Source organism: Aotus nancymaae, unplaced genomic scaffold (assembly GCF_030222135.1).
Source record: "Aotus nancymaae isolate 86718 unplaced genomic scaffold, 86718_ANA_hifiasm-v0.15.2.pri h1tg000028l, whole genome shotgun sequence".
In the NCBI taxonomy this organism is placed as follows: Eukaryota; Metazoa; Chordata; class Mammalia; order Primates; family Aotidae; genus Aotus; species Aotus nancymaae.
In genome coordinates, this window is record NW_026988441.1 from 26370429 (window position 1) to 26480508 (window position 110080).

Here is a 110080-nt window from a genome sequence, read left to right on the forward strand (position 1 = left end):
CCCCTGATTTTGGGAGACCAGCCCCTCTCGTCTCTGGAGGAGGTGGACACCTGGCAGCTTTGCAGCACCCCTGCTCTCCATCCCCTGCCCGCTGTTCTGGCTTCACCTTCCTCATCTCCCGGGCCAGTGAATGTTCTGTGCTCTTCCTCTGCACATTTGCAAGTGCTGTTCCCTCTTGAAAAAGCCCTTCTCGGATCTGACGCAGTGGCTCACATCTGTAATCTCAGCACCTTGGGAGGCCGAGGCGGAAGGATCTCTTAAGCCCAGGAGTTTGGGACCAGCCTGGGCAACATAGCGAGACCTCTCTAAAAAAAAAATCAAAAAACAGAATTAGCTCGGGGTGTCCCTGTAGTCTCAGCTGCTGGGGAGGCTGAGTTGGGAGGATTGCTTGAGCCCAGGAGGTCGAGGCTGCAGTAAGCTATGATCATGCCACTGCACTCCAGTCTGGGCAACAAAGTGAGATCCTGTCTTGAAGGAAAAAACAAGAAAAGCCTTTCTCCTAGTGGCAAACTCCTACACATATTTGAAAGCCCAGCACAAGCTGGGCACGGTGGCTCATGCCTGTAAGCCCAGCACTTTGGGATGCCAAGGCAGGCAGATCACAAGGTCAGGAGTTCGAGAACAGCCTGGTCAATATGGTGAAACCCTCTCTCTACTAAAAATACAAAAATTAGCCAGGTATGGTGGCATGCATCTGTAGTCTCAACTACTCAGGAGGCTGAGGCAGAAGAATCGCTTGAACCCAGGAGGCGGAGGTTGCAGTGAGCCTAGATTTCGCCACTGCGCTCCAGCCTGGGTGACAGAGCGAGACTCCATCTCAAAAAAAAAAAAAAAAAAAGCCCAACACAAATACCCCCTCTTCTGAGAAACCCTGACTCCTCTGGCACAGTCCTTGTCCCCCATTCTGGCCTGTCCCAGCCTCCCTCTGGCCCAGGCCTGACCCCCCAGGGCTAGAGGAGTGCATGGAGCCCCTGCCTGCCTGCCCCAGACTGGGGGGCTTCTCCAGAAGTGCCCATCCCAGAGCCATCTTTGTCCTGCAATTCTTTTCACACGGATGCATTCATCAACCCCCCTCTGATCTTCCTCTGGGTCTGGCCTGTGCTGGGATCCCAGGGGAAGGGGTGGATTTAGAGGTCTGGGCTGGGGTCCAATCCTGGATGGCCCCTCACAGCTGACCTTCAAAGTTTAGAAAACAACCTCTAGCAAGGAGAGGGAAGGATGGGGGCGTGGTTGGTGAAAGCAGTGTGGTGGTCTTGGGATGGTGGAGAGGTGGACGGAGCGGGGTCGAGGGACCAGAAGCAGCGGAGGGTCTGTCACTCCCTGTGGGGACACATGGGGACATATGTCTGGCCCCGGGAGGCACAGCTGAGGCCACACAGGCGACCCCAGAGCCCCGTCTTGCAGTCCCTCCATTCCCCTGAATGCGGGGGTCAGCGTTGCCTGCGAGAAGGGCTTGGTTCCTCCGGCCGACAGGGGCCGGGATCGGAGTCTTATTTCACGCAGGATGGAATTAATCCAGGCAAGTTGCGGCGAGTTAGGAACAGGTTTCTAGTTAGAGTTAGGATCACAGTAGGGTCAGGGGTCGGCAGTAAGGTCAAGGGCGCCCAGTGAGGCCGGGGAAAGCCTAGCCAGTCTGATCCAGCCCCCCCTCTCCGTCCTGCTTCTTCCTTATCCGCGCCCCCACCTCTGGCGCCCCAGCGTCCTTTCGCGTCTGAGTCCCGGACCTCTGAACTCCCGGGGCGGGGCCGCGCCCACGTGCCCGCCCATCGCCGCCTCCAGGGTGACGCCCTCTATGCAAATAATCCCGCCCCACCCAATCAGCTCCCGGGGGCGGGGCCGCCCCGCTCCCAAGGCACCTGCGGCCGCGGGCCCCTGATCTTCGCGCAGCCGCCGCGGATCCGTGCGCCCAGCGCCCCAGGGCCCAGGCCGAGCAGGTGCGTGTCGTGTCGGGTTGAGACTCCTGCGGTGTCCTCTGAGCGGCTTTTGCGGGCTGGGTAGGTTCTGGAGGTCCGGGTGTGCCGCTGGGCGTCCCAGGATGGGGTGTGTGTCTAAAGGGGTGTGTGTCGTGGGGTTGTGAGTCCCGGAGGTTGTAGTAGGAGGAGGTTGTGTCTCCAAGGAGTGTGTGTCTGAAGGGTGTGGGTCTGGAAGTTGTGTGTCCAAGGGCTCTGCGTCTAAGGTTTGGCGTGAGTTGGGAAGTTGGAGAGTTAGTTGTGTGTCCAAAATCGTGACGCTGTGAGCCCTGTTATGTATCTGTGAGCTCTATGCTGTGACATGCGATGTCCCTCTCTCCTGGTGCGCATCCCCTTGGCATTAGCGAGTCTCCTGGTGCACAACCAGACGCAGGAAGCTGCTGTGGGTGTACGCTCGTTTGTCACAGCAGGACGGTAGGCACAAAGCCTTGGAATGGGGGAGCAACAGCTGCCTGGGCTAACCCTCCTCCCTCTGCCCCAATGACTGTATCTGGGACTTGGGTACAGGAACAAGAATTGCAGCCCTCTGTGGTTGTTAGCACGACAAGGTGGTGGCAGCATTACTTTCATGGTGGCACCCTCCCTCCCTATCTCTTTTGGGGTCCAGGGCTGCAGATATGGGTGACCTGGGTCCCTGGCCACCCTAACCCCAAGTTGCGAACCCAATTAGTCAGAAATAGCTGGCCGGGTGTGGTGGCTCATGCCTGTAATCCCAGCACTTTGGGAGGCTGAGGCAGGGGGATCACTTGAGCCCAGGAGTTTGAGACTAGCCTGGGCAACATAGCAAGAACCCCCTCTCTAAAAATAAAAAAATTAAAAAAAAAAAAAAAAAAATTGAGACAGGGTCTCACTCTGTCGCCCAGGCTGGAGTACAGTGGCGATCTTGGCTCACTGCAACCTCCACCTCCCAGGCTCAAGTGATTCTCCTGCCTCAGCCTCCCGAGTAGCTGAGATTACAGGCACACGCTACTACTGCCCGGCTAATTTTTCTACTTTTAGTAGTGATGGTGTTTCACCATGTTCACCAGGCTGGTCTTGAACTCCTGACCTCAAATGATCCACCCGCCTCAACCTCCCAAAGTGCTGGGATTACAGGCATGAGCCTCTGTACCCAGCCTTAAAAAAAAATTTTTTTTTTTTGAGATGGAGTTTTTGTTCTTTTTGCCCAGGCTGGAATGCAGTGGTGTAATCTTGGCTCACCGCAACCTCCACCTCCCAAGTTCAAGCGATTCTCCTGCCTCAGCCTCCTGAGTAGCTGGGACTATAGGCATGCCACCATGCCTGGCTAATTTTTTGTATTTTTAATAGAGACAGGGTTTCTCCATGTTGGTCAGGCTGGTCTCGAACTCCCAACCTCAGGTGATCTGCCCTCCTTGACCTCCCCCAAAAAAAATTTTTTTTGAGACGGAGTCTCACTCTGTCACCCAGGCTGGAGTGTGGTGGCACTGCAACCTCTGCCTCCCAAACTCAAGTAATTGATTCTCTACCTCACCCTCCAGAGTAGCTGGGACTTCAGCGTGTGCCACCATGACCAGTCCATTTTTGCATTTTTTTGTAGAGACAGAGTTTCGCCATGTTGGCTGGGCCAGACTCATGCGATGTGCCCGCCTCGGCCTCCCAAAGTGATGGGATTACAGGAGTGAGGCACCTCACCTGGCCAAAAAGATTTTCTTTTAATTCGGCGGGTGTGGTGGCTCATGGGTATAGTCCCAGCTACTCAGGAGGCTGAGGCAGGAGGATCGCTTGATCCCAGGAGTTTGAGTCTGCAGTGAGCTATGACTGGGCTACTGCCCTCCAGCCTAGGTGACAGAGTGAGATCCTGTCTCTAAAAAAAGAAAAGAAAAGAAACAAAAAATAATCAAGGCCTCAGGCTAGTCTGGCCGAGAATCAACCCTGGGGAAGGGCAGGGCCCCTGGACCTCGGGCATTCAGGACAAGAACTCCCAGACTCTTGGAGGGAAGGATACTGGATACAAAAAGGTATTTTGACTTCGCAGGACCAGTGTGTGAGGACTGATTTCCAGAGGTGAAAGGGGCTTTCTAAAAAGGCAGCCTTGTTCCCTCACGTCCCCTGATGGGGGAAAGCTTGGCCTCCAGCAAACAGAATTTCAGGACATGTAGGATCTTGGGGTGTCGCCTTAGAGAGCAGGAAGCTGGTTTGCAGGAGGGAAGGCTGAGGGCAGGTAATGAGACTAGACCTCTCAGAAAAAGGATGGAACTCAAGGCCATGCCTCAGCGCACACCTCCAAAAGAACATAGGCCGGGGATGAGGCACCCAGCTTCCTCTCCCTCCTCTCTGTGTGACCCCCAACAGGGGGCTGCCCTTCTCTGAGCTTTGTGGCCACTCCTGTGACCTGAGCAAGTTGAACCCAGTCTTGCTTGCTCATCCCGACGAATAATTTATTTGGTTAAACTGTGACCCAACCAGCTAGACATCTGGAAAATGCAAATTAAGAAGAGAAGGGGAATTAAAAACATTTGTTCACCCCAAACTTGGATGCAGTGAGTGTAGACATGTTGGGTGTCTGGCCTTAGGGAAGAGGTCTGGGTTTTTTTTCTTTCTTTTTTTTCGAGATGGCATCTTGCTCTGTTGCCTAGGCTAGAGTGAAGTGGGGTGATCTCAGTTCACTGCAACGTCCACCTCCTGGGCTCAAGCGATCCTCCTGCCTCAGCCTCCTGGGGAGCTAGGAATACATGTTCACACCAGCACTCCCAGCTATTTTTTTTTTTTTTTTTTTTTTTGAAACAGAGTCTTACTCTGTTACCCAGGCTGAAGTGCAGTGACACAATCTCGGCTCACTGCAACTTCCGCCTTCTGGGTTCAAGCGATTCTCCTGCCTTAGCCTCTTGAGTAGCTGGGATTACAGGTACCCACCACCACTCCTGGCTGATTTTTGTATTTTTAATAGAGATAGGTTTTTACCATGTTGGCCAGGCTGGTCTCGAACTTCTGACCTCAGGTGATCCACTCACCTCGGCCTCACAAAGTGCTGGGATTACCTGCATGAGCACCACTCCTGGCCTTTGCCCAGCTAATTTTAAAAACAGTTTTCATAAAGATGGGGTCTTCTACAGCCTGACCAACATGGTGAAATTCCGACTCTAAAAAAAATAAAAATAATAAAGATGGGGTCTTCCCATGTTGCCCAGGCTGATCTTGAATTCCTAGACTCAAGCAATCCACCCACCTCAGCTTCCCAAAGTTCTAGGAGTATAGGCGTGAGCCACAGCACCTGGTCTGCTTTAATTTATTTATTTATAGAGATGAGGTCTCCCTATGTTACCAGGCTGGTCTCGAACTCCTGGACTAAAGCAATCCACCCATCTCAGCCTCTCAAAGTGCTGGGATTAGAGGTGTGAGCCACCAGGCCTTGCCCTTCTAGCCCTTCTAGAAGATTCGAGGCACAGAGTCATTTGGAGACAGATGTCTTTCTTTCTTTTCTTGAGTGTTGCAATCACGGCTCACTTCGACCTTGAACTCCTGGGCTCAAGTGATCCTCTCACCTCAGTCTCCAGAGTAGCTGGGATTGTAGGAAGGTGCCACCATGCCTGGCTTTTTTTTTTTTTTTTAATCTTTTTAGTAGAGATGAGATCTCCCTATGTTGCCCAGGTTGGTCTTGAACTCCTAGGCTCAAACGGCCCTCCCAACTCGGCCTCCCAAAGTGCTGGGATTACAGGCATGAGGCATCACGCCCAGCCAGATATCATTTTTCTGAGACGATTTAGAATGTGTGTGGGATCCCTTTTGGGGTCAGGGAACTCGCCCCAGCCCGGCCTGTGAATCCCCATGGGGTGTGCGAGGAAATTAAATCCCATTTCTCGGCCCCCAAAGGGCCTCTCTGGGGCTGCATCTCGGGGACCAGTGTGGTTACCCTGACACCCTGGGACCCAGGATCGAGTTTTTTGGACCCTGTGACAGTGATTCTGGGCCGGACAAGCCCAGGTCCACTTCCCAGCCTGGATGGGGGTGGTGAGATTGAGGTGCCATGGGATGGCCCTGGGGTACAAGCCCAGGCTTAAGTGGGGATCTGGAAGAAGCCAGGCCACTCCTGTGTAAAACAGGGCAACTGCCTCTGCTTCCCTGGGCTGTCTGGGGCTCAGGCAGGCCTTTTTTGTTTGTTTGTTTGTTTGTTTGAGACAGTTTTGCTCTTGTTGCCCAGGTTGGAGGGCAGTGGCGGGATCTCGGCTCACTGCAACCCCCGCCTTCCGGTTTCAAGTGATTCTCCTGCCTCAGCCTTCCTAGTAGCTGGGACTTCAGGCGCCTGCCACCACCCCCGGCTAATTTTGTATTTTTAGTAGAGACGGGGTTTCACGATGTTGGCCAGGCTGGTCTCGAACTCCTGACCTCCTGATCTGCCTGCCTTGGCTTCCCAATGTGCTGGGATTACAGGCGTGAGCCACCGAGCCCAGCCCAGGCAGGTCTTATGTGTAAATGAGGTGGGGTGTGGGCCTGGGCAGACAGTAGGCGCTCAATAACAGAAGGTCCCATCTGGATTGTGATCATGCGGAGGTGTCTGTGAGCCCCATCCAGGCCCCTTCCTCTCCGCCCCCTGCCAGGTGCTGTTTCTCTCCAGGCCCAGGTTCACCCAAGGTCAAGGTGGGGCCTGGGAAGGGGAGAAATGGAGGTGGATTGTAATAAAGAGTCATGGCTGCCGTGGACGTAGGCCTGCCTTGCCCACTGTCCCGGTCTACAGCCTGCCTGGTCCAAGCCCTACCATCCCTAGCTGGATTCTGGCCTGGCCTCCCGCCCCAACAGGCCTTCTCCCCACGGCAGCCACAGGATCTTCTGAAAATCCTGAATCAGACCACAGTCCTCCCCTCCTCACACACCTTCCATGGCTCCCTATTGCTCTACGGTCCATATTCTCTCTGTCTCCCAGTGCCTCTCTGACCTTCTCTGTCTCTGGCCACCCCTTGCTCACTCCACCCCGTCACATGGAGCTTGCCTGCTCCTGGAGCCCACCTGTCCATCAGTCCCGCCTCAGGACCTTTGCACCTGCCATTGTGTCCACCAGGCAAGCTGGCTCCCACCTGTCTGAGGCACCTCAGAGACAGGGTCTCACTCTATCACCCAGGCTGGAGTGCAATGGCGCAATCTCGGCTCACTGCAACCTCCACCTCCCGGGTTCAAGCAATTCTCATACCTCAGCCTCCTGAGTAGCTGGGACTACAGGCGTGGCGCCCCTTCATGTCACCACCCTATGCCTGATGTCCTGTCCTCGAGACCACCCCTCTTCAGAGAGGCCTTCCTGGACCCTCTGTCCAAAGCAACTCTCTCCCTGCAACCCTCCACTCCCTCCCCCTGTTGAATTTCTTCTTCAAAGGCCTTTTTCCCAGATACGGTTATGTGGCCACTGTTGCCTCCTCCATCAGACTGGATGATGGGGGAAGCCTGGCTCTGTCTACCCCCTGCTCCTTCATCCCCGGCACCTGATGGGCTCCCAGACATTTCTGTGGGAAGATATTGGGGGCTGGCAATGTCCTAAAGCCCCATCTTGGGGTCCCTGCTGGCTGCATCTTGGGGCTGCCAGGCTGTACGCAGAGTCCCTTCCGCCCAGCGCTGACAGATGTGCTAATTTCCCAAGCAGGGAGGCTGGGGCGTCTGGGGACAAATTTCTGAGGCCCCACAGAGAGATCTTTCTCTGGAACAAAGAGAGGAAAACCTTGGGCTGTCCCTGCAGCCACTACTGTGGCTTAGGGGACATCACCGGGGGCCTTAGAGGGCCTTGGACTCCAGCCCCCATGGGGACAGCGGAGTCAAATTCAGAGTGTGGGGTCTCTCTTGGTTCCAGGTGCTGGGCGACCTCCGCCTCCCGGGTTCAAGCGATTCTCCTGCCTCAGCCTCCCGAGTAGCTGGGATTATAGACATGCACCATCATGCCAGGCTAATTTTTGTCTTTTTAGTAGAGACGGGGTTTCACCATGTTGGCCAGGCTGGTCTCGAACTCCTGACCTCGTGATCTACCCACCTCGGCCTCCCAAAGTGCCACCGCACCCAGGCTGGAACAGGCCTTCTCGGCAGGTGAGGGTGCCTGTGCCAGGCCAGGTTTGCTGTGAATGGTCGACTGGACGTGGTTTTCTCCCATGCTGGGCAGTGGGACCTTCGGAGGGTCAGTTTCTTGGCCTGAGAGGAGCGTCAGTGCCGTCCAGTTGGCCGTTTTGCTGTGAAGGTTGTTTAGAGCAGGGGCCACAAACTGGCAGCCTGTGGGCCGGACGGAGCCTTAAATTTGTTGTGTGAGCCATGAGGTGTTTCAGTGGGAAGTGAACAAGTAGGCCTGGCGCGGTGGCTCACGCCTGTAATCCCAGCACTTTGGGAGGCCGAGGTGGGTAGATTGCTTGAGCTCAGGAGTTCGAGACCAGCCTGGGCCACCTAGTGAGACCCTGTCTTTACAAAAAGTAAAATGTCGAAAACTCAAAAAATTAGCCACGTGGAGGGGCGGGCGCCTGCAGTCCCAGCTACTCCAGAGGCTGAGGCACGAGATTGGCTTGAACCCGGGAGGCGGAGGTTGCAGTGAGCCAAGATTGTGCCACTGCACTCCAGTCTGGTGGCAGAGCAAGACCCTGTCTAAAAAAAAAAAAGAAAGAAAAACAGAAGACAGAGCAAGTTACCAGTGTTTCTTCTGTTTGTGAAGCACTTGTTTGCTCATTGATTCAAGGACGGGTGACTGAGGGCCTTCTACGTACTAGACGCTAGGGAGCCAGCAGGGCGAGAGGCTCATCAGAGAAAGCAATAAAGAAACACACAGCAGGCGGGGCGCCGTGGCTCACGCACGCCTGTAATCCCAGCACTTTGGGAGGCCAAGGTAGGTGGATCACAAGGTCAGGAGTTCGAGACCAGCCTGGCCAAGATGGTGAAACCCTGTCTCTACTAAAAACAGAAAAATTAGCTGAGCACAGTGGCGGCCGCCTGCAATCCCAGCTACTCAGGAGGCTGAGTTAGGAGAATCACTTGAACCTAGGAGACGGAGGTTGCAGTGAGCTGAGATTACACCATTGCGCTCCAGCCTGGGCAACAAGAGTGAAACTCCGTCTCAAAAAAAAAAAGAAAAGAAAAAGAAACACACACTAAAAAATCTGTTAGGGATGGGTGCTGCAGAAATAGTTGAATTTGGCCCGGCGTGGTAGCTTACACCTATATCCCAGCACTATGGAAGACCAAGGCAGGAGGATCACTTGAGGCCAAGAGTTCAAGACCAGCCTGGGCAACGTTGGGAGACCCTGGCTCTACAAAAACATACAAAAGTTAGCCAGGTGTGGCATCTTGTGCCTGTAGTCCCAGGTACTCCAGAGACTGAGGTGGGAGGATCGCCTGAGTCCAGGAGGTCCAGGCTGCAGTGAGTCGAAACCACGCCACGGCACTCCATCCTGGGTGACAGAATGAGACCCTGCCTCAAAAAATTAAAAAAGGCCGGGCATGGGCTCATGCCTGTAATCTCAGCACTTTGGGAGGCCGAGGTGGGTGGATAACAAGGTCAAGATATCGAGACCAGCCTGGCCAACATGGTGAAACCCCTTGTCTACTAAAAATACAAAAATTAGCTAGGCATGGTGGCGCGTGCCTGTAGTCCCAGCTACTCGGAAGGCTGAGGCAGGAGAATTGCTTGAACCCGGGAGGTAGAGGATGCAGTGAGCCGAGCTCATGCCACTGCACTCCAGCTTGGCGATGGAGCGAGATGCCATCTCAAAAAATAAAGCAATAAACAAAAAATTAAAATAAATATTAGAGAAGATTGGTGCCTCCAGAAAGAGGGTTTTCTGCAGGTCTTTAGAGGACACGGAGACACTCCTGGACTTAGGCAGACCTAGAATGGTGTCCCGGAGTCTGGCACAGCCCGGGGAAAGGGAGAGCCATGGGCAAATGGGGGGTCAGTTTGGGGCTGCTGTTGCAGATGGCCCCAAAGGGGCATAAGGTAGACTGGGAGTCTGCTGGTAGATGACACCTTTTCTTTCTTTTTTTCTTTTGAGACAGAGTCTCACTCTGTTACCCAGGCTGGAGTGCAGTGGTGTGAGCCGGGTTCAAGGGATTCTCCTGCCTCAGCTTCCTGAGTAGCTGGGATTACAGGCACCTGCCACCACGCCCAGCTAATTTCTTTTATATTTTTAGTAGAGACGGGGTTTCACCATGCTGGTCAGACTGGTATTGAACTCCTGACCTCATGATCCGCCTGCCTCGGCCTCCCAAAGTGTTGGGATTACAGGCGTGAGCCACCCCACCGGTCAGATGACACCTTTTCAAGTGAGGGGAAAGGTGGGTAGGTGGGCAGGTGGGGAGTTTGCAGGGACCCCTTGTACAAACAGGAAACCGAGGCTCAAAAAGTATCTTGAAGTGGGAAAGTGGTGGGGTTAGGATTTGAATCCTGGACTGACGGGGCCACAGCCCCCACCCTGGCCTCTCTGTGCATGGCCAAAGTGAGATCCTGGAGCAGAGGGGGATGTGGGGGTCCCGTGGGGGTCCCCTGGACTCCTCATCCTGCCCTCAAACAGGAGCTGTCCCTCCCTGGAGCAGGCCCAGGGAGCGGTTGGAAGGCGGTCCGAGGGCTCCCCACTGGACCTCAGTTTCCCCATGGACGCCAAAGGGACCTCCATGGGGCCTTCTCCAGCTGGAACAGTCTAAGATTCCTGGATTCACACACTACCCATTCAAATCTATGCCCACAGCCTGCATTTCACCCCTAGTGGTTGGAGACCCCCCTGCCTCGGGAAGGAAGCCAGGCCTGTGAGGTGGCTCACACCTGTAATCCTGGAACTTTGGGAGGCTGAGGCAGGAGAATAGCTTGAGGCCAGAAGTTCAAGACCAGCCAGTGTGACAAAGTGAAACCCTGTCTCTACAAAAAAAAAAAGCTGGGCATAGTTCAGGTAAAAATTGGGTGTGCATCTGCAGCCCCAGCTACTGGGGAGGCTGAGGAGGGAGGATTGCTTAAGCCCAGGAGCTGGAGGCTGCAGTGAGCTATGATGGCACCACTGTGCTCCAGCCTGGGCAACAGAGCGAGACCCCGTCTCAAAAAATAATAATAATTAAAAAGAAGAAACCCAGCCAGGTATGATGGCCTGTAATCCCAGCACTTTGGGAGGCTGAGGTAGGCAGATCACATGAGGCCAGGAGTTCAAGACCAGCCTGGCCAACATGGTGAAACCCCGCCTCTACTAAAAGTGCAAAATTAGCCCAGCATGGTGGTGCATGCCTGTAATCCCAGCTACTGGGGAGGCTGAGGCACGAGAATCGCTTGAACCCGGGAGGCAGAAGTTGCAGTGAGCTGAGACTGCGGCACTGCACTCCAGCCTGGGTGACAGAGCGAGACTCTGTCCTCACAAAAAAAAAAAAAAGAAGAAAGCCAGGGTGTGGGTGATATCACTGCAGTGATGGGGGGGCCCTACCTGTGTGATGGGGGACCAGCATAGATTGGGGGGAGTCTATATATGTTTGGAAGAGTCTGCATGTGTCTGGCGGAGGGAGGGCTCCACCTTGTTCAGGGGGAAGGGATCTGTGTGTATTCGGGGGACCGCCACGTGTTTAGGAAGATCTATATGTGTCTGGGGGGTGTCTGTGCGTTTGGCAGATAGGCATGTGTTGGGGCATCTGGGTGTGTCTGAGTGTTTTGGGGAGTCTGTCTCTGCAGAGGGACCAGGGTGTGTTTTGGGGATATGTGTGTTGTGTTTGGAGAGGTGTGTGGGTTGGAGAGTTTGGTGTATTGTGAATTGCACGTATTCTGGGGACTTTGTCAGGAGAAATCCTTGTGTATTTGGGGGATCTGTTATGTTTCGGGCACCTGTGGGTTTTGTGTGGCTCTGCTTATGTTTGGGGGTCTCCGTGTGTGGGGAATATTTCTACCTTCCATTATGCCCATACAAGGATGGAGTGACCCCAACCCCATCCACCCCTGCCCCCCGGCACCCTGCCAGGGACTTCTTGGGGCCGTCACTCTGAGCTGGGTTTCCCCGGGATGGAGAGGTGACCCCAAGGCCTTCTGAGGGGCATCGAGGCCCAGCGACCACAAATGCTCCCCGCATCTATAAAGTACTTTACTGTGAAGCCCCTCCCCTCCGTTCAGCCAGGTGGCCCCTGCTGCCCCCCACTTTCTGAGGGAGGAAACTGAGTTCCAGAGAAGCTAGGCAACATGCGATCACTGCCGGAGCCCACCCTCTCCTCTAAGTCCCCGAGGGCAGATGCGGGGATCCAGGGACCGCTGTGAACTGAGCCAGGCCGCCAGGTCACCTACGTGCCCCCAACCTGGGCACCACCTCCCCAGGCCCCCAGGCCCCCAGGCCCCCAGCGGGCCCAGGGCTCTGGCTGGGGAGGGAGGGTCGCCTGCAGCTGGGGTCGGAGCCGCTGGATCCCCCAGGAGAGGGGAGGGGGGGTCCTGGCTTTCCAAGGGGCTCTTCCTGTGGCCCATAATGAGGTACTCGGGGAGCAGGTGATGAAACCACAGCCTGGGTTGCGTGAGGCGGGGCCGCAGGCCTGATTGGCTGCAGGGCCCGGCAGCAGCGCCCCTCCCCGCTTCACCGCCTCCCGCGGGCCCTCCCCTCCCCCCAGCCCACCCCACCTGCCTCTCACTTCTCCTTTCCCGGCCTGGGTTCCTCCGCCAAACGTGGCCTGCCTGCGGGCTCAGGGGTCTGGAGGAGTGATCGGTTCATCCCCCCAGTAAAGTCCCGCTGGGGTGCCAAGAAAGGGAACTTGGCTTGTTCCTGATCTTTTCTCTTAACCCCTGCTGCAAAGCCTGTGAGGTTCGGATCCTGTGACCCATTTTACGGGGGAGGAAGCGGGGAGCTGATGACAGTGTTTCAAGGTGGTCATGCAGGATGCTCAGCGCCCCCAGTTCCGAGGACCGGCCCTTCTTCCTTGTGGCTTCCCAGGAAAAAGCGTTCAATGGGGGCCCCGCGCGCGGTGGCTCAAGCCTGTAATCCCGGCACTTCGGGAGGCGGAGGCGGGCGGATCGCTTGAGGTCAGGGGTTCGAGACTAGCCTGGCCAACTTGCCGAAACCCCGTCTCTACCAAAAATATAAACAATTAGCCGGGTGTGGTGGTGCGCGCCTGAAATCCCAGCTACTCGGGAGTGTGAGGCAGGAGAATTGCTTAAACCCGGGAAGCAGCGGTTGCAGCAAGCCGAGATCTCCCCGCTGCACTCCAGCGTGGGTGACAGAGCAAGACTCCTCTCAAAAAAAAAAAAAAAAAAGTCAATAGATCCCCTCTTCTCACCTGCTCCCCAAGTGGTGGAAGAAGGATTCTCACCCCCAATTAACAGGGGAGAAAACTGAGTTCTACCACGTAGAGAGGCCAGAGGGGAAGGATCAGTGGGAGGGATTCCTTTCGGCACCCCATCTCCATTACTGGGGGCCAAGAGACCTCGCCAGGCTGGGGAGATGATAGTCTATGGCTGGAAGGACTTCGGGGTAGTGTTTGTTGATTGACTTAGTGACCACAAATACTGCCAGAAAGTTTCTGATGCCTCTGCACTCTGAGCCCTTTTGTCCTCCCAATTCCCCCGGCCCCCGACATCGCTCAGGCCTGGGACCAGCAGGCTCCTCTTGTATCCCAGGCCACCAGCCATCCTGCCCCTTTGGTCACCAAATGAACAGTCCACTTCTGCCCCGGTGTCACCCCCGTCTCCAATCAAACTCCGTATTTCCCACCGGTGCAGCCTCTTCCTGTCACCTCACGCCAACCTGAACAGACACTGCGCCCCACAGCAGCCATAAGCAGCAGGGAGCTTTATTTTTAGAGACAGGGTCTCACTCTGTCACCCAGGCTGGAGTGCAGTGGCCCACTCACAGCTCACTGCAGCCTCCACCTCCTGGGCTCAAGTGATCCTCCCGCCTCAGCCTCCCAAGTAGCTGGGACTACAGGCAGGTACCACTATGACTAGCTAGATTTAAAAAAAAATTTTTTTTGTCAGTGTACTTTATTAAAAAATAAATAAAATAAATAAAATATATATATATATATATTTTTTTAGGCTGGGCACAGTGGCTTATGCCTGTAATCCCAGCACTTCGGGAGGCCAAGGCGGGCGGATTACCTGAGGCCAGGAGTTCAGGCTGGCCAACATGGTGAAACCCTGTCTCTATTAAAAATGCAAAAATTAGCCAGGCACAGTGGCGGGTGCCTGTAATCCCAGCTACTTGGGAGGCTGAGGCAGGAGAATAACTTGAACCCATGAGGTGGGGGATTCAGTGAGTTGAGATTGTCCACTGCACTCCAGTCTGGGTGACAGAGCGAGACTCCGTCTCAAAAAAAAAAAAAAAAGAAAGAAATTTCCTTTTGAAATAAATCATACAAAGAAAAATGCACAGATCACTAGAGTTGAGCTCAACACATTTGCACATACTGAACACATCTGTGCACCCAAGCCTTGGACCCAAGAACAGGACATCCCCAGCCCCTGGGACTTCCCCCTTGGGGCACTGCCTAATCACAGCCTCTGCCCAGGTGACCACTGTGCTGTCTGATGTCCATCAGCATCAGTGAGGGTTTTTTTTTGTTGTTTGGTTTGGTTTTTTTTAATTTGTTTTATTTTGTTTTTTTTAACATAGAGTCTCGCTCTGTCACCCAGGCTGGAGTGCAGTGGTGCGATCTCGGCTCACTGCAAGCTCCACCTCCTGGATTCAAGCAGTTCTCCTGCCTCAGCCTCCCAAGTAGCTGGGATTACAGGTGCCTGCCACCACGCTTGGCTTATTTTTGTATTTTTAGTAGAGATGGGGTTTCGCCATGTTGGCCAGGCTGATCTCAAACTCCTGACCTCAAGTGATCCTCCTACCTCGGCCTCCCAAAGCGCTGGGATTACAGGCCTGAGTCACCGCACCCAGCTCATCAGTGAGTTTTGATTGTTCTGAAACTTCATGTAAATCAGATCACACAGTGCGTCCGCTCGGTGGAGTCCAGACCATCGAATTCGCCAGTGGTCTCTGAGATTCATCCACGTGGTTTTGTGGAGTCAGAGTGCAGCCCTTTTCTGTACTGTCTGTAATTGATCATGGAGTCGATGAGAATGTGTTGACTAACTCTCCCATTAAGGGCTTCCGGATTGCTTCCAGTTTGAGGCGATGATGTACGAAGCTGCAGAAAACATTCTTGTCTGTGTCCTCGGGTGCAGTTGGACACATTTCTCTTGGGCGAATATTGAACATTGAGGAGCGGGATTGCTGGGTCACAGGGTAGCCATCTGTTCAGATTTAGTAGATGTCCAAGTGATTATCCCTTTTTCCTCTACCAGCAGCCATGCGTGAAAGCTGGAAGTGGAAAAGCTTGCAAGATCATCGCTCCCTGTAACCTTCAACTCCTGGGCTCAAAGAACCCTCCCGCCTCAGGCTCCCGCATAGACAGGACTACAGGTGTGTGCCACCGCATGCAGCTAACTTTTACTTTTTTTGTAGACAGGTTCTCGCTATGTTGCCCAGGCTGGTCTCCAATTTCCAGCCTCAAGCAATCCTCCTCCCTCGGCCTCTCAAGTATCTGGAAGTAGCTGGGAGTAGCCAGGAGTTTGAGACCAGCCTGGGCAACGTAGCAAATCCCTGTCTCTACAAAAAAATTTTTAAACTTTGCTGGGTGTGGTGGCACGTAGCGGTAATCCCGGCTACTCGGAATGCTGAGGCTGGAGGATCGCTTGAGCCCAGGAGTTCAAGGTTACAGTGAGCTATAATTGCACCACTGAACTCCAGCCTGGGCAACAGAGGAAGACCCCATCACAAAAACAAAAATGACTTGGGCAGATCCTGTCTATTTCAAAGATCTAAGTTCGTTGATATAATGTTGCACTTTCCTGTTCTGTGAGATTTGAGAAAATATCTATAAAACCACCTGGGCCTGTTGCCTTAAAACATGTTTTTAAATTATTATTTTAATTTTGAAATTATTATTATTATTATTTTTGAGATGGAGTCTTGCTCTGTTGTCCAGGCTGGAGTGCAGTGGCACAATCTTGGCTCACTGCAAATTCCACCTCCCGGGTTCGAGTGATTCTCCTGCCTCAGATTTCCAAGTAGCTGGGATTACAGGCGCCAGCCACCACGCCAAGCTAATTTTTGTATTTTTAGTAGAGATGAGGTATCATGGTGTTGACCAGGCTGGTCTTGAACTCCTGACCTCATGATCCGCCCACCTCAGCCTCCCAAAGTGCTGGGATGACAAGTGTGAGCCACCGCGCCTGGCCGAAATTATTATTTTTTAGAGACAGAGTCTCCCTCTGTTGCCCAGGCTGGAGTGCAGTGGCTCAAAGCTCACTGCAACCTTGAACTTCATTGACTTAAAACATTTTTTCTTTTTAGAGATGGGGTCTTGCTATGTTGCCCAGGCTGGTCTTGAACTGCTGGGTTCAAGCAATCCTCCCTCCTCAGCCTTCCAAAGTGCTGGGATTACAAGTGCGAGCCACCGTGCCTGGCCCACTTTATTGCCTTTTTAATGGTAGGTCCTGAGTCACTTTTCTAATCTTCTGTGGTTGTGGGTCTACTTAAGCTTTCTACATCTTCTGAGGTCAGCTTGGCTCAGTGACTGGCACACATTGATGCTTAATAAATGCTAAGTATGAGGGTGCGACGAAAGGGGTAGGAATGTGCTGGACTCTTAGCTTCAAATGCCCACCTCCCTCTCCTTTTGCTCAGGCTCCCATTCAGCGTCTGCATCTACATCCAACTACATGCCTCCTCCCCCAAGAAGCTCTCCTGGGTTTCTTCTCCTGTTTTTTCTTCCTTGCCCCATTCCTTGGTCAGTAGGTCTGCCTCTCTACCTCTGCGCTGGGCAGATACCAAAGCTCTCCGCCTTCTGGCTGGACAAAGCAGGGAGAGTATGTGTGTGCGGAAGAGGCCTTCCCCAGACCTCAGCATCCCCCCTCGTGCCTGGCACATTCAGCCTGTTCCGCCACCTCCCCCAGCAGTTCCGATCACACCAACATCTGGAGAATGGGCCACCAGGGTCTGTCTGCGGCTCCGGGCAGGGATTTGCATGTGACTACAAATATACACGCACACTCTGGGACTGCCGCCTCCACATTCTTTGCCTGGCCCTTCACACCTGGGGCCGAGACAGGTCAACGCTGGGTGGCTGGATTTGCATGCGCATGTATTTCTGGGCAGGGTATCAGCTGGGGCAGTCTGAGAGGAAGTTGTTGAGGGAAGCTGTGGGGTTGTGGAGGAGGTCAGTGACATCTCTCTCACCAAACCTTACTGTCCATTCCTGGCCCTGATCCAGAGGGGCTTTTAGCCTGGAGGAGACAAATCTGGATACATATATAGATACATATATACCTCCAACACCGTGGAGTCCGAACTGGAGGAGGAGGATGGTGACTGTGAGAGTCCAGAGGAATGGCAGGGAGGACTCCTAGAGGAATGGACTTTTTGAACTGGGTTTTGATGTTTGAATCGGAGTTGGCTTGATGAAGAAGGGGAAAAGGTCCTTCTAGTCAGAGATATTTACTGAAGAGAGAGAAGTCGGCAAGAGCTCATTTGGGAAGGGGACTTGAATGACAGGCTGGGTGCTGGAACTTTCTCATAAGGGCAGTGGGGAGCCATGGAGGGTGTGTGAGCGGGAGAGGGCCATGCTCAGAGCCGTGTGTTGGGTAGATCCCTCAGGGGCTAGAGTGGAGGATGGCTTTGGTTCCAATGTCACTGGGGTTCAGGAGAGTGAAACTCCTGCATCAGTTCATCTGTAGCTGTCAGGCCTGGCTTGAGAGTTGGTGGAAGGCCTGCTGGTTTCTGGAGGACTAAAGTGCCCTGGAGAACAGTGACTTAAAGTGCAAGGTACAGGCCTAGCGCAGTGGGGACCCCACCCCAAGTCTGTGTCCAGACGGACGCAGCCCTTGCCTCCTCTCCAGCCGCCCATCACCTCCACCCCGGCCTCCAACAGACCTGCTCCCCATGGAAGACATGAGCTGAGTCTTTTTTTTTTTTTTTTCCATTCTATTGCCAGGCTGGAGTACAGTGGTGTGATCTTGGCTCACTGCAACCTCTTCCTCCCAGGTTCAAGCGATTCTCCTGCCTCAGCCTCCCGAGTAGCTGGGACTACAGGCGCGTGCCACCACACCCAGCTAATTTTTGTATTTTCAGTAGAGACGGGGTTTCATCATGTTGGCCAGGATGATCTCGATCTTTTGACCTTGTGATCCACCTGCCTCAGCCTCCCAAAGTCCTGAGACTACAGACGTGAGCCACCACGCCCAGCCGAGCTGAGTCTTAAAATAATAAACCAAACCCTATCTCTTCTTTGCTTAAAAGCTTCTCATAGTGGCTCACGCCTGTAATCCCAGCACTTTGGGAGGCTGAGGCTAGCAGATCCCTTGAGGTCAGGAGTTCAAGACCAGCCTGGGCAACATGACAAAACCCTGTCTCTACTAAAAATACAAAAATTAGCCAGGTGTGGCAGTACACACCTATAATCTCGGCTACTTGGGAGGCTGAGGCAGGAGAATTGCTTGAATCCAGAAGGTGAAGATCATGCCACTGTACTCCAGCCTGGGTGACGGAGCAAGACTGTCTCAAAAAATAAAATATGCTCTCATAGCTCCACATCACTCTTAGGCCAACATCCACAGCTCAGAAGGCCCACAGTGGACCAGGTGCAGTAGCTCACACCTGTAATCCCAGCACTCTGGGAGGTTGAGGCAGGAGGATCACTTGAAGCCAAGAGTTTGAGACCAACCTAGACAGCACAGTGAGACTCCATCTCTACAAAAAGAAAAGAAAAATTGGCAGGGCGTGGCGGCATGCACCTGTAGTCCCAGCTATTCAGGAGGCTGAGGTGGGAGGATTACTTGAGCGTGGGAGGTCAAGGCCGCAGTGAGCTGAGATTGCACCACCACACTCCAGCCTGGGCAACAGATCGAGACCCTGTCTCAAAAATATAAATAAATGTGGCCAGGCGCAGTGGCTCATGCCTGTAATCTCAGCACTTTGGGAGGCTGAGGTGGGCAAATCACTTGAGGCCAGGAGTTTGAGACCAGCCTGGCCAACGTCGTGAAACCCTGTCTCTACTAAAAATACAAAAATTAGCCATGTGTGGTGGTGTATGCCGGTAATGGCAGCTATTTGGGAGGCTGAGGTGGGAGAATCACTTGAACCCGGGAGGGGGAGGTTGCAGTGAACCAAGATCATGCCACTGCACTCCAGCCTGGGTGACAGAGTGAGACTGCATCTCAAATAATAATAATAATAATAATAATAATATGTTAATTAAATTAAATTAAAAGTAGGAAACCCAAATAAAAGAGGCCTAGAGTGGCCCAAGCTCTGTGGCCTCACCCCCTCCCTCCCTCCCACCTCATAGCTGTTTCTTGTCCCTCCTCAGGGCCCTTGCACCTGCTGTTCCTTCTGCCTGGAACTCACTTCCTGTCTCAGCTCTCAGGGTCTCAGTGCAGAGAGAGACTTCCCAGCTCTCCCCCGTCACCTCACCTCTGCCCTAGCCGTGGTGTCTGTGTCTAAAATAGGGCCAGACGGAGTGAGAAGGGGCTCCAGTCAGGTCTTCCATGCTTAAGAGACTCAGGCCCAAGCCCCAGCCCTGCCGCTGCTCTCATGGGACCCTGGGCGTCAGGGGCATTTCCGGAGTCATCTTGGCACTGGGACCTCCGGACCAAGGCCCCCCTCTAACCCCTAGGGACCCGTCAGGGTGGGGGCAACACATCCCAGCCGTGGGAACAGGCCCGATTCCGGCTGGGGATTAAAATTAGCCCTGAAGGTTAAATTTAGCAAATCAGGCCAGAGCTGACGGGCTGGGACCCACAGCCTGGGCTCTGCATGGTGGTGGGGGCTCAGATACCCAGCCCAGAGACGGAAGAGAGTGTGGCCGGGGTCACACAGCACACCACATATGCCAGCCGAGGTGTCTGACACTTCTGGGCCCGGATAACGGAGGGTCTTGCCCAGACCGCTTGGGCAGGAGCCTGGGAAGCCCCTGTGGCCACTCCCAGAGAACGATCTGGATTTCTTTTTTCTTTTTTTTTTTTTTTTTGAGGTGGAGTCTCGCTTTGTCACCAGGCTGGAGTGCAGTGGCGCGATCTCTTTTATTACTGCAACCTCTGCCTCCTGGGTCCAAGCGATTCTCCTGCCTCAGCCTCCCAAGTAGCTGGGACTACAGGCACCCACCATCATACCTGGCTAATTTTTGTAGTTTTAGTAGAGATGGGGTTTCACCATGTTGGCCAGGCTGGTCTTGAACGCCTGACCTCATGATCCACCCACCTTGGCCTCCCAAAGTGTTGGGATTACAGCTGTGAACCACTGTGCCCAGCTTATTTCTTTTTTTTTCTCTTTTTTTTTTTGAGACGGAGTTCCACTTCTGTCGTCCAGGCTGGATTACAATGGCGTGATCTCGGCTCACTGCAACCTCCACTCACCGCAACCTCCACCTCCTGGGTTCAAGTGATTCTCCACAGCCCCCCGAGTAGCTGGGACTATAGGCCTGCACCACCACACCTGGCTAATTTTGTATTTTTGGCAGAGAGGAGGTTTCTCCATGTTGGTCAGGCTGGTCTCAAACTCCAGATATCAGGTGATCCGCCTACCTCAGCCTCCCAAAGTGAGCCACCGCACCTGGCTTTTTTTTTTTTTTTGAGATCGAGTCTTGTCTTTCCCCCAGGCTGGAGTGCAGCAGCACCTCTGCCTCAGCTTCCCTAGGGGCTGGGATTACAGGCATACCCCATGACACCTGGTTAACTTTTGCATTTTTAATAGAGATGGGGTGGGCTGGCGCAGTGGCTCACGCCTGTAATCCCAGCACTTTGGGAGGCCGAGGCGGATGGATCACCTGAGGTCAGAAGTTCAAGACCAGCTTGACCTACATGGTGAAACCCCGTCTCTACTAAAAATACAAAATTAGCTGGCATAGTGGTGGGTGCCCATAATCCCAGCTACTCGGGAGGCTGAGGCAGGAGAATCGCTTGAATCTGAGAGGCAGAAGTTGCAGTGAGCTGAGATCGCACCACTGCACTCTAACCTGGGCAACAAGAGCAAAACTCTGTCTCAAAAAAAAAAGAGAGAGAGAGAGATGGGGTTTCAGCATGTTGACCAGGCTGGTCTCAAACTCCTGACCTCAAGTGATCTGCCCGCCTGGACCTCCCAAAGTTCTGGGATTACAGGCATGAGCCACCATGCCCAGCCTGATCTGGATTTCTTGAGAACTGATTGCCACGCCTGGTGGTGGGCACTCAGCATTTCATACCAGCCTATTCACAGAACAGTAAACTGAGGCTAGGGGAGAGGGCTTCTGTGCTGAGGGCCACCCTGAGAGTCAGAGGAAAGGCCTGGCCGGAGCGCAGGTCCACGTGACCCTGGAGAGGCCCCTTGCCTGAAGCCTCAGTTACCTGTGACGTGGCAAAGCCTGGGAGAGAGAGGGTGTGGTCACACAGTTGGCGGAGCGGGGATGTCCCGTGGGGTCTCAGGGGACATCTGTATAGCGGGCCAGCTGCTGCAGGACAGGCCACGTGATTCTCTTGTTCCCAGGAACCTGGCGTGGGGGTCGCTGGGGAAGGCCTAGACCCCAACATAGTCTAGCAGTCTCCTCCTTCTGGGACCCCCAGCAGGGTGATCTCACATTTCCTTGAGGGGGTACAGGGTTTCTTCCAGGTCACCAAGTGGATGCCAGGTTCATACCCTGGCCCGAGGGCTCCGAGCTGGAGGCCTTTCCAGAGTGCCTGAGTCCTCCTGTAAAGTGGGATGGCATTGCTATTATTCTTTTTTTTTTTTTTTAAGACAGTGTCGGCCAGGCGCAGTGGCTCACGCCTGTAATCCCAGCACTTTGGGGGACCGAGGCGGGTGGATCACCGGAGGTCAGGCGTTCACAACCAACCAGCCTGACCAACATGGAGAAACCCCACGTTTACTAAAAATTCAAAATTAGGTAGGTGTGGTGGCGCATGTCTGTAATCCCAGCTCCTCGGGAGGCTGAGGCAGGAGAATCACTTGAACCCTGGAGGCGGAGGTTGTGGTGAGCCAAGATCGTGCCACTGCACTCCAGCCTGGGCAACAAGAGTGAGACTCCACCTCAAAAAAAAAAAAAAAAAAAGATAAGGTCTCACTCTGTTGCCCAGGCTGGAGTGCAGTGGCAAGATCATAGCTCACTGCAGCCTCAACCTCCCTGGCTCAAGCGATCCTCCCACTTCAGCCTCTGGAATAGCTGGGACTACAGATGTGTGCCACCATGCCTGGCTAATTTTTGTATTTTTTGTAGAGCCGGGGTTTCAACATGTTGCCCAGGCTGGCCTCAAACTCCCAGGCTTAAGCGATCCTCCTACCTCAGCCTCCCAAAATGCTAGGGATCACAGGCGTGAGCCACCGTGTCCAGTTTGCTTTAAACACGTTTATTGGCCGGGCGCGGTGTCTCAAGCCTGTAATCCCAGCACTTTGGGAGGCCGAGGCGGGTGGATCACGAGGTCAAGAGATCGAGACCATCCTGGTCAACATGGTGAAAACCCGTCTCTACTAAAAATACAAAAATTAGCTGGGCATGGTGGCGCGTGCCTGTAGTCCCAGCTACTCAGGAGGCTGAGGCAGGAGAATTGCCTGAACCCAGGAGGCGGAGGTTGCGGTGAGCCGAGATCGCGCCATTGCACTCCAGCCTGGGTAACAAGAGCGAAACTCTGTCTATAAAAAACAACAACAACAACAACAAAAAAACACGTTTATTGAGCCTCTACTGCGTCCTCAGGCTGGCCGGGGGCGGGGTCTGCGACACTGACCCAGCCCGGCTTGATTTTCCCCATCGCCTTCCCCTCAGTGGCTGGCAGCGGCAGGCAGAGGACACACGTGAGGCTGGGCGCCCCTCCCCACTCTCCGACCACTCACTCCGTCCTCTCCCGCTTCTTCTCTAGACCAAGATCACTCCACTCAGCCTGGGACCATGGGGAGGAAAAAAATCCAGATCTCCCGCATCCTGGACCAAAGGAATCGGCAGGTGAGTTCCCCAGTGCAACAGTGGCTGGGAAGGACATTCCTAGCAGGGGCACCGTTGACAGGGCGCTGGCCTCACCAGCTCAACTGCAGGAGAATGAGGAGGCATGGCGGGCCCCATGGATGTCAGGTGTTTCAGATGGAGCATTTCTTGTTTATCCTTCTTCCCTCCCTGCCTCCCTTCCTCTTTCCCTCCTTTCTTCCTTTCTCTCTCTCTCTCTCTCTTTTTTTTTTTTTTCTTTGAGACGGAGTCTCGCTCTGTTGCCCAGGCTGGAGAGCAGTGGCGCGATCTCTGCTCACTGCAACCTCCGCCTCCCGGGTTCAAGTGATTCTTCTGCCTCAGCCTCCTGATTAGCTAGGACTACAGGCGTGTGCCACCACGCCCAGCTAGGCTAATTTTTGTAATTTTAGAAGAGTCGCGGTCTCACCATGTTGCCCAGGCTAGCCTCTGACTCCTGACCTCAATCAATCCTCCTGCCTCAGCCTCCTAAAGTACAGGGACTACGGGCTGAGCCACCGCACCCGGCCTGCTCATTTTCATGATCATAGATTTGTTTATTCTCCCTGATGACTGGAACCCCAGCCATAAGGGGGATGGAGCTCGACAGACATACACCCAACTCAGAGGGCTGGAACGGAGGGAGGCCCAGGACGGGGAAAGCCCGGAGACAGCATGTGGGCTCCGCTTGGGAAGCCAAGGCACACTTCTCAAAGGGGAGGAGACATTTGGGCTGGGTTTTGAAGCACTAATAGGAGTTTGCCAGGTTGTAGCATGAGAATTAGCAGCGCAGCCAGAAAGAATCCGAAGGCATGTTCAAGGAACAGTTGGGCTCTGCCACATCCCCCACCCCACCCCACATTCGTCTTTTGTTCTTCTCTCCCCTGCCCCTGCGGGCCCTGGGTCCAGGTTACATTCACCAAGCGCAAGTTCGGGCTGATGAAGAAGGCCTATGAGCTGAGCGTGCTGTGCGACTGTGAGATCGCCCTCATCATCTTCAACAGCGCCAACCGCCTCTTCCAGTACGCCAGCACCGACATGGACCGCGTGCTGCTCAAGTACACTGAGTACAGCGAGCCCCACGAAAGCCGCACCAACACCGACATCCTCGAGGTACGCCAGGTCCTCCCCGCCAGCCCCGCGAGGCCCCGCGCACGCTGCTTGCTCAGAGCCCAGGGACTCTCGGTTTGCACAAAAGATGAACACCGCCATCTGGCTTTGCGGCTGCTAAACGTGGGTTTGGGGAAGTGGAGGGGCCCTTCTAGGGACAGCAGAAATACAGCACATCCTGCTGTGCGCGGTGGCTCACGCCTGCACTCCCAGCACTTCGTGAGGCCGAGGCGGGCGGATCACGAGGTCAAGAGTTCAAGACCAGCATGGCCAACATGGTGAAACCCTGTCTCTACTAAAAATACAAAAATTAGCGGGGCATGGTGGCGCACGCCTGTAATTTCAGCTACTCGAGAGGCTGAGGCAGGAGAATCGCTGGAACCCGGGAGGTGGAGGTTGCAGTAAGCTGAGATTGTACCACTGCACTCCAGCCCGGGCAACAGAGCAAGACTCTGTCTCAAAAAACAAAAAACAAAAAAGAGGTTGGGGTCCAGGAGCATGCGGTTCTGTGGTCCTAGGAAAAGGCAGCTCAGGAAATCTGCTGGTGTTTCTTAAGCATCTTTTTTCGTTTTTTGAGACAGAGTCTCACTTTGTCGTCCAGTGTACAGTGCAGTGGCGCAATCTCAGCTCACTGCAACCTCCACCTCCTGGATTCAAGTGATTCTCCTGCCTCAGCCTCCTGAATAGCTCTGACTACAGGCACGTGCCACCACGCCTGGCTAGTTTTTAGGTTTTTAGTAGAGATGGGGGTCTCACCATATTGGCCAGGCTGGTCTCAAACTCCCAACCTCAAGTGATCCACCTGCCTCGGCCTCCCAAAATGCTGGGATTACAGGCGTGAGCCACCGCGCCTGGCCTCTTAAGCAGATTTTGATGCCAGGCTATAAGGCTGCACGTGGGGGCAGAATGGGGGTCCCCAAGTCATGCCCGGGAGCAGCATTAGGACAGCGCCAACAGGCCTGCGTGGGTCTCAGCTCCTGCTGTGTTGATCTGGGCAGGTCCTTGGGCTCTCTGGTCCCAGGGCAGGAAATTGCTAAATGGTAACTCACTGGGGTTTGGTCAGTGGGGTTTGGCTGGAGCAGACCATGCCTGCATTCCTCCCCACCCACAGAGCTGGGTGGGGACGGTCTCTCCCCTCTCCCATAGAACTGGGTTCCCTCACTGGGGTAGGGGTAAGGGTCTACCTCGTTGTCTCCCGTCTGCATAGACACTGAAGCGGAGGGGCATTGGCCTCGATGGGCCAGAGCTGGAGCCAGATGAAGGGCCTGAGGAGCCAGGAGAGAAGTTTCGGAGGATGGCAGGCGAAGGGGGTGACCCAGCCTTGCCCCGACCCCGGCTGTATGTAAGTGACTCCCCCTGCCCCCTGTGAATAGGGTGTTCTTCCCACTTCCTAGGCCCAAGTGGTTGAGGCAGGTACTGAGAGAGAGGCTTAGAGCCAGGGAGCCTGGAGTTTGGAGGCAGGTCTCCGCCTGGTTGGGCAGGGAAGGTTTCTTTGAGAAGTGGGCACTGTAGCTGGGGCTCTGAAGGATGAATAAGAGTTCAACGGGCAGCCGGGCGCAGTGGCTCACGCCCATAATCCCAGCACTTTGGGAGGCCGAGGCGGGTGGATCACGAGGTCAAGAGATCGAGACCATCTGGTCAAAAAGGTGAAACCCCGTCTCTACTAAAAATATAAAAAAACTAGCTGGGCATGGTGGTGCGTGCCTGTAGTCCCAGCTACTCAGGAGGCTGAGGCAGGAGAATTGCTTGAACCCAGGAGGCGGAGGTTGCAGTGAGCCGAGATCGCACCATTGCACTCCAGCCTGGGTAACAAGAGCGAAACTCTGTCTCAAAAAAAAAAGAGTTCAACAGGCAAACAGTTCCTTCCTTCATTTGATCTTTGATTCATCCAACATTCTGTGCAGCCCTCTCAGTGCCAACTCTACACTAAGTGAGAGGCCTCGGCTCTGGACCTACCTGTTGGTGACAGAACCAGATAGAGGCTCCCGCAGCCTGTGGGGTTAGGGCAGAGGGAGGAGCAGGTAGAGAGCCCGGTGAGAGGTGCAGCAAAGGCTTCCTGAAAGTGGAGCCGGGCCCCTGAACTCATCAGGATTTTCTCCCTTGGACTTGGCACCCCCATCTACCCCGGGGTCCTCTGACCCATCCCCTCTCTACCCAAGCCTGCAGCTCCTGCTATGCCCAGCCCAGACGTGGTGTACGGAGCCTTGCCACCACCAGGCTGTGACCCCAGTGGGCTTGGGGAGGCGCTGCCTGCCCAGAGCCGCCCATCTCCCTTCCGACCAGCAGCCCCCAAAGCAGGGCCCCCAGGTGAGCATGGGACAGGGGGTCCCAGGGGGCTGTTTGGGTGTATCTTAGCTCTGGTGCTGCCGGGCTGCGTGCATCACCTCTAAACCTCAGACTTCACAGTTCACATGACCCACCTGTCCTCTCTCTCCCGGGGTCTCCTCTTCCCCAGGCCTGGCGCACCCTCTCTTCTCACCAAGCCACCTCACCAGCAAGACACCACCCCCACTGTACCTGTCAGCGGATGGGCGGAGGCCAGACCTGCCTGGTGGCCTGGCTGGGCCCCGAGGGGGAATAAACACCTCTGTGAGTGAGGGGAGGGTGTGGTGGGGCTGATGAGGGCAGGCAGGGCGGCCGGGGTGTGGGCCTCAGTTTCCCCTTCACCCTCTCTCCGCACAGAGAAGCCTCTACAGTGGCCTGCAGAGCCCCTGCTCCTCTGCAGCCCCGGGACCCCCGCTGGGGAGCTTCCCCTTCCTCCCCGCAGGCCCCCCAGGTACGCCCCCTAACCTGCCCTGTCCTGCCTGGGAAGCGTCCACACTCCTGCCCTCTGGGGGTTCCACACTCTCCCACCTAACAGAACTCAAAACTGTCGCTGGGGGTGGTCAGGTTTGCAAGAGGCTTGCAAAGGTCCAGGCCTCAGCCCCCAATTCCCGCCCACCAGAATATGGCCTGGGAGACCCTCCACCGCCCTCTGGCTTGTTGCAGCCCCCCACCCTGGCCTCCTGGCAGCCCTCGAGGGGTGATGGGCCCCCCGCCATGCCCTCCCAGCCCAGGTAAGTGCCCTGACGACGGTCCCAGCTCGTCCCCATCCTTCAAAGCCCCGGCCGCTGCTGACCCCCGGTGGCCATCCCTGGTACTGCTCACACTTCCCCCAACCTCCGTCCGGTTCCCAGTGAGGATGGGCAGCTATTTTGAGGCCCCAAGAGGAATCGCCGCCCCCTCCTTTCCCAGGGTCCTCCTGCGGAGCCTTTGCCCACGCTGTGCCACCACCCTCCCGGCTTCCTTCCCTTCCTCACTGAGCTCACGATCTCCCCCTCTCTCTTTCTCCCTGCAGTGGGGGCCGAAGCCTGGGCGAGGAGGGCCCCCCACCCCACGGTGCCTCCCCGCCGACCCCCCCAGTCAGCATCAAGTCCGAGCGCCTCTCTCCGGCCCCCGGGGGCCCCGGTGACTTTCCCAAGACCTTCCCCTACCCCTTGCTCCTCGCCCGGTCCCTGGCAGAGCCCCTGCGGCCCGCGCCCGCCCTGCGCCGCCTGCCCTTGGCGGACGGCTGGCCCCGGTAGGAGAACCCCTGGTGGCACCTGCCCAGCGCTCTAGCCGCGCGCGGAGAGGCCACGTGGGGACCCCACCTCCCACCAGGCCTCTTCAGGGAAGACCTGACAGTGATGGCCCCTCCGCGGCGGGGCCTTGGAGGTGCGCGGCTGGACTCGATCCTCCGTGGGGGGGCTCCTTTTCTCCTTCTATTTGTGTGTACATCCACAAATAAAACGCGCGTGGCGCCCGTGGACCAGACCGACTGTTGCTGCTCAGAGCTCTCTCGCGACCTCATTCTTGCCTAGTCTTGGCTTGGGATCCCACCTCTAGAAGCCGACCTGAGACAAGGACTCAAGAGCCCGTGGGGTGTCCGGGAGGGCTGCAAGGTGGAGGGGTGGGGAGGCGAGGCGGGAGGAGCCCTGCAGGGGGCGCGCACGAGCAGCAGGTTGGTCATGGCTGCTTTTGAACTCCTGACCTTGTGATCCATCCGCCTCAGCCTCCCAAAGTGCTGGGATTACAGGTGTGAGCCACCGCGCCAGGCTATTTTATTTTTTGAGACAGAGGCCTCCTGTATCACTGAGGCTGGGTTTTGGTGGTGCAATCTCCACTCACTGCAACCTCCACCTCTTGGGTTCAAGGGATTCTCCTGCCTCAGCCTCTGGAGTACCTGGGACTACAAGCACCTGCCACCATACTCATTTTTGTATTTTTAGCAGAGACGAGTTTCTCCATGTTGGTCAGGCTGGTCTCGAACTCCTGACCTCAGGTGATCCACTCACCTCAGCCTCCCAAAGTGCTGGGATTACAGATGTGAGCCACGGTGCCCGGCCAACTGCTCATCTTTTGAATGGGTGCATCTCCTGAGCCCTTGACCCAGCAATTTGTTCTACCCAAGGGACAAGAGAGCAGGGTGCTTATCCACCCACTCCAGGGGTCGCAAACTGGCCCCACTCAGGCCCGTCCTGTGTGCGAGGGCAGATGGGTGTCCTGGAGTCAGGGCAGCTCCTAGCAAATAGTTGAGGTGTGTCAGGGTCCATCTCACCCCACGCACCCCAGGTGATCTAAGTGGGATTGTTTTTTTGAGTTGGGGTCTCACTCTGTTGCCCCTGCTGGTCTCAAACTCCTGGGCTCAAGCGGTCCTCTCACCTCAGCCTCCCCAGTAGCTGGGATTACAGGTGCAAGCCACCATACTCCACATTCAGTGCAATCTTCATTACATTTAAAATCTGACTTCTTGCCAGGTGAGGTGGTCAACGCCTGTAATCCCAGCACTTTTTTTTTTTTTTTTTTTTGAGACGGAGTCACCCTCTGTCACCAGGCTGGAGTGCAGTGGCACTATCTCAGCTCACTGCAACCTCCGCCTCCCCAGTTCAAGCAATTCTCGTGCCTCGGCCTCCCGAGTAGCTGGGACTACAGGCATGCGCCACCACGCCCAGCTAATTTTTGTATTTTTAGTAGAAACAGGGTTTCACCATGTCAGTCAGGATGGTCTTGATCACTTGACCTCGTGATCCGCCCACTTCGGTCTCCCGAAGTGCTGGGATTACAGGCATGGGCCACCGCGCCCGGCCTATCCCAGCACTTTGGGAGGCTGAAGTGGATGGATTGCTTGCGCCCAGGAGTTTGAGACCAGCCTGGGTAGCATAGTGAGATCCCCATCTCTACAAAAAATAAGAATCAGCCGGACATGGCTGACACACTCCTTTAGTCCCAGCTATTCAGGAGGCTGAGGTGGGAGCATCTCCTGAGCCTGGGAAGTCAAGCCTGCAGCGAGCTGTGATTGAGCCACTGCACTCCAGCCTGGGCGACGGAGCAAGACCCTGTTTCAAAGACATCATCAACAACAACAAAAAGCTGACTTCTAGCCGGGCATGGTGGCTCACGCCTGTAATCCAAACACTTTGGGAGGCCAAGATGGGAAGATGGCCTGAGCTCAGGAATTTGAGACTAGCCTGGGCAACATGGTGAAACCCCATCTCTAAAAAAAAAAAAAAAAAAATTAGCCAGACGTGGTGGTGCATGCCTGTAGTCCCAGCTACTCAGGAGGCTGAGGTGCAAGAATCACCTGAGCGCCCTCAACTGCTCACCTTATTTTTTATTATTGTATTTTATTTATGAGAAATAAGAGGGAAGTCAAGGCTGCAGTGAGCTATGATGGAGCCACTGCACTCCAGCCTGGGCGACAGAGCAAAAGACCCTGTCTCAAAGAGGGAAAGAATGCAAACAAAAACAGGCTGGGTGCGGTGGCTCACACCTGTAATCCCAGCACTTTGGGAGGCTGAGGCAGGTGGATCACTTGAGGTCAGGAGTTCGAGACCAGCCTGACCAACATGGTGAACCTCGTCTCTACTAAAATACAAAAATTAGCCAGGCATGGTAGCGTGCACCTGTAGTCCCAGCTACTCGGGAGGCTGAGGCAGGAAAATTGCTTGAATCCAGAAGGCTGAGGTTGCAGCGAGCGGAGATAGCGCTATTGCACTCCAGCCTGAGGGCGAGACTCCATCTAAGAAAAGAAAAAGAAAGAGAGAGAGAGTGAAGAAAGGAAGGAAGGAAGGAGAGAGAGAAAGAAAGAAAGAAAGGAAAGAAAGAAAGAAAAAGAAAGAAAGAAAGAAAGAAGAAAGAAAGAAAGAAGAGAAAAAAAATCTCCTGCCTTCCACTCTGCCAAGATCCAAAGCTGAGCAGAATGGTTAGGGCACCTTGACTGACAATTTCAAAATCCCCTCCTGTCACTCAGTGCCCCAGGAGAGATTTCCTCAGTAAAACCGAGCGCCTTGCTTTCCAACTTTTGCGCGCACAGTCCCAGACAAGATGATGGGCGGGACTCTTTTTAAGGGGTAGGGGGACAGGACAAGGTACGGAAGTGACAGGACCCGTTTTGGGAGGCGGGGGTACTCACTTATGCGGCAGAGTATAAGGTGCCATCTGCACCCCAGACCTCAGCTAAGGTTTGTCCTACGTCATCCTCCCAGTCTTCGCCACCCTCATTCCCAGTGAGGTGGGGGCTTTGGGGCCCCAGTTTCCAGAATAGGGACATGATATGATCATAGTGTGTAAAAGTCCCTCCCCAGACTCCCGTGGCAGGGGGCATTGGGGCTGAGGGGAGACAGCGTCCGCTGGAATGGTGTGTGTGTGTGTGTGTGTGTGTGTGTGTGTGTGTGTGTGTGTGTGTAGGTGGACCCACCAGGACTCCAGGAGGGCTCAGAGGTGGAGGTGAAGGGAAGAGGGTGCCGTGGGCGCCTGAAATTTCCCACTTGACCCTCCGTGCTGTGGAAGCTTGCGGGGAATGAGACTTGGATGGGGTGAACTCAAAGGCTCTGTAGAGCGTCTGAATGCGGCTGGAGATTTCACTCACCTAAGTCAGACTCAGGTTTTTCTTCCTTCTTTTTCTTTTCTTTCTTTTATTTATTTTTATTATTTCGTTTTGTTTTGTTTTGAGACAGAGTCTCACTCTGTCACACGGGCTGGAGTGCAGTGGCGCGATCTTGGCTCATTGCAGCCTTCCCCTCCCAGGTTCAAGCGATTCTCCTGCCTTGGCCTCCGAAGTAGCTGGGACTACGCGCCACCACGCCCAGCTAATTTTTTGTATTTTTAGTAGAGACAGGGTTTCACTATGTTGGCAAGGCTGGTCTCGAACTCCTGGTCTCAGGTGATCCACCCACCTTGGCCTTCCAAAGTGCTGGGATTACAGGTCTGAGCAACTGTGCCTGGTCTATTTTTTTATTTTTGTTTTGTTTTGTTTTTTGTTTCGAGACAAAGTCTACTCTGTCACCCAGGTTGGAGCGCAGTGGCGCGATCTCTGCTCACTGCAGCCTCCGCCTCCCGGGTTCAAACGATTCTTGTGCCCGCCAAGTAGGTCAGATAACAGGCAACTGCCACCACACCCAGTTAATTTTTGTATTTTTGGTAGAGACAGGGTTTCACCGTGTTGGCCAGGCTGGTCTTCCACTCCTGGCCTCAAGTGATCTGCCTGCCTCAACCTCCCAAAATGCTGGGATTACACGAGCCCAGCCTATTTCTTTTATTTTTGAGGCAGGGTCTCACTCTGTTGCCCAGATTGCAGTGCAGTGGTGCAATCATAGCTCACTGCGGCCTTGACCTCCTGGGTGCAAGCGATCCTCTCGCCTTAGCCTCCCAAGTAGCTGGGAGTACAGGTGTGCGTCACCTTACCCAGCTAATCTTTTTTTTCTTTTTGAGACAGAGTCTCACTCTGTCACCAGGCTGGAGTGCAGTGGCTTGATCCTCTCACTGCAATCTCCGCCTCCCGAGTTCAAGTGATTTTCCTGCCTCAGCCTCCCGAGTAGCTGGTACTACAGGCACACGCCACCACATCCAGCTAATGTTTGTGTTTTCAGTAGAGACGGGGTTTCACCATGTTGGCCAGGATGGTCTCGATCTCTTGACCTCATGATTCGCCCGCCTTGGCCTCCCAGAGCGTTGGGATTAAAGGCGTGAGCCACTGCACCCAGCCTCTTTTTTTTTTTTTTTCCTCGTCGTGTTGCCAGAGCTGGAAAAAAACAATTAGCTGGGCAAGGTGGTGCACACCTGTGCCATGCACACCTGGCATGGTACGATCATGACTCACTGCAGCCTGGAACTCCTGGACTCAAGCAATCTTCCTACCTCAGGCTCCTGAGTAATTTATTTATTTATTTATTTATTTTATTTTTTGGTGTTTTTTGAGAAGGGGGTCTTACTATGCCTACAGGCTGGTTTCAAAATCCTGGGCTCAAGCAATCCTCCAGCCTTAGCCTCCCAAGTAGCTGGGAGGCTGCAGTGAGCTGAGATCACGCCACTGTGCTCCAGCCTGGGTGACAGAGTGAGACTTCCTCTCAAAACAAAACAAAAATCATGAAAATTAAAAACTAGGCTGGGCACGGTGGCTCACACCTGTAATCCCAGCACTTTGGGAGGCCAAGACGTGTGGATCACGAGGTCAGGTGTTTGAGACCAGCCTGACCAACATGGTGAAATCCCACCTCCACTAAAACAATACAAAATTAGGGCCGGGCACGGTAGCTCAAGCCTGTAATCCCAGCACTTTGGGAGGCCGAGGCGGGTGGATCACGAGGTCAAGAGATCGAGACCATCCTGGTCAACATGGTGAAACCCCGTCTCTACTAAAAATACAAAAAATTAGCTGGGCATGGTGGCGCGTGCCTGTAATCCCAGCTACTCAGGAGGCTGAGGCAGGAGAATTGCCTGAACCCAGGAGGTGGAGGTTGCAGTGAGCCAAGATCGTGCCATTGCACTTCAGCCTGGGCAACAAGAGGGACCCTCCATCTCAAAAAAAAAAAAAAAAAAAAAGCCTAGCTGGGCATGGTGGCGTGGGCCTATAGTCCCAGGCACTCAGGAGGCTGAGGTGGGAGGATCACTTAAGCCTGGAAGTTCAAGGCTGCAGTATGCTATGATTGTGACCCCACACCCAGTCTGGACGGCAGAGTGAGAGACCCTGTCTAAAAAAAAAAAAATCTTACACTCTCTAACCCACAATGAGGTTCACGCGCTCATTCAGCATTGACCCTTCCTCCATCTCTATGTTTGTTTGTTTGTTTGTTTTGAGCTGGAGTCTTGCTCTGTCTCCCAGGCTGGAGTGCAGTGGCACAATCTCAGCTCACTGCAACTTCTGCCTCCCAGTTTCAAGCGATGCTCCTGCCTCAGCCTCCTACACTGCTTAGCTTCCGAGATCAGACGAGATCGGGCGCGTTCAGGGTGGTAACGCCCTAGAGGCCGGCAGTGGTGCCTGGCTGCCCCAAGAGCTGGCGGTGCTGCAGTGGCGGATCCCCCCACCCCCACGAGGAGGTCCCGGGCTGCAGAGGGGGCACAGACGGGAGAAAATCGAGGAGAAGAGACAGGAGGCTGTTGCGAAGCCCGGCGACAAAAGGGTCTGGAAGAAGGAGGGAGCCAAAAGCCTACAGCACCCGGTATTCCCAGGCGGTCTCCCATCCAAGTACTAACCAGGCCCGACCCTGCTTAGCTTCCGAGATCAGACGAGATCGGGCGTGTTCAGGGTGGTATGGCCGTAGATACTAGCAGACTCGCCTGGCTGTCTCAAGAGCCTACGGCGTGGCAGCGGCAGAGGCGAAACCCCACGCGGAGATCCTGGGCTGCGGCAGGGGGCAGGCGGGCGGAAAACCGGAAGAGTCACGGGACGGTTGGAAAGTCGGGCGACAAAACTGGGAAAGGAGGAGGGAGCGGGAAGCCAAAAGCCTGTACACACCTGTAATCCCAGCACTTTGGGAGACCAAGGAGGGAGGATCGCTTCAGGGCACGACTTCAAGACCAGCCAGGGCAATATAGGGAGACCTCCCCCCTCCCCACCAAGCTCTTAAAAAAAAAAAAAAAAAAAAAAAAAACTTTAAAACTTAGTCAGGTATGGTGCCTGTGGCAGTGGGAGGATCGCTTGAGCCCAGGAGGTGGGGGTTGCAGTGAGTCAAGATCACGCCACTGCTTTCCAGATTGGACAACAGAGCAAGACCCCGTCTCAAAAAGAGAGAAAGAGAAAGAGAAAAGAAATTGTCCTACCACAGAACCATACTTTTTTTCGAGACAGGGTCTCTCTCTGTCGCTCAGACTACAGTGTAGTGGCGCCATCTCGTGCACCCCAAGTAGCTCGGATTACAGGCGACCGCCACCACACCCGACTGATATTTGTATTATTCGTAGAGACCCGGGTGTCACCATGTTGACCAGGTTGGTCTCGATCTGCCGACCTCAAGTGACCTGCCCATCTCAGCCTCCCAAAATGCTGGGATTACAAGCATAAACCACAGCACCCAGGCTATTTTTTTTATTTTTATTTTTGAGGCAAGGTCTCTCTCTGTTGCCCAGGCTGCAGTGCATTGGTGCAATCATAACTCACTGAAGCCTTGACCTCCTGAGTGCAAGCGATCCTCCCGCCTCAGCCTCCCAAGTAGCTGGAACTACAGGTGTGCCCCACCTTGCCCAGGTCTTTTTTTTTTTTTTTTGAGATGGAGTCTCACTCTGTTGCCAGGCTGGAGTGCAGTGACACGATCTCGGCTCACTGCAACTTCTGCCTCCCAGGTTCAAGTGATTCTCCTGCCTCAGCCTCCCGAATAGCTGGGACTATTGGCATGTGCCACCACACCCAGCTAATTTTTGTATTTTTAGTAGAGACAGCGTTTCACCAAGTTGGCCAGGATGGTCTCGATCTCTTGACCTCGTGACTTGCCCACCTCAGCATTTCAAAGTGTTGGGATTACAAGAGTAAGCCACTGTGCCTGGCCTGCCCAGCTAATTTTTGTATTTTTTGTATAGTCTGGGTTTCTCCATGTTGTCCAGGTTGGTCTGGAACTCCTGGGCTTAAGCGATCCTCCTGTCTTGGCCTCCCAAAATTCTGGGATTACAGGCATGAGCCACTGTGCCCAGCCTCTTTTTTTTTTTCTTGCCATGTGGCACGATCATGACTCACTGCAGCCTCAAACTCCTAGGCTCAAGCAATCTTCCCACCTCAGGCTCCTGAGTAGCTGAGACTTACAGGCTTGAGCTACCACGTTGGGCTAGTTTAATATTTTTTTAATTAATCTTTTTTTCTTTTTTAGAGATAGGGGTTTTGCAATGCTGCCCCGGCTGGCCTCAAAATCCTGGGCTGAAGCGATCCTCCAGCCTTAGACTCCCAAGTAGCTGGGACTACATGCATATGCCAAGCCACCATGCCTGGCTGGACACAGGTCTTCAATACTTCCTACCCGGTCCCTTCTGTCCCTTCCCCAGTCAGGATGGGTGAGCCTTGGTCCCCTGCCAGTGATCAGTGGCTCTGGAGGTCCAGCTGAGCATGCAGCCGCCGCCACTCCAACAGCGCTGCCGCCACATGCACGGTGTTAACAGACGATGCAAACTCCTCACCCGGTTACCTACCCTTCTGTTCTCAGGACCCTGGCCGTCTTCCACACGGGCTGAAGAACTGCCTACCCACTGGCACACCAACCCCACACAACCGGACCAGGACCAGGGACTGAGCAGGAGGAAAGGGGCCAAGGGAGCAGGAAACTTAGGCATGGCGAGAGAGAAAGGGTCTTCCCAGCCTTTGGATCTCACCCTCACAGTGGACAAGAAGTCAGGCCGGTCCCTGATGTCAGTGCCCACAGGCTCAGCACCCAGTGTGAGGTTCATTAAACTTCGGGTTGCTTTCTAAAGCTGGGAGCCCCCAGGGCCACAGGTGAGACTGGTTCGGCTTCCCCATCCCAGGGAGGCTGCGCGTTTGCTCTCCATCACGAGGTGGGGTGGGATGGTGCACTTTGGATTCAACACTTGCCAGTCGAAAGTTTAAAAAGTAAAATATAAGCCCGATGGGGAGGCTCGCGCCTGTAATCCCAGCACTTTGGGAAGCTGAGGCGGTCAGATCAGCTGAGATCGGCCATTGCACTCCCGCCTCAGCAACAAGAGGAAAACTCCGTCTCAAAAGATAAATAAAATAAAATAAAATAAAAATAAATAAAATATCGGGCGCAGTGGCTCACGCCTGTAATCCCAGCACTTTGGGAGGCCGAGGCGGGCAGAACACCTGAGGTCGTCAGTTCGAGCCCAGCTTGACCAACATGGAGAAACCCTCACTGTACTAAAAATACAAAATCAGCCTGGCATGGTGGCGCATGCCTGTAACCCCAGCTACTCCGGAAGCTAAGGCAAGATTATCACTTTAACCTGGGAGGCGGTGAGCAGGGAACGGAGATCGCGCCATTGCACTTCAGCCTGGGCAACAAGAGCGAAACTCTGTCTGAAAAAATAAAATATAAATAATAATAAATCAATCAAATCCTTCAGTAGGCCCCACCCCATGTTTTCAGGCTCTGCGCCAGAGGACCCAGGGTTTCCTCTTGTGAAGGAGAGGAAGAGGGAAGGGATGTGTGCCGTTGTCCTCCAGGCCGGACAAGGTGCTGGGATTACACACCTGCTTAGCTTCCGAGATCAGAGATCGGGCACGTTCAGGGTGGTAAGGCCCTAGACGCCAGAGGTGGCGCCTGGCTGCCCCAAGAGCCCGAGGTGCTGCAGCGGCGGATACCCACCGACCTCACGAGGTCCTGGGCTGCAGCGGGCGGAAAAGGAGGAAGAAAATTCAGGGGACGGTTGGGAAGCCGGGCGACAAAAGGAAGAAGGAGGGAACGAGAAGCCAAAATGCCTACGGTACCCGGTATTCCCAGGCGGTCTCCCACCCGAGTACTAACCAGGCCCAACCCTGCTTAGCTTCCGAGATCAGACGGGATCGGGCGCGTTCAGGGTGGTATGACTGTAGACACCAACGAAGCCGCGTGGCGGCCTTAAGAGCCCGCAGTGCGGCAGCAGCGAACCCCCTCCTCCTCCCCACGAGGAGGTCCCGGGCTGCGGCTGCAGCTCTGGCGGCCCGAAAACGAGGAGAAGAGTCGGGGGCGTAGGGAATGCCGGCGACAAAGGGGGGATAGAGGGAGGGAGCGGGAAGCCAAAAGCCTGTACACACCTGTGATCCCAGCACTTTGGGAGACCCAGGAGGGAGGATCGCTTGAGACCACAAGTTTAAGAGCAGCCTGGGCGATATAGGGAGACCTCATCTCTCCAAAAAAAAAAAAAATCTTTAAAAATTAGCCAGGCATGCTGCGTGTGGCAGTGGGAGGATCGCTTGAGCCCAGGAGGTGGTGGTGGTGAGTCAAGATCACGCCGCTGCTCTCCAGCTTGGACAACACAGCACGACCCCGTCTGAAAGAGAGGGAGGGAGGGAGGGAGGGGGAGACAGAGAGAGAGAGAGAGAGAGAGAGAGGGAGGGAGGGGGGGGAAGAGAGAGAGAGAGAGAGAGAGAGAGAGAGAGAGAGAGAGAGAGAGAGAGAGAGAAACAAATTGTTCTACCCCCGAGCCATACTTTATTTTTATTTTTTGACAGGGTCTCTCTCTATCAGCCAGGCTGGAGTGCAGTGGCCCAATCTTGGCTCACTGCAGCCTTAGCAGCCCAGGCTCAAGCGATCCTCCCACCTCAGCTAGGATTATAAGCACGTGCCACCGCACCCGGTTTTTTTTTTTTTTTTTTTTTTTTTTTGAGATGGGGTCTCACTGTGTTGTTCAGGCTGGTCCTGAACTCCTGGGCACAAACGATCCACCTGTCTCGGCCTCCCAAAATGCTGGGATTACAGGCACGAGCCACCACACCACCCTATTTTTTATTTTTATTTCATTTATTTTTATTTGAGACTGAGTCTCGTTCTGTTGCCTAGGCTGGAGAGCAGTAGCAGGATCTCGGTTCGCTGCAACCTCACCTCCTGGTTTCAAGTGATTCTTCTGCCTCAGCCTCCCGAGTAGCTGGTATTACAGGTGTGCGCTACCACGCCCGGCTGATTTTTGTATTTTAGCGGAGACAGGGTTTCCCTGTGGGGCTGATCTCAAACTCCTGACCTCAAGTGATCTGCCCGCCTCAGCACCACAAAGTGCTGGGATGCAGGTGTGAGCCACTACGCCCAGCCTATTTTTTGGTTTTTGAAGAGACTGGGTCTTGCTTTGTTCCCGGGCTGTTCTTGAACTCAAGCCATCGTCCCACCTGGGCCTCCCAAAGTTCTGCATTTACAGATGTGAGCCACTGTGCCCAGCCACTAAACTATTCTAAACACACCCACAGACAAGGACACCACGGTTGTGAACCAGGGTCAGTGTCACTGTTGGAGGGGCCCCAGGTCTCCTAGGAGCTGTCACCGCTTGGGAGAACTTGTAGGGAAAGTGGCCCAGGCACAAATTTGGTGGTGGGAGGCAAAGCACTAAGGCAACTGTGGGAGATCTGAGAGATGCATTTTCAAGACCTCCACAGGTGCCTCACTCCTGTAATCCCAGCACCTTGGGAGGCTGAGGCAGGCAGATCACTTGAGGTCAGGAGTTTGAGACCAGCCTGGCCAACATGGTGAAACCCCATCTCTACTACAAATACAAAAATTAGCTGGGCATGGTGGCACATGCCTGTAATCCCAGCTACTCAGGAGGCCGAGGCAGGAGAATCACTTGAACCTGGGAGACAGAGGTTACAGTGAGCTGAGATTGCACCACTGCACCCCAGCCTGGGCAACAGAGCAAAAACTGTCTCTAAAATAAAATAAAATATCACCCCTGTGATCCCAGCACTTTGGGACGCCAAGGCGGGAGGACCACTCGAACCCAGGCGTAAGAGACCACCCTGGGCAACAAAGCGAGACCCCCATCTCTTATTTTAAAAATAAGTAATACAGGCCAGGTGCGGTGGCTCACGCCTATAATCACACTTTGGGAGGCTGGGGAGGGCAGATCACCTGAGGTCGGGATTTTGAGACTAGCCTGATCAACATGGAGAAACCTGGTCTCAACTAAAAATACAAAATTAGCTGGGCGTGGTGGTGCATGCCTGTAATCCCAGCTACTCCGGAGGCTGAGGCAGGAGAATTGCTTGAACCTGGGAGGCAGAGGTTGTGGTGAGCTGAGATAGTGCCATTGCACTCCAGCCTGGGCAACAAAAGTGAAACTCCATCTCAAAAAAAAAAAAAAAAAAAATTAAAACATAAATGCATAATAAAATGTAAAAATGCAAAGGCAATCAATTACACAGGCCCCATGCACGGGAACCCACCCCCGTAAAGATGCTCATTTGATCATACCCAGTACACATCCACACTCAGGCAGACATACTCTTTTACAGAAAGACAAATGGCGAAACCCAGGCATGTACACCAGAAGCCCTTTCTTCCTAGCCGTGAAACAAAGACCATCAGATCCCTGAAACTAACATTTGGTCCCTTGATCCAGCTATGCCTGAAACTGACCCTCCAGCTACTGTTTTCTGACACATGAGACAAAAACTTCCCTTTTTTGCTTGAACCCATTTTAGTTGATATTTTGTGGAGCACAGCCAGAGACCTGGCTGATAGAGATGAATAAGGCACTTGCCAGGTGACAATGATTGAGGCATTCTTTTTTGGTTTTGTTTTGTTTTTATTTTAAGATTGAGGCATTCTTGAAAGCATTGCAAGATGTAGGATATTTACAAAGGCCTGGAGGTAATAGAGCATGGAGGTGCAAGCTGTACTATAGGGTGCACAATAGTGCTCGCAGTAGATTCAGGGGTCTGAATTCAATCTGAATACTTAGTCTACTTAGTACTTAGGAGTACTAAGGAGTATTAAGTACTTAGGAGTACTTTGTCTACTAAGTGGGAGCCATCGAATGTTCTCGATGTTGGGGGAAGTTCTACTCTCAGAGATGTCCCTTAGGAGACAATGCGTGAGAATAAATGCTCTCGCTGCAAACCTTTGCGATAAGCGTAGATCAGAGAAGACTGAGCCTTAAGAGAGGTCGGCCACACAGGCTTCCCAGGCACAATCTTGACTTTGAGCTCAGAACCAGTGGGTCTGAACTACAATTTCCGGCATGCAACGCGAGTGACTGCCTCGTCCCTGGTGATTTGCCGGCTCAAAAGACGTTGATTGGTTACACCGGATGCTCGTCAGACAAGAGTCGGGCTCTAATTGGTCGAGTTCCCGCAGAGTGCCCGGAGCCCCAGGCCGGTGGGTCCGTGCACCGCGCTCCCGCACGCGTCATGGTGAGCTAGCGTCTCTCGAAGTTGGGGGGCTCTGCAGGGCCGGGGTCCAGCCGAGGCGGTCCAGGGAGATACTGAAAGAATGGGGTCTCTTTTTGGGGATTGGAGGGTCTGAGGGGTTCGGCTGCACGCTGAAGGCCATGCGTCCCTCTCTGGGGGCCCTGCTCTCGGGGCAGGACCCCCGAGGGAGTCGGCGGGGGTCGTACCGAGGGGACTGGAAGCCCCTAAGCGTTCTGTGGAAACCTTGTAGGGACCTGGCGTCCTGCTGAGGGGTCGTGGTCCCACAGAGGGGACTGGGAACCCCAGCACATTTGGAGCTTGGTTAAGGTGGCGTGGAGTCCTGGTGGGGTACACTCTGGGGACGGGGGTCCTGCAGGAGCGTGGTGGCCGCGCCGACCATCGGGGGGTCCCTGCTGTATCGGGGTGTGTATAATGGGCAGAGGAAGCCGTGGGAGGTGAACCCAGGAGGTCTGGGTGGCCTCAGGGCGAGCAAGGGTCTCAGAGTGGGAGACAGGACAGTTGGAACCTTCAGGACTCACGTGGCTCTGGGTCCAACCCATTGAGTGTGTTCTTAAAACTTAGCCCATCCCGGGGGGCGGGCCAGGCTGGTGCCGGGAGATGGGGGACTCCTGCAACCCTGACAGGACCGGCCTGGGCAGAGAGAGGGGACGTGAAACTAGAAGGTCCCTGCCTGGGACCACCCTAAGGAGCGGCGCTGGAGACGGCCTTGAAGAAAGGGAACCGAAGGCCGGGATTGTTGAAAGCGGGGCGTCGTCCCAGGCGGAGGTGCGGGGTGCTCTAGGTAGATGAGGGCACGGGCTCTCGGGAAGGAGGTGGAGGGAGGCTGCACTGATCTTAGCAGGGTTCTTGGAATCGAGGATCATAAGTCCAGTGAAGGGGAAAGAAGGAGCTGATGGAAGACTCTAGAAAACCCTTGGAGATGTCTGCAGAGCTCTGACTCTGAGATAGGAGGCTGGCTGGAGGGCAGGGTTGTCAGAACATCTCTGGACAGACCCCTGGGAGGCTTAGATGGAGAGATGCACCCCTCCACGTTTTCCCTAGGGGGGATTTGGGGGGTATTGAGGTCATTGATGAAGAGCCAGCAGGTCTAGGAAGACCTCTGAGACTCCATTGGTTGGGCGCAGAGAGGGCTGAGGAGAGAGCTGGGCCGTGGGGAGGTAGAGGGGTGGTTTCCAGCTGGGCCTGCAGGGTGCAGATGGAGTTAGGTGCTGACTGTGAGACTGGGAAGGGCCTGAATCACCTGGAGGGGTATGGGATGGTGGGCAGGTGTTGGGGCCTCCCAGGAGAGCCTGGAGGAGGCTGCTGGTTGAGCTCAGCAGAGAGGTCTGGGCTGCAGGTGTTGCTATGCTGAGGTTGTGATGGGCTGGCTGATTGGGTGGTTAAAACCCTGGCAGGTCACAGGTGAGAGGTTGGAGAGGGAGGAGAAAAAGAGGCTGGGAGGCCCTGGGGAGGAGTGGGGCGGGGGGAAGGGTGGGGCTTCGACAGCCCTGGCCCACTAGCTTACAGGGGCCCAGGGACTGGCACTCGTGGTCCTTAAGTGCCAGCCAGCCAGTCTCCACCGAGGTCCTGAGGAGGGCGAGCAATGAGGATTTAGAGATGAGAAAGGTGGCGCCATCACCTCATTACTGAAAAAAGATTTCTGGTCTCAGTTTACAAGTCACAGGCATGGAGAAAATGTCCTATTAGTCTGTTCTTTATTTATTATTTTGTTTTGAGATGGAGTCCCACCCTGTTGCCCAGGCTGGAGTACAGTGGCACAATCTCGGCTCACTGCAACCTCTGCCTCTGGGTTCAAGCAATTCTGCTGCCTCAGCCTCCCGAGTAGCTGGGACTACAGGCATGCGCCACCATGCCTGGCTAATTTTTGTATTTTTAGTAGAGACAAGGTTTCACCATGTTAGTCAGGCTGGTCTCAAACTCCTGACCTCAAGTGATCATCAGCCCGCCTCAGTGTCCCAACATGCTGGGATTACAGGTGTGAGCCATCGCCCCCAGCCTCAGCAGTCATTTTGAATTACCGTGTTAGGTGTGGTATCCATCACATTAGGCTTTTTCCACCTAAATTTAGCTTATTTATGCCTGATTACAGGATTATTATAATTTTACTATTAGATAATCTTTATTTCATTTTGATTATACCAGAATACTAGTAGACAGTTCTCCTGAGCATATAATTTTACATAATTATGTGATTACTGGCAGCAAATGGGTATTTACTGCATTCAAGCAGGAAAACCCAGCTTCACCACAGACCGATTCTTCTAAAACGTTTAAAAATAAGTATATGAAAATGTGTTCTGAATTAAGAATGGGGTGAGAAAATTCCTAATTAAAAAAAAAGTCATAGCTGGGTGTGTTGGTGCATGGCTGTAGTCCTAGCTACTCGGTAGGCTGAGAGGGAGGATCACTTGAGCCCAGGAGTTTGAGACCAGCCTGGGCAACATAGCAAAGACCCCATCTCTAAACATAAAAATAAAAAAAGCCCGGACACAGTGTCTCACGCTTGTAATCACAACACTTTGGGAGGCCAAGGCAGGAGGATTGCTTGAGCCTAGGAATTCAAGGCCAGCCTGAGCAATATGGAGAAATCCTATCTCTACAAAATAGACAAAAATTAGCTGGGTGTGGTGGTAGGTTCCTGTAATCCCAGCTACTAGGGAGGCTGATGTGGGAGACTCACTTGAGCCCGGGAGGTTGAGGCTGCAGTGAGGACCCCAGCATGCCACCGTACTCCAGCCTGGGTGACAGAGCAAGACCCTGTTCTTCCCACCACCACCACCACCCCGCCCCCCCCAAAAAAAAACAGAAACAAACAACCCAGAAATAAATAAATAGGCCTGGAGCAGTGGTTCATGCCTGTAATCCCAGCACTTTGGGAGGCAGGGAGGCGGATCACCTGAGGTCGGGAGTTGGAGACCAGCCTGACCAACATGGAGAAACCCCATCTCAACTAAAAATACGAAACTAGCTGGGCGTGGTGGCGCATACCTGTAATCCCAGCTGCTTGTGAGGCTGAGGCAGGAGAATCGCTTGAACTTGGGAGGTGGGGATTGCGCTGAGCTGAGATCGTGCCATTGCACTCCAGCCTGGGCAACAAAAGTGAAACTCTATCTCAAAAATAAATAAATAAATAAGGTCACCCCACTCAGACATGTAAGTCTTTACACCAAAACAGGTGGTGCCCAGGAGTGTAGACGCCCTTTCAAGGAGGTTAATTACAAAGGGAGGGAGAGGGTGATGGAACCATCAGGGATCATTTAACATAGGAGACACTCAGGGGAAAGAGCTACCAGGGCGAAGGAGAAAGCAAGAAGCGCAGCCGAGACGCAGTGGCTTTCCTGGGCGGGAGTGCGGAGTGCAGAAGGCGCTGGGAGCCGCTTTCACTGAATGTGGCGGGCTCGTGGTTAGGGCTGGCAAGTGGTGGCGAGGAATACAGGAGGCTACATAGGAAGCACCCATTTCCAGATGAGCAAACTGAGACTCCGGGAAATCAGTATTATACCTGAATCCACAGTGGAGGCGGGAGGCGAACCCCGTGATCTCCACCTCCCTACACTCCAGCTAGGTGGTGGTGGTGAGGGGTGCTGATCTCTGACGAGGGAGGGCAGGGCCAGGCTAGGCGAGGGGAGCTCCCAGGGTTGAGTCGAGGCTCACCCCAGGACCCTCCCCTAAGAAGCCGAGAGAGCCAAAGAGGCTCGCCCTTCCCCCATCGGGCCTGGCTTCTCTATAAATAGCCTGGGTTCCTAGGGAGGGACGGAGCTTGTGACCCTCTGGCAGGTGCCGCTAGTCGTGTCTCCTCCCCCCAGGCGGTCCTCGGAGTGCAGCTGGTGGTGACCCTGCTCACCGCCACCCTCATGCACAGGCTGGCGCCGCACTGCTCCTTCGCGCGCTGGCTGCTCTGCAACGGCAGGTGAGCCCCGCCCCTGCGGTGGGAGGGGCCCGCGGAGCCACGCCCCTCTGGGTCCCCACGCCCACCTCACACGTTGCACAGCCTTGATTTTGGTTGGTGGTTGGTGGGGGGTAAAACGTTTTTGAGGTGTAACTGAAGTACAACAAACTGCATATATTTGTTTTTTCTTTTTCTTTTTCAAGGCAGGGTCTCTGTTGCCCTGTCTGGAGTGCAGTGACCTGATCATAGCTCATTGCAACCTCTACCTTCTGGGCTCAAGTGACCCTCCTGCCTCAACCTCCTGAGTAGCTGAGATTACAGGTGTGAGCCACCATGCCCAGACAACTTTTAAATTTTTTTTTTTTTTTTTTTTTGAGACGGAGTTTCGCTCTTGATACCCAGGCTGGAGTGCAATGGCGTTATCTCGGCTCACCGCAACCTCCGCCTCCTGGGTTCAGGAAATTCTCCTGCCTCAGCCTCCTGAGTAGCTGGGATTACAGGCATGCGCCACCATGCCCAGCTAATTTTTTGTATTAGTAGAGACGGGGTTTCACCATGTTGACCAGGATGGTCTCGATCTCCTGACCTCGTGATCCACCCGCCTCGGCCTCCCAAAGTGCTGGGATTACAGGCTTGAGCCACCGCGCCCGGCCAACTTTTAAATTTTTAATAGCGATGCGGGTCTGGTTAAATTGCGCAGTTGCTCGAACTCCTGGGGTCAAGCGATTCTCCCACTTCAGCCTCCCAAAGTGCTGGGATTACAGGCGTGAGCCCCCGTGCCTGTCGCAAACTATATATTTGAAGTGCACAGTTGGACCTGTTTTGACAGATGTACACATGGTGGAACCATCACCACACTGCCCACATCCCCACTCCTCCTGCCTCCCTGTAACCCAGCCTTCCTTCCACCCCTGCACCTGCTAGAGATCACCTGCTCTGGTTTTTGTCCCAGTGTGGGTCTCTGATGCTTTCTGAGAATCTGGTGGAAACTGAATTCTCTCCTGAGAAAAACGTTCATGACAAAAGCAAAGGCAGAAAACCACGTCAGGCCTGATGCATGATGGCCCAGGCCCATAATCACAGCACTGCGGGAAGCCGAGGTGGGAGGGTCACTTGACCCAGGAGTTTAAGACCAGCCTGAGCAACATGGCAAGTCCCCATCTCTACAAAAATATTTAAAAATTAGCCAGGTATGGTGGCTCACACCTGTAATCCCAGCACTTTGGGAAGCCAAGGTGGGTGGATCACTTGAGGTCAGGAGTTTGAGACCAACCTGACCAACATAGTGAAATCCTGTCTTTACTAAAAATACAAAAATTATCTGGGCATGGTGGCGCTGTGCCTGTAGTCCCAGCTCCTCAGGAGGCTCAGGCGGGAGAATCACTTGAACCCGGGAAGTGAAGGTTGCAGTGAGCCATGATCATGCCGCTGCACTCCAGGCTGGGTGACAGAGTGAGACTCTGTCTCAAAAAGAAAAAGAAAATAACAGTTGCACACACTTGCTTCCCCAGGAGAGTTAGCTAGCAGACTCAGGGGTATCCAAGGCCCCTGAGCCCACTCAGCCTAGATCTGTTGGTCTCACGATTTCCCCAGAATCTCCCTGTGCTGTAGCTGCCTTCACCCACCTCCCGGTGTCCCCCTGGCCCGGTCACCCTCTAACTCGAACACCTGGATTTGAGGTTCTCTGCCTCAACCTCCCAACCCCAAGCCTGAGCTTCCCTGACTGCCTGTCGTTGCTCTCAGTCTGTTCCGATATAAGCACCCGTCTGAGGAGGAGCTTCGGGCCCTGGTGGGGAAGCCGAGGCCCAGAGGCAGGAAGGAGCGGTGAGTGAGCCGGGCCCCAGCTCCAGCCTTGGGTGGGTGGCTCCTTCCCAGAGACAGCCTCACCCCTGCTCAGGGGGCTCCGGGCTCAGGGACACAGGACCTGCCTGCCCCCACTTCCAGGCACTGATCTGGGCACAGGTGAACTGGGAGACCCTAGTCCAAGGAGATGGTCACTGTCAGGTTAGCATGTTTCCTGGCAGTTTGCTCTAGCCAGTCCCATGGCGGGGTTGGGGGGTGGGGGCACATCCCCATGTGCAGAGGAGCCCAGGCTGTGGGAAGAGATGGTCTCCAGGCCAGCTGCTCTGAGCTCTGAGGGTGACTGGTCCCAGTGGGATGCGTGCTTACTGGCCCCCTTCCTTGTCACCATCCTCCCAGGTGGGCCGATGGCCTTAGTGAGGAGAAGCCACTGTCTGTGCCCCGAGATGCCCCGTTCCAGCTGGAGACCTGCCCCCTCACGACTGTGGATGCCCTCGGTAATAGCCCAGTCCTGTCCCTAAACTCCCCTCCCTCAGCCCCGAAGGTCCCCACACTCTCATGGAGGAGGAGTGTTCTGTTGTTGGGGGAGCGGGCTGGGCCCCAAGGCTGAGCAGAGTGTCCCCCTGCAGTCCTGCGCTTCTTCCTGGAGTACCAGTGGTTCGTGGACTTTGCCGTGTACTCGGTCGGTGTGTACCTCTTCACGGAGGCCTACTACTACATGCTGGGCCCAGCCAAGGAGACCAACATTGCTGTGTTCTGGTGCCTGCTCACAGTGGCCTTCTCCATGTATCCTTCCTCTCTGCTCCCTGCCAGCAGGGCAGGTGGGAGCAGGACCTCAGCTTCCCTGGCCGCCCTAAACTGGTGTGGCAGTTTTCACTTCCTATGCCACAAACTTCCCAAGCTTGGTGGCATGAAGCAGCTGTTTTATGTGCTCTGGCTCTGTGGGTGGGCAGACTGGGCTGGGCTCAGCAGGTCGGTTCATCTCCACTCCACATGGTCGTGCTCTTTGGTGGCAGTGGTAATGCCAGGAGGCAAGAGGGAATGCCTTGCCCAGAGTCACCCAGTCCATTCCTGTTCCTTCTACCACATTCTCCTCATTTAAGGAAATCAGCAAGCCAGTCCAGAATCAGGGGCCAAGAAAGAGATGGCCCCTTGGCAAAATTAAAAAATATATACACACACACGTGCGCGCACACGTACACACACGTACACACACGTACGTATGTATATGTACATATATTTGTTGTTGTTGAGACAGGGTCTTGCTTTGTTGCCCAGGCTGGTCCTGACTTGCTTCAAGTGATTCTCCTGCCTTGGCCTCCCAAAGAGAGCAAATACATGACTTTGGGGACCCAAGTCTGAGAAAGCACAGAAAGAATGCCACTTCTGTGACTTTTGGGGAGGAAAACCTATACTGGTTCCCCAGATTCCCATGCCTTTTTTTTTTTCTTTGAGGTGGAGTTTTGCTCTTGTTCCCCAGGCTGGAGTGAAGTGGCATGATTTAGGCTACTGCAACCTACACCTCCCGGGTTCAAGCGATTCTCCTGCCTCAGCTTCCTAAGTAGCTGGGATTACAGGCATGTGCCACCACACCCGGCTATTTTTTGTAGTTTTAGTAGAGACAAGATTTTACCATGTTGGTCAGGCTGGTCTCGAACTCCTTACCTGAGGTGATCCACCTGCCTCAGCCTCCCAAAGTGCTGGGATTACAGGCAGGAGCCACCACATCTGGCCTGTATTTATTTATTTATTTATTTTGAGTCAGGGTCTCCCTCTGTCACCCAGGCTAGAGTGCAGTGGTGCAATCAGGGCTCACTACAGCTTCAAACTCCTGGGCTCAAGCGATTCTCCCACCTCAGGCTCCCCAGTAGCTGGGACCACAGGTGCTACCACCATGCCCAGCTAATTTTTAATTATTTTTGGTAGAGATGAGAGTCTCACTGTGTTGCCCAAATGGTCTTGAATTCCTGGGCTCAAGTGATCCTCCTGCCTCGGCCTCCCAAAGTGCTGGGATTACAGGCATGAGCCACCACACCTGGCCCGCATGCTTCATTTTGAGGGTAGATTGGAGATGAAGCCCTTCTATCTTGCTTTTCCAAGGGATGTGAAGCAGGTGAGGTGGGTGAAAGAGGCAGGGTCACCCAGAGGGGGAGGCTGTACAGACATGGTAGCCATTTCTTTTTTCTTTTTTTTTCTTTGAGACAGAGTCTCACTCTGTCACCCAGGCTGAAGTGCAGTGGCACAATCTCTGCTCACTGAAACCTCTGCCTCCCAGGTTCAAGTGATTCTCCTGCTTCAGCCTCCCAGGTAGCTGGTATTATAGGTGCAACACCATGGTAACGTTTCTAAATGGCCACTGGTGGCCTGAGGAGGCCATCTCCCACGCAGCAGGAACCCCCAGCCCATATCCTGATCCTGGCTCCAGCACCCCAAACCTGCACTCCCCTAAGTCATCCCCAAGGCCTATTTGTGCAGCAGTGCTTGTCCCTAAAGTTGTGGGGTCCCGGGCTGGGCGTGGTGAAATGCGCAGAGTGGGGCAGTGGCACCTGAGGCCTCCTTACCTCCAGCCCCCAGCAAGGCGTTCCTGACGGTGACACGGCTGTACTTCAGCTCCGAGGAGGGGGGTGAGCGCTCTGTCTGCCTCACCTTTGCCTTCCTCTTCCTGCTGCTGGCCATGCTGGTGCAGGTGGTGCGGGAGGAGACCCTTGAGCTGGGCCTGGAGCCTGGTAAGTGCAGTCCCCAATGCGGGGCACGCAACTGTCACTCCCTCATGTAATCTGACCAGGTGGTTTCACTGGCTCAGCGTCCAGCACGAGTCGGCAAAGGAGTGGGCTCCTGGGGTGAAGGCAGTCCCCATTAGTGACCATCTAGGCTCTGCACCTTGTTGGGCTTTGGGGAGGAGAGGACATTCCCTTTCCCACCATCATTGATGGACACCCATGGCTAGAGTTCTTTTTACTTTTTTTTTTTTTTTTTGAGATGGAGTTTCACTTTTGTCACCCAGGCTGGAGTGCAGTGGCTCAATCTTGGCTCACTACAACCTCTGCCTCCCACATTCAAATGATTCTCTTGCCTTAACCTCACAGGTAGCTGGGATTACAGGTGTGCCCCACCATACCCGACCAATTTTTGTATTTTTAGTAAAGATGGGGTTTCACCATGTTGGCCAGGCTGGTCTTGAACTACTGACCTCAGGTGATCCACCTACTTCAGCCTCCCAAAGTGCTGGGATTATAGGCTTGAGCCACTGTGGCTGGCCTCGTTTTTCATTTTTTAAAAAATTTATTTGTTTATTTTTGATCCACCCACCTCAGCCTCCCAAAGTTCTGGTATTACAGGTGTCTGAGCTACCATGCCCAGCCTCTTAAATGATCCTTTTAACACATAATTTGGACCTCATCACTTCTCTGCCTGGCACCATATTCCCCGGGTTTAAGGAGAAACAGTATAGTCCTCACCGTGGCCCACATGACCCTGCTGACTCCTGGAGTTTTACCTTCTCCAATTCTCCCTGCCTTTGTTTTTAAAATTATATATGTTTGATATATACAAAGAAGATATGTATGTCGATTATAAAGCAAAATAATATGAGTACCGGCAAACCTCAAATAAGAAGTAGGTGGGGTAGTGACTGCAGCCATCTGTCAGAGGGGCAGTAAAGTTTAAATGAATCAAGGTCCATGGATAGGGCTTGATTTTTGCCAACCTAGCCCTTGTCATGTGGAATGATGCCCTGTGTGGCCTGAACGTGCATTTCTCGGATTACCAGGGAAGTTGAGCACCTGTTTCTTCATAATTCATGTCTCTCCTATGAAATTTATTTGAAATGCCTGTTCAACTTGTTGCCCATTTTTGTATCTTTTTCTTTGAATTTTTCTTCATTGTGGTGAAATAGACAAAACATAAAATTTACCATCATAACCATTTTTAAAGTATGGCTCAGTGGAATTAACTATATTTAGATTGTTGTGCAACCATCACCACGGTCCATCTCCACAACTCTTTCACCTTGCAAAACAGACACTCCGTCCCATTAGACACTAACTCCCTGTTCCTCCTCCTGCAGCCCCTGGCACCCACCATTTTACTTCCTGTCTCTATGAATGTGACCACTCTAGCTTCCTCATATAAGTGGCATCATACAGTATTTGTCCTTTTGCGACTGGCTCATTTCACTTAGCACAGTGTCCTCAAGGTGCACCATGTTGTAACAGGTGTTAGAATGTTTTTTTTTCTTCTTTTGAGACAGGATCTCACTCTGTTGCCTAGGCTAGAGTGCAGTGGTACAATCATAACTCACTGCAGCCTTGACCTCCAGAACTCAAGCGATCCTCCCACCTCAGCCTTTTAAGTAGCTGGGACCACAGGCACGTGCCACCACACCTAGCTAATTTTAATTTTTATCCCAAAAGCAGCAGGTGGGAATCCTGAATGTCGGGCTCCCAGGGGACTGGGAGCCCCCCTGAATGCTCATCTTTTTTTGAGATGGAGTCTCACACTGTCACCCAGGCTGGAGTGCAGTGGCGTGATGTCGGCTCACTGCAACCTCCGCCTCCTGGGTTCAAGCAATTCTCCTGCTTCAGCCTCCGGAGTAGTTGGGACTACAGGTGTGTGCCACCATACCCATACCTAATTTTTTTGTATTTTTAGTAGAGACAGGTTTTCACCATGTTGGCCAGGATGGTCTCGATCTCCTGACCTCCTGATTCGCCTGGCTTGGCCTCTCAAAGTGCTGGGATTACAGGTGTGAGCCACTGCGCCTGGCCTATTTTACTTTATTTATTTATTTATTTTAGAGATGGGGTTTCACCCTGTTGGTCAGGCTGGTCTTAAACTCCTGACCTTGTGATCCGCCTGCCTTGGCCTCTCAGAGTGCTGGGATTACAGGCGTGAGCCACCACGCCCAGCCTTTATTTTTGAGATGGAGTCTTACTCTGTCACCCAGGCTGGAGTGCAGTGATGTGATCTCGGCTCACTGTAACCTCCGCCTCCCAGGTTCACGTGATTCTCCTGCCTTAGCCTCCCGAGTAGCTGAGATTACAGACGCACACCACCATGCCCAGCTACTTTTTCTATTTTTAATAGAGATGTGGTTTCACTATGTTGGCCAGGCTGCTTTTGAACCAACCTTGTGATCCGCCCACCTTGGCCTCCCAAAGTGCTGGGATACAGGCATGAGTCACTGTGCCCAGCCAGAATTCCCTTCCTGCGACTGAATACTATGTCGTTGTCTGGGTGGAGCACCGTTTGTTTATCTGTTCATCCACTGATGAACACTTAGGTTGTTTCCAGCTTTGGACTTTCTGACTAATACTGCTGTGAACCTGAGTGTATAAGTATCTTTCTGAGACCCCGCTTTCAATTTTGGAGGGTATATATCCAGAAGTGGAACTGCTGGATCATATGGTTACTCTATTTTTAGTTTTTTTGAGGAACTGTCATACCATTTTATACAGCAGCTGAAGCATTTTATTTTACTTTATTTTTGAGACACTATCTCATTCTGTTGCCCAGGCTGGAGTGCAGTGGCATGATTTCCACTCTGCAACTTCGCCTCCCGAATTAAGTGATTCTCGTGCCTCAGGCTCCCAAGTAGCTGGGACTACAGACACCCACCACCACACCTATTTCGTTTGTTTGTTTGTTTAGACAGTCTGTCTCTGTCACCCAGGCTGGAGTGATATTGGCTCACTGCAACCCCTATCTCCCAGGTTCAAGTGATTTTCTTGCCTCAGCCTCCCAAGTAGTTGGGATTTCAAGTGCATGCACACCATCACACCTGGCTAATTTTTGTATTTTTAGTAGAGACAGGGTTTCACCATGTTGGCCCAACTAGTCTTGAACTCCTGACCTCAGGTGGTATACCCATCTCAGCCTCCCTAAGTGCTGGGATTACAGGTGCCTGGCCACAGCCAGCTAATTTTTTTTCTTTTTTCTTTTTTTTCCCCCGCTCTGTTGCTAGGTTGGAGTTCAGTGACATGATCTCGGCTCACTGCAATCTTCTGCTCCTGGGTTCAAGCATTCTCCTGCCTCAGTCTCTCGAGTAGCTGAGATTACAGGCATGAGCCACCACACCCAGCTAATTTTTGTATTTTTAGTAGAGAGAGTGTTTCACTATGTTGGCCAGGCTGGTCTCAAACTCTTGGACTCAAGCAATCCGCCTGCCTCAGTCTCCCAAAGTGCTGGGACTACAGGCGTGCACCACTGTGCCTGGCCCATTTTATATTTTATATTCCCAGCAGCAGTTCATAAGTGTTCCACATTTCTCCACATCATCGCCGATACTTGTTTTCTTTTTCTTTTCACTTGACCACTATTTGCATTATTTTCTGTCTGCAGACATCCACACTTTCTTTGCTGAGCCATCGAATGGAGTTGTAAGCATCATCTCTAGTGTCTTGATGAATGGAAGTTGATTATTTTAGTTAATATTTGTCTTGGGAAATATCCTTCCCTAAAATCAAAAACTTATTCTATATTTTCTTCTAAAATATTTCGACTGGGCGTGGTGGCTCACGCCTGTAATCCCAGCACTTTGGGAGGTCAAGGCAGGTAGATCACCTGAGGTCAGGAGTTCGAGACCAGCCTGGCCAACATGGTGAAACCCCATCTCTACTAAAAATACAAAAATTGCCTGGGTGTGTTGGCGCACACCTGTAATCTCAGCTACTCCAGGAGGCTGAGGAAGGAGAATCGCTTGAACCCAGGAGGTGGAGGTTGCAGTGAGCTGAAATTGTGCCATTGCACTCTAGCCTGGCGACAAGAGCAAGACTCCATCATAAAAAAGATAAAGGCCAGGCGCAGTGGCTCACACCTGTAATCCTAGCACTTTGGGAGGCCGAGGTGGGCAGATCACGAGGTCAAGAGATTGAGACCACTGGGCGCGGTGGCTCACGCCTATAATCCCAGCACTTTGGGCGGCCAAGGCGGGTGGATCACGAGGTCAAGAGATCGAGACCATCCTGTTCAACAAGGTGAAACCCCGTCTTTACTAAAAATATAAAAAAATTAGCTGGGCATGGTGGCGTGTGCCTGTAGTCCCAGCTACTCAGGAGGCTGAGGCAGGAGAATTGCTTGAACCCAGGAGGCGGAGGTTGCGGTGAGCTGAGATCACACCATTGCAACAAGGGCGAAACTCCATCTCAAAAAAAAAAAAAAACGAGATTGAGACCATCCTGGCCAACATGGTAAAACCCCATCTCTACTAAAAATACAAAAATTAGCTAGGTGTGGGTTAGTGAATGCCTGTGGTCCCAGCTCCTCAGGAGGCCGAGGCAGGAGAACCGCTTGAACTGGGGAGGCGGAGGTTACAGTGAGCCAAGATTTCGCCACTGCACTCCAGACTGGGTGACAAAGCAAGACTCCATCCCAAATAAATTAATTAATTAAATGAATTAATTTTACATTTCATATAAGCCCCTAAACTCCTCACTGACAGTGACAATTTTTGTGTTATGATGTAGGAGGCAAATTTGAGCATCTCCATGGAGTAACCTTGCTAAAGAATTATATTTTGGCCGGGCGTGGTGGCTCATGCCTGTAATCCAAGCACTTTGGAGGCCAAGGTGGGCGGATCACCTGAGGTCGGGAGTTCAAGACCAGCCTGACCAACATGGTGAAACCCTGTCTTTAAAATGAAAAAATAAAATATTTTTAATTAAAAAGAATGATATTTTTACTGAATTGCAGATTCTTTTTGGTTTTCTTTTGTCCTTTCTTATCCTTCTCCTTTGGTGTGGCTAAGACCCCTGGATTTGAGAACAGTACTGGCGCACCTCCTTTTCTTGTTTGCAGTTTCTCAGCTACTTGGCTCATAAATTTTCAGACATTTCTAATTTTATAGCATATATCACATTTAATGCTACATATATTTTACCAGGTCGTACTTTTGTTCACCTAAGTTTTTTTCTTTTTTCTTGAGAACAAGTTTTTTGTTTTTTGTTTTTTTTTTTTGAGAAGAGCCTGTCGCCCAGGCTGGAGTGCAATGGAACTATCTCAGCTCACTGCAACCTCTGCCTTCTGGGTTCAAGTGATTCTCCTGCCTCAGCCTCCCGAGTAGCTGGGATTACAGCTGTATGCCACCACACCTGGCTAATTCTTGTATTTTTAGTAGAGATGGGGTTTCAGCATGTCAGCCAGGTTGGTCTTAACCTCCTGACCTCAGGTGATCCACCCACCTCAACCTTCCAACGTGCTGGAATTACAGGCATGAGCCACCATGCCCGGAATTTCACCCAAGTTTTGACTGATATTTTTTATTGTTCCATTTGGGATGTTTTAACATTTCCCTTCTGATTTCTTCTTTGACCTATGGATCATTAAATATTTTTAAATTTTTCAAACATAGACCTTTAAAAAATAAATATTTATTTCTAGCTCAATTGCACAAATGGTCTATTTGAAATAAATTCTTTAAAATTTAGTAAGATTTGCCCTATAGCCTGGAATGTGATCAGATTTTTGTGACTATTCCATGTGTTCTTGAAGGACATAGTCTGTGTTTTTTTTGTTTTTGCCTTTTTTTCACATGTTCTAATTGAAGGACATATTCCCTGGCTCTATGAGTTTAATAAATTCAAATCTCCATCTTGCCTAACCTTTTGTCTGTGACATATCAGTCAGCAGAAATTAATCTCCCTCTTGGACAATAGAGTTCTCAATTTCTCTATCCAGTTCTGTCAGTGTTTTCTTTATATATTTGTAGTCTATTCACAAGGTGTTCACAGATTTAGAACTGCTAGATTTTCCTGGTGAATCAGCCATTTTATCATGATATATTGACCCCTTCTATCTTCTAGTACTACTTCTTAGTCTAGTTTGGCTGGTAGTAGTATAGCCTTTCTAGCTTGCTTTCTTTTGATTAGTATTTGCTGTATCTTTTTAACATCCCTTTACTTTCAACCTTCCAGTGACTTTATGTCAAGGTCTGTCATCCTTTAAAAAACATATAGCTGGATATTTTCAATGTAGTCTGACAGTCTTTGTCATTTACTTTAAAGTTTAGTCCATTTACATTTATTGTGATTACTGACATAGTTGACTTTGTTTCTACCATCTTACTTTTTTGCTTTCTATTCTTTTTCTGTTGTTGCAGTTGACATTGGCTGTCATCCTAATTGTTGTTCCTTTATAGGTGATCTGTCTTAACTCCCTGGCTGCTTTGTGATTTCTTTGTTTTTGGTGTTCTGCAGTTTGACTCCATTGTGTCTAGGTATGGATTTCTTTTTATTTACATGGTTTGATACACTTTGTATGTGTCATTCATTCTGCAAACTTCTCAACCATTTTCTTTCAGTAATTCCTTTTATTCTTCATTCCTTCTCTTCCCTCCATCTGGGGCTCTGATTTGATTTGCATTGGGCTTTCTGTTCTATCTTTCTTATCTGTTAGCCTCTCCATATTTTCCACCTACTTGTTTTTCTGAGTTGGAATCTGAGTGATTTCTTCAGATCTGTCTTCCAGTTCATCAGTTCCTCCTTTGGCTGTTTCTAATTTGCTGTTTAACAACCTATTATTTCAATACTTATATTTTCCCTTTAGAAGAGTTTAATTTAGTTCCTTTGCAACTCTACCCAGTCACTGGAAGGAAGTCTCATGTCACCTGTTCTGTGATTCCAGCTTTCATTTCCTTAATCATTTGACACATAATTGACAGTGCCAATTTCTAAAGTCTTTGAGGCCTAAACTTGACTATTGTCTTTCTGTTAATTCTCCTTTATGGTGACTTGTTCCTTATGCATTTGGTGAATTTGGCTGTAAGCTCATATGAATTTGCTCCCTTTTTTTTTTTTTTTATTTTTAAACATTTTTTCCATATAACACAGCTTTTTAATGTGGTTGAATTTTTTTTTTTTTTTTTTTTTTTTTTTTTTTTGAGACAAGGTCTCACTCTGTGCTGGACTGCAGTGGCATGATCTCAGCTCACTGCAACCTATACATCCTGGGCTCAAGCCATCCTCCCACCTCAGCCTTCAGAGTAGCTGGGACTACAGGCATATACCACCATGCTTGGCTAATTTATATTTTTTTGTAGAGATGGGGGTTTTTCCACGTTGCCCAGGCTGGTCTTGAATTCGTGAGCTCAAGTGATCCACCTGCCTTGGCCTCCCAAAGTGCTGGGATTTACAGGTGTGAGCCACTGTGCCCTTAATTTTTGGGAAATTTTTGGAAAATCTTGGGTCCTGAATTGAGGATTCCTTCCTCCAGGAGGACTTTGGTTTTCTCCTGCAGGAGTCCTTCATTTCCCTCCAGATTCCTTCTGTAACATAGGGAGCTCAGGCTCAACAGATCCCCCTGAATGTTCCCAGCTCAATTAGGAGTGTCTGCCTCGTGCATTCTGTTTCTTTTTCTTTGAGATGGAATTTCACTCTTGTCCCCCAGGCTGGAGTACAATGGTGCAGTCTCGGCTCACTGCAACTCTGCCCCCTACATTCAAGTGATTCTCCTGCCCCAGCCTCCCAAGTAGTTGGGATTACAGGCACCCACCACCACACCTGGCCAATTTTTGTATTTTTTGTAGCGATGGAGTTTCACTATGTTGGTCAGCCTGGTCTTGAACTCCTGACCTCAGATGATCCACTACCTCGGCTCCCAAAATGGTGGAATTACAGGTGTGAGCACCACGCCGGCCTTGTTTCTTGTGAAGAGTGCTGCATAACTAGAGCACAAAGTTGTCCTTGTGCCTGGCACAGGGCCTGGCAGACCATAGTGCATTCCTACTTGGGAAGCAAACGGATGCTTGAGGGATGGAGGTTAGGGAACACAGTGGCCTTAGAGACCCTAGGAATTCACGCTATTCGGTCCTCTTATCTTTCCTAGGCCTGGCCAGCATGACCCAGAACTTGGAGCCACTTCTGAAGAAGCAAGGCTGGGACTGGGCGTGAGTCCTGGGTATGGGAGAGGGGTGCCAGGGCCGGCTGGGACCCTCCCAGGGTCCCCCAGCCAGTCTTGTGACCTGCTGTTCTTCTAGGCTCCCTGTGGCTAAGCTGGCTATCCGCGTGGGGCTGGCGGTGGTGGGCTCTGTTCTGGGTGCCTTCCTCACCTTCCCAGGCCTGCGGCTGGCCCAGACCCACCGGGACGCGCTGACCATGTCAGAGGACCGGCCCATGCTGCAGTTAAGTGGGTCGCTTGGTGGGTGGGGGGATTAGGGAACCTAAGGGTGCCCAGGCCTCACTCTCTCCCGCCCTCACCCCCCAGGTTCCTCCTGCACACCAGCTTCCTGTCTCCCCTGTTCATCCTGTGGCTCTGGACAAAGCCCATTGCACGGGACTTCCTGCACCAGCCGCCCTTTGGGGAGACGTCCTTCTCCCTGTGCGTATGGAGTGGGGCCAGGAGGTAGCTGGGCTCCCATAGGTGCCCCAGCCACTGAGACTCAGGGAGGAGACTGGGAAAAATCCTGGGGGGTCGGGGGCGGCCTTCTTAGCCCCCTTGCCCCTGCCCCACTCCACACAGGCTGTCCGACTCTGCCTTTGACTCTGGGCGCCTCTGGTTGCTGGTGGTGCTGTGCCTGCTGCGGCTGGCGGTGACCCGGCCCCACCTGCAGGCCTACCTGTGCCTGGCCAAGGCCCGCGTGGAGCAGCTGCGAAGGGAGGCTGGCCGCATCGAAGCCCGTGAAATCCAGCGGAGGGTATGGACGCCCCGATGACCTGGGCCAGAGGGAACTTGGGGCTCATGGCAGGGCTCCTGGTCCTTTGGGTGTGGAATCTTCCCAAACCCAGAAGGCCTCCTGCCGCAGCCACCGCTGCTACCTGCCCACAGGTGGTCCGAGTCTACTGCTACGTGACTGTGGTGAGCTTGCAGTACTTGACGCCGCTCATCCTCACCCTCAACTGCACGCTCCTGCTCAAGACTTTGGGTGAGATGATGCTGCGGTGTGGAGTGGAGGAGGGGCGGGGCTGGAAGATAGAACAGCGCGGAAGTGGAGTCTGGCAGGGACCGGGCAGGAGGCGGGGCCTGGGAAGGGGGTGGGGCCTGGCGAGGCAGGGTCTGAGCAGGAAGTGGAGCTTGGGGTGGGGTTTGCCTTAGGAGGTGGAGCCTGGGGAGGGGTTGGGTGTTAGGAGGTGGGGCCTGGGGAGGGGGCAGGGCTTGTAGTGAGGCAGGATCTGAGCAGGAGGTGGGGCCTGGGGTGCGGCTTGCCTTGGACAGGTGACAGTGCCTGAGGGGGTGGAGACTGGGCAGGCGGTGGAGTCTGAGACAGGGGTGGGAGTGTCTGGAGGAATGGGCCCGGCCCCCTGTGCCAGCCCTGCCCCTCCCTCCTCCCCCCCTCCTCCCTCCTCCCTCCTCCCCTCCTCCCCCCCTCCTCCTCCCTCCTCTCCCCCTCCTCCCCCACCATTTCTCTACTCACACCTTACTTCATCCTCTTCTCCCAGGAGGCTATTCTTGGGGCCTGGGCCCAGCCCCTCTACTATCCCCCCACCCATCCTCAGCCAGCGCTGCCCCCATCGGCTCTGAGGAGGACGAGGTCCAGCAGACTGCAGTGCGGATCGCCGCGGCCCTGGGCGGCCTGCTCACGCCCCTCTTCCTCCGCGGCGTCCTGGCCTACCTCATCTGGTGGACAGCTGCCTGCCAGCTGCTGTCCAGCCTCTTCGGCCTCTACTTCCACCAGCACTTGGCGGGCTCCTAGCTGCCTGCAGACCCTCCTGGGGCCCTGAGGTCTGGTCCTGGGCCAGCAGGACATAAGCCTGCCCGCTCTGTGTGTGCCCTGGTGTCCCCAGCTGCAAGGTGAGGCCGGACTCCTCGCTGTCCCCTTCACCGCAGTGCCTGAGCCACGGCCCCCCTTGGACGCCGAGTTTCTGCCTCAGAACTGTCTGTCCTGGACCCAGCAGCGGGAGGGTCCCAAGGCCATTGTCTCCAAAGTGTGTGTGCCAGGTTTGAGTGGCGGGGGTGCTGCTGGCTGCTCTTCTGAACAAATAAAAGGAGCACGCCGATTTTTACAAATGGTCTGAGGGGTTTGGGACTTGGGTGTGTGTAGGGTGGTAGCCGCCTGCACATCCCTGAGGCACCTGCCCTGGTGCAGGGTGGGGGCTCCGCGGGAGGGAGAGCAGAGCAGGACTGAGGGGAGCGAAGCAGGACTGAGAGGAGCGAAGGTCTCAGGGGAGAAAGGAAAGCGAGGAGGAGGCCGGGTGCGGCAGCTCACGCCTGTAATCCCAAATCTCAACACTTTGGGAGGCCAAGGTGGGCGGATCACTTGAGGCCAGGAGTTCCAGACCAGCCTGGTCAACATGGTGAAACCCCATCTCTACTAAAAATACCAAAAAAAAAAAAAAAAATTTAGCCGGGCATGGCAGTGTGCACTTGTAATCTCAGCTACTGGGGAGGCTGAGACAGGAGAATCACTTGAACCCGGGAGGTGGAGGTTGCAGTGAGCCGAGATCGTGCCACTGTACTCCAGCCTGGGCAACAGAGTGACACTCCTTCTCAAAACAAAAAAAAACAATGGAAGGTGCATGTGTAACCTTTTTGTATTTGCAAGATGTATACAGACGGTTCCCTGACTTAGAACGGTTTTAGATTTTTCTTTTTTAAAAATTTCATCAGGCTGGGTGTGATGGCTCATGCCTGTAATCCCAGCACTTTGAGAGGCCGAAGCAGGAGGATCCCTTGGGCCCGGAAGTTTGAGACCAACCTGGGAAACATACCATGACCTCCTCTCTACTAAAGATTAAAAAAAATTAGCTGGGCGTGGTGGTGTACACCTGTAGTCACAGCTACTTGGGAAGCTGAGGCAGAAGGATCTCTTGAGCCCGGGAGTTTGAGGCTGCATTGATCCCTGATCACATCACTGCACTCCAGCCTGGATGACAGAGTGAGACCCTGTCTCAGAAAACCCCCCAAAAAACAGAGACACAGAAAACACTAATACGCAGTGGCTCCCAGAACAGGCATCAGGATGTGCCCTTTGAGTGGTGTTTGACTTCTGAAATTTGCACTTCTGTTATGTCGATAAAAATGAAAAATATATTAAACACAAGGATTCAGTCTGGGCATGGTGGCTTATTCCTCTCATCCCAGCACATTGGGAGGCTGAGATGGGAGGATGGCTTGAGGCCTGGAGTTCAAGACCAGCTTGGGCAACATAGGGAGACCCTGTCTCCAAAAAATAAGGAATTTGCTGGGCATGGTGGCACACACCTGTGGTGCCAGCTACTTGGAAGGCTGGGGCTGGAGGATCCATTGGGCCCAAGAGTTTGAGGCTACAGTGAGTTATCATCTCGCCACTGTATTCCAGCCTGGTGACAGAGCTTCACCCTGTCTCTAAAAAAGGAAACTATGGCCAGGCGCAATGGCACTCGCCTGTAATCCCAGCACTTTGGACGGCTGAGGTGGAAGGATCACTTGAGCTCAGGAGTTTGAGACTAGCCTCGGCAACATGGTGAAACCCCGTCTCTGTAAAAAATCCAAAAATTAGCCAGGTGTGGTGGTGCACACTTGTAGTCCTGGCTGCTCAGGAGGCAGGGGTAGGAGGATTTCTTAAACCCAGGAGGTTAAGGCTGCAGTGAGCTATGATTGCACCACTGCACTCCAGCCTGGAAGACAGCAAGACCCTGTCTCAAAAATATGAAACAAAAATGAAGATAAAAATAAAAAGCACGCCAGGCGCGGTGGCTCACGCCTGTAATTCCAGCACTTTGGGAGGCCGAGGCAGGTGGATCATGAGGTCGAGATCAAGACCATCCTGGTCAACATGGTGAAACCCCGTCTCTACTAAAAATACAAAAAATTAGCTGGGCATGGTGGCACGTGCCTGTAATCCCAGCTACTCAGGAGGCTGAGGCAGGAGAATTGCCTGAACCCAGGAGGCGGAGGTTGTGGTGAGCCGAGATCGCGCCATTGCACTCCAGCCTGGGTAACAAGAGCAAAACTCCGTCTCAAAAGTAAATAAATAATAAATAAAATAAAAGGCAGTATAAGGAGAAAAATTAGAACAACGAGAAAAAAATAGGAAAGATGGAAGGGGGTGGTTGAGGTCTTTTTGTGGTTCAGAGGGAAGATAAATATTTTAATTTTTTTTTTTTTTTTGAGGTAAGATTCTCACCCTGTCGCCCAGGCTGAAGTACAGTGCTGCAATCACAGCTCACCGCAACCTCCGCCTCCCAGGTTCAAGCAATTCTCCTGCCTCAGCCTCCCGAGTAGCTGGATTACAGGTATGCACCACCTCACCTGGCTAGTTTTTGTATTTTTAGTAGAGATGGAGTTTCACCATGTTGGCCAGTGTGGTCTCATACTGGCTTCAAATGCTTCACCTGCCTCGGCCTCCCAAAGTGCTGGGATTACAGGCCTGAGCCACTGCACACAGCCAAATATTTTAATTTTTGTTGATGCATCGATTGTAAGCACCACATCCGTGCCTCTCACAGGAGGGGTGTTCTGACCACAGGAACACATGTTGATGTGCGGATAAATTTTTTTTTTCTTTTTTATAAAGATGGGGTTTCGCCATGTTGGTCAGGCTGATCTTGAACTCCTGACCTCAGGTGATCTGCCCGCCTTGGCCTACAAAGTGCTTGGATTACAGGCATGAGCCACCATGCCCAGCCTGGATAAATTTTTTAGTTGTCACCACGGGGAGTGGGGTGCTGCTCTTGGTGTCTGAAGAGGGGAGGCCAGGGTGCTGCTTAGCATTCTGTGGTGCCCAGGATGGCCTCACCCCAGAGGGCGATCAGCACCAAATGTCAGCAGTGCTGATGCTGCGAGACCCTGTGGGAGAACAAATGGAATGTACCATTTCCAGACAAGCTGAAAGAAAATAAAAAGGGGGAAAAAACTCACAGAACTCATAGAAAAAAAAACCCACTAGGTGCAGTGGAATCCCAGCACTTTGGGAGGCCGAGGTGGGCGGATCACCTGAGGTCGGGAGTTCAAGACCAGCCTGGTCAACATGGTGAAACCCCGTCTTTATTTAAAAAAAAAAAAAAAAAGAAAAAAAGAAAAAAAAGGAAAACCCCATCTCTACTGAAAATACAAAATTAGCCAGGTGTGGTGGCGGATGCCTGTAATCCCAGCTACTTGGGAGGCGGACACAGGAGAATTGCTTGAACCTGGGAGGTGGAGATTGTGGTGAGCCGAGATCACGCCATTGCACTCCAGCCTGGGTAACAAGAGCAAAAAAATCTCTGTCTCAAAAAATAAATATATTAAAATATTTTTTTAAATTATTTGTAGAGGGCCAGGTACAGTGGCTCATGCCTGTAATGCCAACACTTTGGGAAGTTGAGGTGTGCAGATCTCTTGAGCCCAGGAATTTAACGTCAGCCTGGGCAACATAGCAAGACCCTGTCTCTACAAAATACAAAAAATTAGCCAGGTGGAGTGGCCTGCACCTGTAGTCCCAGCTACTCGGGAGGCTGAAGTGGAGGATCACTTGAGCCTGGGAGGTTGAGGCTGCAGTGAGCTGTGAGTGTGCCACTGCACTCCAGCCTGGGTGACAGAGTGAGAACCCTGTCCCACCAAAAAAAAAAAATTATTTGTAGAGACAGGGTCTTAATATGTTGCCCAGGCTGGTCTCAAACTCCTGGTCTCAAGTGATACTCCTGCCTCAGCTTTCCAAAGAACTGGGATTACAGGTGTGAGCCACCATGCCTGGCCATAAATTTATTTGTTTGTTTGTTTTCTGAGACAAGTTCTTGCTCTGTCACCCATGCTGGGATGCAATGGTGCCATCTCAACTCACTACAGCCTCTACCTCCGAGACTCAAGCCATCCTCCCACTTCAGCCTCCCAAGTAGTGGGAATTACAGGCATGTGCCATCATGCCCAGCATTTTTTCTAGAGACAGGGTTTCACCATGCTATACAGGCTGGTCTTGAACTTGTGAGCTCAAGTGATCCAACTGCCTCAGCCTCCTAAAGTGCTGGAATAACAGGTGTGAGCCACTGCACCCAGCCTGCAAATGAGCTATTTTTTTTAAATTGCATTTTAGGTTTTGGGGTGTACCCAAAACCTAAATCTTGCATGTGAAGAACATGCAAGATTGTTGCATAGGTACACACATGGCACTGTGATTTGCTGCCTTCCTCCCCTTCACCTATATCGGGCATTTCTCTCCATGCTATCTCTCCCTAACTCCCCACCCCTCGCTGTCCCTCCCCTATTTCCCCCCAACAGACCCCAGTGTGTGATGCTCCCCTCCCTGTGTCCATGTGTTCTCATTGTTCAACACCTGCCTATGAGTGAGAACATGTGGTGTTTGATTTTCTGTTCTTGTGTCAGTTTGCTGAGGATGATGGTTTCCAGGTTCATCCATGTTCCTACAAAGGATACGAACTTATCGTTTTTGATGGCTGCATAATATTCCATAGTGTATATGTGCCACATTTTCCCTGTCCAGTCTATCATCGATGGGCATTTGGGTTGGTTCCAGGTCTTTGCTATTGCAAACTGTGTTGCAATGAACATTCGTGTGCATGTGTCCTTATAGTAGAACGATTTATAATCCTTTGGATATATACCAAGTAATGGGATTGCTGGGTCAAATGGAATTTCTATTTCTAGGTCCTTGAGGAATCGCCACACTGTCTTCCACAATGGTTGAACTAATTTACACTCCCACCAACAGTGTAAAAGTGTTCCTGTTTCTCCACATCCTCTCCAGCATCTGTTGTCTGCAGATTTTTTTTTTTTTTGAGACGGAGTTTTGCTCTTGTTACCCAGGCTGGAGTGCAATGGTGCGATCTTGGCTCACCGCAACCTCTGCCTCCTGGGTTCAGGCAATTCTCCTGCCTCAGCCTCCTAAGCAGCTGGGACTACAGGTGAGCGCCACCATGCCCAGTTAATTTTTGTATTTTTAGTAGAGACGGGGTTTCACCATGTTAACCAGGATAGTCTTGATCTCTTGACCTCGTGATCCATCTGCCTCGGCCTCCCAAAGTGCTGGGATTGTAGGCGTGAGCCACCGCGCCCGGCCTGTCTCCACATTTTTTAATGATCACCATTCTAACTGGCGTGAGATGGTATCTCAATGTAGTTTTGATTTGCATTTCTCTAATGACCAATGATGATGAGCATTTTTTCATATGTTTATTGGCCTCATGTATGTCTTCTTTTGTAAAGTGTCTGTTCATATCCTTTGCCCACTTTTGAATGGGCTTGTTTGTTTTTTTCTTGTAAATCTGTTTTAGTTCTTTGTAAATTCTGGATATCAGCCCTTTGTCAGATGGGTAGACTGCAAATTTTTTTTCCCATTCTGTTGGTTGCCGATTCACTCTAATAACTGTTTCTTTTGCCATAGAGAAGCTGTGGAGTTTGATTAGGTCCCATTTGTCTATTTTGGCTTTGGTTGCCAATACTTTTGGTGTTTTGGTCATGAAGTCCTTGCCTATGCCTATGTCCTGAATGGTTTTGCCTAGATTTTCTTCTAGGGTTTTTATGGTGTTAGGTCTTATGTTTAAGTCTTTAATCCATCTGGAGTTAATTTTAGTGTAAGGTGTCAGGAAGGGGTCCATTTTCAGCTTTCTGCACATGGCTAGCCAGTTTTCCCAACACCATTTATTAAACAGGGAATCCTTTCCCCATTGCTTGTTTTTGTCAGGTTTGTCAAAGATCGGATGGTTGTAGATATGTTGTGTCGCCTCCAAGGCCTCTGTTCTGTTCCATTGGTCTATATCTCTGTTTTGGTACCAGTACCATGCTGTTTTGATTACTGTAGCCTTGTAGTATAGTTTGAAGTCCGGTAGTGTGATGCCTCCTGCTTTGTTCTTTTTGCTTAGAATTGACTTGGCTATGCGGGCTCTCTTTTGGTTCCATATGAAGTTTAAGGTGGTTTTTTCCAGTTCTCTGAAGAAGGTCATTGGTAGCTTGATGGGGATAGCATTGAATCTGTAAATTACTTTGAGCAGTATGGCCATTTTCACAATACTGATTCTTCCTAACCATGAACATGGAATGTTTCTCCATCTGTTTGTGTCCTCTCTTATTTCGTTGAGCAGTGGTCTGTAGTTCTCCTTGAAGAGGTCCTTTACATTCCTTGTTAGTTGTATTCCTAGGTCTTTTATTCTCTTTGTAGCAATTGTGAATAGCAGTTTGTTCTTGATTTGGCTCTCTTTAAGTCTGTTATTGGTGTATAGGAATGCTTGTAATTTTTGCACATTGATTTTGTATCCCGAGACTTTGCGGAAGTTGCTTATCAGTTTCAGGAGATTTTGGGCTGACACGATGGGGTCTTCTAGATATACAATCATGTCGTCTGCAAATAGAGACAATTTGACTTCCTCCTCTCCTATTTGAATGCCCTTCATTTCTTTTTCTTGCCTGATTGCTCTGGCTGCAAACGAGTTATTCTTTTTTTTGAGGCAGAGTTTCGCTCTTGTTACCCAGGCTGGAGTGCAATGGCACGATCTCGGCTCACCGCAACCTATGCCTCCTGGGTTCAGGCAATTCTCCTGCCTCAGCCTCCTGAGTAGCTGGGATTACAGGCACGCACCACCGTGCCCAGCTAATTTTTTGTATTTTTAGTAGAGACGGGGTTTCACCATGTTGACCGGGATGGTCTCGATCTCATGACCTCGTGATCCACCCACCTCGACCTCCCGTGAGCCACCGCGCCTGGCCTATGAGTTATTCTTAAAAGGAAAGAGCTGTAAGCTAGACTGGAGGAAAAAATCCACCAACTAGCCAGCTAGCCAACCAACCAGGTAGTGATAAATTGTGAGAGAGATCTTTTTTTTTTTTTTTGAGATGGAGTCGCTCTGTCGCCCAGTTTGGAGTACAGTGGTGTGATCTTGGCTCACTGCAACCTCTGCCTCCTGGGTTCAACTGATTCTCTTGCCTCAGCCTCCTGAGTAGTTGGGATTACAGATGTGCACTGCCATGCCCAGTTAACTTTTGTATTTTTAGTAGAAATGAGGTTTCACCATGTTGGTCAGGTTGATCTTGAACTCCTGACCTTGTGATCTATCCGCCTGGGCTTCCCAAAGTGCTGGGATTACAGGTGTGAGACACCACGCCTGGCCTTTTTTTTTTTTTTTTTCTTTTTTTCCTTTTTTAAAGGAAGTCTTGCTCTGTTGCCCAGGCTGGAGTGCAGTGGTGTGATCTCAGCTCACTGCAACCTCTGCCTCCTGGGTTCAAGCAGTTCCCCTGCCTCAGCCTCCTGAGTAACTGGGATTACAGGTGCATGCCACCATGCCCAGCTAATTTTTTTGTATTTTTTTTTTTTCCCCCTTGAGACGGGGTTTCTCCATGTTGGTCAGGCTGGTCTTGAATTCCCTATCTCAGGTGATCTGCCCACCTTGGCCTCCCAAAGTGCTGGGATTACAGGCGTGAGCCACCGCGCCCAGCCTTAATTTTTGTATTTTTAGTAGACAGGGTTTCACCATATTGGCCAGGCTGGTCACGAACTCTTGACCTCAAGTAATCTGCCTGCCTCAGCCTCCCAAAGTGCTGGGATTGCAGGCATGGGCCACTGTACCCGGTCCAGATACCATTTTTTAACTTGTCAGATTATGGAAGATCAAAGATGGGTGAGAGTATGTGGTATAAATCCATATGATCTATTTGCAGGCATACCTGGCATTTCTATTCCTTTTTGGATAGGTTGCCCCCAAAGATGACCCCAAAAGGACTCAGAGCTACCTAGGAGGTGACCCCAGGAAGCACTATGGCAGGTGAGAGCTGAGACAAGGAGGGAAGGTGCCCTGCAGGGGGCACCAATGAGCAGGTGACACTGGGGGCAACCCGTGCTCAGTCCTGCTAGGGGCCTTAGGGGGGCAGTACAGAGCACTCAACTCAGTGATCCCACACCCAAGAATGGGTTAAGCCACCTACACACCTACCTTCAGTCACTGGCTGCCGTTTTCACCTGGGGTACTGGGTTGTGTTTCTTCAGGAGACTCCTAGGCTGGGCGGAATTTCTTATAGCAAAAAGCATTTGGTGGCTGGGTGCAGTGGCTCACACCTGTAATCCCAGCACTTTGGGAGGCCGAAGCAGGCAGATCACCTGAGGTCAGGAGTTCAAGACCAGCCTGGCCATCATGGTGAAACCCCATCTCTACTAAAAATACAAAAATTAGCTGGGCGTGGTAGCGGGCACCTATAATCTCAGCTACTCGGGAGGCTGAGGCAGAGGAATCGCTTGGACCCAGAAGGCAGAGGTTGCAGTGAGCCAAGATCCCACCACTGCACACCAGCCTGGGCAACAAGAGCAAAACTCCATCTCAAAAATGAACAAACAAAACTCCCACTAGTTTCCTTATAGATAACATCTCTGATGTATGGGCTGCCACAGGTAATGTTGCTTAAGTTTTGCAGGAACAGGATCAGTTGTTGTCCAGTTCAAACAGGCTGAGAGCTGAACTTTCACCTCAGCCTGTGTGTATTTAAGTGGTGACTTTTTGATGTTAGAGGGCCAAACACTCCACCCTCAGATCATGGTAACAACTGTGAACACACGTCCCATGAAGGGCCATGAAGCTTCACTACACATGCATGGTTCTCTGACTGCCCCACTTTTCCTTAGCCCCCATCACTTTTCCTCATGTCTCTGACCACCTTGCTCCTCTATCCCTTAAATACTTCTAAAACTCCATCTTCAGGGAGGCAGATTTGAGATGTGTCCTCCTGTCTCCTCACTTGGCTGCCTCGTGAATACACTCTTTGCTGCAAAACCTGTCATCTCTGTTGGCATACTGATGGGCAGAACGAGGCTGGTTTGGTAACATAAGGGATACATGAATTTGTTTTCTTTTTTTGTTGTTGAGATGGAGTCTCGCTCTGTTGCCCAGGCTGGAGTGCAGTGGCACAATCTCAGCTCACTGCAATCTCTGCCTCCTGGGTTCAAGCAATTCTCCTGCCTCAGTCATCCAAGTAGCTGGGATTACAGGCGCCTGCCACCACGCCCGGCTAATTTTTGTTTTTTTAGTAGAGACAGGGTTTCACCACGTTGGTCAGGCTGGTCTCAAACTCCTGACCTTGTGATCCGCCCACCTCGGCCTCCCAAAGTGCTGGAATTATAGGCGTGAGCCACTGTGCCCGGTGGGATGCATGAATTTCTGAGTAGCTGGGACTACAGGCATGCACCTCCAAGACTGGCTAATTTTTTTTTTTTTTTTTTTTTTGAGATGGAGTCTTGCTCAGTCACCTGGGCTGGAGTGCAATGGCTCAATGCAACCTCTATCTCTCAAGTTCAAGCGACTCCTGCCTTAGCCTCCAGAGTAGCTGGGATTTTTGTATTTTAGTAGAGACAGTTTCACCATGTTGGCCAGGCTGGTCTCAAACTTGTGACCTCAAGTGATCCACCCACCGTGGCCTCCCAAAGTGCTAGGATTACAGGGGTAAGCCACTGCGCCTGGCCTAATTTTTAAATTTTTTTGTAGAGGCGGGGTTCTCATGATGTTGCCCAGGCTGGTCTCACACTCCTGGGCTCAAGCAATCCATCTGCCTCAGTGTCACAAAGTGCAAGGATTACAGGAGTGAGCCACTGTGCCCGGCCTGGTAAATTTCATCATGGGAATCCTCAAGGAGAAAACTGCATAGATGCTAAACAATGAGACTGGCTTATTATTATTATTTTTTTTTGAGACGCAGTTTCACTCGTTACCCAGGCTGGAGTGCAATGGCACGATCTCGGCTCACCACAACCTCCGCCTCCTGGGTTCAGGCAATTCTCCTGCCTCAGCCTCCTGAGTAGCTGGGATTACAGGCACGCGCCACCATACCCAGCTAATTTTTTTGTATTTTTAGTAGAGACGGGGTTTCACCATGTTGACCAGGATGGTCTTGATTTCTTGACCTCGTGATCCACCCGCCTCAGCCTCCCAAAGTGCTGGGATTATGGGCGTGAGCCACCACGCCCGGCTGGGAGACTGGCTTATTATTTATTTATTTTTTGAGACAGAGTCTCACTCTATCACCCAGGCTGGAGTGCAACGGTGCGATCTCGGCTCACTGCAACCTCCATCTCCTGGGTTCAAGCGATTCTCCTGCCTCAGCCTCCCGAGTAGCTGGGATTACAGGCATGTGCCACCACGCCTGGCTAATTTTGTAGTTTTAGTAGAGACGAGGTTTCACCATGTTGGTCAGGCTGGTCTCAAACTTCTGACCTCAGGTGATCTGCCCACCTCAGCCTCCCAAAGTGCTGGGATTACAGGCGTGGGCCACCGTGCCCAGCTGATTCAAGACTTTTATCCAGAACTTTTAACACAAATGTGTCAAAAACACTTCAACCCTGTTTGGGGGTTCATGGGGGACGATGGGGGAGTCAGAGCCAAACAAGAGTCATAAGCAGGAGAAGAAATCCTTAAATTTTTATTAAATATACTCTCTTGGCACAAATCTTTAAAATATATAAACATTAGATATAAACAGTGTCTTCATGGCATCAAAATATAACTCCAGACCAGGACCAGCGACCAGCAGGGAGGGAAGTGACTGCAGAGCCTCGAGTGCCCGGCTGTGTGCAGGGGTCGGGGAACAGCACTGCCCCCCACTCCTGCTGGGTCCCATTCATCTCGGAGCCACCTCACAGAGGCACGCTGCGGTCAGCAGGGTCTGGGGGACCCTCCCACCCACACCTTGTCTCTCCTGCCCAGCCTGTGGCCCAAAATCCACCCACTTGGTCTCACTCACCTGGGGCAGACCCCGGGTCCCTGCTGCTGTTGCATGCCTGTGGGAGTTGGGTGCCCTCCTGTCTCCCTGTGACGGGGGCCCCGCCTCTCCTGCCAAGTCTGGGTGCTGGGTAAGGGATGCCCACCCAGCGGCACAGCCCCTCACAGTCATCACAGGCTGCCTGGGCCTCTGGGGATGAGATTAGGGATGGCTGGTGGCCACATGCAAGGAAGGTCAGAGAGCAGTCTGCACACCCACAGGTCCGAGGCAAGAACAGGAGGTGGACAGAAGGAAGGGAGAAATGAAGTCACAACTGGCGATGCACGAGCTCAGATTCCTTCACACAGTGTGTGCTGGGCCAGCCGTGGGAAGCAACACTTGTGGTCATGCTCCCCCTGGCACCAGGCGGACCAGTCAGGGGTTCCATGTGAATAGACCATAGGGCCAGCCAAGTTGGAAAAAAAAAAACCAAACTCACAACATCATCAGGAAATGGGCGTTTTTTAGTCCCTGTGATACCTGGTGGGCCCTGGGGGACTTCTCTGAGAGACCAGTTAGCTGGGGTTCCCCTAGGTACCTCAGCTGTTCCTCACCTCCCACCCCCAGGCTGTCCTCTATCATGAGGCTCCCACTCTGGGGGGATCAAGGCTCCATTTCATGGAAACTGAACAACCCCTTGTGGGCTTTAAATTGCTCCATGTCCTAGCCAACGTGCTGCTCAAGAGGGGACCCTGGGACCTGTTGGATACCACAGCTGGGCAGAGGGTTGGGGCCCTGAGACCCAGCTTCTATTGGTGTGGGCTGGGGATGCAGGAGCTTCTAGGCCAAAGGAGGCAGCTTGGGTGCTCACATTTCAGCAGCTGCCGCAGGCTGTGGGTCTGACCCAAACCTGAGGCAGTTCCGTGTGGTGGTCCAAGCCTCAAACCCTGGAGCAAGCAAGACTCTCATGGGAAGGTTACAAAGCAGGTGGCCAGGCCACCCTGTGGGGAGCTGCACTCTTGGGGGCCCAGCTGCTTGCATGTCTAGGATGGACAGGAGGCTCTGGGGGAACACGGTTCCCAGCAGGAGGCTCTGGTGACTGAGGAGTCATGGCCTCGGGCAAATACTGGAGAAGGCAGGACCGGCAGGGTGGGGTGGGCCAGGGGCTGCGTTTGTGGCCAAAGCTGAGCAGGAGGCTCGCCCCATCCTGGGCAGGGTCCGCCTGCAGGAAAGGCACCCCTGTACCCTGGAGGCCAGGCAGGCACGCGGAGTCAGAACAAGGAGGGCCAGGCGCGGTCTGGCTCTGAGCCTGGTGAGACAGGGGACACTAGAAATCAGCATGTCGGAGGACGCACGAGACCAGGAGGTGGAGCCCAGCACGCCCCACTAGGACCTTTTAGGCAACACCTCCAGCAGACAGCGCCAGCCTCTGCGGAGGAGGGAAGAGGGGTGCTGCGGGACCCCCCACACCACTGCCCCAACACTGCACTTCCAGGGCCGCCAGCTTTGCGCTTGGACCTGCGGACTCCCGAGTCCAGGCCCCTCAGGACCACCTGCTCGTTCCACAAAGCGCCCCCTGTGGCTCCTGAGGTGGAACCGGGCGCACCCCCGTTCCATGGGCCCAGAATACCAAAGGGGTCACCGGCCCACCGTCCTGAGAGCAGCTCAGGGTCTCCTAGCTCTGCAGGTGCCGCAGCAGGATCTGCATGAGGTCGAAGGTGGTGAAGCTGATGCCCACGGCGATGGGACCCTTGAGCCAGTTCATGCTCAAGCCTTTGTAGAGGCCGCGCACGGCGCCCTCCTCCCGCACGATAGTGCGCAAAGTGCAGGCGATGGAGGCGCGCGGGTAGCCCGTAACGCCGGCCGTCTGCATGCGCCGCCGCACCACATCCAGTGGGTACGAGGCCGACTGCCCGATGAGGCCAGCGCAGGCGCCGAAGATCATGCGCTCGAAGGGGTAGGGCTGACGGCGGCCGCTGTACTCTGCGGGGTGAGGGGCGGGAGGGCCGTGAGGGAGCCGCGAGGGGGCGTGCACCCTGCACCCATGCGAGCACGCACTTGCACTCCTAGGAGCAACCTGCGTGCACATACACGCATGCACTCGCAGCCCCACGTGTGTACGCACTCATGCGTACCCACACCCCCCACTGCCCCACCTCCGGGTTGCTTCTTTCCAATCAAACTCGAGAAATAGAATATCTTAAAAGGTAGAAACGCAAAGAGAATCATACAACCAACTCCCAGAGCTAATCAGCTTTACTCCACGTCTACTAAGGAAAGAACATTCTAGGTGCTCGCGTGCCCAGTCTCTGACAGGCGCCCTCCCTGGGTAGCGCCTATGAGCTGTTGCACAGAGTGGATATAAGTGACCGTGAACTACACGGCACACTGTCTCGCGGGTCCAAACGGGATGTGTGGGCATGGAGGAGGAAGGAGCAGCAACAGGTCAGTAGGGGTTCTTTAAACATTTGTAGTAGTAAATTTAGAACTAGGAATTTAAAACAGCCAGGGCCGGGCGCAGCGGCTCACGCCTGTAATCCCAGCACTTTAGGAGGCCGAGATGGGCGGATCACTTTAGCTCAGGAGTTGCAGACCAGCTTGGCCAACATGGCGAAACCCCGTCTCTACCAAAAACACACAACAATTAGCCAGGTGTTGTGGCCGGCACCTGTAATCCACAAGAATCGCTTGAACCCAAAAGGGGGAGGTTGCAGTGAGCTGAGATCGGGCCACTGCACTCCAGCCTGGGCGACAGAGAGAGACTCTGTCTCAAAAAAACAGCCAGACAGGAGACACTGTGATCCACTCACCAGATGGGCAAAAACGAGGGGTCTGATGGCACCACGTGGAATGAGAACATGGCAACAAGGGTTGGGAAGCACTCCAGAGAGAAACACAGAAAATTGGGTTTTACACTCACACAAGGAGAGCAGCTCCTGGATGTTGGCTGATCACAGAAAACCTGGCAACAGCCAAAGGACACTCCAAGAAGGGAAGGCCCACTGTGCAGCCACTAAAAAGGCGGAACAGAGCACAGACCCCGGTGGATGCACCCCAAACCAGCTGAGCTGGGAGCTGCACTCCCGGGTGAGCTGACTCCACAGGGAGCATTTCATATACCTGTGAAAGGTGACATGGTGTCGTTCTCGCCACAGATACATGCATACAGAAGCCTTTTCAAAGCAGTCTGGAAGGGTGCAAACACCCACTTCTAATAAGAGGCCCTAGGAGAGAGACTTGGGCCCTCAGCATTACCCCTAACATTTTATTTCTTTGGCAAAAGATGTCTGGGAGTAGGCTGAGCGCAGTGGCTCACACCTTTTATCCCAGCACTTTGGGAGGCAAAAGCAGAAGGATCGCTTGAGCCCAGGAGTTTGAGACCAGCCTGGGCAACAGAGGGAGACCATGTCTGTATATATATAAAAACAAAGACAAAAACATCTGGGAGCAAATGTAGCAAAATGTGAATGGCTGTTCACGTGGGGTAGCAGGGATGAGTATTACAACATTCTTTTTACTTTTCAATTTTCTCCCAACTACCAAAACAAGCAACAGTACTTCCCTTCCATGTGGCTTTTACCTGTATGCTTTGCACATGTGCTTGTGAAAATGTGAGGTGGTCAGCGCTCTTGGTGACACACTGGGCTTCCCAGAGTCACTTTTTTTGAGACAGGGTCTCACTTTGTCACCCAGGCTGGAGTGCATGGTGAGATCACGGCTAACTGTAGCCTCAACCTCCCAGGCTTGGGGTGATCCTCCCACCTCAGCCTCTCCAGTAGCTGGGACCACAGGCATGTGCCACTGTGCCCAACTTTTTCTCTATCTTTGGTACAGATGGGGTTTCGCCATGTTGCCCAGGCTGGTCTGGTACTCCTGACCTCAAGTGATGAGCCCCCCTCAGCCTCCCAAAGCGCTGGGATTACAGATGTGAGCCACTGCTCCGGCCAGAGTTGCTCTCACGTAGGCATTTAATGCAGTGAGTCCAGGTTCACCAGTGGCGGCTGGACACAGTGCATTCTCTCCTGATTTGGATGTGGGTCTCCAGCCTGCCTCACCCAGGGTTGTACCCGACTCCACCTGGTCTCCAGGTCTGTGTGAGCCAGGAGGAGCTGTGGTCCCCAGGAAATGCTTCCCGAACGTCCCCACCTCGTGCTCCCAGCTCTCCTTACCTCTGTGCAGGCTCTTGAGCGTCTCATAGGTGAAGAAGCTCAGGCCGGCATAGGGAATGACCCCCAGCACGGTGGGTGTAAATCCATGGTAGAGGGTCTTCAGCCCCTCTTCTCTCGAGATGCGGATGAAGACATGAAAGATGTTGCTGTACCTGCCAGGACAGAGCAGCCCAGCAGGTGAGACTCAGACCTCCCAAGTACAGGGAGCACCCACAGCGGCTCTCGGCTCGTCCCACAGCCTGCTGGGCCTGGGCATGTCTGGATGTTGATGTTTGCCTTCTTCAAGATATATAACCCCATCTCCAGAGCTTTGGCATTAGAGGGGAAATGCACACCTAAACCCAGACCTCACCTTTGCCACGGGAAGCACTCTGGCGTGCTTAGCCCTTGTCTTTTATTCTTACACTCTTTTTTTTTGAGGCAGTCTCCCTCTGTTACCCAGGCTGGAGGACATGGTACAGTCTCGGCTCACTGCAACCTCTGCCTCCTGGGTTCAAGTGATTCTCCTGCTTCAGCCACCCAAGTAGCTGGGATTACAGACATGTGCCACCAGACCCGGCTAATTTTTATATTTTTAGTTGAGACAGAGCTTTGCCATGTTGACCAGGCTAGTCTTGAATTCCTGACCTCAGGTGATCCACCTACCTCGGCCTCCCAAAGTGCTGGGATTACAAGCGTGAACCACCATGCCCGGCCTCTATTTTTTTTTCTTTTTCTTTTCTTTTTTTTTTTGGAGACAGGGTCTCACTTTGTGGCCCAGGCTGAAGTGCAGTGGCATAATCATGGCTCACTGCAGCCTCAACCTGCCAGACTCAAGCAATTCTCCTCCCTCAGCCTCTCAAGCAACTGAGACCACAGGTGTATGTCACCACACCAGGCTAATATTTAGTTTTTGTATAGACAGGGTCTCGCTATGTTGCCCAGGCTGGTCTCAAACTCCTGGGCTCAAGTGATACTAGCCGTGGCTCCCAAAGTGCTGGGATTATAGGCATGAACCACCAAGCATAGTCTGTTCTTAACACATTTTTCATGATCATGGTATCTTCCCTGAATTAAGCATTCCATTCTCACACTTTTTTTTTTTTTAAGACACAGTCTGGCTCTGTTGCCCAGGCTGGAGTGCAGTGGCTCCACCTCAGCTTACTGTAACCTCTGCCTCCCGAGTTCAAGTGATTCTCCTGCCTCAACCTCCTGGGTAGCCGGGAATACAGGCGCAGGTCACCATGCCCAGCTAATTTTTGTATTTTCAGTAGAGATAGGGTTTCACCATGTTGGAGAGGCTGGTCTCAGCCTCCTGACCTCAAGTGATCCACCTGCCTCTGCCTCCCAAAGTGTTGGGATTACAGGCATGAGCCACTGCGCTCGGCCATATTCTGACACATTTTTTGTTTTGTTTTTGTTTTGAGATGGAGTCTCGCTCTGTCACCCAGGCTGGAGTGCAGTGGCAGGATCTCAGCTCACTGCAACCTCTGCCTCCTGGGTTCAAGCGATTCTCCTGTCTCAGCCTCCCAAGCAGCTGGGATTACAGGCATGTGCCACCACGCCTGGCTAATTTTTGTAATTTTAGCAGAGACAGGGTTTCACCATGTCGGTCAGGCTCATCTTGAACTTCTGACCTCATGATCTGCCCGCCTTGGCTGGGATTACAGGCGTGAGCTACTGTGCCGGGCCTTCGTACACATTTTTAATGCATCTATGCCCAATTAAAACGAAGACTCTTGGTTTGAGCCAAGCAGAAACTGACCCCCAGGCTAAAAGAACAAATCGCTGCCTTTCTCGAACAGCTACAAAATGACACACAAGGTCTGCCCTGCTGACACCGAGGCCCAGATGCAAACCCCAGGGGCCCGACAGAGAAAGGGATTCCGACCTGGGAGCCCACCACCGATGTAAGGACTCACATTTCTTTCGGGGTTACGGCCATCCGAGCTCTGACCAGGTCCAGGGGGTAGGTCAGTGAAGCGGCTGTCGTTCCAGCCAGTGCTCCCGCGAAGAGGCGAGGCCAAGGGGGCAGGGCTCTGAACAGGGCAGGGGGAGAAGGGGAGACGGTAGTGAGGGGGGTGCAGATGCTCAAGAGGGCTGGCCTGGAGCACCCGCGCCTCTCTGCTGGGGCGGGGACAGGGTGGGGACTGAGGAACACAAGGCGGGCTGGCTTCCTCGTGGCCAAGCTGATGGGGTCTTTGGAGTGGGCCTCATTTTGAGGTTTACTTGGCTGCCTTCCCTTCCCCCCTGCTGGCATGAATTAATGAATGATGTGTATTTTCCCAACGGCCCTGGGAGCATGGTGGCCTGCCCCTCTGGGATTTATGTGTGGGATGGAGAAACGTCTGGAGACAAGCAGGCAAAGGAGAGGAGCTCTGAAGACAGAACAGGGCATATGACAGAGTCAGGGGGCACCTCAGGAGTTGCGGGAAGAGGGAGGATGGGGCTAGGGGCAGGGCAAGGAAAGGAAAACGCGGAGGGAGCGAGGCAGAGGGAGGGCAGGGGGCGGGGCGTGCGGAGGAAAGAGAGGGGGCGGGCGTGGGCGGGGCTATGCTGGGGCGGGGCGGGGCGGGGCGGGGCCTCACTCTCCGCGAAAGCCGTAGTAGCGGCCCAGGATGCGCTTGTACTCTTCGTGTGCGCTGAACTGGATGGCCGCGTAGGGCACCACGCGCACCATGGTGGCCGAGTTTCCGCGCCACAAGCTGAGGAAGCCCTCGTTGAGGTAGGTGTAGTAGAGGACCCGGAAGGCCTCCTGGGGATAAGCGGGGAGGTCAACATCCCTCCGCCTCTGCGTGCCCTCCCTGCGCGCCTATGTGACCAGCAGAGCGCCCCGAAAGTGCGGAGGCAGGGCCGGGGTGACCCCATCCCCATGCACTGTGCACAACCCCATCCCATGTGAGGGCTCCACCCTGATTTGTCCAGACTGACATTATCAACCCCAGGCCTGTCCCCCTTCCCTATGTTTTCTGGGCCTCCCACCCTAGCAAGTTCTCCACTCCAGGGGATGGCAAAGCGAACCAGTCTGCAAAGCAGCTCAGAACCCTGCCCAGGGGCATGTCTGTTGGTGTTTAGCATTCTAGCTTTATCTTTTTCTTTATTAAGAAGGTAGCACCTGCTCTCTGTTTAACAATAAATCAAACAAAAACGTTGTTTTAGAGCTGTCGAGTCTCCCCACCCCACTGCCAGAAGGATACTCGGGATGTCCTGTCAGTTCCCAGGCTGAGCTGTGTCCAGGCAGAGCTGGGGATGATGGGAAGACAGGTAGTCCTGTCCCCACCCCTGAGACTCCTCAGACCACCTGCCTAACTCCCGCCAGCCCAGCAGGGTGGTGGTGACTATCCTCAGGCCAGGGGCGGTGACATAGTGGCTCACCTTGGCAGAAAATCTTTTTGAAGACACTGGAAAAAACAAAAGCACAAGAGACACTGAGATGCAAAGGACAGAACCCCCCATCTGCATGGCCCCACCCCCAACACCCCCTAGCAGGGTCGCCCTCCTCTTCCACCCTAGTCTCGTCCCAGGAAGGGGAGCTGACACTCGACCTCAGAACAGTGAGGGTCTCCCGTGAGAGGAGAACGTGTCTGAGATGGGTTGACAATCAGCACCCCATCCCAGGACTAGAGTCTTATTCACCCAAACCCACCACTGCACTCCAAACCCTGCAGGGAAGGTGTCCTAGCCGCCAGGCACGTGGGTCTCAACTGAGAAGCCCTGGCTCTCTCAGAACAAGACCTGCAGAGGTCTACGTCTGGGGTCTGCCCTCTCTTCCGGACACGCCCCTCCCAGGGCCCCAGCACAGGCACCGCTATCCTGCCTCTCCCATCCCCTGTGGCTGCCCAGTTCTCTCTCTGGTTCTGTGCTGCCCTTGGGCGTGGGGGACCTGAGCCATGGTGGACCATGAGGACTCCTGGGAGAGATCCAGAAAAACAGGCCTGGCAGCCCGCCATCTCACCCCTCGGCCCCCACCACTTGTATGTGCAACGGGCATGCATGCCTGCTGCCTCCAGGGTTGATCCCCAGTTCCCTGCAGAACACAACACCCCGTACCTGCTCGTGTGCTCTTAAAGGGGCCTGCCCTGGCCAGGTGCAGTGACTCATGCCTGTAATCCCAGCACTCTGGGAGGCTGAGGCATGTGGATCACCTGGTTTGAGACCAGCCTGGCCAACATGGTGAAACCCTGACTCTACTAAAAAAAAATACAAAAAAATTAGCTGGGCATGGTGGTGGACACCTGCAATCCCAGCTACTCAGGAGGCTGAGGCAGGAGAATTTGGGAGGTGGAGGTTGCAGTGAGTGGAGATTGTACCACTGCACCCCAGCCTGGGGGACAGAGAGAGACTCTGTCTCAAAAAAATAAAGGGGACTGCCCTTTTCGAAGGCCTGTCAGCTCACTGGATGCCTATGCCAGTGGAGGAAGAAACTGGGACAGAGGGAGGGTAGAAGATCAGCTCAAGGTGGTGGGAAGGGCCTGGCTCAAGCCTGCAGATTCTTCCCAAACAACGGAGGGAGAGGGCCCAGGCTGTAACCATCTTACTGCTGGGCCCTGGGCAGGAACTGGTAACTGTTTGAGGCGGGTAAAGGCCACCTTTTCAGAACACCCTGGGACTGTTTAACCCTAGGGACGGAGGGTGAGGGTTTCTGTTGAGGGTTTAACTTCTGTCCTCCGAAAAGATATGTCCACGTTCTAATCCCTAACTCCCAAGAAGCCAACCTTACCTGGAAGCCGGGCCTTTGCAGATGTAATAGACTTAAGGTAAGGTCGTATTGGGTTAGGGTGGGCCCTAAATGCAGATGGGTGTCCTTATAAGAACAGAAAACAGGCCGGGCACGGTGGCTCACACCTGTAATCCCAGCACTTCAGGAGGCCAAGGCGAGTGGATCACCAGAGGTCAGGAGTCCGAGACTAGCTGGGCCAACATAGTAGAACCCCGTCTTGACTAAAAATACAAAAAAAATTAGCCAGGCGTGGTGGTGTGTGCCTGTAATCCCAGCTACTCAGGAGGCTAAGGCAGGAGAATTGCTTGAACTGGGGAGATGGAGGTTGCAGTGAGCCAAGATCACGTCACTGTACTCCAGCCTGGGCTACAGAGCAAGACCCTGCCTCAAAAAAAAAAAAAAAAAAAAAAAAAAGGAGAAAAATACACACAGAGGAGAAGGCTACGTGATGACAAAGGCAGAGATTGGAGCCATGTAGCCACAAGCCAAGGAGCACCAGGAGCCCCGGAAGCCGGAAGAAGCAAGGAAGCATCCTCCCCTAGAGCCTGTGGAGGGAGGGCAGCCTTGCCCACATCTTCACTTCGGACTTCTGGCTCCAGGATTGTCAGAGAAGAAATTCCTATTGTTTGAGGCCACCTGGTTTGTGGTGCTTTCTGACGGCAGCCCCGGGAAACTCATACAGATTCGAAGTGGAATTGATTGACTGACTGATTGATTGATTATCTCTCTGATTAGCCAGGCTGGTCTCAAACCCCTGACCGCAAGTGATCTGCCCGCCTTGGCCTCTAAAGGGATTATAGGCATGAGCCACTGTGCCTGGCCTCTAAGTGGATTTTAAAGAAGCATTAAAAAAAATCCATTTAAAAAGCCCAATTTGAGTATAGTGGAGCCGACCCGTAGTCCCAGCTATTTCGGAGGCTGAGACAGGAGGATCGCTTGAGTCCAGGAGTTTGAGGCCAGCCTGGGCGACATAGAAAATCTCATTTCTAAAATAAATCTAAAAGGAAAAAGAAAAGAAAAACGAATCTGAAGCATAGTTTGGGGCCATGAAGGAGTAGGTGACCGCCTGGCAGCTTCTCTATCACATGGGGACAGACAACACTTACCTTGGAAGATGATTTTGGTTCGGTCCAGGGGGGCTACCGCTGTTTTGGCAAGGGCGCCAGCCAGGGCCCCAGACAGCAGGGAGCTGAGCACTTGCCTGTGGTCACGCTGCAACAGAACACGTGATCAGAGGTCAGAGGGCAGGGGGGCTGCTCTGCAGAGGGCCTTGCCCCAGAAGTGCCTTCCTTACACCCTCCGGGTCAGGGCCAAGGGATGCACCCCACCCTGAGTGTGTTGGCCCTGCTCGGTTGTGGGTGATCTGTGGTGGGTCCACCAGCCACAGCCCACTGGGGACACAGTGAAAACTTCCCAGGGTGACAGGGACCATCCACATCGGAGGTGAGGTGTGCCGGCTTCACATTCTCAGAGACAGGCTCACAAGAGGACTGGCCCACCTGCGAACTTCAGTTTCCTCTATGGCCTGTGTGCCCCTGACTGCGGCACTGTGGCATTTTAGGTACACAGGGACTGAAAACAGGCACCGGGGACTGCTGGGGTTGGGGGTTGGCAGTGGGTGTCAGGCAAGCAGACCCTGACTCTGTGCCAGCGTGTCCCTTCCCACAGCTTCTGATCAGGAGTCCGGAGGTTGGCATCTGTGACTCTTCATCCAGCCCAGGTGAGGGGCTGACAGCGACGCTGATGATGGCTGCCAACCCGCGTCAACTGCTCCCGTGCCAGCCCGAGCCAGTGCTTTCCAGAGTCCTCTGGGGCTGCCCGAGGCCCCTGCTCCCCCACAGCCCTCCCTCCTTCCCTCGAAGGTCATGCCGCACTGGAATGTGTCCGAGCCCTGTGGGATCCACAGGGCGCCACCTGCCCGTCAGGTTGGAGTTTCCATTTCCCCCGCTGACTCGGCCACGGGACTCTCACTGAGAAGTGGCGGAGAGCATTCTGGAAAGTTCTGGATGGGAGGTGCTCTGATTCCATTTCCCCGTAGACTCAGCTACAGGACTCACTGAGAAGTGGCAGAGAATATTCTGGAAAGTTGTGAATGGGAGGTGCTCTGATCTTTTCTTGCCCTGTAGTGCTTTGCTGTCTGAACACAATGTGGATGGGCAGGTTGTTCAGTGACTCCCAGGAATCTGTGAAGTCCCACCGGGCATGGGCATCCTGAGGGGCCTGGAGACCCACAGTGTGGGGTTGGGGTGTATACAAGGCCCCTCCCGCCCCCATGGTACTACTGGTCCACGCAGAGAGCCAGATGCCAACAGAATCATCAGACTAATGCAAATACAGCCACCCACTGGGAAGGTGCCGTGAGGAGGTGGCTCACTGTTCCGTAAGAACTGGGTAGGGGACGGTGAGAGGCTGAGCTTGTAAGGATGAGGTGCAGGTCATATTTTTGGTAGGGATGGGGTTTTACCATGCTGGCCAGGCTGGTATCGAATTTCTGGCCTCAAGCGATTCGTCTAGCCTCAGCCTTCTGAAGTGCTGGGATTACAGGTGTGAGCCACTGTGCCTGGCTGAAATGGGCCATTTTTTAATATGACCAGAGTAGGGCCAGGCACTGGGGCTCACGCCTGTAATCTCAGCAATTTGGGAGGCCAAGGTGGGTGGATCACCTGAGGTCAGGAGTTTGAGACCAGTGTGGCCAACATGGTGAAACCCCAACTCTACTAAAAATATAAAAATTGGCTGGGTGTGGTGGCTCAAGCCTGTAATCCCAGCACTTTGGGAGGCCAAGGTGGGCGGATCACAAGGTCAGGAGTTCGAGACCAGGTTGGCCAATATGGTGAAACCCCGTGTGTGTGGGAAAAACCCAGCAGGTGCCGAGGCAAGGGTCTGAAGCCTCAGCCTGTTCCCATATTAATATTGAATTAGAAAAGAATTAGAAATATAAGCATATAGTTATTCCTATATATAATCATATATAATCATTTAGTTATTCACATATAATCATAAAGATATATTTACTCAATATAACCTTTTAATTTTACTGATTATCGGGTAATGAAGCATGGAACTGAGGTGACATTGTGAACAAAGCAATCCTAAGGCAAGATGCTCTAAGCCCTCTGTCACGCTTGCATAAAGGCTGCTGGAGGGCGCCTCGGCTGTGCAGCAGTGCCAGCGCTGGGAAAGCACCCGCTGCTTAGCCAGCTAGGGAAGGAGACGTCCAAAGTCACTGAGACATCTCCTTCCTGGGAGAGATAGGAGAAAACTCTGCTTCTCCAAGCTCTTGTGGTAAGCCCTGACGGCTGTCAGGGAAGCCTGCAGACATCGGAGGGCTTAATTGTCTCTATGTGATGCTGTGCTTCAGTGGTCACATTCCATGTCTACTTTCATGTTTGGCTTCTGCACCTGGTTTCTCTTTTTCTCAGAAGATAAGAATTAGTAATAGATGTAGGGTTGTGGGGTGTCCCTTATCCTGTGCTGAGGTACAGGATCCGAGAAGTAAAGAGACAGGAAACTGAAGAACTGGTGAAGAGTATCTGGACTCAGAGGGCCATGCCACCTGTGAGCGGAGACAGGAGAGGCCTGAACTCGCAGAAGGGTCTGTATTTATTAGGTACAGGCAGGAGGAAGGGTTGTAAGTGAGGTCATCATCTATAGGTTTAGTGATAGGGCATACATAATCACGTGAGTCACAAGTGAGGGGGCCACTCCATTATGTCACCTGGGCGGGGAGGGGGGGCCGTGCCATGCACAGTAGTAGAGGGTTGTGTACAGAAAAGGTGTCCACCCGCATCATGTTACTGAGGCAAGGAGGTGGGCTGTGTGCAACAGGTGTCGTGCGCAACACTTCTTATCTGGGGGCTGGAGACTTCAAAGGATTTCTAATAGAAGGATACTGTAAGCCAATGCAGTAGGAGCTGACAGACTTGTGCTCTTCTCTTAAGATATTTATGGGAGGATGATTTGAGCTAGCACAGAAGCGAGAAAAGACTGACAGGGTGTATGTACAGCCCCAGTGACTGGTCACACCAGAGGGGTTCTTCTCCCTCAGTTACTTCCAGGATCTCAGGCCTGAGGCCTACTTTCCACAGGAACTGGATGCAAGGTACTACAACTCCTTTATCAGGAGGAGAGGCTCTTGCTTTAAGCGTGCCATACAGCGTATGCCCTTTCAGGCAGGGACACCACCGCCTGGGGCTTGTCCTGGTCTGGCTGTTTTCCCATGTACTGCTTCTGTTCTGTGACTGCTCTAGGCATTCCTCCTACTACAAACTACTATATGGTTATATGGAAGGATTATATAAATCAGCACTAAATGTGTCAGTACAGCTCCAACTACAATACCTATATGATTATGTAGAAAGATTACATATATAGAACTAAGTATGCTAGATATAAGTACTAAGTATGTTTATATAAGGTAGATATAAGTAAGAAGTGAGTTATACTTAAGGCACTAATTGTGCCTGGGGTCTGTACAGTTCTCCTTCCTCGGTGACCATGGGAGTTGTCACCCACAAATAGTAACATAAATCTTAATGTCCTTGATATTTTTGACAAGTATGTGAAAAGCACTGACGCATTAAGGTTTCTCCTCGCCACAGCTACTTGAAAGTCCTCCCTATCTCCAAGACATGTGATTTACTTGACCCTATTACTGACCACCAGTGATTCGCCCTACCTGCCCTGCCCCCTGCTTTGTACTCAATAAAAGTCAGAGTGTCCAGGCACTCAGGGCCACTGCCGGACTCCGCACTTTGGCTGGCAGTGGACCCCTGGGCCCAAACTCTGTTTTCTCTTTCTCGGTGTTTTGTGTCTTTCATTTCCACAGTTTCTCATCTCCACACCTGTAGAGGGGGGCTCACAGGACCCTGTAGGGCTGGACCCTACACCCATGTCTACTTAAAAATACAAAAATTAGCCAGGCATGGTGGCGGGCGCCTGTAATCTCAGCTACACAGGAGGCTGAGGCAGGAGAATCGCTGGAACCCGGGAGGCGGAGGTTGCAGTGAGCCATGACTATGCCACTGCACTCCAGACAGGGTGACAGAGCGAGTCTTTGTCTGAAAAAATAAAAATGGGACCACAGTGAAAGTGGCTCCTGCAGAAACCCAGGATAGATATGGTGGAGGCTGGAGAAGGGGAAGGGATGTGGGGGCACTTCTAAGGTATAACACGCAGCCAAAGTCAGACTGAGCAGGGCTGCCCCCACCTCCGGAGTTTGCTCAGCTCAGGGGGTGGCCCGGGGTGAAGGGCTGGGCCTGAGTCTGTCCACACCTGGCCTGAATCCCAGCTCTGTACTGACTGAGCTCAGGCAGCAGGTGACCTCTTTGGTCTCCTAGACCTCATCTTTGAAATGGCAAGGTGCCAGCTCTCAGATCCTGTCCCGTGTGTCCTGGGCTACCCAGCAGACTTGCACCCTCAATACCATTCCACAGAACACAGCCGCCTTTTCCTCAATGCCCCCAGGGTCCCCTTTACCAGCCCAGCCCTCCCCTCCCGAAAGGGACAGATAGTACAGCGATTTTGTTTCTGAGGCCGAAACAAACCCATGGGGTTTGGTCTTCTAGCTTCTCGGAGGCCTGTCTCTGGGGACCACTGCCTTTTCTGGGACACACAGCAAGGTTGTAGATGTCTGGTTCCATGGGTTTTGAAAAATGTGGGTGCTTGGTGATCCCACCAGCAGTCCAAGGCCTTACCAGCTCCGGGATAGTTTCGTCTCTGTGAATCAATTGGACCAGCTGCTCCCCTCTGGAATGGGCCTCTGTGTGCAAATGGAATATTCATGGAGAGTGCCTCCCTGCGCCCTGCTGGAGACACAGAGTTCCTCCACCTCCTCCATTAGGTGGTTACCTCCTATCAGTTTGTGATTTTGTTTGTTTGTTTGAGATAGAGTCTGCTCTGTTCCCCATGCTGGAGTGCGGTGATGCAATTTTGGCTCACTGCAACCTCTGTGTCCCGTGTTCAAGTGATTCTCCTGCCTTGGCCTTCCCAGTAGCTGGGATTACAGGCACGCACCACCCCGCCTGGCTAATTTCTATATTTTTAGCAGAGATGGGGTTTCTCCACATTGCCCAGACTGGTCTTGAACTCCTGAGGCTCAGGTGATCCGCCCACCTCAGCCTCCCAAAGTGTTGGGGTTATAGGGCTGAGCCAGTAGGCCCAGCCAAGTTCTTAACATTACAATGTCAACTCTGTGTTGTTTGTTTGAGATAGGATCTCACTCTGCCACCAGACTGGAGTGCAGGTGCCTGATCACAGCTCACTGCAGCCATGACCTCTTGGGCTCAGGTGATCCTCCCACCTCAGCACGGCCCCCCTCTCCGCCCAGGTGACATAATGGAGTGGCCCCCTCACTTGTGACTCACGTGATTATGTATGCCCTATCACTAAGCCTATAGATGATGACCTCACTTACGACCCTTTCCCCTTCCTGTACCTAATAAATACAGACCCTTCTGCGAGTTCGGGCCTCTCCTATCTCCACTCATAGGTGGCATGGCCCTCTGAGTCCAGATACCCTTCACCAGTTCTTCAGTGTCCTGTCTCTTTACTTCTCGGATCCTGAGACCACAGGTCGAAGAGCTGAGACCACAGGTGTGTGCTACCACACCCAACTAATTTTTTATTTTTTGCAAAGACAAGGTCTTGCTATGTTACCCAGGCTGTTCTCAAACTCCTGGGCTCAAGCAATCCTCTCCCATTGGCCTCCCAAAGTACTGGGATCTCTGGTGTGAGCCACTGTGCCTGGCCAATGCCACATCTTAGGAACACATGCCCATAAACTGCACCTCTCAAAGTGGCCACCAGTGACACCTGGAGGACGTGTGTTGGGGCCACTTCACATGCTCAATGGAGGCTGCTGCCTCTGGCTGACACTTCCAGCTCCTCTTTAATGAACACAAACACCTTATTATCCAAAGAGCTGGGAGCAGGCATCACTGAGGGGTTGAAGTTTCAAGATTCATCCTGTGGGGAGATCCTACAAAAACGAGTGTGGCCAGGCAGCCGACAGAGAGAAAGTGGGCAATCCCCAAATGGGATGTACATTGGCCATAAACACCACAGGAAGAGGCTCAGCTTTTTTTTTCCCCAAGACAGCATCTCACTCTGTCACCCAGGCTGGAGTGCAGTGGTGTAATCTCGGCTCACTGCAACCTCCACCTCCCAGGTTCAAGCGATTCTCCTGCCTCAACCTCTTGAGGAGCTGCGAATACAGGCACGTGCCACCACACTTGGCTAATTTTTGTATTTTTAGCAGAGACAGGGTTTCACCATGTTGGCCAGGCTGGTCTCGAACTCCTGGTCTCAAATGATCCACCCGCCTCAGCCTCCCAAAGTACTGGGATTACAGGCGTGAGCCACCGCACCCGACCAAGGCTCAGCTTCTTAACCAAAGAAAAGAGACTTTGCAGAGTCGGTCCCTTCCACTGTGGAGCTGGCCAGGTGGACCAAGAGCGACGTTGTCAGGGCCTGCCAGCACAGAGGAGAATGGGCGTGTATGTGTGTGTGATGCCCAGCGAGTAACCAGCACCGCCGTATTTCTGTGTGTGGTTTGGCGGCCACTTCTGCCTCAAGCTTGTCCATGTGGCAGGATCCACACTGCAGACCCCCTCCTCTCTGGCGTGCAGAGGAACAGCCATGTTCAGGTGTTCTTCCAGCTCTGTTGGGACCTTCACTAAACTTCAAGGCACGTGCGTGCCCTGTGCCTCAGTCACCTGGTGATGACCCCAATGAATAAGTCCTCCCACCTGCCTGCTGCTCTGAGGTGTCACCTGGAATCCGGGGAAAGGTCAGGAGGCCTGGAAGATGACGCCAGCTCAGTCTTTGATCCCGTGGACTTTGAAAACTGCCTGTGTGGGTGGCCTGAGTTGGGCCCTGGGAGTGTGGTCAGTTTCTGTGTGGGGCTGAGTTGGTCTGTGTTTCGGGTTCAGGACTTAGGGGCCAGCGGAGGTTCTGGTTTCTACGGTGAACAACAGGGCTGATGCGATTGCTTTGAGAGAATATCTTTTCTTCAGTGGAATTGTGGACTTATGAGGTGAACTTGGAAACACAGGGTGAAGCCCAAGCACGCCCACCCCCTTCGGCTCTCGGCATTTGGCTAATACTTTTTTTTTTTTTGAGACAGGGTCTTACCCTGTCGCTCAGGCTGGAGTGCAGTGGCACGATCTCAGCTCACTGCAACCTACACCTCCTGGGTTCAAGTGATTCAATTGCCTCAGCCTCCCAAGTAGCTGGGATTACAAGTGTGCACCACCACACCTGGCAAATTTTTGTATTTTTATTAAGTACAGGGTTTCACCATGTTGCCCAGGCTGGTCTGAAACTCCTGGTTTCATGTGATCCTTCCACCTCAGCCTCCCAAAGTGCTGGGATTACAGGCATGAGCCACCGCACCTGGCCTTGGCTAATTCCTTAGTGTTTGAAAATCTGAGGGAGAAAAGGGGTTTCCAGGACACATTTGACACTTCAGGCTTCCCACCCAATGCTTGGCGCTCGGTGAGGTTTGGGTCTCTTACCAGGTGGCTGGGCTGGCTGGATTCACATCACAAGTGGGGCTTTTGGTGAAATAGAGGGTAGCTGGCGTCCTCCACTCACCACCTTATAGTATCTAGGGCCGTGGGAGCAGAGAAGCCCCCACCGCTGCTCTGCCCTCAGCCCAGGTGGGCAGGGGTACCAAAATGCACATCCTAGGTGCAGGGTGATTTGTGACTGGGCACATGGAGCACAAGAGAGGGAGCCCTGAGCCTAGGGGGAGGGGGTGGGGAGGCTGGGGCCCCAGGAGAACACCCATCCTGAGAGGCCAGGTACTTGCCTTTGATGAGACGGACGAGGACAGGACAGCCTCGGCATCCTCACGCAATCGCACTGGGCCTTCCTTCACACCATTACCCATACCAGGCCTGCTCGGGACAGTGGGAGACTCAGTCCTGGAGAAGTAAGCAGGGCTGTTAAGATACGGCGAGACCCTGAGAGATGGCGAGTGTCCCCACCAGCCTTTTCCTATCCTGGTTGTTGCCCATGCTTGTCGCGAACTCCTGGGCTAAATCGATCCTCCCGCCTCAGCCTCTCAAAGTGCTGGGATTACAGGCATGGCCACCGTGCCTGGTTAGCTCCCATGCTCTAAAATCATCCAGTACATGCAAACGCATTACTGCAAAATGACGCAAAGGGTGCAGAGGCCCCAGGGCAGGCATCAGTGCTGATGAGTGCTGCTGTACAAAGTGTCCCCGGGATTCTGCTGCACATGCCTCCACTGATTATTACCCAAAGATAATGGATAATAGTGAAGATGGGCCCATGGGTGCTGGCTCTGGGAGAAACAGCTGCTTCGAAGATGGAGCTGGAGAGAAAGGATGAGCCTGGAGCGTGTGGAGGTGCCAGCCATGGAGGGCGTGCTCAGAAACAGAAACCAAAGCAGATGAGTGTGGTGAGGGGGTCACGGGCACCCACTGAAAGAGCCCCTGATGGCCAAATCTGGAACAGTGTGAGTGGAAATGGGAAAAAAAAAATAAAGCAGTCACGGATGAAAGCCTGAACTATAAAATAAATAACCACAAGTCCATATATTTTAAAAATGACAGAATAAGTATAAGGCTGAGCACAGTGGCTCACGCCTCTAATCCCAGCACTTTGAGAGGGTGAGATGGGCAGATTACCGGAGGTTAGGAGTTTGAGACCAGCCTGGCCAACATGGTGAAACCCTGTCTCTACTAAAAATACAAAAATTAGCGGGGCCTGGTGGCACAAACCTTTACAGGCAGCGAGATTCTCCCTGCCACTGGATGACAGAGCGAGACTCTCCCTCAAAAATACATACATACATACATACATAGCATGCTAAAACAAAGAAAGTCTGGAGAAAACCAGCAGTTTCTGGGGCATGCCAAGTTCACATGTTGGTTGTCTATAGCTGTAAGAGTAGCCCAGTCATCTGGCTCCTCTTGGTCCAGGACCTCCAAAGCATATGGTCCCAGGGGGCACTGTGGAGAGTGCCTCCGAGCCAGCATGGCTACACCCAGTGGCTGCATGCAGAGGGGCAGGGCAGGGTGCCGGCAGCCCCAGTTTTCAGGGAGCCCATTGCCCTTCTTAGCACAGTGTACCCTGACCCTGGCTCCCTCCCCTCCCTTCCCCTCTCCTGGAAGCAGGGTGTCTGGGGCCATGCTTAGGCCAAGGCCTTCCTTCCTCCAGGGCCTGTCTCTGCCTCTGCATGTACAGGTGAGAATGGGGAGAAGCCGCAGGCATCCACACAGCAAAATAGTGGCTATTGGCTGGGTGTGTTGGCTCACACCTATAATCCTAACACTTTGAGAGGCCAAGGCAGGCCTCACTGAAGTTCGAGACCAGCCTGGGCAAAATGGCAGAAGTTTGTCTCTACTAAAAATATAAAAATTAGCCAGGCATGGTGGTAGGCACATGTAATCCCAGCTACTCAGGAAGCTGAGGCAGGAGAATCGCTTGAACCTAGGAGGGGGAGGTTGCAGAGAGCTGAGACGTGGCACTGCACTCCAGCCTGGGTAACAGAATGAGACTCCTTCTCCCAAAAGCAAACAAACAAACAAAAAGAAAAAACAGTGGCCATTGTTCAGAGATCCCTTTGCCCCGTGCTCTGGAATCCTCCCAGCCTTACCTGAGGAGTCTCAGTTCAGCTTCACAGCTGGGGAAGCTAGGCAGTTTGGGTGTTTGCCTGAGGCCACAGTCACCGGCTAGTGCTGGCCTAGCTGGGCTGAGGACAATGGTGACAATCAGTGCCACTAATGACCGGGGCACTGTGGTTCCTCTTTAGCCCCCCAGGGTGAGGTGCTGTTTCCCTACTCTGCAGATGTGACCCGGGGAAGTTTGGCCAAGTCCAAGGACAGAGGGAACTCAGGCCCCAGTGTAGGACTCCAAAGCCACAGCCGGGTCCTTCTCCAAGGAGCCTGGCCCCCAGCCACCAAGGTGAGTCTCAGCATGATTTCATCAAGCATTCTAGAGGACCATGTACCCCTCATTTTTTTTTGAGATAGGGTCTTGCTATATTGCCCAGACTGGTCTAGAACTTCTGGGCTCAGGTGATCCTCCCATCTTACCTCACCTCCCCAGTAGCTGGGATTACAGGTGTAAACAACCTTGCCCTGCCCACGTGCCCTTACTCAAGACTTTGCTTAACCTAAAGGAACAGCCAGTTCCAGAGCCATAGGAGGGCAACTTCCCCCAGGCGACCCACACCTGGAGCTCGTGGGTAAGCTGGGTTCAGCCAGGCGCCTCTGTCAAGTGGGTATTCCCCATCCCCTACTCTATTCTTAGGAAGCAGCCCAGCCTGATGGGATGGGATGGGTTAAGCTCCACCTCCTGGAGGGGGAGCATTGATGGATAGGACTTGTAATTTTCCACAGGGACGGCAGTCTCTCCTCCCTCAATTATTTTTCAGTCATTGATTCTTGTCTGTGTGGCCCTGTGGATACTCACTTTGCACTCTCCATTAAACCCAAATGCTCTGTTACCCTCGGGGCATGTGATGCTATACATCCACCTCCGTAGGCAAAGAAGCGGGTTTGGGGAGGGAGGGTGGGTGGAGATTTCACTATGACAAAGAGGTTGCCCCAAAGACTCAGGTGGTTGGAGAAGTTGAACTGGACATACCTACGTCCATGCATCTGTGGGCCCCAAACCTGACTGTGCAGATGCAGAGGGGAGGCAGGGCCTGTGGTGGATGTGGGGAGGGAGACAGTATGTGCAGGGCTCCGGAGGTGCTTGCAGCGGCATGCTGGGGTGCTGGGGTACAGGCAGGTGTATGTAGGGCCTGGGCATGCTGGGGTGGCGGGGTGCGGGCAGGTGTGTGCAGGGCCCCAGAGGTGTATTTAGAGGCAGCTGGGTGCAGGAGGTGCATGCTGGGGCAGTGGGGTGCGGGTATGCAGGAGTGAGGTACCCTTTCACTTTTTCTGGGGCTCTCTGCCTCTTGATCAGGCCGCAACTCTGCTGTGTCCTCACTGCTCCCATGACTTCCCTCTACAACACTCATTCACTGAGCTGGCCTGGCCTGGGGCCTGTGCAGTGAGTGATGAGGGGTTTGCCAATTCACGCCTTCGCCTGGAGGAAAGAGGAGCCCCAGAAGAGGCTGAATAACATGACTGGGCAGGGTGGGGCAGGAGGCCAGAGAGCCGAGGCTGCAGGTCCTGAAACCCTCTTGTCCTGACATTTGGGGTGACTGTCCTGGACAGGGGAACCTAAGGACCACCATCATGGGCTGTGTTGGGCTGAATACTGGCCCTCAAAGATGTCTGCACCCTAAACCCTAGACACCGTGAATATGCGTCCTTACATGGCAAAAGGTACTTTTTAGATGTGACTAAGTTGAGGGTCTTGAGACGGAGGAGACTGTCCTGGATTATCTGGATGAACCCAGTGTAATCGCCAGGGTCCCCATGACGGGGAGGCAGGAGAGGCCAGGTGCAGTGGCTCACACCTTGTAATACCAGCACTTTGGGAGGTGGGAAGATCGCTTGAGACCAGGTGAGACGAGCCTGGGTAACACAGCAAGATCCCATTTGTACAAAAAATTTAAAAATTAGCTGGACGTGGCCGGTCATGATGGCTCACGCCTGTAATCTCAGTACTTTGGGAGGCTGAGGCAAGCGGATCACCTGAGGTCAAGAGTTTGTGACCAGCCTGGCCAATATGGTGAAACCCCGTCTCTACTAAAAATACAAAAAAAAAAAAAAAATAGCTGGGCATGGTGGCACACACCTGTAGTCCCAGCTACTCAGGGAGACTGAGGCAGGAGAATCGCTTGAACCCAGGAGGCAGAGGTTGCAGTGAGCCAAGATTGAGACACTGCACTCCAGCCTGGGCTACAGAGGGAAACTCCATTTCAAAAACAAAAAAATCAGCGGGGTGTGGTGGCACGTGCCTGTAGTCCCAGCTACTTGGAAGGCCAAGATGGGAGGATGGCTTGAGCCCAGGAGTTGGAGGCTGCAGTGAGGTGTGATCATACCACTGCACTGCAGCCTGGGTGACACAGCGAGACCCTTTCTCGAAAAAAAAAGGCCAAGCGCGGTAGTTCATGCCTATAATTACAGCACTTTGGAAGGCTGAGGCAGGTGGATCAGTTAAGGTCAGGCATTTGAGACCAGCCTAGCCAACATGGGAAAAACCCTGTCTCTATCAAAAAATACAAAAATTAGCCAGGTGTGGTTGCGCACTCCTATAGTCCCAGCTACTTGGGTGGCTGAGGCATGAGAATTGCTTGAACCTGGGAGGTGGAGCTTGCACCACTGTACTCCAGCCTGAGTGACGGAGCAAGACTCTGTCTCAGAAAAAAAGAAAGAAAAAAGATAGAGGCAGGAGAGTTGGAGGCGATGTGAGTGTGCCCTGCTGCTGGCTTTAGAGGTGGAGGGAGAGGTCCTAGGGGGATAGAAGCTGGGAAAGGCAAAGACACACATTCTCTTCTGGAACCTCCAGAAGAAACCCAGCCCTGCACTCCCATTTTAGACTCCTGACGTCCAGAACCAAAAGATGATAAACATGTTGCTTTACGCCTCCACGTTTTTGGCGGTTTGTTACGGCGGCAACAGGAAGTGAACACAGGCTGTTGCAAGGAAAGAGAAGCAACTGGCCCAGTGGCCAGGTGAGTGACAGGAGGTGGATGTCAGGCCGACATCCAATAACCAGACTCTAGAACTGCCAGCCCTTGAGGGTGATCTCTCCCATGGCAATGTGTACCCAAACTTGCAACCAGTGACCAGGTGATCAGGCCGGCCTCCCTAAGGGGCAGTGTCCAAGGCATGGCAGAGCCACATTCCATGCACAAAATGCAAAGGCCCTGGGGCTAGTGAGAGAGGGAGTGGGTCTCCAGTGACGGAGGGTCACTCAGCTGAAGGAGGGAAGAGGACAGCAAGGCAGGGAGGCCAGCGGATACCTCGGGACCACTTAGGCCCGGATGGTGGGCTTCGGTGGAGCGAGGTGGCAGGCGTCTCAGGAGCCTGTCCAGGTTCTGCCTGAGACCCAGAGATGGCGAGGCCATTTCCTGGGACAGGGAGGCTTGGATGGGTTGCGGGAGGAAGCCCCAGTTCCCATGGCCCCCATCCTCAGTGGCATTCTCGTCTTTGTCACTATAAGGGATAGGTGGTTTTCACCCATCAGCCCCCACCTCAGCTTCCAAAGCAAGAAGAAGTCATCAGAACTAGTGGTACCACCTGAGTGTCTCATGACACTGCCAGGGACACTATGAGGACAAGACATGAAATATGCCTTCATTTATTTAAAAACAGAGAAGCCAGCTGGTGCTGGAAACAGCTTGTTTCCAGGTTCTGTTGTTGGGGTATCACTTCCTCTCCTCATCACCCCCTGCCAGGATGGTCATACTGGTCGTCCCTGTGGTTTCTTATGGGTCCAGTGCTGGAAAGTCACCCCAGGGCCACTTGGGACATCCTACAGAAATGTGCCCCAATGACAAGTCTTCGGGGAGAGAATTTCTCCCTCCCTCCCTCCCTCTCTCTCTCTCTTCTTTCTTTCCTTCCTTCCTTTCTTTCTTCTTTCCTTTCTTTTTTTTTTTTTTTTGAGACCGAGTTTCGATCTTGTTGCCCAGGCTGGAGTTCAATGGTGCAATCTCAGCTCACTGCAACTTCCACCTCCCAGATTCAAGCCATTCTCCTGCCTCAGCCTCCCAAGTAGCTGGGATTACAGGTCTCAAACTAAGCTGATGCAATCTGCCCACCTTGGCCTCCCAAATTGCTGGGATTACAGGCATGCACCACCATGCCCAGCCTTAATTTCTTCATTTTTTTGTAGAGATGAGGTCTTGCTATGTTGCCCAGATTGGTCTCGAATTCCAGGCTTCAAGCAATCTTCCCACCTCAGCCTCCCAAAGTGTTGGGATTACAGGTGTGAGCCCCACACTTGGCTTGGGAAGGACCTATTTTATCAGCAGAACCCTGTGTCCCTGAGCTTGGTCCAAAGGAAGGAAGAGGATGCTGTACTTATGGGTGAGATCCCCTCCTCTTCCCTCCTTCCCTTCCGGTTTCCTTCCTCACGGGTCTAATGGATGGGGGGTGGGGCTGTTCTCATCCCTAAAATGTCACTCCTGGGGCACAAGCAGTGACCCTTCACCCTCAGTCACCTGCTGAGGAAGCATTTCTCTTTGTAAGCTTGAAGGCAGGTTCAAGCCCGCTCTGTTTTTCACCAGGTGAGCACTCTCAGGCAGGTGTTCCAGCTCCCAGGACCTCGGCTTCCTTGTCTGAGAGTTGGTCTCACCATCCCACCCCAGCGCCGGCTGACGAGCCTACACACGCAGAACACGCTTTCTCCTCCTGACTCCCATCCTGCCAAGCATCTGGCTAAAACCTGCCAGGCAAGCACCTGGAGAAACTGTTGCCTTTGTATGCTGGGAATGTCAGATGGGGCAGCCATTGTGGAAATCAGCCTGGAGGTTCCTTCACAAGTTACACAGGGAGCTACCATCATGGCCCAGCAATTCCACTCCCAGGCACAGAACCAAAAGGTCCACACAAAATAATTGTACATGGGGCTGGTCATGGTGACTCACACCTATAATGCCAGCACTTTGGGAGGCTAAAGCAGGAGGATACTCGAGCCTAGGAGTTCAAGACCAGTCTAGGTAACATAGTGAGACCCCAACACAACTGATATAATAAGAACAACAACAAAACTAAAATGCTCCTGGCAGCAAGGTTCACAACAGCCAAAAAGTGGAAGTAACCTAACTGCTTGTCAACAGATGAATGGATATACAAAATGTTCACACAATGTAATACTACTCAGCCATAAAAAGGAATGAGGCACTGATCCATGCTACAACATAGATGAACCTCAAAACACAATACTGAGTAGAGAGGCCAGACACAAAAGGCCACACAGTGTGAGATTCCATTGATATCAAATGCTCAGAATAGGCAAATCCATAGAGAACGGAAGCAGATTGGTGTTTGCCAGGGAGTGGAGGGTGTGGAATGGGGAGTAACTGCTAATGGGGATGGGATTTCCTTTTGGGAGTGATGAAAATGTTCTGAAATTGGCCAGGCATGCTGGCTCACGCCTATGAACCCAGAACTTTTAGGAGGCCAAGGCAGGCAGATCACTTGAGGTCATGAGTTCAAGACCAGCCTGGCCAACATGGTGAGACCGCCCCCCCCCCCCCCCCCCGTCTAGACTAAAAATACAAAAATTAGCTGGGTGTGATGGCGTGTGCCTGTAATCCCAGCTAGTCGGGAGGCTGATGCAGGAGAATCACCTGAACCCAGGAGATGGAGGTTGCAGTGAGCCGAGATCACGCCACTGCACTCCAGCCTAGGCGACACAGCAAGACTCTGTTTTAAAAAAAAGAAAAGAGGCCGGGCGTGGTGGCTCACGCCTGTAATCCCAGCACTTTGGGAGGCCGAGGCGGGTGGATCACAAGGTCAAGAGATCGAGACCATCCTGGTCAACATGGTGAAACCCCGTCTCTACTAAAAATACAAAAAATTAGCTGGGCATGGTGGCGCGTGCCTGTAATCCCAGCTACTCAGGAGGCTGAGGCAGGAGAATTGCCTGAACCCAGGAGGCGGAGGTTGCGGTGAGCCGAGATCACGCCATTGCACTCCAGCCTGGGTAACAAGAGCGAAACTCCGTCTCAAAAAAAAAAAAAAAAAAGAAAAGAAAATGTTCTGAAATCAGATAAAGGCAGTGGTGGCACAACACTGTGATTGTACTATATACCACTGAATTGTTCACTTTAAAAGGCTAACAATGGCAACTTTTAAGCTATGTGCACTTTGACACACGTACAAAAACCTGCCCAGGTTCCCCTAGCCCTAGGAGGCCCTTCTCTGTTCTGGCAGGATCACAGGGTGGTAGGAGCCTGGGTACACCCTGGACTGACTCAGGCAATGTTCATGACCGTGCGTCTCCCTTTCCTTACGGATCCTTCCCTCCCTACTAGGTTACCTGGAATCAGATTAGCTGCTGGACATTCATATGTCACTCCCTGTGTGTACGTGCACTGCATGTTCACCGTGTACACGCTCTGGGGAGGCACACCCTCCTGGGCTCAATCGCTACTGCAAATGACGCAGACATGAATGACCATGTGCAGAGTCTATGGGGAGGAGAGAAATGGGGTGGGAGAAGGGGGTCTGTCCTGGGATCTGGAAGAAAAGGAGTACACCAGGGAGAGAGAACAGCAAGAAGGAAGAACCCCAAGGCTGGAGTGAACTCAGGCTGACCAGGGAAACAAACAGGCTGAGGCTGCATCAGGCACAAACAGCTTCATGCCGAATGCAACTGGGCCATTGCAGGCTGTGCTTGTAGGAAGATACAAAGTATCCCCACTGCCCTATGCCAGCTGGGTCTCCCATCTCCAGACCTCTCCTTCTGCCCAGTGCAGCCAAGATTCCTGCAAGCCATGCCTGCCATAGAGGCCTCTTCCCCCAGCCTCCCCATATACAGCCCTGGACTTTGAAGACCTGCGAAGCAGCATATGATGGCAATGATGAGCGCACTCTGCGGACAGCCCTGAAGACCACCCACAGGAGAAGGGGAACACACGTGTGGTATATCCCATGATGGGACGCTATATAATACCAAAGAACAAACTGCTGCTACATGCGACAACACGGCTGGATCCCATAGACACACCAGTGGAGGGCAGACGCCAGACACAAAAGGTTGGGTACCGAATGACTCTTTTTTTTTGAGTAGATGTCTCCCTCTATCACCCAGCCGGGAGTACAATGGCACGATCTTGGCTCACTGCAACATTTACCTCCCAGGTTCAAGTGATTCTCTTGCCTCAGCCTCCCGAGTAGCTGAGATTACAGACGTGCACCACCACACCCGGCTAATTTTTTGTATTTGGTAGAGATGGAGTTTCGCCATGGTGGCCAGGCTGGTCTTGAACTCCTGACCTCAGGTGATCCGCCCACCTCGGCCTCCCAAAGTGCTGGGATTACAGGTGTGAGCCACCAAGCCCAGTTGTGTACTGAATGATTCTGTCCACATAACAGTCAAGCACAGCGAACAAAATGTTTTATACACATCCAAATGCCTATACTTGCCGCCCCACGGATAAGCCCTGAGGATGTTGTGCTGAGTGAAATGAGCCAGTCACAAAAGGACAAATGCCGTACAAATCCACTTATATGCAGTCCCTAGAGTCGTCACATTCATAGAGACAGAAAGTGGAATGGCAGCTGCCAGCAGCTAGGGCAGGGCAGGGGGGACAGAGAGTTAGTGTTTAATTGGGACAGAGTTTCAGTTTTGCAGGATGAAAAGAGTTGTGGAGGCAGATGGTGGTAATGGCTGCACAACAGCGTGAATGTACCTGATGCCGCTGAACTGAACACTTAAAAATGGCTACAATGTAAGTTTTAGCCATTTTAAAGTACTGTGTATTTTACCACTTTATTTATTTATTTATTTCTGAGACAGGGTCTTGCTCTGTCACCCAGGCTGGAGTGCAGTGACACGATCATGGCTCACTGCAGCCTCCAACGCCCTGGCTCAAATTATCCTCCTACCTCAGCCTCCTGAGTAGCTGGGACTGCAAGTGTGGGTCACCATGCCCAGCTACATTTTAAATTTTTTGAAGAGATGGGATCTCACTATGTTGCCCAGGCTAGTCTTGAACTCCTGGGCTCAAGCCAAGCCATCCTCCAGCCTCTGCCTTCCCAAAGTGCTGGAATTATAAACATGAGCCATTGCGCCCAGCCTACCGCAATTTTTAAGAAACGCTAAGTACCAAACACATCTACAGTGATAAAGATTAGAACAGTGGTTACCTCTAGGGGGCATATCAGGGAGGGGGCACGAAGGAGCCAGCTGGAGGCTCGAAAACTGTCTCGATCTGGTTCCAAGGATGAACAAATATGTAAAAATTCACTGAGCTATATGTACACTTAGGATTTATGCGCTTTACTCTATGTAAGCTATTTCTCAATTTAAAATGTTTAAACAGTGAAAACAAAACACCTATGCCACAGCCCCTCCCAGGCCAATGGACACCAAGCCTGGGAGTGGGGCAGGCACGCGACTTGTAATTCCCAGGGCACTTGAACGGGCTTCAGGGGTGGATGTGTTCAGCTTGCTCTTCCCCACTTTCTTCCCATCGGTGAACACCTATTTTGTTTTGTTTTTTGAGACGGAGTTTCGCTCTGTCGCCCAGGCTGGAGTGCAGTGGCATGATCTTGGCTCTCTGCAACCTCCGCTTCCTGGGCTCAAGTGATTCTCATGCCTCAGCCTCCCCAGTAGCTAGGATTACAGGCTGGCCAATTTTTGTATTTTTTTTTTTTTTTTAGTAGAGATGGGTTTTCGCCATGTTGAGCAGGCTGGTCTCAAACTCTTGACCTCAAGGGATCCACCCCTCTTAGCCTCCCAAAGTGCTGGGATTACAGGCTGGCCAATTTTGTTGAGCAGGCTGGTCTTAAACCCCTGACCTCAAGGGATCCACCCCCCTTAGCCTCCCAAAGTGCTGGGATTACAGGCATGAGTCACCGCACCTGGCTGAGAACACCTGTTGAAGATCTTAGCAGTGACGAAAAGCCTGGAGGAGGCACTGAAGCTCTACAGTTGGTCCACACGCACAGTGGCCATCCCTGCTGAGGACAACATTCTGGGAAACCACTCGCTCTGCTCTCCAACACTATCCTCCCCTTGACCCCAGGGTGACCCAGGTGACCATGATCAGGTAATGAGACTTCACACTCCTCTAGGTTCAGGGTGCTGGCCCCGAAGACTAAGACCTGGGACTTTTAAGGGAACCATCAGGCCGGAGAAGTCCTCTTTCTTCAGGGGAGGGGAAGCCAGTGGGGTGTGAGGCTGCAGGGCCTCGTTGGCACAGAGTTAGGGGGGCAGAGTAGGGCCAGGAGGCAGAAGAGGATATCTGCAGTCTAGGGGGATCTGGAACCCAGTGGTGCAAAAGCACATGGACTTTGCTGTCACGGAGCCCGGGAAGCACCCTATCCGGTTCAGTCAGCGTGGATGGCTTTCTGTCACTTGCAGCTGCCACAGTCCTGACTCATATGCTGTGCTGGGGTAGATACCTCATTCTCCCCTGGCCCTGCACAGTATTTACAACCACAGATGGCAGTGTCCCGTGGCTCCAGGAGGCCCAGCCTTGCTGCATTCACTCTAGGTACCTTTCGCAAGTACCTAGGACGTCAGTGCTTTCTAAAGTGGGATTCAGGTGTCCCCGCTAGTGTGACAACCAGTGACCAGGCACAGGGGGCCAGCCCCAAATAACACACATGTATCTTTTCCCATGCTGTTTCTGTTCAGGCAATCTGTCCATTCATCAAACAAAAAACAAAGCTCGCTGGGGAATGAGGGGATGAGGTGGGAAATGACTTACTAAACAGCATTATTCGGGAAACATGAACCTGGAGCATGGGCTCTTCGATAACTTGTGATCGCACCAGCTCCAGCACAGAACCTTCAGAGCAGTGGGAACACTGGTGCCAAGCAAGGTGGCAGTTGCTTGGGAGAGGGCAGGACAAGCTGCTTCTTTTTTGTTTGTTTTGAGACAGGATCTAACTCTGTCACCCAGGCTAGAATGCAGTGATATAATCATATCTCACTGCAGCCTCCATCTTTAAGGCTCAAGTGATCCTCCCACCTTAGCCTCTGAGTAGCTAGAACTATTACAGGTGTACACCATCATGCCCAGATAATTTTTAAATTATTTTTAGTAGAGATGTGATCTTGCTATGTTGCCCAGGCTGGTCTCAAACTCCTGGCCTCAAGCAATCGGCCTGCCTCTGCCTCCCAAAGTGTTGGGATTACAGGTGTGAGCCACTGCACCCAGCCACAAGGCTGCTTCTTGTTTTGAATCAGGCAATTTCAAGCCCAAGCATCCTAGAGGCTCCATGTACAAGGACTATCCTCATACACACACACACTCACACTCGCTCACACACATACACACGCACACATACATGCACATACACACATACTCACACTCACATACACACACACACACACTCTCTCACACTCATATGCACATGTGCCTGACTCCCTTAAGCCTGTCTCATATCTTCCTGACCAGCCATAAGACAGGCCCACTGTTTATGCTGTTACCTGGTGGGGACCACCATACGACTGCCAGCTCCACCCCTTGGGACTCAGGAAATGTTTGTACAAATGTGGGGGGTGCAGTTTCTCGATGGAGTGTGTTATAAGCGGCTGTGAAACGGATCCTGTAATCTCTCAGTAAACAGAGCCAATTAACATCCTATCTGCCAGTCGATAAGGGCTGTTTTCTTTTCTAGTTAATAGGCATTAACTCTGCCTAAGGGATCCGGGCACACCTTACATAATGGCTGCTCCCTGTTAACCCTGACCTGTGGGCTGCCTCACAGATGGGGAGTTTCTTCCTGCTGCATTCGCTCCTGGGTGCTTTTCAGACAATCTCTGGTTACGGCAACCCTTGCTGCAGTCTCTATGGGTGAAACACCCTGAAATATCCAGGAAATTCTATGATCACTGTCCTCTGTCCTGGCAGACGGTGCTGCTCACATCTGTCACCAAAGGCCGTTAGATGTGATCTAAAACAATCCAAGGTACTGGATGGTACTCACATCCCTCCACTAAGAGGGTGTACTTCAGTCACTGTCCTCGTCTCAAAAGCCCTGTTTGGTTGGGCGCGGTGGCTCACACCTGTAATCCCAGCATTTTGGGAGGCCAAGGTGGATGGATCACTTGAGGCCAGGAGTTCAAGACCAGCCTAGCCAACATGGTGAAACCTTACCTCTACAAAAATACAAAAATTAGCTGGGCACAGTGGCTCACGCCTGTAATCCAAGCAGTTTGGGAGGCCAAGGCAGGTGGATCATTTAAGGTCAGGAGTTCAAGACCAGCCTGGCTAACCTGGTGAAACTCCACCTCTACTAAAAATATAAAAATTAGCCAGTATGTTGGTGGGCACCTGTAATCACAGCTACTTGGGAGGCTGGGGCAGGAGAATTGCTTGAACCCGGGAGGTGGAGGTTGCAGTGAGCCAAGATCGCCCACTGCACTCTAGCCTGGGTGATAAAGGCTTTATCTAAAAATAAATAAATAAATAAATGGCCCTATGTTCTTACCACACAGAACCCAGCACAGCAATCCACACTTGGTTGGCCTTCAACAACTATTTGCTGGACAAGTGAATTAATTCCCTGGACATGCCAGGCTTTGCTTGGCCAGTCTCCAATGCCAGCAAACTCCTCTGCATCCTTCAAAGCTCCTAAATGTCCTGGCCTCACTGCCCCCAAAGTTAGCTGCTCTGCCCCGCACTGAGCAGTCTGTGGTTCTCTCCTGCACTTGAGGGGCCACTCTCCACTTGCCTCTCCACAACCGGGCTGGGGGTTCCCTAGAATGCAGGGGTCCACATCACGCTCAGTGTCCATGCCCAGCAAGGAAGCAGAAACATAACACCTGCAGATGGGTGCTGTTGCCTGTTGCTGTCCCGTCCTCCTGCCCTTCAGCCATCCCTCCCACAGCAGCAAGAATGCACCCCTTCAATCATTCTCTTCCTCATGGCCACACAGCAGCATGCACAGGCTCCCTGCCACCCAACACTGTGTTGTGGGAAGATGGGGTCTAGCATGTGACACCTTGGATGTGTCACTAAACCTCCACATAGGCCACATACAGTGGCTCATACCTGTAATCCCAGCACTTTGGGAGGCCGAGGCAGGAGGATCACTTGAGGCCAGGAGTCCAAGGCTGGAGTGAGCGATGATCCTACCACTGCACTCCAGTCTGGGTGACAGAGTGAGGCCCTGTCTCTACCAAATAAATAAATTAGCTGGGCATGGTGGCGCACACTTATAGTCTCAGCTACTTAGGAGGTTGAGGTGGGAGGATCACTGAAGCCCAGGAGGTCGAGGCTGCATCGTGCTCTGATCACACCACTGCACTCTACCCGAGGCAACAGAACAAGACAGGCTCTAAAAAAAAATTTAGGCTGAGTGAGATGGCTCATGCCTGTAATCCCAGCACTTTGGGAGGCCAAGGTGGGCAGATCACTTGAGGTTAGGAGTTTGAGACCAGCCTGGACAACAGAGTGAAATTCCATCTCTACTAAAAATATAAAAATTAGCCAGGCGTGGTGGCAGGCACCTGTAAGCAGCTATGTGGGAGGCTGAGGCAGGAGAATTGCCTGAACCCAGGAGGCGGAGGTTGCGGTGAGCCGAGATCGCGCCATTGCACTCTAGTCTGGGTAACAAGAGCGAAACTCCGTCTCAAAAAAAAAAAAAAGAATCGCTTGAACCCAGGAGGTGGAGGCTGCAGTGAGCCAAGATCAAGCCACTGCACTCCAGCCTGGGCAATACAGTGAGACCCTGAAAAAACAAACAAAAAAAAATTTAAAGGAAAAAATAAACCTCCCCGTTCCTCGATTTCCTCATCTGTCACCATCTTCACAGGATAATGCCACTTAAATGGGTGACAAGTGTTGATAAGTATCATTCTGTGTAATAAGGAATCAGACAGGGCTGGCAAATCCCATTTAACATGACCTCGGCCTACTGAGCATGCTTTTGAGACACTGACACACAGCTTTCCCATAATCGGTGACTGAAATGGACATATTCACCGGGCGCAGGGGCTCACACCTGTAATCCCAGCACTTTGGGAGGCTGAGGTGGGAGGTTAGCTTGAGCCTAGGAATTGGAGACCAGCCTGGGCAACACAGCAAGATCCTACTTGCCCAATCTCACCACCTGAAGACCCTTATACATTCTGGGTCTCCCCATGCCAGGCTGCGCATCCCCCCACAGGTTAATGAATCCCCCTACAATGTGAAACAAAACTTAGATGATTTGTCCCGCTGCTCATCAAAGAACATTCCTTTATTATTATTATTTTTATTATTATTATTATTATTATTTTGAGACAGATGCTTGCTCTGTCACCCAGGCTGGAGTGCAAGTGTGCAATCTTGGCTCACTGCAACCTCGGCTCACTGCAACCTCTGCCTCCCAGGTTCAAGCAGTTTTCCTGCCTCAGCCTCCGGAGTAGCTGGGATTACAGGCACCCGCCACCACGCCCAGCTAATTTTTGTATTTTTAGTAGAGATGGGGTTTCGCCATGTTGGCCAGGCTGGTCTTGAACTCCTGAACCTCAGGTGATCTGCCCACCTCGGCCTCCCAAAGTGCTGGGATTACAGTCATGAACCACTGTACCCGACCTAGAACATTCCTTTAAAAGCACCTCCTGCCTACCAAGCATGTCACCAACATGGTCACCACCATTTAGTACAAGAAACAGTGCAATCTCTGACTCTGGCATTCAAGGCTCATCTTTGTCTGGCTGTAACTCACGAGCTCTGGGCAAATGAGGCTGCTCAAAGCCCACAAACATGTGCCTGTGCTGCTTCGCTGCCATCATTCTTTTGCTTGGGATCACCTTCTGATCCCAAACCTGCCCATTCTACCACACCCCCTCCCCAGCACGAGGCTGCCACACTTCATTGAGCTAGACCAGCCACAATGTGATGGCCTGGTTGGCAATGGGTGGTGCCCACCAATCATGCTAGAATGAGGTTTGTCAGTCCGGCCCCTCCTCTCACACAGGGACCCTGTGAGAAGAGAGCGCTGCAGAGGAAGGGACGTGCCCACAGCAGGAGAGGGGTGGGGTCTCGCTTGTTCCCCCAGAGCTGAGCCACTCTGCCCAGTGTTTCTAGGACCACCTGCCCCAGGATCTCTGGGAATGTTTGTACAGGATTCCTAAGCCCCACCATAGATTTACTAAGTCACAACTGCCAGAGGGTGGGGTCTGGGAACTTGACCTTAAGACAGTATGAGAATGAGGCTCACTGCACTAAGAAATACTGCAGATGTGGTGGGTCTTGGGCTAGTGTAACTGTAACACAGGCTTGATTGAAATGTACATATTCAGGCTGGGCACAGTGGCTCACGCCTGTAATCCCAGCACTTTGGAAGGCCAAGGCGGGCGGATCACGAGGTCAAGAGATCGAGATCATCCTGGCCAACACAGTGAAACTCCATCTCTACTAAAATACAAAAATTAGCTGGCTGTGGTGACATACACCTGTAGTCCCAGCTACTCAGGAAGCTGAGGCAGGAGAATTGCTTGAACCTGGGAGGTGGAGGTTGCAGTGAGCCAAGATTGTACCACTGCACTCCAGCCTGACAGCAGATTGAGACCCTGTCTCAAAAAAAAGAAAAAAAAAATAGAAGAGGAGATCCAGGAGTGGTGTCCTGTGCCTGTAGTCTCAGCTACTCAGTAGGCTGAGGTGGAAAAATCACTTGAGCCCAGGAATTCGAGGTTGCAGTGAACTATGATCACATCACTGCACTCCAGCATGGACAACATAGCAAGACCCCATCTCTAAAAAAATAGAGAGAGAGGACACAAAGAGACATACAACAGGGAGAAAGCCACGTGAATACAAAGGCAGAGACTGGAGTGATGTGGCTACGAGCCAAGAACTCCAAGGTTTGCCGAGAGAAAGGCCTGCGAAGGACTCCCTTGGAGCTTCCAGAATGAACCAGCCCCGCTGACACCTTGATTTTGGACTTCAGGCCTCCACAACTATGACAGGATATATTTCTGTTGTCTGAAGCCCCCCAGCTTGTGGTAATTTATTATGGCAGCCACAGGAAACGAATATGCAGGGATCTGAGGCCAAGCCTCCAAGCGTTGGCCTGTCCCTCGTCTTGTGGCTTATCCAGCCATTTGCCTGCCGAGACTTCACAGGCTGCTGGGCTGGCAGAGAGCTCAGCAGAAAATCTGGCCAGCAGAGAACTTTGTTGAGCCCCTGGAATCCAAGCATTCAGCTCAAGATGATTGTAGCAAAAGGTGCTCAGTGAAGAAAACAAATGTTGACAAACATATTTTTAAAATAGCCCTGTGAACAGGGTGGGGCCTCTGAAGGACAACGTTCTACTTCCTGGGCTGGGTATTAATTTTATTATTTGGTATATCTTCTTTCTTTTCATATACACGTTATATACTTTTTTTTTTTTTTTAAAGAGACAGAGCCTCACTGTCACCCAGGCTGGAGTGCAGACAATCATGGCTCACTGCAGCCTCAACCCTCTAGGCTCAAGTGATCCTCCCACCTCAGCCTCCCAAGTAGCTAGGACTATAGGCGCACACCACCAAGGCCAGCTAATTTATTTATTTATTTATTTATTTGAGACTGAGTCTCACTCTGTCACCCAGGCTGGAGTGCAGTGGTGCCATCTTGGCTCACTGTAACCTCCACCTTTAGGATTCAAGTGATTCTCCTGCCTCAGTCTCCTGAGTACAGGTATGCACCACCACACCTGGCTAGTTTCGTTATTTATTTATTTATTTTTGAGACAGAGTCTTGCCCTGTCGCCCAGGCTGGAGTGCAGTGGCACAATCTTGGCTCACTGCAATGTCTGACTCCCAGATTCAAGCAGTTCTCCCTGCCTCAGCTTCCAGAGTAGCTGTGAAGCCTTCCACCACGCCCAGCTAATTTTTTTTTTTTTTTTTTTTTTTGACACAGAGTTTCGCTCTTGTTACCCAGGCTGGATGATTCTCCTGCCTCAGCCTCCCAAGTAGCTGGGATTATAGGCATGCGCCACCATGCCCAGCTAATTTTTCTATTTTTAGTAGAGACAGGGTTTCACCATGTTTGTCAGACTGGTCTTGAACTCCTGACCTCAGGTGATCCACCTGCCTCAGCCTCCCCAAAGTGCTAGAATTTAAGGTGTGAGCCACCATGCCCAACCCCACATTATATATGATACACACACACACACACACACACACATTTTTGTTTATTAATTTTGAGGCAGAGTGTTGCTCTGTCACCAGGCTGGAGTGCAGTGGTTCGATCTCGGCTCACTGCGACCTCCGTCTCCTGGGTTCAAGCTATTCCCCTGCCTCAGCCTCCTAAGTAGCTAGGACTATAGGCACATGCCACCATGCCCAGCTAATTTTTTTTTTTTGTATTTTAGTAGAGACAGGGTTTCACCATGGCCAAGATGGTCTTGATTTCCTTATCTCGTGATCCACCCGCCTTGGCCCCCCAAAAGTGTTGGGATTATAGGCGTGAGCCACCGTATCCAGCCGATATACTTTTTATGGAGAGGTATTCCATGCTTAAAATAAAAAATGCAAATGGATTTTTAAAAGCCCTGTCTTGCAAAACCCAAACAAGCAAATGATTCTGATCATCTCGATAATCCCTTCTTAATGTCTAACTGCCAAAATAGAAGAGACAGACAGAAAAAAACTGGATGACACGTGGGCAGAGGCCTGACTTTAGTATGACGACACCCTCCATCTGGCACCAGTGGTGAGAAATTGGACAACTGGAGAGAGTCTCGAAACAGCTTCCCAGACAGATTTAACATCTGACTCGTCTCAATCTCTCATGATGCCCTCATTTTTCTTTTCATAGACCCAAGTGAAAAAAAAATCAGCAACAGCTAAATGGTTCTTTTAGCAATTGTTCCTGTCAAGGTAACTTGAGCCAAAATCTCAGCACCACCACTGCTCCCTGATATAGGGACAAGCTTCACAGAGCAGGAACTAAAAAAAAAAAAAAATTTTAACAGAAAAACAGGGTCTTGCTCTGTTGCTCAGGCTGGAGTGCAGTGGCGCAATCATAGCTCACTGCAGCATTGAACTCCTGGGCTCAAGCGGTCCTCGCACCTTAGCCTCCCGAGTAGCCGAGACCATTTGCGCACGCCACCATGCCTGGCTAATTTTTAAATTTTTTTTATAGAGATGGGGTTTCACCATGTTACCCAAGCTGGTCTCAAATTCCTGGGCTCAAGCAATACTCCTGCCTTAACCACCTTAAGTGTTGGGTGTTGTGAACCACTGTGTCCAGCCCCAAATATTTCTTGAACTTTAGTCTGACTGGAAGAGAAATAAGTCTAATGTTTAATCCTTACCCCACAAGCCAGAACACCTAAGAGAGGTATAGGAAGCAAGGAGTGATGTTGAAAAGAATCTCTCGTGCTGTTTTTTTTTATCTATCAGATGAGACAGACCACAAAACTTGATAATAAAGTAACTGAGCTGGCCACAAGAGAGGAATAATCAGACTTTCCAACTTCACAGTTCAGAGGAGGAGGAGGGACATGAACTATTTACATGAATATGCCCTTTGAACTTGGCCCTTTTTTTTTTTTTGAGACAGTGTCTAGCTCTGTCACCCAGGCTGGAGTGGAGTGCAGCGGCATGATTACAGCTCACTGCAGCCTTGAACTCCTCAGTTCAAGCGATCCTCCCACTTTAGCCTCCTGAGCAACAGGGACTACAGGCACGCACAGCAAAACAGGGAAGTCCGAAGTGTCTGTGCCCGGCTGGAGCCCGAATACATTCACTGTATATTTGGTATGTGCTGATGCATGCATCTATCCATTGCAGCTCTGTTGTAAAAGCCAATTAGGGGCTGTAGCTTAAACAGCCATCAGTAAGAAACTGGCAATAGAATGTATATGTCTGTTCAATGCAAATTTACCAGTGGTTTAGAAGGGGCGGGGGATATATACCACCCCGCACCCCTTTCTGCCACCCAAGTCGTAGACTACCTCTGGAAGAAAACAGAAGAAATCATCAACAGCAGGGGCATCTGAGAAGGAACGCAGTACCGGTTGGGGAAGACCTGCCTGATTTCTACTACATGCCTTTTGTACCTTTGATTTTTTCTTTCTTTTTTTTTTTTTTTTCCTTTTTTTTTGAGACGGAGTTTCGCTCTTGTTACCCAGGCTGGAGTGCAATGGCGCGATCTCGGCTCACCGCAACCTCCGCCTCCTGGGTTCAGGCAATTCTCCTGCCTCAGCCTCCTGAGTAGCTGGGATTACAGGTGTGAGCCACCGCGCCCGGCCCGATTTTTTCTTTTTAACTACATAATAGGCCAGGCATGGTCTATATAATAGGCCTATATAATAGGCCACGCCTGTAATCCCAGTACTTTGGGAAGCTGAGGTGGGTGTATGACTTGGGGTCAGGAGTGCAAGACCAGCCTAGCCAACATGGTGAAACCCCGTCTCCACTAAAAATACAAAAATTAGCCTGGCCAGCATGGTGAAACCTGATCTCTACTAAAAATACAAGAATTAGATAGGAGTGGTGGCAGGCACCTGTAATCTCAGCTACTTGGGAGGCTGAGGCAGGAGAATCGCTTGAACCCAGGGGGCGGAGGCTGCAGTGAGCCGAGATGGTGCCACTGCACTCCAGCCTGGGCAACAGAGTGAGACTCAGCCTCAAGAAAAAAAAAAATTAGCGGGGCATGGTGGCGCATGCCTGTAATCTCAGCTAGCTACTCGGGAGGCTGAGGCAGGAGAACTCCATGAACCCAGGAGGTAGAGGTTGCCATGAGCCGAGATTGCACCACTGCGCTCCAGCCTGGTGGCAGAGTGAGACTCCATCTCAAAAAAAACCCCAAAAACTATATAATCAATGATCTCATCAAAGTTTACACACATGTACATATATAACACATGAAATATATGCATATAAAATATGTACATAAACATATGCATATAGGTACATTTACATACCCAAATATACATACATATATACAAACATACATGCCATATGTATTTTAAATGACCCCTATTGAAGTTGGACAGAAAACCCAAATACTTCAGTTTCCCCAGGAGAAGCTGAAGGTGACATGACCCTCTGGAACATTCTGGCACCATCTTTGTAGGGAGAGGTAGGAGGGGGTAAGAAATGCTGTGCAAGCCTTCCAGGAAATGGCACGTTATTACTTTTCAACAGCAAAGCCACCGGCCTCCTTCTATGCTGCATGCTTGCAAATCAGACTCAAGAGAACTTGAAAAGTTCCAGAAGAATCATTCCTAGCACCGCGCCAGGCTCCAGTTTTGCAGGTTAGCTTTAAGCAGCTGAAACATTAGCTCGCGTCACTCTAAAGAGTGTTTCCTTACTGTTTATCGGCTTCAAGGGCCCAAGGAGTGTCGGAGAGGGATCCCCAGCAGCTCCCTCTCCGGCATCCTGGCGGGAGGCACCCCAGATGATGACCACCCCGCTCCGGCAGCGTCTCCTTCTCCACCGCCGGCCCGCCCCAGGACTCGGAGAACACGCTTGGCAGAGGGACCGTCCCTTCCAGCTAAGCCTTTCCGGACCCAGTCAAAGTCACGACTCCTGAAAACAGCCTGAGGGAGTGGAGTGTGGTTTCCCTCCCCTGCCAATCCCTCTGAGATAAACACAACAGATGGGCCCAAATGGGGTGGGTCCACAGCAGAGGGTCAGCGATGCCCAGGATGGAATAGGCTCTGCCTCTAGCATTCAAGTGGTTTAGGCTTGTGGCTGGTAAAATGGAGATGATTCCGGTTTTGTCTGACCGATGGGATTATTCTAAGGTCCGGAAATCACTTTACACACTGTCAATCACTGTTAGAAATGAACACTGGGGTAAGCTTTTGTTTGGGGAGGGGAGGGTGCAGAGATCCTGAGATGCCAAGGCTTGGGGGACTTTTGGAGGACATAGGAGATTCGGGGGGATTATTACAGGGGGCGCGCGAATACACGTGCACGTGGAAGAAAGCCCAAGGTGGGAGAGAGTAAGAGGGGGAGAAAGGGGGAGACAGGTGTATAGCGCCGTCAGGAGCAGAGAGCAGGCACCAGGGGGAAGGTCTCTGAGAACAGAGGGACCCAGGTTGCTGGGGGAGTGCGCACGGGGGTGGCGAGCTGGATATGAGGAAGGGCACTTAGGGACGGGACCAGGTCCAGGGGTGAGTTGCGGGGCCGTGAGTTAGGAGTCACAGGCTCAGGCGGGGGTGTGGGGGTGTCATCGACAGGGTGATGGGGGGTGTTCGTGAGTGGGGGCGCGGTGTCAGGTGTGTGAGGAGGATGTCAGACCCAGCTGTGCGGGGCGCCGGGGACAAGGCCCCGGGGGTGTGGGAGATGTCAGCAAGGACAGTCTCAGGTGTCTGGGGGATGTTAACGAATAGGGACGTGGTGTCAGGTGTGCGTGGGCTGCAGGTAAGGTAGCCCTCAGGGGGCAGCAGACGTGGAGTGTGGGGTTGGGGTGGGGGGGTCTTTAACCTCTTCCTGCCCTCGCGATGCTGCTGTCACGCTCCGCCTCGTCCGCCCCTCGCCCCCGGGTCCCTCACAGGACCCGTGCCTCACCTCAGTTCAGCCCGACAGGCGCGGGCCCCTGACGCTTGCGCCTCCCCCCGGTATCCCCCGCGCCCCCCGCGCCCCCTCACCGGCCCGGACGCGTCGCCGCCGCCGCTGCCGCTGCCGCCGCCTCCAGCCGCCACGGCCCCGCCTCGCGCACCCCCAGAGCGCGCCAAGGGAGGGGTCCACGCCACGCCCCGATTGGCTGCTTCCTAACCAATCAGCGCTGGAAAAGACAGGGATTGGCGGGTATGAAGCGGATGGGCAGCCCCTAAAGCCAATCGCTGATGGGCAGAGGTGGGGCTAATTGGGAGAGGCCCTTGGTGCCTGGGTGGTCCCGCAGGGTGCTAGGTGCTGGGAGGCGAGGGCCTGGAGGCAGGCGAGGATTGGAATCTCGGTAGAAAACAGGCAGAACTGTCGGCCAATCGCTGGGGATCAAGGGCAGGGCTACGAAGAAACTGGCGCGACCGGAGGTGCCGAGGAGAGAGGAACGGAGGGCGTAGCCTGGAGGGAGACGGGGATTGACTGCGAAGGGGATTGACTGGCAGGCCCCGCGGCCAGTCGTAGCGGCCATCGGCGGTGCGCCCCCAGGGAGGGCTGGAGCGTACAAGGTGCAGTCTGACCCGCAGCGCGGCGACCCAACGTGGCCTCGGACGCCTGGCGCAGGGTCCCGTGAGGCTCTCGTGTAGAGTCCGCCCTCTGGCCCCCCAGCGTAGAAGCGGCTGTGAACTTGGGCCATCAAGGCTGAAGGACTCCTGGATAATTCTCCATCCCCTTACTTCCCACTAATCCCCTGCAGACAACCACTCGCCGAGGAGAGAGATTCGCTGGAGGTCACTCTGAGCTGCCCTCTGCATCTCGAGGTGGTGTGAAGACCACCTTATTTCCTTATGGAAATAAGGGACGGAATCCTACTGAAACACGCTGTGTGGT

General features: G+C 52.6%; 3 protein-coding genes and 2 non-coding genes across 8 annotated transcripts; 2 read left to right on the plus strand and 3 right to left on the minus strand.

Annotated features, from left to right (window-relative positions):
- The first annotated feature begins 1875 nt into the window (after positions 1 to 1875).
- MEF2B (myocyte enhancer factor 2B) lies at positions 1876 to 27737 on the plus strand. Of its 2 annotated transcripts, none has more exons than XM_021669183.2 (9): positions 1876 to 1934; positions 22759 to 22841; positions 23745 to 23948; positions 25153 to 25287; positions 26105 to 26252; positions 26401 to 26534; positions 26628 to 26721; positions 26890 to 27001; positions 27283 to 27737. In XM_021669183.2, exons 2-9 carry the CDS (start codon positions 22788 to 22790, stop codon positions 27506 to 27508), a joined length of 1107 nt encoding a protein of 368 aa, XP_021524858.2. In that variant the 5' UTR covers positions 1876 to 1934; positions 22759 to 22787; the 3' UTR covers positions 27509 to 27737. The 2 variants fall into 2 exon arrangements, with proteins under 2 accessions (XP_021524858.2, XP_021524859.2); XM_021669184.2 differs by lacking the exon at positions 1876 to 1934 and adding an exon at positions 1957 to 1994 and having other exon boundaries at positions 27283 to 27508.
- Positions 27738 to 33385: 5648 nt separating this feature from the next.
- On the minus strand, positions 33386 to 33504 carry LOC135276830 (5S ribosomal RNA). Its single transcript, XR_010344388.1, has one exon. It is a non-coding gene; the product is annotated as a 5S ribosomal RNA (ribosomal RNA).
- A 3108-nt stretch (positions 33505 to 36612) lies between these two features.
- LOC135276888 (5S ribosomal RNA) lies at positions 36613 to 36731 on the minus strand. The gene has a single exon (XR_010344442.1). It is a non-coding gene; the product is annotated as a 5S ribosomal RNA (ribosomal RNA).
- Positions 36732 to 39961: 3230 nt separating this feature from the next.
- TMEM161A (transmembrane protein 161A) lies at positions 39962 to 59700 on the plus strand. Its single transcript, XM_012443594.2, has 12 exons — positions 39962 to 40014; positions 43839 to 43942; positions 45665 to 45745; positions 46121 to 46218; positions 46351 to 46507; positions 48296 to 48447; positions 56540 to 56600; positions 56691 to 56834; positions 56918 to 57031; positions 57173 to 57347; positions 57479 to 57575; positions 58090 to 59700. The coding sequence occupies exons 1-12, from the start codon at positions 40012 to 40014 to the stop codon at positions 58341 to 58343; spliced, it is 1440 nt and encodes a 479-aa protein (XP_012299017.1). The 5' UTR covers positions 39962 to 40011; the 3' UTR covers positions 58344 to 59700.
- Positions 59701 to 68940: 9240 nt separating this feature from the next.
- SLC25A42 (solute carrier family 25 member 42) lies at positions 68941 to 109301 on the minus strand. 3 transcript variants are annotated; one of them, XM_021669161.2, is made up of 8 exons: positions 109237 to 109301; positions 86916 to 87030; positions 79210 to 79315; positions 76759 to 76784; positions 75972 to 76138; positions 75306 to 75422; positions 73405 to 73556; positions 68941 to 71218 (listed from the first exon to the last, which is right to left on the minus strand). In XM_021669161.2, the coding sequence occupies exons 2-8, from the start codon at positions 86994 to 86996 to the stop codon at positions 70911 to 70913; spliced, it is 957 nt and encodes a 318-aa protein (XP_021524836.1). In that variant the 5' UTR covers positions 86997 to 87030; positions 109237 to 109301; the 3' UTR covers positions 68941 to 70910. The 3 variants fall into 3 exon arrangements, with proteins under 3 accessions (XP_021524836.1, XP_021524838.1, XP_021524837.1); XM_021669163.2 differs by lacking the exon at positions 109237 to 109301 and adding an exon at positions 107953 to 108112; XM_021669162.2 differs by lacking the exon at positions 109237 to 109301 and adding an exon at positions 95021 to 95891.
- Between the last annotated feature and the right edge of the window lie 779 nt (positions 109302 to 110080).

Excerpts from the sequence above, each read along its gene's own strand:
- MEF2B (XM_021669183.2), top strand. The coding sequence starts at position 22,788 with ATGGGGAGGAAAAAAATCCAGATCTCCCGCATCCTGGACCAAAGGAAT. Across the intron at positions 23,949-25,152 it reads CCAACACCGACATCCTCGAG|ACACTGAAGCGGAGGGGCAT; the intron begins GTACGCCAGGTC and ends CCGTCTGCATAG. Across the intron at positions 26,535-26,627 it reads GAGGGGGAATAAACACCTCT|AGAAGCCTCTACAGTGGCCT; the intron begins GTGAGTGAGGGG and ends CTCTCCGCACAG.
- TMEM161A (XM_012443594.2), top strand. Across the intron at positions 45,746-46,120 it reads CCCAGAGGCAGGAAGGAGCG|GTGGGCCGATGGCCTTAGTG; the intron begins GTGAGTGAGCCG and ends CCATCCTCCCAG. Across the intron at positions 57,348-57,478 it reads CCCGTGAAATCCAGCGGAGG|GTGGTCCGAGTCTACTGCTA; the intron begins GTATGGACGCCC and ends ACCTGCCCACAG.
- SLC25A42 (XM_021669161.2), bottom strand. The coding sequence starts at position 86,996 with ATGGGTAATGGTGTGAAGGAAGGCCCAGTGCGATTGCGTGAGGATGCC. Across the intron at positions 75,423-75,971 it reads TACTACGGCTTTCGCGGAGA|AGCCCTGCCCCCTTGGCCTC; the intron begins GTGAGGCCCCGC and ends TGCCCTGTTCAG. Across the intron at positions 73,557-75,305 it reads GCCGTAACCCCGAAAGAAAT|GTACAGCAACATCTTTCATG; the intron begins GTGAGTCCTTAC and ends CTGTCCTGGCAG.